Source organism: Tasmannia lanceolata, unplaced genomic scaffold, assembly GCF_043159265.1.
Source record: "Tasmannia lanceolata isolate RefF3 unplaced genomic scaffold, GAP_Taslan_0.1 ptg000002l, whole genome shotgun sequence".
Lineage (NCBI taxonomy): Eukaryota > Viridiplantae > Streptophyta > Magnoliopsida > Canellales > Winteraceae > Tasmannia > Tasmannia lanceolata.
The window spans coordinates 37,634,678-37,756,573 of record NW_027518679.1 but is presented as its reverse complement, the minus strand read 5'-3'; the positions used below and the strand labels follow the sequence as shown (position 1 = coordinate 37,756,573).

The 121,896-nt window shown below is 40.2% G+C and overlaps 5 protein-coding genes, 6 non-coding genes and 1 pseudogene across 23 annotated transcripts in view; 4 read left to right on the top strand and 8 right to left on the bottom strand.

The window, feature by feature from the left end:
- Positions 1-4,444: 4,444 nt before the first annotated feature.
- On the bottom strand, positions 4,445-10,620 carry LOC143884495 (uncharacterized). The gene is made up of 4 exons (XM_077388119.1): positions 10,457-10,620; positions 10,272-10,316; positions 7,405-7,575; positions 4,445-7,328 (listed from the first exon to the last, which is right to left on the bottom strand). The coding sequence occupies exons 3-4, from the start codon at positions 7,520-7,522 to the stop codon at positions 5,170-5,172; spliced, it is 2,277 nt and encodes a 758-aa protein (XP_077244234.1). The 5' UTR covers positions 7,523-7,575; positions 10,272-10,316; positions 10,457-10,620; the 3' UTR covers positions 4,445-5,169.
- Positions 10,621-16,548: 5,928 nt separating this feature from the next.
- On the top strand, positions 16,549-22,100 carry LOC143871939 (serine/threonine-protein kinase AtPK2/AtPK19-like). The gene is made up of 7 exons (XM_077376705.1): positions 16,549-16,646; positions 18,413-19,380; positions 19,761-19,843; positions 19,937-20,057; positions 20,181-20,354; positions 21,255-21,362; positions 21,697-22,100. Exons 2-7 carry the CDS (start codon positions 18,697-18,699, stop codon positions 21,994-21,996), a joined length of 1,470 nt encoding a protein of 489 aa, XP_077232820.1. The 5' UTR covers positions 16,549-16,646; positions 18,413-18,696; the 3' UTR covers positions 21,997-22,100.
- A 1,257-nt stretch (positions 22,101-23,357) lies between these two features.
- STN8 (Protein kinase superfamily protein) lies at positions 23,358-36,410 on the top strand. 6 transcript variants are annotated; one of them, XR_013246684.1, is made up of 6 exons: positions 23,359-24,027; positions 30,716-30,889; positions 32,086-32,490; positions 33,487-33,845; positions 35,591-35,686; positions 36,124-36,410. XR_013246684.1 is itself a non-coding variant. In XM_077376704.1 (5 exons), exons 1-4 carry the CDS (start codon positions 23,443-23,445, stop codon positions 33,832-33,834), a joined length of 1,512 nt encoding a protein of 503 aa, XP_077232819.1. In that variant the 5' UTR covers positions 23,358-23,442; the 3' UTR covers positions 33,835-33,845; positions 36,124-36,410. The 6 variants fall into 6 exon arrangements, 2 of the variants coding, with proteins under 2 accessions (XP_077232819.1, XP_077232818.1); XR_013246662.1 differs by having other exon boundaries at positions 36,096-36,410; XR_013246678.1 differs by having other exon boundaries at positions 35,591-35,729.
- Positions 36,411-39,303: 2,893 nt separating this feature from the next.
- Positions 39,304-53,102, bottom strand: LOC143871867 (eukaryotic translation initiation factor 2 subunit beta-like). Of its 2 annotated transcripts, none has more exons than XM_077376701.1 (10): positions 52,988-53,102; positions 52,479-52,566; positions 48,902-49,010; positions 48,696-48,751; positions 48,563-48,617; positions 48,269-48,363; positions 47,148-47,293; positions 42,630-42,772; positions 42,119-42,204; positions 39,304-39,633 (listed from the first exon to the last, which is right to left on the bottom strand). In XM_077376701.1, exons 2-10 carry the CDS (start codon positions 52,521-52,523, stop codon positions 39,556-39,558), a joined length of 813 nt encoding a protein of 270 aa, XP_077232816.1. In that variant the 5' UTR covers positions 52,524-52,566; positions 52,988-53,102; the 3' UTR covers positions 39,304-39,555. The 2 variants fall into 2 exon arrangements, with proteins under 2 accessions (XP_077232816.1, XP_077232817.1); XM_077376702.1 differs by having other exon boundaries at positions 52,479-52,563; positions 52,988-53,054.
- LOC143845732 (small nucleolar RNA SNORD34) lies at positions 40,187-40,274 on the bottom strand. The gene has a single exon (XR_013234512.1). It is a non-coding gene; the product is annotated as a small nucleolar RNA SNORD34 (small nucleolar RNA).
- LOC143845725 (small nucleolar RNA SNORD34) lies at positions 40,545-40,632 on the bottom strand. Its single transcript, XR_013234508.1, has one exon. It is a non-coding gene; the product is annotated as a small nucleolar RNA SNORD34 (small nucleolar RNA).
- LOC143845717 (small nucleolar RNA SNORD34) lies at positions 40,890-40,977 on the bottom strand. The gene has a single exon (XR_013234506.1). It is a non-coding gene; the product is annotated as a small nucleolar RNA SNORD34 (small nucleolar RNA).
- Positions 41,247-41,334, bottom strand: LOC143845738 (small nucleolar RNA SNORD34). Its single transcript, XR_013234513.1, has one exon. It is a non-coding gene; the product is annotated as a small nucleolar RNA SNORD34 (small nucleolar RNA).
- On the bottom strand, positions 41,609-41,696 carry LOC143845745 (small nucleolar RNA SNORD34). Its single transcript, XR_013234514.1, has one exon. It is a non-coding gene; the product is annotated as a small nucleolar RNA SNORD34 (small nucleolar RNA).
- On the bottom strand, positions 41,966-42,054 carry LOC143845752 (small nucleolar RNA SNORD34). Its single transcript, XR_013234516.1, has one exon. It is a non-coding gene; the product is annotated as a small nucleolar RNA SNORD34 (small nucleolar RNA).
- A 52,788-nt stretch (positions 53,103-105,890) lies between the features above and the next one.
- Positions 105,891-115,120, top strand: LOC143871816 (receptor-like protein kinase FERONIA pseudogene; annotated as a pseudogene). Of its 5 annotated transcripts, none has more exons than XR_013246620.1 (3): positions 105,891-106,044; positions 114,472-114,858; positions 114,930-115,120. The product of XR_013246620.1 is annotated as a receptor-like protein kinase FERONIA pseudogene, transcript variant X5 (transcript). The 5 variants fall into 5 exon arrangements; XR_013246609.1 differs by lacking the exon at positions 105,891-106,044 and adding an exon at positions 106,085-109,736 and having other exon boundaries at positions 114,482-114,858; XR_013246598.1 differs by lacking the exon at positions 105,891-106,044 and adding an exon at positions 106,085-109,736.
- A 4,442-nt stretch (positions 115,121-119,562) lies between these two features.
- The window catches only part of LOC143871789 (receptor-like protein kinase FERONIA), a 3,946-nt gene continuing 1,612 nt past the window's right edge, over positions 119,563-121,896 (top strand). For both annotated transcript variants that reach the window (XM_077376699.1, XM_077376698.1), the window contains exon 1: positions 119,563-121,896. This exon is cut by the window's right edge and continues 959 nt beyond it. In XM_077376699.1, coding sequence (XP_077232814.1) covers positions 120,113-121,896 — 1,784 coding nt within the window. In that variant the 5' untranslated portion in view covers positions 119,563-120,112.

The window sequence follows — 121,896 nt, the reverse complement described above, 5'->3', positions numbered from 1 at the left end:
TCTTGTGCAACAGCAAATTTTTGCACTTCAAACCTTAGGATTGACATTTTTGGTGTTACAGAATTTGAAGAGATCGCAAGCAACCAAACTAAGGATAGTAATTGCTAGATTTGTGTGGAAAAGGAGGGATAAATCTTAAATATATACAAGAAGAATGACTGGAAAGCTCAAAAACAAAAAGAAATTGAAACTACAGGGAAAAAAACAACCATTACAGGCAAATGCATGGACAGGTAGAACACACCTTATATAAGGAAACACAAACACCTTATACAAGATTACAATGCAAACAAACAGATATTTATAGGGAAAGACAAAGATCTCTACAAGAAGGTTACAACATAAAGGAAAGGATAAGTACAAGGAAAGACAAACATCCTTAATACAATCAAGGAACACAGAAGAACATATGGTTACAGGGAAAGATCAACCATTAACGTGGCCTTCCTGTAAAAACATTTCCAGATCCTCAGGCCAAAGCATTTTCCATCCTTTTTTTTATTCCCTGCAACATTGTTTTGTTTAGTAGTTGCTTTCCTTTAGAACTAAGAATTTTGTTGTTGGACAGTGTTGTTAAGTATAACTGATTAAATCACACCAACTCTAACCACTAAAGCGCTGTTTGTTTGAGATTATGGCAACCGATGGTGAGCCTCCAAACTGATTATTGGACTCAAATTACATTATTTTTTAGTCCAATAATCGGTTTAGGGGCTCACCATCGGTTATCATAATCTCAAATGGACAGGACCTAAGCTTTTGGAGTAATAGGTTATTTCACTCCACTTAAGCTATTACCTCACGGCAGGCCTTGGGTTCTAAACCCAATAAATCCTTGATATTAAAAATCCACATGTACTGCCAATCCAAAAGAGTCACACCACCACACACAGCTGCGCCCCTCCCGCGGGGTAGTTTCCACCCAAAGAGGGCTTCTTCAGTCCATTTCAAACCTTAAAAATTGGTACTTTATGCAATTTTACTAGTTCACTCTATAGAAGAAACTTCCCTATAACTGAAACAATGGAGGAAAGAAAGTGCTCTTGATATCTATCAACTGATAAAAAACAGGGTGCCAATTGACCACTCACAGGCATTGCATCCCCAAACTTCGGCCTCACGTTGGGCAAACAGTGGAGCATAGCCAGATCCATTATAGAGACAGATGAGAATGTGGCACTAGTCCCACCATAAGTTTTAGACAGTATTCAACCTGGGCCACGACCGCAAGAACTTCCAAACCAAACAGAATTAAGCTTCTCTGCACTTCTGCTGCACTTCTTTTTCCTAGTGGAAATAAATGGACGAGATTTGCATACTGGGTTATATGGCCAGTTCACCCTGTTCTTTTATTCTGGGCTCTCACCTTTTCTCCTCTAGAGTTTAGGTAGAGTTTAATTCTGGTACACGTAAAATTTTCAAACAAGTATAAAGATTTCATGATTCATTTATAAAGCAAATTGTGATTTCGTAGGAAAAACCCGATGATTCATGGAGAAAATTATCCTATTGTTTTCTGACTTTGTATGAGAAGAGATAGACCAATAAAGGATCAATGATGCTATCAAATTGAAAAAATGCACTATCCTGCAAGGTAAATCTTAGTATGCTGTGACAATGTCAGCAGTTAGGGAATGGGCTGCATCTCAGAACAGTAGAGTTCTCATCCAGTAGGAGACTTGAGCGTGTTGAGGCAAAAAAAAAGGTGACTTCAAGCGCTCCCTCGCTAGGACGACGGAAGCCCTAGGGAGGGAGGGAGGCGGTCTCTCTCTCTCTCTCTCTCTCTCTCTCTCTCTCTCTCTCTCTCTCTCTCTCTCTCTCTCTCTCTCTCTCTCTTTTGAATCTCGTCCTCTCGTCTCTCCTCATTGCTGTTTTTTTAGTCTCGCCCTCTCTTTCTCGTCTCTCCCTATTGTTGGCAAAAGATGAGCAGTGGTGGCAGAATCGGAAACGGTGAAGGCCAGATCTGGAATATGGCTCTTCCGTGGTGGCTAGATTTAGGGCTGTGGAGGCAGGATCTGGGGCCGTGGAGGCTGGATTTGGAGCCGTGCCGGATAATAAAATTTTCAGTCCGACCAAGTGAATTTGGATGTGACTAAGTAAATTTGGGCATGACCAACTCAATCTAGATCTGAGTAAGCAAATTTGGCTCCTACTAATTGAATTTGGAGTTGACTTAGCTAATATGGGTCCGAATTTTGACCAAGTCGTTGTATTAAATAGGCTTATCATTCTCTTCATGGCAGCTAATTCTTCTTCTCTCAGTCTCACAGAGTTTTCCCTATTCTCTAAATCAACTTCCCTCATGTTCTGCTTCAGGTGGGATAACTTGGCTACCCTGAATAAGAGAACGTGGCACAGAAATTATTAAATGTAAAATAATATGGAATCAGATAATGTACATCATTAACAAACGCGTTCGGGTTCAAAGCAACTACTATACTTGATGAGCAGGTTCACACTGTTCAACAATGAGACTGTAATTTCGGTCTGTATCGTCCTGCGCATACAGTTAGTCTTTTGTGATCTGATTTTAGCTTCCCTGTTGATATTCGTGCTTCAAGATCTGAAAATATATTGTCTCATATTGGAATTGAATGTGTTCTCATCTCAGCTGGTAATTCCTTGATTAAGATCCAATGGTGCAAGCCATGCTTATCTTTCAAGTATGGCCCAACAAGAATAACCGTGGAGGTTGCCGGAGGCCGTGAAAGGCCGTGGGGGATCTGAGAGGCTGTGGATCACCGGATTTAGCAATAGGGTTGCTGGGTTTGACCGTAGGAGGCTGTGGTCTTCGGAATCAAGATCGTGGGTGGTGTTACGAACCTGGATCGGTTCGCAACAGATTTGATCTTCTTAAAGGGAAGATCAACCTCTTGATCTACTTCGAGGTAAGGATCATTCCTCCTTTGTGCTCAATGACACACTTTTAGGAACAATTTCTTCATTCATTTTTGCAAAAGCGTCAATTACAATCAATTTTATACAGGGCTCTCCTAACTACCAACAAAGTAGGAATAAAACTTATAAAATAGGAAACTAATATTACGTGCAAACATCCGATCCTACCACAACTTTAACTTATCTAGTAACAAACTTTATCCAATCTCTTTTGAATCTCCTAAAAAGTAGCAACAACCAGCCCTACGTTGCACGTATCATTCCTCCTTTGAATCTTCTAAAAGGTAGCAACAATCAGGCACGCAACAGGTGGTGGCCTGAAGACGGGGTGATGGCCAGTGGCAATGGAGGTGGCTAGATTCTTGCTGACAGTAGTGGTGGCTGAGACTCCCCCGGCGGAGATGACTTTTGTGGAGGAGATGTAGAAGGGACTGGAGGTGGTGACTGTGGAGAAGGGGGTGGTCGTTGGCGGGGAGGATGACCCACCGGGTTTTGGTGGTGGTACGAGGTGGAGGCCGCCGAAGATCCGACGGTGTTGTTGGGTGGTTGTCTATCGTGCACGGTTAGGGGCGCACTATGGCTCTGGGCTTTCGAGCGGGATTTTTGAAAATCGAATTCAGAATGTGGTGGAGAAGTCTGTGTGACGTGGCAGATCACGATCTTGACTTGGTGGGCCCCACAATATGGCACTTTTTGTTGGATTCGTTACAATTGAGGCTATTGGGTAATGTAAGGGGTAATGGGTTTTTCTTTTGGGCCAAAGAGAATGCTCCTGGGCAATTCATACTATGTAAATCTGGTGGGACTACTGGTCCCCATTGTAAATTTTGCTAGTATGAATATATTTGTCAATTTTTAAAAAAAAATAAAAATTTTATTATCTGCACTTCTGCAGTTTTCTTCAGAAATTCTCTTATTCTAACACATTCATAGTCAAATGGCAGTCGATAAAAGATACAATTATCTTGTTAGTTGTAGACTTGCATGATCATTAGGAGAAATATATACTGGAAGTGGCCAAAGGTTTGAAGGTTTTATCCATTCAAGTAATAGCCATAACGATTAAACTAGATTCATTTGTGCAAGCTGTTAAATAGCAAAATCAGAAGTAGCAATGTATGATACAACAAAGCTTAAGATTATGTAATTTTTCAGAAAAGACATGATCGGTAAGAAAAATGTTTGTGTCAGAAATCCACAGCAATTTGAGTTGAGAACAATCTCAATTGGAAGATTAAAAAAAATGTCCCTCTTATCAAGTGAGTGGTAACAGAGAATTACAAAAGTAATACATTGAATAAGTTCCAACGGACATACCTTTTATTTTATGAACGAATATGTTGTCATCGTAGTCTAACAGGATTATGGAAATTTGAAAATGCAATCTTACAATGCAATTGAAACTACAGGAAAAAAAACAGCCACCACAGATAAATTGCAGGGAAAGTTAAACACTCCTTATACAAGATTATAATGTAAACAAACAAATATCTACAGGGAAAGACAAACATCTTTAGAATAGAAGGTTGGAACATGAAGGAAAAGATAGCTACAAGTAAAGGAAAAATACTTAATAAAATAATGGAAAATAGAACATATGGTTACAGGGAAAGATGAACAGTCTTATACAATTCTCAGACCTGATTCTAGACGCCATGAGCCCATCTTAGACTATATCATTTGGAAAATTTATATTGATGGATGAAGGTCAAATCACCATGCCAGACAATTAGTATCATTTACATAAACTTATGATACAAACTTAAAGGAAGGAACAGAGGGTACCCTACCATCGCTACACAAGCCAAGGAAGCCCAGTTTTCTATTTCAGAACAAGAAGCTAACTTTTTTGTATGAAGTCCAATGAAAACTAAGTTGTATGGAGTAGAAAAACAACTCATACTAACACGTAGGGGGGGGGTTGTTGCAATGCATAATGAACTTACCAATAGTAACAATCTTGTATGGGACCTTCTTGTTCCTCTGCTTTCTTAACCAATTGATCTGAGATAACTCTTCCATTCATAGACCTTTTGGTTTCAGTCTCTCCAACCCATGATTCAATTCTCCTCGTGCCAGAGATTGCTCTCTCGCATTCCTGGAACCCTTTTGTATCTCCTCTTCTCCACGTATTTCCTTACAATCTAGAGAAGTTCTGTGTTTCAAATCTGTATTCAGTAGGGAATTATTCCATTTTCTGGCAATTCCTTCATCTATGGATTCTCTTTGGAAATGATATGAGAATTCTCCAAAATTTAGAGATCTCTACTTTCAGTCTTTGCTTCCACTATTTATGATTTCACTGGGTGAAGAGTACCCCATAAGCTTATGAAGTGTTACGCACACCATTGGCACCCCCTCATTTTCTTCCAAGGAGGGTTTCTCAGATTTGGCGACATCTGACGATGTGATAAGAGGTTCGGGCACACTTACTGAATTTTTGGATTTCTTTTCAGATAGTTTGTGGATTAACACCTTTTTTTGTTCCATTACATCTGAAGGAATACTTGGCAAGTTGGAGAGTCCACCATCAGAATAGGAAATTCGGCTCTCCTGAAGGGCACCATTAGCAAGAGATGCAGATGCTAAGTTCTCAGTTCCGGCATCAATACTGTTATCAACCTCACTTGGTGGATGCGGTATTTCGGTAGGAGTATAACAAGCAATAGTTCTATCATGAAATGAAAATGTAAGTACCTTAGAACAATCACCACATCTCACCTTATGGCACGCCCTTCTCGACGAAAGAAAATCTGCAGGTAGCTGTAATAGTTTCCGGCAACGGTTGCATATTACAAATGGAGAACCACCTGCTATAGGCCGACAATGGCGTTTCACAGGCTGGCGTTTTTCTTTGTAATAAAACTTCTCCGTCTCATGGTCCAAATGTCGACGGAAACTGGAGTCCACATCCATATTTTGGCGTGGAGTGGCAGGGCTAGAACTACCAGAATGTTGGCACATACGAGGCCAAGCACTGCATGGCCCATTCTTGTAGAATATGGGAGGTGGTAACTGTGTAGGGCAGTGCCAATCAACATGATGTTTACAGTTTGTCGCGTGTCCTGAGAAAGGCATTTTTGAGGACCCACATTGTTGGGGCACAATTTTCTTTGGCCTGTATGCTACAGGTGGGTTTGAGAGACCACGATTATAGCATAAATTATGATTGGTTTCAATTTGGGTACCTCTGATAGGAAACCTTTCCTCTGCTTTTCCTCTTAGGACATATGATGGTGCCAGTTCAGGATCGCGACTATAGCATGAAGGCCACTGACTTTCCTGGTGAGTACTTCTGATAAGAAAACTTTCCTTTTCTTTTCCTCTACTAAGCTGATCTCTCAATTCCTTCACCTTTCTCAAGAGTTCCTTTCGGTCGTGTTCAAGGTATTCAAGCTTACTGGATGCATATGAATTTAGGCTGCGTAAAACCTTTTCATGCTGATAGTTTGAAGGGATGCCATTTTGACTAACAGTGGGCAAACCCCTTTGTTGTTGTAGATCCCTTGATTCAAAGCTAGAAGATCTACCCAATTCTGATTCTATCCAGGTTCGTACTGAATGGAAGGCCTCTGAGTCTAGCAAATTTCCTTGTTCATGTGCTTTAAACCCATATCTGCCAGGTTCTGATGGTTCGTCCTGAGTCCAACTAACACTGCCTGTAATTGCCGGACCATATTTCTCGTTCAAAGACATGGACGAAAACTTCTTTATTTGCGATTGGACTTCTGAATTGGTACCCATCTTGGTTTCCCTTGGTGGACTCCCTTTAGTATCAGTAGAACCTACGACACTTTGGGGTTTAATTGGGATGCTTTTTGATAAGGACAGACGTCGATTAGGGGCTTGATCATCACAATCATCATCGTAAGAAGAAACACTTCCATAATTAGCACAAGAGCTTGCAGGAGACTTTGAAAGAACATCAAGTTTACTGCCAACCATTTCATCGGCCATATCCTTCTCTGAAATGACACTGCTGATTACTGATTCTGTAGTTTCTTCCATTTTATCTCTTGACTTTATGTGGTCAGAGCCATGTCGACCATGATCCTTGGATTCCTCCACTTGTTCATCCAAATAGGGTTTATCTATATGAGATTGAAAGCTGTGGTCTGATTGCCTCTGAGTCGTAAATGATTGACCAACATGATCTGGGCTTGTGATGTCAGAGCCCTTTCCTCCATTCTCATCTGATTCTTCTATAGTTTCTCCATTTCCTGAAGGTACTTCTTTTCCGTGATAATTAAGCTTGCCTGACAAAGAAACTGTGTTTGAATTTGTTCTATTGTCTGAAGAATTCTTATCACGATCCCTTGAGGTGATAGTTTCATTATCTTCGGAGTTATGCTCTGTTCCATTCCTCTGAACATGAGTCTTCTCAAGTGTTTCTGAGGCACTTATTTCGCCAATAGCATCGTACTTTTTTGCTGTTATGCAAAATAAGACAATAAAAAACTAAGACAAAATAACAAAAAGAAAATCTGTTATCAGTTAGAAAATAACCTCGGAGAATCGCATTGCATCCCCCACACTTGTACATAGGGATGTCGGCAAATTCTGTAAGAACCCTTCGACATTTTGGACATCTGACTAAGCGGACTTTACCAGGTCTGCTAGTCATGTTCCTCCAAGAGGTAATCCTCCCTATGATTTCATCAGAAATTGCATCTTAAACTGAAAATGACCACCAAAAAAATATATAGTCATTAGAAATAAAAAATTCTGACATGGGATGCAATATCCAGAAAAAATGCAGCAGAACAAGGTCACCACATAATAGCATTGTAGGAGTACAAGTATAAACGAAAAGGATTCGCTATCACCCGCCTCAGCAGGGATGAGAGACTACCACATCCCAACCACTCTGATGGACGCCTTACCTGATTTTTGCTGAATTTTTTTAGTAAGGTAATTGGTGAATACAATGCTGAGTGTACTGATTTGTAGTGTTTCTTTCACTATCCTAATAATGTAGTCCAATGAGTGCTCAAGAACTTATAAACTGACTCAGAACCTGATCGACTACTCGGTTTTGCATGGCCTCAAGTGCCATGTCCATAGTACACTAAGTCAAGTTAGGCCCTGTTTGTTCTGAATGTTAAGAACCGATTGCGAGTCCCAACACTTGTTATTGCACTCAAAATTACGTTTAATTTTGAGTGTAACAATCAGTTAGACTCATAATCGGTTCTCAAAATCCAAAACGAACAGGTCCTTAGAATTTTATAAGATTAAGAGTGACTTGGTTTTGACTGTCTTTGACTACCAAGTACACACTCCAAATGTATAAATAATCATACAAGATGGTCTGATTTTTTATAAAATCTGAAATATTTTCATTGGTTTCATTTGTTTGAATTTGAAGGTCAAAATATATATCATGATAGAAGTTGTTGTTTTTAACATTTTTTCAAACAACTGAATAAGTCACTACTGATATATTGGCCATTTGCTGAAATAATTGGTGCTTTGGTCTTTCCAAGTTTTCAACTTTCCCTTCCAAGAAATGCATCCTGTTTAAACTTCTAAAGATAATATAATATGCTATAGAGCTTAGACTAACAAACTGCTGACAGAATATTCTATTTCAGTGACATGTGCACAGGTAGTTTAATCCATTCGCTTCAAATCCACTGAGTGACATAAAAGTGGAAGCAGTTATAACGTGCTGGCTGCTTAGAGATTTGAAACATCATGGGGCTACTGCTATCTCATGCACACCAATAATCGGTAAGTGGAGAAAAGATCACCCCAGATTATTTTTTCTTTAAGCATTTATGTATTTGAGAAAAAATAAGCTTCCTCGACTTTGGTTGCTTGGTTCCTACTCTGTCTGTGAATATTGGAAGCTATTTATCCAAAATAGGAAAGAAAAATCATCGAACAGTTCCATTGTTTCCCGTTTGAAATGCAGTTGGATGAGGACTCCATATCCATTTTCACATTGTCATTTTGACGTTCTTACTATGGTCATACGTGCAAAGAGGTTTACTATGGAGATGAGTCTGTGGTAAAAAAAACCAGTATGACCCCCTCTTGTATGGGCACATTACAAGCTAAGAAAAACTGTTTGTGCAAAAAAAAAAAAAAACGAAAAAAAGAATTAATGCATTTTTCATGCCCTGGACAAAAACATAAAGGGGAAAAAAAAAAACCAAGCGACCCAAAAATAAATGAATAGTTCGATTTTACAATAAAAGCATCAGTGGGAAATGAAAGGGAATGAGATAGAAAAAAACATTTCTAGAAAACCATATCTGGTAAATTCTTATGACCAAGATTAATGTCTACACTGTAAGATCCAAGCCCTAGGAAAAGAACAAAGCAATTAAGTTATCAAATCCAGCTGATAAAAGAAAAGGGAAAGGCAAAACCGGTACAAATTTCAAGAACTAGAACAAGATTCAGAAGGAAAACTAGTCACAACTCACCAACTACATGAAAACATAGGCTCTGTTCACTTGCGTTCCCGGGAAAGCAAATCCTTGGAAAACAGCCTCTTTTTTCCTTGACAAGACCTTGATGAGACAGAATTCTGGTGTTCACTTGCTTTCCTGAGAAAGTAATAAGCCTAGGTGGAAAATGTCAAATAATGACATGGAAATTGCCAAAAATGATGTGGAAATGTCTCTTTTCTCACAAGTGTGGGAAACCAAATCCCACTATTTTGGTCGGATTTGTTTTCCCGGGAAAACTAGTGAAAAAAGGTGGGCAAGCAGTTTCTCTGGAAACCTTTTCCTGCACAGTTCCTGCGCAAGTGTACAGGCCCGGGAAACCTTTTCCTACACAGTTTCCCTGGATTTCTTTTCCTAATGCCACGCCAGATTCCCGGGAAACATTTTCTTTTGCTTTCCCGGAAAAACAAGTGAACAGAGCCTAATCTGAAGCAAAAACTACAAAACTCTAGAATTTAAAAAAATAAGAAGAAGTAGAAGATTAGAGTAATCTAGAAACCCTAAATTATTATGAACTAGTTCAAGATCAGCAGAAAACACATCCAATTTAACCCTCACAAATGAAAAAAAAAAAAAAAAAAAAAAAAAAAAAAAAAAAAAAAAAAAAAAAAAAACTAGATTTCAGATTAAATTACAAGCAGACTCCCTACATAAATAGTAGGACGAATTAAACAGAAAAAAGAAAATGTTCAATTCTACTTAAGAAGCCCTAAATTCTCCAGAACTTGCTCAAAACAAATAGAAAATAGACTAAACTCACATACTAAGTTTCAGATCAATCAACAAACGTAATTCTCAAGAAAAAAGCTCAAAATACAAGACAAAAACTAGTAAAAAAAAAAAATCTAAACTTACACAGCTACATTTCAGATCAGAATACAAAAATATTTTTCCTTAGTTCAATAGATTGAATACCTGAAAGTAAGAGAAATCCGGCACCGAAATACACGATCAAGAGCTCTACAGAAAAATAAAAATAAGAAATGAAACAAAAGTATATAAACTTCTAGATCAGAAGCAGCTAAAAAAAGACAAACATATATAAATCTCAATCTCTTGTTCTGATCTAAGCGCATAAAGAGAGAAAGTGGAAAACTAACGGAATTCTCAGAGACTTTTCCTTGCCGCGTCTCTCTCTCTCTCTCTCTCTCTCTCTTGTTTGCTTGTTTGTTAAGAAGGCTCGTCAAAAGGAATAGAGACTAGAGAGAGGGGTTCGGTTTTCTCTGTGAAAAAGACGAGAAAGCGAAAGGGAAAAGGAGGGAAGAGCGTTGAATTTGCTACCGCGGGCATTTATAAGCGAGACGGAGAGAGAGACTGTTTAGTGTTAACCCAGTCAACGTGAAGAGTTTGCTTATTTAATAGGAGAGGTGGTTTTTTCGCACCCACTTTAGGATAATGCGCCCCCCCCTGTAACGTGAATCGTGGGTGGACTTTTAACGTTTTGTTTACGTCTGGGGCATATTATCCTATAGTGGGGCGAAAAAATCATCTGACTTTAATAGTTGTAGCCGACCATCCTTTATTTCATGTCCTTCTCTCCCTGTACGTGTCTTTGTGTCCATATTACTGTTGGGATTAATGCTAATCGGCGATTTTTGGGCCCACATAGAGACATGTGCGTGCAATCTAGACCGTTGATCTTGTTGAGAGTTACACATGATCTACAAATCAACGGTCTGGATTTTGTTGGGAGAACCCGCAATGTGACTTGATGAATCAAGGGCTTAGATCATTTGATCAACGTGTTTTTCTTAGTGGGATTTGGCGAAATTACAATCTCCATTGGGATCAAGTAGACCTGGCAAACGGGTGGGTCGGGCCGGGTCAACCCGCGGGTGATGCGGGTGCGGGTCACACGGGTCGGGTCAAGAGATGACCCGCATTTTTGCGGGTCAGAATTTTGGTGATCCGCGCGGCCCGCGGGTGGGCCGGGTCAACCCGCGGGTCACCCGCAAATATAATATGGGATTGTAATTCTCATGATTCGACAAATTCTCATGATTGGACCGCACCGCAGAAGTTTTTCCAGTCATAATTCTCTACAGGTTGTTTGTATTTTTCTCGTAATTTTATAACTTCATAACCATTGTTTGTATTTTTCTCGTAATTTTATAACTTCATAATCATTTATTCGTAATTTTTCATTTCAAACTTTATAAACTCAGTTATTTTACTTTTGTTTTGTATTATTACTTTTTTGCTTTTTACTTTTGCTAGAAACCTTCGGCTGTGCGCATCTTTGCACAGAGTATTGCCACCTATGAAAAAAAAAAAAAAAAACGAAATGTTATCAACACTACTGAGGGCACTCTCACTTTATTATAAGTATGGTATGGCCCACACCATCGGATGATCCAAACCGTCCATTAGATGGGCCATAGCCTAAGTAGGTTATGCTCCAAAAATCATTTCCATAGGATGATTTCCCAAGTGCTGATAACATTCTCCGAGAAATTCTTAAAAATTACTGTAAAAATGCGGGTGCCCGCGGGTTGACCCGACCCGGCCTGTGTTTTTCCGGGTTGGGTCAACCCGCGGGGACGGGTTGCTTTTGCCAGGTCTAGGATCAAGGAACAGATCATGCACACAAGGCGCAATGGGACGGAAAAGGAAGTGTCTTTTTAACAAAATTATTAGTGGGGCCCATTAGGTTGATGATCTAAGCCATTCAAAGGTAGGTATTGTCCCTGATGTAAGAGAATTTTGGGACATATGCCCCCTCAGTTGACGGTTCGTCCACAGATTGAAGGGTTAGGATGATCCGATGGAGCTGATTTTTTACGCACACCCTATCTATGTCAGGGCCCATCAAATGAACGCTCTGGATCATCCAAACAATTGGGCCCACTGTGTTTTTGGTAGTGTTTAAATTTCCCGAAAATTTAAACCTTGCAGTCCAAGGTCAAATCATCTCCATTCATTGCAATTATCTATTTCCGGAGTTGATATTCTCATTCGCCTTCTCTTAATATTGGTGCTGCTCTCGTTATTTTAAATGAACTCTCAACTCTGACCTTTAAAACAGGACGTTGGGATAAGGACTTATATGTATATAAATTTTAGTGAGGTTAATGAGCTTATAAACTATACTTTATAAAACTAAAAGGTTGGGTTGTCATGACAAACCCCAAAACATTTAATACCACTGAAATAAAATCAATTAAGTCTTAAAAACTATGTTGTTGTCATGCAATAAATAAAGAATTAGAACTAAAAGGTAAAGCAGGAAGTTACATTACCTTTTAAGTGTAACTCTATACATATTAAATACTTAGATTGCCTAAATAAAGAACTAGAATCCACTTCATATTTCGAAAAAAATTTAAAAAAACCTAATAAACTTCAAATTGTCACTGGGGCGGAATCAGAATACCACCTCTTGCGGCAGGAGACGGCATTTTTTCCCACTCTAATTCTGCCATGGGGTGTCAGTTCCACCCTCTTGATTCCGTTCTTCGTTTGAGCTAAACACCTGAATTGGGTAGAATCGGAATCGGATCCTGATTCCATAGCATGATTCTTGCAATCCAAACACACATATGACATTTAAAACATTTTAAATATAGATTACTCTAAGATACTAAATACCTTATATAATAAGAAAATGTGATTTAAATACATGCCAAAAGAGAAGAAGAAAAAGATAAAAAAATGTAGCTCTAAACACTTGCATATCATGTGTACATAATCGAATTCGTTGAACTGATGCATAACCATGAGAGTCACACCATGGTTGCTAGAACCTTGATCAGGAAGCCATCTTTTACGGCCTACCAGGAAAATCTAAGTAGTTGATATTTGTATTTAAGGCCTAAGATCGGAGTATCGGGTCCCACAAAAACATTAGGCAAAAAATCATCTTTGATACATTCGCCCACTTTTCTTTCAGGAGTCACCTCTTGCAGTGTAAAAAGAGTAGCCATAAATACACTAGAAGGTGGTGGCCAGGGGTAGAAAAGTGCGTAAATATATCACTTCCCTATGTTGTTGCATGAATCATGTTAATTTGCTCTTATCACATGCTTACTCTCGTGTACTTTAATGAGGGTGGAAGTTACACTTTCCTCTTACGAGGAATGCTAGGTTGAAGGGTGCCCTCACTAAAACCGATCCGCAACCACGCCCCCATTGGATTCATGCCACCTAAACTTATTTATTACGGCACCGAAAGATGCAAAATTAAAGGAACTATGGTTGGGTGGCATTGATCTGAGCCCCCTTGCAATTGGGATTTTTCTAGGGCATCCTTCAGTTTAGCATTTCTCTTCATAATTAAGCCATGAGAGAATTTTACTTTGGGTAAGATTTTCTCTATAACACAAGATGTTTGCTATGCAACTATCAGAAATTATCTAAAAAAATGTGGATTAGCGTAAGCCCTTCTAAAAGCTAAGGCCATGTTTGGCAACCATGAATTATTTTTCTATGAAATTTTAGTTTATCGAGTGGCGAGAGAGCAGGGAGGTTAAGAGATGGGACTTGAGATCTATGACTCGGGAGATGGCAAGAAATGGATAAAAATATGGAAAAAATAAATTGTAATTTGATTAGAGTTCTTCTTTTCCTCGGTTTTCACCCTCTCCTCACTTTTACCCTCTGGAGTCCCTACATTTCCCACCCCCGCTATCCTTCTCTCACCTCTCAACAAACTTCATTTATTCAAAATCAAGGATATTTATGGCAGCCAAACATGACCTTTCCGTATATGTATTTGATGGTTTTGTTATGCTCTGACACACATGTAAGCCCCGTTCAGTTGCTTCACTTGACATGGAAAGGAAATGGAAATGACGTGGTAAATGGAAAGGAAATGCAAAGGATTGTGAGATAGGTGTTTAGTTATCAGGAGAAAGTGAGAGTCGTCAAATGTTTTTGGTGTGATTTGTAGTTTTAACGGTTAATACCCAAGAAAAACATGATCAAGACTCTCAGGGGCCATTTGGATACCAATATTTTAAGGGAGATGATATTTTCACTCCCCGTGCGTTACATGCATGCTCCCCTTATAACGTGATTTGACATCAAAAAGCGTTAAAGTTGCCCACTTTTCACGTCAAATCACGCTATAAGGCAGCGTACGCGTAATGTAGGGGGAGTGAAAATATCATCCCCCTATTTTAAAATCTTGGATTTTCTCAAAATCCTGGATGGGAGATGAGAGAAGGAGACTGTTGTCGTTTTATGATTTCTCATCCGTCTTTTCGTTGAGCAAGAGAGAAGGAGATCGTCCCGTGTTTCCAGGTTTTAGAAATCTCAGGGTAGGAGAGAGATTTCTAAAACATGGATTTCTTACTCAAAATCGAGGATAATGGATTGTAAAATCCAAAATTTTACACCGCTTTCAAACTAAAACCATGATTATGAAATCCATGTATCCAAACAACCCCTTTTGCATACAAGCAGTTCTCAAAATTCAAAACAAACAGGGCATTAGCTTAAACCGTGTGGCACAGCATCGAAGCATTGAAACCCATATGCTCTGTTTGGATGTTTGGGGGATTTAGAGAAGAAGAAGTCAAAGGGAAATCAAAAGGAAATTAAAAGGAAATCAGTCAACGGGAGAGATTGTGAGTAAATCTCCCCGACATTGTTTAGTTGGGGGTAGGAGATGTGCAGGAGTTTTTTTACTGTATTTTTTAAGATTTTTTTGGGGAATGTTATCAGCACTACTGTTTTTTGATGAGGGCACTCCTCACTTTATAAAAAGTACGGTATGGCCCACACCATAGGATTATCCAAACCGTCCATTAGATGGGCCATAGCCTAAATAGGTTATGCCCCAAAATTATTTCCATTGGTTGATTCTAACCCTCTGATCTATAGAGGGTTAGGATCAACCCTCTAACATTCAGATTGGAGGGTTAGGATCATCCTATGTAAATGATTTTTGGAGCATAACCTATTTAGGCTATGGCCCATCTAATGGACGATTTGGATCATCCTATGGTGTGGGCCATACCGTACTTTTAATAAAGTGAGAGTGCCCTCATAAGAAAACAGTAGTGTTGATAACATTTCATTTTTTTATAGGAATTTGCTAGCAAACTTCTCCTATGCCACTTCTCGGCATGTGGCCATCCTTGTGCAAAGATGCGCACATGGGCAAAAGTTGCTAGCAAAAGTAAAAATAAGCAAAAAAATAATCATTATAAAAAAAAGTAAAATAGATAAAGTTTTAAATGAAAAATTACCTAGAAATTGTTATAAAGTTTGAAAATTATGAAAAATAATACCAACAAAATATAATAAGATATGACAATTACGGAAAAAACTATAAGCAAAAGTAGAAAATTATGACAATTACGGTGAAAAAGAATTTTCCTGAGAAATTGTCCCATTTTTCATTCGATTTGGAGAAATTCTTCCGGTGAATTTCGAGGGTTCCATGTCACCCGACAAGCGCCCGACATAATCGGCGGTCAAAATTCCAATTTCTGTTAAATCCCTACCAAATATCCCTCGGTTAATGAGGAGAATTACATTCCCTGCTATTTTACTAAAAAAAACGTAACCAAACAGAGCGTTAGGAATATAAATCTTTGGATAAGTCATTCTTGGGATTGGCTATCCTGCTTGGGGGAATTACATTGCACTATTTTATCAAAGAAAACAGGAGGACATCAACAAAGTATAGCAAATCCTTCCAAGGATTTAAAAAGAAGAAGCCCGGGCTTGTTATTATCCCCACAGTGAACAGCTCCTCATAAGGTGATCAAGACCGTTGATCTTATGAAATAGATAAGCCATATCAAGAAAATCAGGACCGTAGGATTATAACCCCCACCTGCACTTCCTTCGTTATTTGACTTACTTCCAATCATTGTTAGACGCCGCGACAATAAAGGGCATTCAGAAATTACATAATTTACTAAAGGGCATTATCGTCAATTCATACAGCTGGCAACTATTTCGGCCTTTGAACGCCACCCAAACGAGTGGTTAAAGCATATTCCCCCGCATCGTTGCGAAATCCTAAATTCTTCAATCTATAGGAGATCATTTTTCGCCCCCTCTGTAGGATAATTCGCTCCCTTGTAAAGGAGGATATGTGGCAGACTTTAACGCTTTTTAACGTGAAAGGATGCGAATTATCCCACAAGGGGTGCGAATATATTCATCACCCCCTACGTTTTTTGCTTGGTGTTATTCTCAGCCAACTAAATAAAGACACGTGTAATCCGAGTTCGAAACGGGATCTATTCGCGTTAGGTTTTCTGCTACTATAAATACGGGAATTCGAGAAAAGTTCCCTCAAAGGGTAATTGATCGCTACTGAGGCAATCTCCAAAGGTAAGCCAGAAATATATTTTTCCCCTTTTTTCCGAATCAATTTTTTTCTAGGGTTTGTTTAGGGTTTCCAGGGTTTGATTGTTGTTTCACGTATTCTTCAGGTTCTCAGGTTCCATTTTGTTGTAATTCGTTAGTTTTGGCTATGGATTTTAGGAATTGTTTGAACAGATCTGAAGTGAGATGGATTTTCCGAATTTAGATGTCTGCATCAAATTTTCTAGGGTTTGATTAGGGTTTCCAGGGTTAGATTGTGTTTTTTTACTTTTCTTTTTGTTGATTGTGTTCTGGTTGGCGATTTATTCTGATTTCTCCGTCTTCATGTCTATCCTTCTATTTGTTTTGAGTTTTTTTTAGGTTTTCAGGTTCCATATTTATATTTTTTCTGGTAATTCTATGGATTTTAGGAATTGTTTGAACAGATCTGAAGTGAGATGGATTTTACGAATTTAGATGTCTGCATCAAATTTTCTAGGGTTTGATTAGGGTTTCCAGGGTTTGATTGTGCTTTTTTCCTTTTCTTTTTGTTGATTGTGTTCTGGTTAGCAATTTATTCTGATTTCTCCGTCTTCATGTCTATCCTTGCAATTTGTTTTGTGTTTTGTTTAGGTTTTCAGGTTCCATTTTTTTTTTTTTTTTTTTGGATTTTAGGAATTGATTGAAAGGTGTGAAATTTCCACATGTTATGATTGGATTGTCCTTTTTATTTTTCTATGATCTAGGCCGTTTAATTTTTTATTTTTCGAGGCTATGTTAATTTATAGAATTGCGTGAATATACGGATTTTTCTTTTAGTAATTCTAAATCTGATGAATTCTGTTATTTGAAAGGCTTGCAAGATTATTGATCTCCTTGAATTTCCTATTTCTTAATGCGTCTTTTATTTTATAGGGTTCGCTCGATTTTCATTTGTGGATAATTGATATTAGAAATTGATTTCACAATCCGGAGGCATGCTAGATTCCTGTCTTGATTTTCAATACAACTCGCCTTTGTCCCAAAGTAGTTGGGGTCGGCTAATGAATCCTTTAGAATATTTTCATGAAGAAGGTGAAAGGATCTACCCAGCTCAAATTGACTAAGTCTAATCCTGATACTAGTTGGATTCGTCTACATGGATCATTTTCTTCCATTCTATCCTATCGAAGTTCGTGCTCTCTGTTATGTTCCTAGCCCTCAAGTCTTTCCTCACTGTTTCTACCCAAGTTGTTTTTAGTCCGCCCCTACCTCTTTTTACTCCGTCAACTTGGCACGAGTCACTTCTTCTCACTGGAGCATCCAAAGGCCTACGTTGGATAGGCCCAAACCATCTTAAGCAGTGCTCTCTCATCTTCTCCTCAATTTTGTTGATTTCAATTTTATTTATTTTTGTTTTTTTCCTCAGCTTTTGCTCATTTATTCTGTTTTCTCATGCATCTTCTTATGTCCTGTGATTTCGTTGAGTTTTTTTTCTCAAAACGATTTATATTTATTGTGCTATATTACTAGTACTAGGAATTGTTTGAATAAACCAAAGTCTGATAAATTTCTTGTTTCTTGGGCATGTTAAAAGCTTTTTCTTTGATCTTTAATATGTTTGTTTTTCTTCTTTTGACTTGATCTCCTTGATTTCTTGTTTAAATGAATGTTTTAAGTTCTAGGGCCAGGGTTTCTTTCTGTTTCAACCATATTTGGTTTTTTGTGGTAATTTATGAATATTAGGGCTAGGGTTTATTTCTGTTTTTTTGGCATACTGCTTCATTTAACTTCATTGCTTGACTGCATTACAGCTTTCAACACTAGATCTTCATGAATTCAAGAAGTACTGTAGCATCTGCTGTTTCCTGTAAATCGGGAAACAAGAACGACTTCTTGTTCTGGATTTTGGTTTGCTTACTCCCAAGATTCCTGGGAACTCCTGTTGTGTACGTGGACTTCCAGCTGTTGAAGGCCATTGTTAGAAATCCTTCTTCATCAGTTTCCATCTTGAACGCTTTTGGAGAGAGCCTGTCGTAGGCAGTGGACGTACTATTAATTACCCACAACAACTTCCGTTTATTTATTGTTCGAAGAGATGGTTTCTTCTCAAATACCCGGTGTGACTAGGCCTACTGAGAACCGCATGTGCAAGTCTTTCCAGAGGCAGTTGTTTCTTCGCGTGGAACCCCCTGATATTCCCTCGGAACATGCGGAGTTTGATTTTTCTGACGTATTTGGCCCCATGCCAGTTCAATCCCCAGTCGAGTTAAACTTGACAAACTCTGGGAATTCTGTAACAGTGATTGATTCGAGTGAAATAGCTTATGATGAACCAGTGGTCATTTACAGCCGATCACATTCGCTGGTGGGGCCCACGTCTTGTGTTAGCCCATCCTTGCAGGTCAGCTTGCTCACTTTACATGAGACGGAGAGTTCATTGGAGCTTGTAGAGTGTGTCACTGGTGAGACGGTAGGAGAAATTGTGGAACCATCTGTAGTTGATGCTGTAGGGAAACCTTTCGATGATATTAACCCTGAGTTGGTGAAGAAACAAGGTGTGGGACTTGAGGATTTTGAAGTTATGAAGCTTGTTGGACAAGGTGCCTTTGGGAAAGTGTTTCAAGTAAGGAAGAAAGGTACTTCTGAAATATATGCCATGAAGGTCATGCGGAAGGATAAGATTATGGAGAAAAATCACTCAGAGTACATGAAAGCCGAGAGAGACATTTTAACAAAAATTGACCACCCATTCATTGTGCAGCTAAGATACTCATTCCAGGTAACCATTCAAATCATTAATTAGTACTTATTTGCACTCTTCATGCTCTGATTGATTCATTTGGTGTTATTCCTGTATCTTTAATGTACCTGTTTTTTTGGAATGGTATCTTTAATGCACTTGTTATTTGCTTATAATACTGTAAATGGAGATGGAGATCTAGTTGAAATGAATGTTGTGCAGGGTTAGAATGATTTATTGTGTTTATTTATTTATTTTTTTGAATAATTTATTGTGTTTTATGATGCAGACAAATTACAGACTATATATTGTGCTGGATTTTGTTAATGGAGGACACCTATCTTGCGCAGGATTAGAATGATTTATTGTGTTTTATTTTTTATTTATTTTTGAATGATTTATTGTGTTTTATGATGCAGACAAAGTACAGACTATATCTTGTGCTGGATTTTGTGAATGGAGGACATCTATTTTTTCAGCTTTACCATCATGGCCTTTTCAGGTACACTTCGCTGACTACCTATGGATGATTATGAAAATCTCAATAGATTAAACCCTGTATTATAGAGCAATTGACCCTTACTGTTTGTTTCAGAGAGGATCTTGCACGCATATATACTGCTGAGATTGTTTCTGCTGTTGCGCACCTCCATGCAAATGGTATTATGCATAGGGATCTCAAACCTGAGAACATCCTTCTCGATGCTGAGGGCCACGTATGATCCTATGCTCTACTCTCTCCCTTTCTCTTCCGTATATGCAAAACAAGCACACCTGTTCTTCGGCAATACCTTCTCCCTCTTATATAGTTTTTGATAATTTGCTTGCATTTTGATTAGGCTATGTTGACTGACTTTGGCCTGGCAAAACAATTTGAAGAGAACTCAAGGTCCAACTCCATGTGTGGAACAGTAGAGTACATGTCACCTGAAATTGTTCTTGGGAAGGGACATGATAAGGCTGCCGATTGGTGGAGTGTTGGTATCTTATTGTTTGAAATGCTCACCGGGAAGGTTGGTTTTCTTTTCTTCTCTCTCTTTTTCCATTTTTATGGAACTCTTGCATGGGACTAGCACTTGTTATCCAAAAAACAGCTCTGTGTTTATAGCCATCGGCAAGTTAACATGCAATTAAATGCCTCCCATTCTTCGTTGGATGACTCTTGTCCTCCCTACCCTTATTAAATCTGTGGTTTATTATATTTTAAATGTCAATGTGCAAATCTAACCATGAGTAGTGAGGTTAGGAACATCACTTGTTTGTGTCATGATGTGCTGGAGTTTCATCACTCTCTCCATACTGCTATTGTTTTGGCGGATTCGTTAGCCAAAAATGGTGTCTTTAGGGCTTTATTTCTATGTGGGGCAATCTCTGCCCCCATTGTAACTGCAGCGTTGTTAATAAATTTATACGGTTTCTTAGAAAAAAAGAACCATGAGCAATGCTCATCGTTCAAGCACTGTCATACCATTCGGAAAAAAAGGGGAAAAAGAGCTGTTGTCATTCAAAAGAAAGACAAGAAAATTAGCCAATACATCTTCAACTACTGTTGTACCATTGAATGAATTACCCTTAGTTCTTTCTATGGTGTATGCGTGCTGCTTGTTGTATCTGCATGTATTTCTTTACTTTTCCTGTAATTACAAAACATACCTAATGGGTACTTATGAAGTGCACATATACAAGGAATTGATAAAAGACCTAAATCAAAGGTGGATCTCTGAAAAGGGGTCTTTATTAGGGCTTTGGCCTGAAGGAAAACAGTGTATCTATCTTTATTATTCAAATATGTGAAGCATCATGACTCATGAGTGTTTGCCTTGTTATAATAATTTCCAGTATTACGAATTTAAACATTCTTGATGGTAAACAGACTTGCTTTTATTGATTATGTTTTTTATTACCTTGTGCAGCCACCTTTTTTTAGCGGCAACCGGGAGAAGATTCAGCAGAAAATAATCAAGGATAAGATCAAGCTGCCTGCTTTTCTGTCTTCTGAGGCGCATTCTCTGTTGAAAGGGGTAATCCACATTTTAATTCTTTTATGTGTTAATATGGTTAAAACAGGTAATATATTAGAAAATTTGATAGGTTAAGTAAATATCATATAAAAAATTTACTATTTAAATAGATAAAACTCAAACCATGTGATAATTATAAATTTGTTGTACTAGTATTTGGGCAAAAATGGATAACAAAAAAAAAAGAAAGAAAGGAAAACTTTTTTTTGTTTTCTTAGTAGCTGGTATCAAACTAGGTTTAAATTTTTTTTTGTTCTTGATAGATGCAGGATTTGGTCACATTTCTTTGCCACCCTATCTATGAATAACAAAACCTCTTTTTTGTTTGTTTCAGCTACTGCAGAAAGATGCGAGCAAGCGCGTGGGCGGTGGACTGGGTGGTGGGGATGAGATAAAACGTCACAAGTGGTTCAAGTCTATCAACTGGAAGAAACTAGATGCGAGAGAAATCCAACCGAGCTTCCGTCCAAACGTTGCTGGAAAGCAATGCGTTGCCAACTTTGAGGAGCGGTTGACCAATATGGCACTGTTGGATTCTCCAGTCGCCAGCCCAGTCGCCGGTGACTGCAATTTCATGGGGTTCACCTATGTGAGCCCTGCCCCTTTCCTTAAAGGTACTCAGTCTTTCTGCTGAGGAACTCTTTCACAACCTATGGATACTTATGGGGAAAGGTGAATGTTATAAACGATTTGTGTGGCCGAATATTTGCTTTTTTGTTATATTGACATTTCATTGTTTTTATATATGTTCATGTTGTTGTGAGCCTCTGTGGCTGCTATCATGGACGCTACCAAATCCCATCTACATTTCTCTGTGAATTTTCAAAAAGAAAGTGCATCTCCCTGTGGATACAATCTTAAAACAAGATTAAGGATTTGCTATGGACACCATCAAGGCATTTTGCAGGCTGGCTGTTGCATGAGAGAGCAGCCACCTCAGATGGATTAAGCGAGTAAGACAAAAAGTGAGCCTGAGTGGCTGCTCTCTCATGCGTGAAATGCCTTCTGCGATGGTCCCTAGCAAATCCCATAAGGGCCCGTTTGGATACCTCCCATTTTTTATTTGGATTTGGAATTGAGTTTTGAATACATAATGAATATATCCGGCAGCTCATGTTGAGGGAGACAGAGATGGAAGGGGGTACTTCCTAGTGGTGGCAAGGGGTTGAGGAGCAAAGAGGGTGAAGGAAACTGCCTTTGTGGATTTCCAATTTCTTGTTTCCACAACAAATTTAGAAATCTGATTTTTTTCACTGTCAGCTGCTGAATTAGAAATCCAAGAATTTGATCTGATTTAAATTACAATGCAAAAAGGGCTGCAAATGTGCGAATTCCAAATGAAAATCTTCTCGGCATCCAAACGGGCCCTGACATTATTTGCAAATATTTTTGTTTGCCTTTGGATACCCCTACTTGCTGGTGCCATAACAATCAGCTCCCTCCCTCTGGGAAAAAAAAATAAAAAATAGGAGCACTTGGTAAGCAACTACTTGTTACTGTTAATTTCCTTTTAAACTTGAGCACTCTGTCAATAAAAAAAACAGAAGCAAAATTAGACAGAATCAACCCGAGCCCGACCCGATCTTATGGTACAAGCTCAACCCGTTATCTCAAAAAATTGACCCGAGTTACACCCCTAATGTCGGGTCGGGTCGGGTTGAGCTTTTTGCTAAAAGATGAATTGGAATCAACCCGGCCTGAATTTTTGGTAAAAGCTCAACCCAAAGTCCCGAAAAAATCGAAAGCTCAACCTGACCTGATTTTATGGTAAACGCTCAACTCGAAGCCCCAAAAATTCGACCCGTTTTTGCTAAGTATGCTCCTAACCATAACCGAACCCAACTCTAGTAAATGCGAACACAACCCGAACAAAATCGGGTCGAGCCCGTCCGGTTCGGGTGGGTCGAACCCATTCGGGTCGAGCCAGGCCCAAGTTGCACCCTATGCAACATAAATGAAAGTCCAAACGCCTCGGATAATTTCATGATTGACACGTGGCCAAAAACCCACCTCTGCAGACACTCCCATTCCCTCTCTAAGCCACACAAACACAAAACCTCTGTAAGAAAAGAAAACACCCATGGCTTCTCTACTCTCTCCAACCTCTCACTCTCTGCAACAAAACTTCCCATTCCCATGGCTTTCTTCTCCAAAACTCATCTCCCCAAAACCCTTCTCTTCACCCATTAACCCTTCCACAAGAAACCCAATAAAATGCAAAGCCTTTTTCAGCAATTTATCAGATAATCTATTAAAGAACACTCTTCATTTGGATGAATCAACAGCTTTATTCCCCATTCTGCGATCTGGGTTATCTCAATTTCAAAGAATTAGTGCAGAATTACCAGAATTGGAGAGATGGGAATTATTGGCTTTTGTTGGGTTGAGTTGGATTTACTTGACTGCAAGACCAGGTGTACTAATGGGTGCCATTGATACTTATCTTCTTGCCCCTTTGCAACTTGTTCTTGATAGCTTATCGGGGCGGCGGAGCTTGAAAATGGCGGATTTTGTTGTTGGGGATAGGTTGGGAGAAGGGTCTTTTGGGATTGTCTATTTTGGGGCAATTGTTCCAAAGAATGTGAGTGTGGAAGATAGGGTTGGAAAGAGGGGGAAAGGATTAGAGATTGATAAGAGATTCAAAGAGAAGGTTATTTTGAAAAAGGTAAATGTATGATCCAATTCTATTTTTTTACTATATTTGATATAGGGAAATGATATCAGCACAATTATCTTTTAATAATTGCACAAACCCAGCTTTTCTTTTCCATTTTAATTGGCTTGTGATTGTGAGAGCTTTTTGGGAACTGTAATAACCTTTGACAGCTTTTTAAATAAGAGTTAGTGCAAATATCAAAACATGGTTGTGCTGATATCATTTACTTGATATATGTGGACTTACGTGCGAGAATTAGGAACAAAAAAATGCGGAAGTGGCCTTGTGTTCTTCTTCTTGTTTTAAGTGAATGGTTGGAGTTCATTTTGGATTAGATAAATGGATGGTTGATTAAAAATTTCATGTCATTTTTTTTAATGTTGGACTCTTTATTTATTGCAAATGTGGGTTTTTCCTATGAGGGGTTTGCAGAAGGTAAATTGTGGTTTGGTTGAATTTTCTAGTTTCAATTTGAGCCGGGTAGATCTGTTCATCTTCTTCATGAAAATTTTCTAAAGGATTTATTAGCCGACATCATGTAGTTTTCTTGAGGGGGAGTGTTGCGCTCTCTAGTCAGTCTTTGTCTTTTCGACTTTATGCCTTAACCTCTCTTTTCCGGGCGATTGTTTCCCCATCATTGGTCGGCTCTTTTCAGGCGACGATGTTCATGCCGTTGACCTTATCTCCAGACGATGGTTTCCCCATCGTTGGTTGGTTATCTTATCCCTCCTTTTCCGGGCGATGGCTTCCATATTCATCGTTGGTCTGCTCTCTTACAGGCGACGATATTTTCCTGTTGACCTTGCTTTTCTGGGCGATGGTTTCCCCATCGTTGGTCGGCTCTTTTCAAGCGATGATGTTCATCCCGTCGACCTTGTCTCCAGGTGATGGTTTCCCCATTGTTGGATGGTTATCTTCTCCCTCCTTTTCAGGGTAATGGCTTCCATATCTATCGTTGGTCGGCTCTTTTCAGCCAACGATGTTCATGCCGTTAACCTAGTCTCCAGACGATGGTTTCCCCATCGTTGGTTGGTTATCCTTTTTCTCTTTCTATTCCTTCTCTCCAGGCGACAGTTTCCCTGTCGACCTTGTCTCCGATGGTTTCCCTATCGGCTGTTATCCTCTTCACTTGGCGTTGTGCTGTTTCGCCGATGGTCACTGTGTGCACCATTGGTGTGCCCCTTTGCTTGTTGGATCGTAGTTGTTCCTGCCATGGCGCCTCCATTGCTCATGATATGCGGATCTATTCTCATTTATGAGGAGGCCCTGTTTGATCGCTCATGCTGCTGCGCTACCTCAGGGGAGCTGCTCTTTTTTATGGCCATTGATCGCGAGGCTGTTTACTGTGGCCGTTGCTGTCCTTTTTAGTATTATGCTTTCATTATGTATTCACCACGCCAGCTTGAGGATTGTTATACCAAGCTGGATTTGTGTATGGGCTTATTGTACTTTTTTTATGTACGGTCCTTTTTGTTGTACTTTTTAGTTGTTGTTGTAGTCTCCCTTGTAACAAGCTAGAGTTTCACAGTGTATACACTCCAGCTTGAGGGGGAGTGTTGAATAACATGTACTTAGGGTAGTTTAGTCATTGTACTTTGTTGCCCTAGTTTGGGCCTATATATACATCATATTCATGAAGAGCTCCCTAGTGGAGACTTCCCATCTTCTTTACACTTCTTCCTATCTTCTAAACCTTGCTTCTTTTTGTAAGCCCAAGGGTACAACTATCACCCAAGTTTTGATTGATAACAAACCAAAATTGATTGCAATCTAAAGTCTCACACTTTGTTCTGTATAAGTGTTGTAAGTTTCAGCCAGAATGGACTAAATCCACAAGCAGCACTAATAGAAAGAAATGTGGCATGGTGCACAATGAAGCAAGGTGAATCTCATGGAGATCTTGGCGTAGAATGAACTCACAAGATATCAAAGCCACGTGCCCTTCAAACAGTGAAGACCGAAGACTCAATAGCTTAGGAGCAAGTTGTCTCCCCTTAGACTGTATTAGGCCTCCCATAAATCTTAGGAACTCACTCTATGGCACTAAGGAAAAAACAACGAAACTCGTCTAAGGAAAAATACAAGAAACAAACTTTAAATGGTAACGGACGACCGCTAGAATAAAGCTGATGACCGCCGCCACAATCATGTTATGCAGGAAATTTTTCCCGAGAGATCAACGGACGACTGCAAGTTACTTGGCGGTCGTCGCCCAAAAACTTGCATCCTACAGGTTTGTAACCGAGGAAAAAATGGACGGCTGTAATCAATGACGGTCGACCGGCGACGAGTTTTCAAATTTTTTTAAAATCGCACCGGGTTTTTGCGGGTGACCGGACTTCGTTTGTACCGACCGTTAGAAAACCCATAATGGCTAATTTTTGCCTTAAACCTATATAAACTCACTTTTACTTCATTAATGACAGATTTCCACCTTTGCAAAAACAATTTATGAGCATTGAAATCAGTCTTTTACCTCTTGAGTGATAAAGATCTTTCTCTCCCTCATTTATAGCTCCTAAAGTGCCCTAGTTTGAGATCCCTTTGAGAGGCTTTAGGATCATTACTGTAACCGTTTATTTCTTGAGAGAAATCTTGTTAAGTTTGAGTGTTGTATCAAGCCTATTAAGAGGCTAAGAGAGCGTTTATCCTTCTTGATTGTATTCAAAGCAATAGTGGTGTGGTAAGAGGGATTAAATTCCTAGCGTTGGTCTGTAAGAAGCCTTCCGATCCGGGCTTGGTGTGGCGTCGGAACTTTTAGTGGAGTTCGCCAGGGAGACAAACTTGGCAAGTGGAGTAGGCCTTCGAGGAGAAGGTTCGAACCACTATAAATTGCTCGTGTCATCTCTATTGGCTCTATCTTCTTTCTCTCATACGGTGATTGGAAATATCATTACTTGCTCCTTTTGCACAATTTACAATAATCAATTGTTCTTACACATAAAATCAACTCACATTAAAATAAATTTTTGAATTACCCAATTCACCCCCCCTCTTGGGTTGCCCTTTGGGATTTCACATTTCTAACAAGAGCTATAGGTTCTTGGTTCAAAACTCCTTGATATTAAAAATCCACATGTAATGCACAACCCAAAAGAAGGGCCACATGTGCCACGTGTAGGCCAACCCTAAAAAAGAGGGGCCAGAAGTGAGGGGAGTGTTAAAGCTTAAATAACGCCTTCTCTATCAACGTAAGCTTTTGGAGTAATTGGTCGTGTCACGCCCCGACCCCACTATTTAAATATTGCCCGGTTCTGGTTTTACCCACCCTCCCTTGTTTTGTTTTCCAGCAGCACTAACAGTGCCCAACCCACTCCGTGGGGCCCGCTCCTTGGAGATGCTAAAAACACGTCTACATGGGGAGAGGGAGACCACTCATATATAGCCTAGAATCTTTCCATCTTTCGATGTGGGATCTCACAATCCACCCCCCCCCCCCCCCTTGGGGCCCAACGTCATAGCTGGCACATTGTATTGGCGAGGTCGGTACCATTCTATCACGCCCCTACCCCCACCTTGTAAATATTGTTCAATTCTACCAATGATTTGGCCTACACTTTGAATTCCTTGCCAACACACGTGTCGTGTCTGACACGACACCCGTGTCCATACGCGTCTGACACGACACCCGTGTCCATACGTGTCGACACTCCTTTAGACACCTTTAAGTGTGATTCTAGAAGTGTTAGTAACTTTATATGTATGTATGTGTATGAGTGTAACACTATTTCTAGATTTTTAGGGGTTGCTGTGTCAGATACCTCATATCCGTGTCGAAACTTGGCACACGAATCCATGTCCACAAATCATGATTATATGTACTTTCTATTTTATGCGTGTCCCCGTTTCTAAATTTTGGCAGTTCACCGTGTCCGACACTCCGTGTCTGTGTCGACACGCAACACTCGTGTCTGTGTCCACAAATCATAGGGTTCTAGGCTTTTCCACCCTCCCCGGTTTTGTTTTCCAGCAGCACTAACTGTGCTCGACCCACTCCGTGGGGCCGCCCCTTGGAGATGCTGAAAACGCTTCTACACATGAGATGGGGAGTTCACATAAATAGCATAAGAACTTTCTCTCCCTTTCCGATGAGGGATCTTGCAATCCCCCCCTTAGGGACCAGCGTCCTCGCTGACACAGTATACTTTGGAAGGTATAGCTCTGATACCATTCTGTCACCCCCCCACCCCACTGTGTAAATATTGTCCAGTCCTGGGTTTAGCCACCCTCCCCGGTTTCGTATTCCAGCAACACTAACTGTGCCCGACCCACTCCGCGGGGCCCGCCCCTTGGAGATGCTGAAAACGCATGTACACAGGGGAGAGGGAGAGTTCACATATATAGCCCAGGAACTTCCTCTCCCTTTCCGATGTGGGATCTTACAATCCACCTCTCTTAGGGCACAACGTCCCCGCTCGCACACCGTACTACGAGAAATATGAGTCTTATCATGCCCGACCCCACTGTGTAAATATTGTCTAGTTATGGGTTTTGCCACCCTCCCCGGTTTTGTTTTCCAGCAACACTAACCTTGCCCGACCCACTTCGCGGAGCCCGCCCCTTGGAGATGCTGAAAATGTGTCTACACAGGGGGAGGGAGAGTTCACATATATAGCCCAGGAACTTCCTCTCCCTTTCCGATGTGGGACCTTACAATCCACCTCTCTTAGGGCACAACATCCCCGCTGGCACACCGTACTACGAGAAATATGAGTCTTATGACTTATCATGCCCGACCCCACTGTGTAAATATTGTCTAGTTCTGGGTTTTTCCACCCTCCCCGGTTTTGTTTTCCAGCAACACTAACCTTGCCCGACCCACTTCGCGGGGCCCGCCCCTTGGAGATGTTGAAAACTTGTCTACATAGGGAGAGGGAGAGTTCACATATATAGCCCAGGAACTTCCTCTCCCTTTCTGACGTGGGATCGTACAATCCACCCTTAGGGCCAGCATCCTCGCTGGCACACCGTACTGCGAGAAATACGACTCTTGTCATTCCCGACCTCACTGTGTAAATATTGTCCGGTTCTGGGTTCCCACCCTGGCACACCGTACTGCGAGAAATACGACTCTCGTCACGCCCCGGCCTCACTATGTAAATATTGTCCGGCTCTGGGTTTCCCACCTCCCCAGTTTTGTTTTCCAGTAGCACTAACCTTGCCCAACTCACTCCGCGGGGCCCGCCCCTTGGAGATGCTGAAAAGGTGTCTACACAAGGAGAGTTCACATATATAGCCCAGGAATTCCTCTCCCTTTCCGATGTGGGATCTTACAATCCACCCCTTTAGGGCCCAGCGTCCTCGCTGGCACACCGTACTGCGAGAAATACGACTATTCTAACGCCCCAACCCCATTGCATAAATATTGTCCGGTTCTGGGTTTCCCACCTCCCCGGTTTTGTTTTCCAGCAGCACTAAATTTGCCCGACCCACTTTGTGGGGCCCGCGCCTTGAAGATGTTGAAAACGCGTCTACATAGGGAGAGGGAGAGTTCAAATATATAGCCCAGGAACTTCCTATTCCTTTTCGATGTGGGATCTTACAATCCACCCCCCTTAGGGCCCAGCATTTTCGTTGGCATACCGTACTGCGAGAAATACAACTCTTGTCACTCCCCGACCCACCGTGTAAGTATTGTCCGGTTCTGAGTTTTCCCACCCTCCCCGGTATTGTTTTCCAGCAACACTAACTTTACTCGATCCACTTCGCGGCGCCCGCCCCTTGGAGATGCTGAAAATGCGTCTACACAGGGAGAGGGAAACTTCACATATATAGCCCAGGAACTTTCCCTCCTCTTCCGATGTGAGATCTCACAGGTTGTTTCACAAGAAGGGCCATTTTTGACTTGTAATTTTACTCAAAGAAGATGAGGTTTGATAGTTGCATTACTGATGAACGAGATACCTGTTTTCTTGCTTATATAATTGTTGAATTTGTTTGAATCTTCCTAGAGATATGCCGTACTGTAAGATTGATTGATGGAAAAAGATGAGTGGGTTTCTATAGTTCTGGTCAGTACTTCTGTCTAGCTCTAATACTTCTTGAAATGAGGCCAATCTGCAAATACTAGTTTCAACTGTTAAAGAACATAAATGTGAATTAGAATATAATAAGCCAACACATGAATTAAAGTAGCTGATTGAACAGATCACAGCTGATGCGGGTAGATAAGCATATGGAAATCCTGAATGAGCCCACACTGATAAAGAATAAACAGAGAAGTTGGGAATTAAGCTCCCTCACAAAATCACAAGACAAAGATGTGATGGAAATAATATGATGTCATTTGTATCTTAAGCCAACCTCCTCGTATTATAGTTTCATGAGTCATATACTTGGGGGTTTATATGTTATAGTTTCATGAGTCATATACTTGGGGGTTTATATGTTGGAACCACATCTTGTTTGTCTCTTCAACTTGTTCATGTTATAGGTGGAAGATTTTTTTTTTTTTTTTTTTGCTGCTTATTGTGTTGGTCCCACTTCAGAATCTCTCTTTGGGACCTAAACTGGATTTCTATTTTTTATTCCGACTCTCAATGACGGTAAGAAGGGTCAAGTTCCGGTGAAACAATAGTTTTTGAATGCATGTGGGGCTTATTATTTCACCCATCTGGTTGTTTCATAAGGAACCGTTTCTGACACATTAATGAACATTGTCTCATCAGTGTATCATTGCTGAATCATGACTTACCAGGTAAAGGTTGGAATTCAAGGGGCTGAAGAATGTGGTGACTTTGAGGAGTGGTTTAACTACAGGGTCTCAAGAGCGGCTCCTGAAACTTGCGCTGAGTTCCTCGGAAGCTTTGTTGCTGACAGAACACTTTCGGAGTTTACTAAAGGAGGCAAATGGCTTGTATGGAAATTCGAGGTAGGTAATGAGAGTTAATAAATGGTTTAATTTTACAGTATTTTTACATACTCGAATCATATGCCTTCTGGCGCAGCCAAGCAACAATGAACAAATAACGCAAAGATCAAGTCAAAAGACTTGAGAAATCTCATGTATGCTATGTCTAGCAAAAACGGAGAATAACAATTGTTATTTTCAGCACCACCAAACTCAAAATTCCCATACATCTTTTTATAATAAGAATTTACATACCAGAAACATTCTAAAACTAATCCACTAACATATAGAAAGATACCTACTTTAACTGAACTGAACTCAACTCAACTAAGCCTTTGATCGGCTAATGAACCCTTGAGAAAATTTTCATGAAAGATACCTACTTTAGACTCCTAATAAAAGGAAAGTTCCTAAAAGAGTTTCTAAGACTTACTACTATATCTAGCTAAATATAAAGCTAAAATACTAGGAAATAAAATAAAAGCTTGTTAAAACCATGTTTCCTATATCTTTTTAAGTTTCCAAATTTCTCATAGCCTTATGTTTCAGATATCTAATTTCCCCAAATCTTCCACGTTCCAATATCTCAAAATCTGTGTAAGCTTGCAAGTTTCCCAATAATGCAAAACTGACCAAAATATCTCTTAACCGGTGTCCGTATTTTCCACTTGTGAATCTTCCCAAAATAGCCATCCTCAAAATTTGTTGCTAATTTTTGGATTGCATCACCTTCTTAACAATCCAGTGTGTAATTTACCTGCTAACTCTCTCTCGTACATGAACAGTATCCATTGTGTATATAGTATATACTCTGTAATATATTACTCACATCATTGACATAATACTGTATATGGATCATTCTATATTATATATGATATTAGTATATCATGTTGTTGATACTATGTTTTCCGCTAGTCTGTTATTTACTACTTAATAATGTGTAGAAAATCTGTTCATGTTATGCTGAATATTGAAGTGCTTTTTTGTATCTTATTTCTTAAGTCTTCTTAGTTGCATATATAATAACTATTTAAATGTTGGCAGTCTCTATACCTTAGTCATCCATATATCCTGACTCTTTCCCTCATATCCATGTCTAACACCAATACCCCACTAATCGCTAGATTTTCCTATCATTTTTATATTGCTTTTAACCCATCCATTCCCAGTTCATAGCAAAGTAATGCTACTTATCAGTTCAGATAAAAATGTAATAGGGAGATCGCGACCTGGCCGATTACATGAAAGACCGCAACTTCCCTTTGAACTTGGAGTCTGTCATGTTTGGGCGTGTTCTTAAAGGACTTGACTCAGATGAACGTAACGCATTGATCATCAAACAAATAATGCGGCAGATTATTACTTCTCTCAAGAAAATCCACGACACGGGTATTGTTCATCGAGATATCAAACCATCCAACTTGGTGGTCACAAGGAAGGGACAGATCAAGCTCATAGATTTTGGTGCAGCAACAGATCTTCGAATCGGCAAGAACTATGTGCCTAACCGTGGACTTCTTGATCCGGATTACTGTCCTCCTGAATTGTATGTGCTCCCAGAGGAGACACCCGTCCCCCCTCCAGAACCTATTGCAGCCATTCTTTCTCCAATCCTCTGGCAGGTATTTATCCATCATTTTTTTTCACTTTCATTATTTTTTTATTGAAATTGCCAAAATTCATGAAACTATGACTTACGTCAGTTTGATTGAATTTATTTATCAATAATTTAAGAAGGGAAGTGATATATCCGCCCCTTTTCATTACTTGGGACAGCCGACTGCAGTGTACGTAGCAATCAAATCTGTCGAATCCTTCCCATGTGAAGCACAACTGCCCCTTTGCAGTCTTAGATTCACTGCAGCTGGGTGTCCCAAGTAATGAAAAAGCATTTATCACTTCCCTTTAAGAAATGTGTGTTTTTTTTATTAATTTGGTTACCATGTAATCTAAAACAGATTATTTCTTATATGGTCGGCCAGTTTATGAAGACCCCTCTCTCCTTATCAGTCAAGCTGAATTACATCCACCCTCTCCTGCTTGGTTATTCCCCCATGAAAATTAATGAAGAAGTATTGGTTTGGGTATTCGAGATTTGAAAATACCAATATGGTTGGATCCATTGGAATGAATTATTGTTTTCATTTTCATGCTCCGAGGGATCGCCATGAGCCATGATGGATTTTGAATCTTGGGCCTATGGCATAAGGGATTTCTGTCTCCAGTCGGGGAGGGAAAGAGAAATGGTGATTATTACTTTCCAAAGTATAGTTTAACTAAAAGTGATTATTTATCGAAGTACTATTATGGAAAAGGAATATTCATGATCCAAGACATATCTAAAACTGATTATTTATCGAAGTATAATTACAGAAAAGGATCCTTCATTCCCAACAACACACTGCTTTACAGGTCCAACATATAATATCAAATGAAGTCCAGCATATTCCATACCATGATTTGCAAACTTATCCACCTCAATGTTACCTTCTTTATGAATATTGCTCTTATATTGGAGAACTGATTATTAGTGTGTAGTTTTATATCACTTTCTTCTTCACCATATTAAGAAGCCTACTCACTGCTGATGTGGCGTACGTCTTTCATGATTGTTTCAGCTCAATAGCCCTGACCTGTTTGATATGTACTCTGCTGGGATTATACTCATGCAAATGGCAATTCCTGCCTTAAGGTCAACAGCCGGTTTGAAGAATTTCAACTCTGAAATCAAAACAGTTGGATATGACTTAAAAAAATGGAGGAATGTCACTCGGTTGAGGCCAGATTTACGTCTACTTGATAAAGACTCTGGCAGAGGATGGGATCTAGTCACAAAGCTTATTTCAGAGAGAGGATATCTTAGACGAGGCCGCTTATCAGCTGCAGCTGCTCTAAGGCATCCATATTTCTTGTTAGGTGGTGACCAGGCAGCTGCAGTTCTTTCAAAACTAACCTTAACCAAGTAGGAGATTTCAAGGTAATTTATTTTAACCATTAGATGGTTTCTTAAATTAGCGTTCATCACTTATTTACTTCTGTTTCTCTATTTGGTTGGCTATGGCATATATAGTGATCAGTGCAACACCATGCAGTTCTGATTATTCTGAACTCATTTTACTCCTCACCATTGCTTGAATGTGCTTAACTTTCACTTTTAACCTCAGCTGATAGGGGTGTATTGACAGGGCAAGTTGAAGTCCTTGCCCTGATATGTAGTTTCTGAAATGTTCTACATAGCTAAGCGTTCGCTACCAAACCTTGTGATTCCCAGACTACCCAATTGCCAAAATTATTTTTTTATCTACTTTTTCTTGCCTCTTACTACTTCAAGTAACTAAGAAAATCCCGGATTTACCCATGAAACCATAGTTTCAAAATTCCCCCGCATCATCATGGACTCCCCCGAGTTGACTCCCTTTTACCTTGGCCGCGTTCTTGTCCAAGTTTGCATTTTCCCTAACCCCTACACACAATCAAAACTCACTCTCTCGAGTTATGACCACATCAACTGAGTAGTTGACCACGTTGTGCTGGGTCGACTAGGATTTTCTTTGGCCGCGTTTTGAAACCATGTGATGATTTTTAATGGAAATTTTCTATATTGTCTTCTTAGCCTTTAGACGCCAGCGACTCTGAACAGCTATTTCATATTTTCTTCTCTTGTCAACTATTCTTGTCACTATGCTACTTACCAGTTACCAGTCGCCCCACTATTTATTTACATAGTTTTGTATTGTATGCCTGATGTTCTCCAACTCATTGGCCTTTCTGGCCTCTCTTAGTCCTATTCATGAACTCAAGCCTTACATTTTTTCCGTTTCAAGGTTTTTGTTTTCTGCAAGGCAACACACTCCTCTCTCTCTCTACACACACACACACACACACACACACACACACACAGAGAGAGAGAGGAGAGAAGGCATTTCGCATAGTGTCTAATGCATGAGAGCAGCCACCTCAGATGAATTAAATGAATAGGACAAAATATGAGCCTATGTGGCTGCTCTCCCATGCAACAGACGCTATGAGAAATGCCTTCTGCGATGGTTCCTAGCAAATCCTATATAAAGTGTTTCTGAGCTCTCAGATAGCTTTTCTGAGCTCTCAGATAGCTTATCTGAGCTCGAGAGTCAAAAACTCATGTGGGCCCACATTTTTGGGGTGATCCAAAGCATTCATTTGAAAGGCCCTTACTTGGATAGGGTATGTACCAAAAATCAGGTCTATAGGATCTCATCCTAACCCATTCAAAAGTGGAGGGAAAAATGGACAGATGTTGTTTCTCCATAGATCTACCCATTTTTTCCCTCCACAAATGGAAGGGTTAGGATGATCCTACAGACCTGATTTTTTGTAGGCACCCTATCCAAGTAAGGGCCTTTCGAATGAAACTTTGGATCACCTCAAAAATGTGTGCTCGCATGTGTTTCTGAGCTCGAGCTCAGAAACACTTTCCTCTCTATATATATAGATATGTGTGTGTGTGCGCACGCGTGCGTGCGTGTGTGTGTTTCTCACAGGTTATAGAGGCCTATGGTTATTGAGAATCTTCTACTTAGGTTGAGATCCTTCTTAAGAATCTCACTGTTCCCAACCGCTTCTGACTAAAAATAAGTTATTTTCTATTTATAGTTGCTGCTTAAACATCTATTTATGTTGTACTAGTTATAAATTTCAGTTTCATATTATCCAAATTAATCATGATATGATGTTCTTCAACAGAAGCATGGCGCCTTGATGCAGTAAATGAAAATTGAGGCCATTCAATGCAAGAAAGGAAGCTGCCATATAAATATCACTCTCCTTGGATTTTCCTTTGTAAGGTCACTAGAATTTCAGTGACCTACCATCTTTTTACCAAGTAACCAATTCCCCTTGATTTCCATCGTTGTTAGAATATTTAAATTCATCAGAATACTCTTGGGAATTAAACTCTACTAATAATAAGATTATATAGTCGAGTACAGATGATTGAATTGTTAAGTATACAATACATAATCTGGTTCCTTGGATCATCCATTAGAATTAGGATTATATTGGGCAATCTAAAAGATGCATAATATACCCATCTTCATAAAATCAGATAAACCATTGTTCTATGGAAGTTTATATTCACACATTCAAAGTATGGCATAACTGTTATTTTATTATGCAGAAGTTTATACCAACACTGGTTTTCTCACTCTTATCTATTTCTTTCTTTTCTTCCATATGACATTTTCTAAAGCTCCTCAGTATTCCTTACCAAGTTACAGAGCACGCATCTGTGCCAGAGACATTTCGAGCACTTTAACAAGAAGGGTCCAGACATGATACATTCGCCGCGTGCAAGAGACAAGGAAGAGAATCCAACATTTCTGTCCAGGACACATCAGGAATGTCCCAAAATCTGTATTTTTCAAGATAAATCATTTATATACATGATGTAGTTATCAAATTGTCTCATCTTCAAGATACAGTTCGTGAGAATGAATTCACTGTTATAAGGTTTCATTCTGATAATTTATTGAAATATGAGTAATTGATCTGTTACCATGTGGTATCTGTAGATTGTTTATTTGATTATGTATTTTTTTAAAGGTGACAATTTTATGAATAGCAAAATCTAAAGTTACAACCATAGAGGGGACAGGACGTCTGATGCATGTGAAACATCGCGGACGCGATATTTAATTGTTGTAGAGGTAGTGGTGACTAGCAATGACAATTCCAGGTGTGACAGATCGGTGCTATATGAGATTAAACTAGAAAACTGGTTGCAATGTATTGGAATAGAAGCTGATTCAAATTCAATTGAATAAATTCAATTATGGGTGAGATGAATCTCAGTTTTAAGTAGTGGAATTAGCCCAGACATCATCACCATTCCAAAAAATAAATAAATAAATAAACCCAAACATCATGTATTACCTCCACTGAAATATTTGGTGAAGAGTTGCATAAGGTAAAAGTTTTATCAGTTCAAATTTCAGAGGACCTATGAATCTGTTTCTGATCCATAGTTTTAAGCAACCCCCCCTCCCCCGCACTATCGTGGACTCTCTTTTCCCTTGGCTGCATTCCGTGTTTTTCTTTACAGAGTCAATAAAAAATTAAAAACTCCTCAACTCTCCTGAGTTATGACCACGTCAACCGAGTATTCAGCTGCGTCAATAGAGTACTCAACCATATTGTGCCGAGTCGACTAGGATTTTCTTCGACCGCGTTTTGACCCGCATCCTCGTTTTGTAACACTGTTCTGATGAGTACCTCCCTTTCCCTTTGCTATCATTCACTGTCAGCTGGTTTTCCAAGTTATTAAATTCAAAATGTCACTTAATCCCAAATAGATTTCAGCAACATCCTACTTTACTTTGGAGTGTATTCCAACCAAGATTGGAATTTTGAGCAGCTAATGTAAATGGGATTTCATAATAGCAGTGAATGGCAACTTTGGTTCAGCTATCTTTGGTAAAGCATAAATGCCATAGTACTTGTATAGGATCCCTCATATCCTAACGGTCAAGTAGCATTCTGAACATTCAAACACAAACTTCCTTTGTTATTTGAAGGAATTCACTGGCACTGATGGTGGATTCAATTTCCAATTTCCAATTACTCATCCAATAGAACACAGCCTTAAACTACATAATGAAATTCTGCTCAATTAAAACCATTCCATGTAGATCAAAATGTTACTGACAACTAGTTTTCTGAGTTTAAAACCCACTCAACACCCTCAAGTAGTGTGATAAAACAGATTTCATAGCAACTTTCACACATTTTTCATCAAACAGACTTCATAGTAACTTTCACACGTTGTTCATCAAACAGAATACTTGTGGTAGCAAATTCAAGTGGAAAATGCGTCCAAATCACAAATGAGACTTGAATTTTGTTCCTATGCAGAAGTGGGTGAAGTTGAATTTCAAATGAAAAATTTGTTGTCCTCTACCAAATTGAATGGGGAAATTAGAAATTCTGTTTGGGGGTTCCACGCAAAAGCAAAAGATACCACATCGGTAAAGTGAAGGGATGTGGATGGGCTTATAAGGATTTGGGCACCCACCCTCTCCTTAACGGCTAGCTTCAAGGGTGAGTTCTACCAGAGTCCCAACAAATTCTAAATCCACTTATTCCTTGGAAGAATGCTCAAGGTCAGAGGAAAATTTTCAATTCTAAATTAACTTGAACCGGTGCTTAGGCATTATGTGCAGAGGCATGACTTGTGAAGGCCATAGTCGTCCACAAGCAAATAAATTCGGTATGCTTAGCTGCTGTTTGATTGCAACAATGAATAACTACTATCCATGGGCATCTAATCTTGCGATTGGATGGTCAGCGTGCATCCATAATTCAAGATCTATGATTGGTATTCTGATCATTGTCTGAAGATTTTGGCCATTTGGTGGTGAGTCGACTCAGGTCATTGTGTGAAGATTTTGGCCATTTGTCTCAAAATTGGTGAGTCGACTGGCGCATCCATGATGGGACCCACCAATGTGGTCCTCGATGGAATGTTAATATCTGGGTCCGACCATTGCTTTTCCTAAAGCAATGCTTCTCCTAAAGCAATGCTTCTCTTTAGCCCAATTCAAAAGTAGGAATTCCAGGGAAAATTAAGGGAGCTGTTCGGTTTATAGGAATAGCATAGCTGGGAATAGACCTCATTCCTATTTTCCAGATTTTAAGAAAAACTCAGGTCCCCATTGAAGTTTGAATGGGATTTCCTGGGATAGGTTTTACTCTCCTACCCTTTAGTTGTTTTTAAAGTACAACCCTTGTTCTGGGAAATAGTTTTCAGTGGAAATCAACCCATCCAAGAAAGGGTGTAGAACAGATTTCCACAAAACCCCATTTTCTCCACAAGAGTTTACTTGCATCCAAACGACCCTAAGTGCATGTTTGGCAACCCTGAAAAATATTACATGGAATTTTTGTAGGGCCAGTTGTAATAGATGAGCTGGAGAAGGAGAGACTTGAGAGGATTTGAGGGGAGCATGAAAAGCCCTAAGTATTCAGAGTAGACACATTTGATATGCCAAGAATTTACCTGGTAGAATTGTAGGAGGTGTGTCGTTACCAATATAGAGAGCATCATTCTCCAAGCCAAATTCCACCTTTCAAGAAATTTGGAATGGAAGGTACAAGGGGGCATGGATGGAACGTTACCACACATGCAATAATTACCTATGAAACTTGTCCGTTAATCTACAGAGATTTTGATGCTACATTGGCGACCAAACAAGAGATTTTGTTGACGTGGCACCCAAATGCAAAGCAAAAGTCCTAACATATCCTGGCTTTTGTCCAACCAAACACACCTGTTTCTTAGGGGTTTCTCATGCTCTCCACTCATCCATTGAATGAGTCAGTTGTCTAGAATAATCCCACATGGCATATCAAAATAGATTTCCCAAAACATACCTGAAATTTCAACATTCCCTCAAGAGACATACAAAAGAAAGAGAAAAGATTTGAAAAGGGGTTACGGTTAAACCAACATTGTCATCGACTTTTCCTCACATTACATCCACATAAGATCCAAAATTCAAACTCGGGAAATGTAAAAAGTAATATTGTAGCCTACATAGAAATGCAAAATCACAGGCTTCTAACTCATGCATATTAAGGAAAAATACTAGAAAAATACAGCAACTAAAATGTGTTTTAAAGCCATTTGAAGATAATAAAACCATGTTACCCAATCATGTCCCAGCCTTTCTACGTCCAACACGAGCCACGAAACCAGCCTTGATAGCTGCAACAGACCGCGAGCAACCACACTGGAAAACAATGAAAATAACATGAGAGAGAGAGAGAGAGAGAGAGATTTTATATTGGTAAAGACTTTCAAACACTATCATTGCACTTCATAAAATTAAACCTTTCCTGTTTCTGTTATCCCAAATAATCAAATCAGGAGTTCCCAAACCCCCTCATACAGGCATGGGATTTTAGGAGAATTTATGTTATAGATGGGAACGTGTTTGCACGGAAAATGGACTCAAAAAACTGCAATGCAGCCTTCTGTTTGGATGATCCAAACCATTCATTTGGTGGTCAATACCATATACAGGCCATGCCCCAAAAATTCTCCATAGGACAATCCTAACAACAATATATTTGGTGTAAAATGGATGGGATGGAAAGTTCAATATGGTGTAAAATGGATGGCTCAGAAATTTCAAAAAAAGACGCCTTGGAAACCTATGGAAATCAAAAGACCAACAAACGAACAGATTAGATCATCTCGATAGGTGAGCCCCACTTTCTTTTTTGTGGGCATAGATGAACACTGATTAACACAGCAATGTATCATCTAAAATCTCTTTTAAAAGAGGCCTCAGAATGAATGCAGATTCTTATCACGGATGAGAGAATCAAACAATGTAGGCAATTTTTGCAATAATCATCACAGGCCTCATCAAAAGAACAGAAATACTAGCAACAACAAAACTCAGAAAGGCAAATATCTAACTCCGAGTTTATCTTTACTGCTTCCTGTTGTCCCAAATATAAAATCAGCAGCTACCCAATCCCCTTTATTCAAATATAAACAAGGGCTTTGTTTTTTTGTTTTTTTGTTTTGGAAAGAGACCAACATAGAATTTTAAAAGAGGCCATCATCTCAGTCTTCCTTCCTTTTTAATATTAGTGGCTCCCATTTTCATAAATAAAAAAAAAGAATTTTAAAAGAGGCCTCAGCAGAAATGCAGATTCTTATCACGGATGAGAGAATCAAACAATGTAGGCAATTTTTGCAATAATCATCACAGGCCTCATCAAAAGAACAGAAATACTAGCAACAACAAAACTCAGAAAGGCAAATATCTAACTCCGAGTTTATCTTTACTGCTTCCTGTTGTCCCAAATATAAAATCAGCAGCTACCCAATCCCCTTTATTCAAATATAAACAAGGGCTTTGTTTTTTTTGAAAGAGACCAACATAGAATTTTAAGAGAGGCCATCATCTCAGTCTTCCTTCCTTTTTAATATTAGTGGCTCCCATTTTCATTAAAAAAAAAATAGAATTTTAAAAGAGGCCTCAGCAAAAATGCAGATTCTTATCACAGATGAGAGAATCAAACAATGTAGGCAATATTTGCAATAATCATCACAGGCCTCATCAAAAGAACAGAAATACTAGCAATAACAAAACTCAGAAAGGCAAATATCTAACTCCGAGTTTATCTTTACTGCTTCCTGTTGTCCCAAATATAAAATCAGCAGCTACCCAATCCCCTTTATTCAAATATAAACAAGGGCTTTGTTTTTTTGTTTTTTTTTTGGAAAGAGACCAACATAGAATTTTAAAAGAGGCCATCATCTCAGTCTTCCTTCCTTTTTAATATTAGTGGCTCCCATTTTCATAAAAAAAATATATAGAATTTTAAAAGAGGCCTCAGCAGAAATGCAGATTCTTATCACGGATGAGAGAATCAAACAATGTAGGCAACTTTTGCAATAATCATCACAGGCCTCATCAAAAGAACAGAAATACTAGCAATAACAAAACTCAGAAAGGCAAATATCTAACTCCAAGTTTATCTTTACTGCTTCCTGTTGTCCCAAATATAAAATCAGCAGTTACCCAATCCCCTTTATTCAAATATAAACAAGGGCTTTGTTTTTTGTTTTTTTCTTTTTTTTTGGAAAGAGACCAACATAGAATTTTAAAAGAGGCCATCATCTCAGTCTTCCTTCTTTTTTAATATTAGTGGCTCCCATTTTCATAAAAAAAAAAATAGAATTTTAAAAGAGGCCTCGGCAAAAATGCAGATTCTAATCACAGATGAGAGAATCAAACAATGTAGGCAATTTTTGCAATAATCATCACAGGCCTCATCAAAAGAACAGAAATACTAGAAATAACAAAACTCAGAAAGGCAAATATCTAACTCCGAGTTTATCTTTACTGCTTCCTGTTGTCCCAAATATAAAATCAGCAGCTACCCAATCCCCTTTATTCAAATATAAACAAGGGCTTTGTTTTTTTGTTTTTTTTTTTGGAAAGAGACCAACATAGAATTTTAAAAGAGGCCATCATCTCAGTCTTCCTTCCTTTTTAATATTAGTGGCTCCCATTTTCATAAAAAAAAATATAGAATTTTAAAAGAGGCCTCAGCAGAAATGCAGATTCTTATCACGGATGAGAGAATCAAACAATGTAGGCATTTTTATGCAATGATCATCACAGGCCTCATCAAGAGAAGAAAAATGGAGGCAATAAAATTTAGTATAGTGTAAACAGCAAAGCTAAGTAATACCTGCTCGCAGCGGAGAAAGAACAGGCGGTTCTCCTTTGAAAGTATAGTGTCTGGACTTTTGCAGCCATTGCATATGACATACTCGTCTGGAAACATAATAAGAATTGTTATCGCTCAATAAAAACACATAAAAAGTGTTGTGATCGGGTGTTCCATGGGACATTGTTCCACCAAATTTGAAACATATCTCCAGATATTAAGAAGAGCACCATCTAACAAAAAACTCAGGCAAATTGGATAAATGAGAATCACAAAAGGGCATTTATTTTGGGACAAAGAAGTGTTTTTCTTAATCCAAACATAACTTCCCGTCAGAAATACAGTTATAAACCTCCCTACTTATAGCATTAATACTTGCAGGAAATCCAAACAGGGTGAGAATTTTATGCCTAATGGGAAAATATGAAGGCATATTGATATATACTAGAAGGCCTCACCATTCTGTGCAAGTAAAGAATATATGGCTTATCACAAAAAAGTAAGCATATATGAAATGATATTATAAACTTACTGACGTATCTTCTCAGTATCCCTTCAAAGTTTTTAGGAGCAAATCTTCCCTTAACAACTAATCTTTGTTGCCCATCAAGAGATCCACTCGTACCCATCTCAGCAAGTAAGAAATTCATAACATGTTCTGGCTGCCTATGCATCCTGTAAATTGCAATAACACAAACAACTAATCAGCTAAAGAAAGGTAGCAACTCAGTTCCTTTTTATTAGGAGTTAAAACAGATAATATTATTGTGTGCCACCAAGATGCGATCATAGAACCTCGAGTACTCAAGCATTCAAGATAAGGACATAAAGAATATAAGTAATTGTGCATAATGTATGCACTCTGCATTTAATAAGAGGTAACCGTGGGATGGAATATAATTTTTGTTTTTTTGAAAATGACCGTGGGATGGAATATTGTGGGCAGATTAGATTGTTGGCAGCTTCCCGCCTTGCATGAGCAGCTCCTAGTCGAGTCATCATATCTAGTCTTTTCAAAGTTGTACAAGAGTAATGCAAACCCTAGGCTATGATACCAATTAGGTGTAAACCTAGGGGTCGGGTCACAGGTCACATCTAGGATAAAAATTAAAAGTAAAAATAGAAATAAATCCCAAATAAAATAGTTAAATAAATCAAATCAACGACACAAAAATATGCAACTTGATATTAACAAAAAGATAACCATAGCTGAAATTTGGCAAGCTTCACTGAGGAATAAGGTGAAGCAAAGAATATTGGATCTTGAAAATACAAAGTAGTGAGCTTGTTATTAGTTATGGGCTGGTCCATTGTTTTTTTTTCTTTTTCCTTTGAATCAAATTCAAAAGAAAATGGCAACGAGTCACACACTGAGCATATAAAATCTCAACAAGTAGAATTCGAACCTACGACCGGTCAGTTAAACATCCAAACTACTCTACCACTGAGCTACTAGGGAACAACGGGAGATCAGATCTCATAGAGTTCAATTCCTGTTCTCAAACCATGACCACTATAAACCCAAAACTTCCTTCGTAACTCCCGGAATTTCTTTGTAGTGGCACCGTTTCATGCCTCACTTCATAGAGACCCTCAAAGTGGCTCTATCTCATTATATTCCATCCATGTCCAATTCGACTGGCTTGGAGAAGATGAAAAATACACCATACACGTCCTGTAACCAAGAAACACGCAAAATCTAAATCCTGAAAAACTTAAAAAACTCACAGAGAATGTGAAGAAACGTTGTCTGATTTGTATTCCTGGACGGAGAAACAAGACAAATATTTCTCAACTAGAAAGTTTTTTTTTTTACACAAGTCAATTCATCTCGAGGCTTTCAAACACATCCAAACAATTGGTATCCAATTGAAGCATAGAAACGATTCATGCCGCCTATTTGCTGAAAGACAAATGAAATGACTTTCATGTCACCTATTTGCTGAAAGGACAAATGAAATGACTGATCATTCATTGTATGAAGATTTTAAGACCTCGCTAATCAGCCTTCCACTTTTGGGGTCATAATGAAATGAAACCCCAGATGACGAGAAAATCTACCAAGCTGTGGGAGCCAAGAGACCTCATCGTTACGATATCTTTCTTAGTGGAAGATCATATAAGACTTCTCTTCGTCATGAGACTGGTCAGATCTGCCGTAGACACCCGCTCGACAGCACCACATGTAGCATCTTGTCACAAGCAAGATCTAGAATGCAAATAAAGAAGTAACTGGAGATGTAATTGCTTACGCCAACCTTTGTAGTCCTGTCCTTAGAAGAATTGCTCATAATATTGGTAAGATCTATAGATTTACACAGAAACCTTGATGCATGTATCGAGATCAGCTGATGAGCCAGTAGACAATATGGCAGAGAAGGTGCATCAAGGTCAAGTTATCAATCGGAAAATGTCTGTCATACTTGCAGTTTTTGCTTCATTTTACAAATTTATTTCATCTACCATTCCAAAACATTGCAGAAAGAAAGATCCTACCAAAAAATCATGAACTTTCATTATTCAAATTCAGGTTCTTGCAAACAAATCTAAGATCCTATACATTTCCATTTGAACAGCAAAAATCTTATCCTCAAGCATCACACATAACTACATAAGGTTACATGAGAACTCCACCCCACCTCCAAGGAGCACTATGGAAATGACAAATGAAATTTCTATCCATAGACTCAACAAAGCAATCCATATTAGCAGCAGAGTAATCAGGAAGGAAAACAAATAACTTTTCTTTCTTGTTTAACTGGTATAACATGTCATACGAGATGTGAATAAATGCAAGGCGTTGTCAAAACAACATGAAACTCTGGATGGGGTTGATTTGTAGTTCAATAAAGTTGATGGGTCAAAACATAACAAATTCCTACTCTATTCGCCGAGGATAGCAATTGCTTCAACCATATCTGACAGCACATTAAGCAGTCAAACGCCATGTGGGTTCCTAAGAGCTCTGCAGTCTGCACACATTCAATCTACTTCTTTTTTTTTGAGTAGTTGCACACATTCAATCTACTAAAAATGGTGAAACTGCCCCAAACTAAAGTATACAGCAAGCACCCCCAATATATTTAAAAACTATTGACAGTGGTCCCTCCTTTTCATGGAGACAAGCTAAGGTAATTCCTAATATTCAATCTGTTACCACAAGCATGACATATCTTATATCCGTGGGAAGACCAATCTCAATGACATGATGCACCCAAGGCCTAGCAATCAAAACGATACCTACAGAAACATGTGCAATTAAATAATAGGAATCAAATGGCATAAAACATCAAAGTTCTAAGAGAAGTGATAAAGAAATGATATTGCATGGCTCAGGAAATGTAACAACAATTATTTTCAATATTCTATGTAGAAAGATGGGGTGAAATTTTAATAGGGCTAGACGAAATGAATGGAGGGAAATGTAACAACAATTATTATCAATATTCGACATAGAAATATGCCGATCCCAAGTAGTTTGGGGCAAAGGCTTAACTAAGTTGAGTTGAGTTTTCTACATAGAAAGGTGAGGTGAAATTTAAGTCGGGCTAGACGAAATGAATGGAGGTACTGTTGGATTCTAACAAATGAGAGAAACCAAACTAATTTAATAATCACAAATGAAGAACATCCATAAGAAAACATAATTAAGCACCAATCCCCAGTGTATATCAATATATCATTCATCCTCTCTTTTTTTTTGAATGGTATCATTCATCATCCTCTCTTTAATAAAACAGTCACAGGAGTTATTTTTGGAATGCCCATTTTTATTTATCTAGACTGAAAACCTAAAAAGCATTACAGATATTATCCATTTTTATTCTTCCCTGCTTTGAACGTATATCAAAGTCAACCATCCGCCGAACCTGGTTGGAAGTCTGCTGCAGCGTCCTAGTGAAGAGCACAATATCTCCAAGGAGGACTCCCCCTTGCCCTAGGAAATTTAAGCTGGACTTTGATGGTTCCATTTTCAGAGATCCAGGTCCAGCAGGGATATCTTTTTATTTTTTATTTTATTATTATTATTATTTATTATTTTTTTATTTGTTTTTTGGGGGGGGGATGTCCACCATTAAAGACGATAATGGTGGCACCAAATGGGCATTCCCAGGTCACATTGGCTTCATAGATGCGACAAAAGCAGAAGTGGCCGCTATTCTTCAAGGTATCAGAAACATTTATCAGAGTATTCTGGATTAACAAGGATTGCCAATATCCTTGGAGATTTGCTGATACCCTTAGAAGAGATTTTTGACAAGACAGAAGGTTGCAATGTTACTCTTCGGCATATGAGAAAAGCAAAATAATACAGTATAGTATCACATAAGAACAAGTACCATTACCAGCTCACATCTAATAAGTGTTGACTATTACAATCTCTTCTAACATGCATTAGCTACTATAAGTCTATAACTGTGAATGCAAATTGAGAATGCAATCCCTTCTAACATGTGTCGACTATTAGTACTGTGAATGCTATAACTAGTAACTCTTTCAACACCCCACCCGGCCACCCGCCACAACAAGAACCTCTTTACTCTAAAACCCTAAATACATCTGTTCTTCCCATAAATATTTTTCTCTTCATCTCTCACTAAACCTATAACTCATACTCTCTTAAAGTTCACCTCAAGCCTTTACCCACACCCTTCACTATCTTATCCACTCCCTGATCCAAAATCTATTTGGTTTCTTACAAATTAAATCCATCTTTTCCCCTCTTACAAATTAAATCCATCTTTTCCCCTCAATCGTCACATATAAAGGCCTCCACACACAAGAGATGCATTTCTAATATTTCCAATTAGTCAGCTTGGCAGTGGTAAATGGTAATGTTGACTGGGTCAAATCAACACTAAAGTCTCTAGACAATTCCCGAGTCATTGGCTAAAATAACACTCAGTACACGGTGTAGAAAATCAATGGTGCAAGAATAAATACAGTACTTGTCCATTTTACACAAAATGCTTCAACATGCGAACCACAATAATCTTTCTAAAAAGATTAACATGAAGAGAAATCCATAGTAAAGAAAAAGAGAGCATACGTCTTGCAAAGATCCATAAAGTTCACAAAAACCGTCTTTTTTGTGCCTTCTCGAAGAACTTGCGGTGGTCTCATTACTGTCCTGCGCCTATCTCCTGCAAGCTCTGGATTATTCTCACGCAAAATATTGAAAACCCTACCAAGAAGCTGCACAATTATCGAGAAAATATGCATCATAATATACTCAATCACAAACATAATACAAATTTCAACAATACACAAGATGAGGATGGCAAGATCACCATACACAACAGACCATGATATAGAACAAAAAATATTCGACAGCTTACTTATATAGGATTTGAATCCAGAAAGCGATCAAACAAATATGCTTCTCGCTTATAAATGCTAGTATACTTCTTTATTGTAGATAGTTCACAATTGATTGAAGTTCTATTGAATTCACGGAAGGTTGTGGCTTTGAAACCTCTACCGTCCCATGCAAATTTAAAAAAAAAAAAACTTTCTACCATCTCATGCAAACTAAAAAACAGACATGTTTGCATAGCGTAATTGAAATAGAATATAATGATTGAATTTCAACATTTGTTTGTAGATAAAGAAAAAAAATCAGAATTCTTAGAAAGGAAAATTAATCAACCGGCCAAAAAAAAAAAAAAACAAAGCCACCACAAGTCCTGAACTGTGCAAAGGCAGCATTGCCCGCAATACCCTTTGCCCAAGCCCGAGAGTCAAAAGTTGCCATTGGGCTCACGAATGGATGTTAAGGATATTTTTACTGTTCTCAATCAAATCCAATGTCAATGGAACAGAGGGAACACATCTAAACAAATTAGGGGAATAAATAAATGTTAACAATTGCCAAGTTAAAAGATGCTTAAAGAAATGTTCAAATAAATTTGGCAACATGTGTAAAGAATTCACTAGAAAACACAGCCACAGATTAAAAAATGCATAGATTCAATTAACAAAAATCAAGCGTGGTATTCATATAACTATGAATCATAGCCACTACACAGATACTAAACAATGGTGTGATTTGATTTACACTCAGATGACTGACTTGATAAATAGATCAAGAGAATTTGCACAGCAATAAGAATTGTATAAAGTAACTATACAGTAAGAAATGTGATATGAAGTGTGCACAAGAAAACAAACCTCTTCATACTTATAATCCCGGTCACTCCCTTCCCATGGATATCGTTGAATTTGCAGGACAATGCCCTCTCCTTCATCCTCACCAATTGGATCACCTACACAGTAAATATAGCATGTGTCTCACTTTCCATTCAGAAATATCATATTATAAACACATGGTCATCACTTTCGCAAATCAAGATAAGGTCCCTACGTAAACAATGGGCTATTACAAAAAAGGTTGGTTACATTTTCTACAGTTTTGACACGTAAGCGGTATCCTATGTATTCTCTTAATATGATCACACTTCTTACCATCGACATCATCTCCACCATCCTCATTCTCCTCATTAAGGAAGTCGGTTTCCACCTAAATTGATGATGAGACAACATAATTAGCAGTAAGATTCCCTTTATGATAATTATTAGGTAATGCATGCCAACTTACAGGCTTTTTCTTCTTTTTCTTCAAGCCAGCAAAAGTGGACTCAAGACCATCTGCAACTGCATGAACCCTAGCTTGTAAGTTTGCAAAAACACTAATGAATTCATTAAAGTGCCAAATAAAAAAAAAGAAACAGATCAATAATATATGAAGAAAAATATGAACTTCTGTGAGGAAAATAACCAGTCTTTGCTTGATTCAAAAGATACCTGACAAGTTTTCTGTTTTTTCAGCCAGTTTATCTGCGGCATCATCCGCGGGATCTTGAATTATGACTTTCTTCTTTTTCTTCTTCTTTGTAGGATCGAATGGAGCAAGCTGCAAGATAATGAACATATAGGAGAGATTAAAAATTATAGCACACAAGAAATTAAACGCCCCAAAAATATGGAATGCGACTTAAGTCCAAAAAAATCCATAAAGGATGTCAATTAGAATCCATTTCTGATTCTCTGCTTGTTTATGAATATGTGGTTAAAAAAAAGTATTCTTTCTGCAACCCCGGAGCAACATTAAATAATTCAAAGACCTCTTTCCAGGGCCAATCTCGCCCCCTCTCTATTATGCTCTCTTCTCCTAATGAATATTTGTTATTTCTCAAAAGAATAAGAAAATAAATAAAAGGACCAACGAATCATGCATCACTGCAAATACTTCATCTGGCTGTCTAAATATAAAAATCCAATAACACTAGAATCCAGGCATTTTCACAGCATATTCCGACATCACAATTCCCATGTCCATTCAAAATTCATGAGAAGTTCCAGCACAAAATTTACATCAGTCTCCATCGGCATAATATTGCATGTGAATATGTGATATTATGATAAAAGATGAGATCCATAGAAATGCTTATGAATATGAACAACACATGGTGCGTCCACAAACCCATAAATAGGGTACATTTGCTTCCCTTTATAATTATACCAACTGCTATTATCAATTTCACCACTTGGTGAGAAAGCATAGATATAGAATAGGGTGTGCATCCACCAAGATACTTCTACGCTCCTATGAGTATATGCAGTATGGGCGCAGAAAAAAAGTTGAATACAGGCCACATTTCAATAGCTATATCTTATACATGCTTATGAATGTCGAGAACTATTCCACTGTAGGCCACTCATGGTACCAACATGCTTCCTGTTGTGGAGGCAAACATATAATATAAGCCATACACTTCTGTTGGGCTAAAGCATATGAGTGTCTCGTACACAGTACACAACACAGATACAGAATATAGCAATGGCTGTAAATTTCCAAAGAAATCGACACAAAATAGCCGAAATGCTTTTGTTTCCATCCCACCAAAACACATATTGGAACCAGATAAATTATATGGTTGATGGCCGTGCATGCACCAGCAGCCCAGAAAAAAGTGGGGCCCACCTTGTTTGGGTGACCATTCATTTTCTGAGCCCAGACGTAGATTGGGGTGCCCAAAATAATCTTCCCCATAAGATGATCCTAACCCTCAGATCTGTGGATGTTTTGATACTATGCCGTCCATTTTAAACCTCTGCAAATAGGAGAATTAGGACGGGGCACACCCTATCTACAACAGGGCCCAACAAATGAATGGTTTGGATCAACGTAGATAGGAGGTGCCCAAAAATTTTTGATGTCTAGTATATATTAAAAACTACATGTGAAATGTAGTATGTAACTCAACTCAACTCAACTAGTTGGGGTTGGCTAATGAATCCTTTAGAAAATTTTCATGAAGAAGGTGAAAGGATCTACCCGGCTTAAATTGACTAAGTCTATTCCTGACACTAGTTGGGTTCGTCTACATGGATCATTTTCTTCCCTTCTATCCTATCCAAGGTCATGTTCTCTATTATGTTCCTAGCCCTCAAGTCTTTCCTCACTGTTTCTACCAAAGTTCTTTTCGGTCTACCCCTACCTCTTTTTACTCCATCAACTTGGCACGAGTCACTTCTTCTCACTAGAGCATCCAAAGGCCTACGTTCGATATACTCAAACCATCTTAAGGGTGCTCTCTCATCTTCTCCTCAATTGGTGCCACCCCCACCTTTTTATGAATGTCTTCGTTTTTAATTTGATCTAACCTTGGGTGGCCGCACATCCATCTAAGCATTCGCGTCTCCGCTACACTCATCTCATGCACATGCTACTTCTTGGTGGCCCAACATTCTGAGCCGTACAGCATGGCTGGCCTCATAATTGTCTCATAAAACTTTCCCTTCAACTTGGTAGGTATTTTACGATCGCACAGAACTCCTGGAGCATGCTTCCAATTCAACCAACCTGCTCTTATTCTGTGGTTAACATCGTCTTCAATCTCTCATTCCTTATGTAGAATTGAGCCAAGATGTAGTATGTAACGAATTATTAAAAATATGCAGCAATGAATGTCACTAGGCGTTCAATAATGTTAAAACATTATGGATGGATGTCTTGCTTATGTGATAGTATCTAAGTGTGTGTTTGTACTGATTCTAATAATTATTTCATCTTAAAATCCTATCAGTTGCATATGTTTTCGTATGTTTTCGTGATTTAACAGGATTTCCACCAAAATTTCCAATTGAAACTGAAGCATTTCTAGTTTTGTGGCGACCGAAACCAAAATTTAAAACCTTGGTTACAGCTTTACGCTCCAAGTAATATCTTTTGATTTTTATGTTAGTGTCAACTATAAATCAAATTTCACATGTGGTAGGAAATAAAAGTCGAGAAGAGAACAGACACACACATAGCATCTATCCAGTTACTTCCATTAAATTGAAGTATACCAGGCTATCCTCTTCGAGTATGGAATTATATAAGTACCCTTTAAGTACGACAACAAGTGTCTACACCTATTTCCACTCTACACACGGGTGATAGTGCGGAGGGGCTATGAATAAAAGGGCAGCCCAGTGCACGAGGCTCCCGCCATTGCGGGGTCTAGGGAGGGCTAGATGTACGCAGTCTTACCCCTGCTTTCCAAAGAGGTTGTTTCCGTGACTAAAACCCGTGACAACCAGGAATGTAAGTTCTAAAATCTCATCAACCCAATTATCTAAGCCATTGTATGGCTACCAATGTGTGTCAAACAAAATGGGCTTACAATTCACATTCACCAGGCCGAAGTCCAGAAAAGATGGTTCGGATAGACCCATTGGTACAATATTTGGACGGCCCATTGATGGTGCCCCACACCTGCTTTTACTCACAATGCGGAATGGGCAGATTTCCAACTTTGATATATCAAACATTATCATCCTTGCTTCCTGCACACCTCCCCCCCCAAACCCATGCGCAGAAAAAAAAGACTACCATCCTTGTCCCTTTTTTAAGTGTAGGTGCATCAAAAAGGATACATGCTCAATTCCTTGCATGAGTTCTAAGAAAATAAAAGCCTCATTTCGAAACATTACTTCGTATCTTTAAATCCATTTTTGTTTGCTTCTTTACATGGAAGAAGAAGCATCGGAGCATTGAAGAAAGACTTATACAGGTATTCAAGCATGCCCTCAAATAAGAACTAATTGCAACCCAACCCATAACAATATCAAATAACCATTGACGCCAATTACAGGGGAAAAAAGAACTAATCCAAGTATAAATACATAGAAATGATATCAGCACAACCATGTATTAATAATCGCACAAACCCAACTTGTCTTTTCTGTTTGAATTGGCTTTTCAAAGGTTTTTGGGAACTGTAATAATTTTTGACAGCTCTTTAAACAATAAAAGACAATATGAGTTAGTGCAATTATCAAAACATGGATGTGCCGATATCAGAAAGTGTAAAATTCCAAAAAAAAAACTTACATCTGCTACATCGTCCTTCAAATCACTCGGTGCTTCGTCTGCCATATCTGTCTTTGCTTTGAACAATTAAAATACTATTCAAACCCTACTACAAGACGGAGAGTACAATCAGATACACAAAAAGAAAACACAAATTCTACTTTCAGCCTCTTAAATCTATTCCACCAATGAATATTAACAACAATGAAAAGACTAAAGACCGGACGCATCAGAATACACTCAAGAAACCAAATCAAACCCTAAAAACAAGGATAGAAAATCAGGAAAAAATAATCATTAGCTACAGAAAGATGCAATACATAACTATGTAGATTATCAAGAATCCATCAGAAAAAAAAAAAAAAAAAAACGGTAAGATAAAAATCTAATGGGGGAGAGAAAATTAAACCCTAGATCTAAGAAATTAAGAAAATATAGGTATGCAATTTAATCGAATATCGAGATCCGATTGGTAGATTTTTTTTATTTTTTATTTTACTGGAGAATTGGAGATGAAATTTCAGTAATACCACAAATCGGCGGAGCTTGTGAAAGGTTGAGGATAGAAGAACGATTTTTAGGGTTTTGTTATTTGTTGGTAGTGAGAAAGCGGTTTGGGTTGATATTTATAGTGCCACAACCTTGTTGGTGGGCCCAACAATTTAATTTTGTTTAAATCTCACCAAGGTAGGCTCTACTCATGTTTTTCAAAATTAACCACACTATAGGATGATCCAAACCGTCCATTTGAGGGGCCACATCATAAGTAGGTTGTGCTCAAAAAATCATTTCCATAGGATGATCCTAGCCCTCTGATCTAAAAAGAAATTCCTTATTATGGAAACCTATATAGATAAGAGGGTTGCGGATCATCCTATGGAAATGATTTTGGGGGCACAACCTATTTACGTTGCTGCCCATCAAATGGATGGCTTGGATCATCCTATCGTGTGGACCGTACACTTCATTTTGAAAAATATGAGTGGGGCCTACAATTGGGCCTTAATGTTACTAGACTATGCCCCCAAAATTACCTCCATCGGATGATCCTAACCCTTTGATCTATAGATTAAATCGCTATAAATTGAACAGTTAGGATCATTGAATGGAGATGATTTTTCATGGTATGGCATATTTACATTGGGACCTACCAATTGAATGGTTTATATATTTGAACAAGGTGGACCCCACTTTATTTTTTAATGTAATAATAATATGTGCACTTCCGTATATATTCCAATATAGAGATGATTTTTACAGAAAGGGCCTTTTTTATTGGGCCCATCAAAGTATTTTTAAAATGAACTGTAGGACCCACACCATAGGATGATCCAAACCGTCCATTTGATGGGCCACAATGTAAATAAGTTGTGCCTCAATTATCATTTCCATAGGATGATCACAACCATCCAATCTATAGAGGTTTCCATAATATACAGTTTCTCTTTAGATCAGAGGGTTAGGATCTTCCTATGGAAATGATATTTTGGTGCACAACCTATTTACGTTGTGGCCCATCAAATGGACGGTTTGGATCACCCTGTATTTTGGAAAATATGGGTGGGGCCTACCTTGTTCAAGATTTAAACAAATTAATTGTTAGGCCCATCAGCAGTTCATGTTGTTGGAGAGAGAGACCGGTTTGTAGTAGTGTCGTACAACCTATGGCATCACAGGCAGTGGGGGATTTATCCTTGAAAGGGGAGAATTTATCACCGCCCATTTTATATTTAGGGTTCACTGGGTGTGGGTTTTATTATGACAAAGATACACTCATTGAGCAAGGATTCGATGGCTCGAGTCTTGGATCTAAGAAAGGGTACTTTTGTCTAATGAAAAATTAGAATTGTCATATGTAGGGGCACGTCTAGTGAGTTTTCAATCACAATAAGACAACACTAAGGATCAGTTCTAAGCCCTTATCTTTTTACTCTGGTTATGGATGAACTTACGGAGGGTATCCAGGACGAGGTGTCGTGGTGTATGTTATTTGCAGATGACATAATATTAATTGACGAAACCAAAGCAGGAGTTAATGCTAAGTTAGAGTTGTGGAGAACTACTTTGGAATCCAAAGGTTTTAGACTGAGCAGGACTTAGAGTATATGGAGTGCAACTTTAGTAATGTAAGGAGGCGGGACAAGGATGTAGCAAATATGACTGGACATGAGGTACCCTAAGAGGGATACCTTTCGCTATCTTGGTTCAATCCTACATAAGGAATGAGAGATTGAAGAAGATGTTATCCACAAAATAAGTGTAGGCTGGTTGAAGTGGAAGCATGCTTCAGGAGTTCTATGCGATCGTAAAATACCTACCAAGTCGAAGGGAAAGTTTTATAAGACAGCTGTGAGGCCAGCCATGATATATAGCTCAGAATGTTGGACCACCGATAAGCAGCATGTGCATAAGATGAGTGTAGTGAAGATGTAAATGCTTAGATGATTGTGCGGCCATACAAGGACATCTGTAAAAAGGTGGAGGTGGCACCAATTGAGGAGAAGATGAGAGAGCACCACTTAAGATGGTTAGGCCATATTCAATGTATGCCTTTGGATGCTCCAGTGAGAAGAAGTGACTTGTGCCAAGTTGATGAAGTAAAAAGAGGTAGGGGCAGACCGAAAACAACTTGGGTAGAAATAGTGAGGAAAGATTTGAGGGCTAGGAACATAACAGAGAACATGACCTTGGATATGATGGAATAGAAGAAAATGATCTATGTAGACGTACCCAACTAGTGTCAGGATTAGACTTGTCAATTTGAGCCGGGTAGATCCTTTCACCTTCTTCATAAAAAATTTCTAAATGATTTATTAGCCGACACCAACTAGTTTGGGACAAAGGCTTAGTTGAGTTGAGTTATTTATGTAGGGGGCAAATTAGGCCAGGCTCAACCCGAATCAGACGAGTCCAATCCAATTTCTATTTGAGTTGGGTTCGTATTTTCTCGGGTTGGGTTAGGTTAGGGTTAGGGTTAGGGTTCACATGCAACCGGATTTAATTTGGGGTTGGGTTAGAGTTGAGGCATTGAACACCCTATCCAACCGAAAACCTACCTCGTCCCTCTAATTTTACCGCGATTTTACTAGTGTGCCACTAATGGGTTTATGCGAAATTGCTTAGCAAAAACCTGTTATTATAAGGCAGTGTCTTAGCCTTGTGCTGTCTATGGGATCAGATACCTTGGTCAGCCTGGCTGACACCTTGCTTATGATCAGATCTAGAGGTGCGGTCCTAGTGAATGCTAACGGTCTTTACATGAAGATTTAGTGGGCAATGCTTTTCTAGTCAATGCTAATTGTCTTCACGTGTAGACTTAGTGAGCACCACTAGTGAACGAGGAATACATGTAAGAAAAAAAGGGATTTGCTAGCGTCCATTGCAGAAGGCATTTCGCGGATGGTTTGTTGCATGTGATAGCAGCCACCTCTTGAATGAAGATAAAATCTGCTGAAAAGTGAGCGTATGTGGCTGCTCTCACATGCAACTGGCCATCTGCAAAATGCCTTCTGCGTTGGACGCTAGTAAATATCGAAAAAATCTAATCTAATCTAATCTAATCTAACTACTATATATAAAGGCAAAATGATGGGTTAAGTTCTTCCACCCTTTGCCGTTATTTCCGCTTGTGTCTCACTGCGATAATTCTAATTGTATCACACATGTAATGGCATTTGTGTCATTTGCCGTTATTTCCGCTTGTGTCCCACATTTTCATCCACACGGCATTAATCTTTTACCATTAACCCCTTTGCTGATATCTAACATTTGTCTCTATGAGCTACTATATATAAAGGCAAAATGATGGGTTAAGTTCTTTCACCCTTTGCCGTTATTTCCGCTTGTGTCTCACTGCCATAATTCCAATTGTATCCCACATTTAAGGGCATTTGTGTCATTTGCTGTTATTTCCGCTTGTGGCCCACCTTTTCATCCACATGGCATTACTCTTTTACCATTAACCCCTTTGCTGATATCTAATGTTTGTCTCTATGAGATATTATTTGAGGGTAAAATCGTAATCTACATACGAAAAGTACCGACATAGGGTACCTGCCTATGACAATTACAGCAAAAAACTACCAAGAAGAGGTAAAGACATATGACAATGACGAAAGAACTACTTTATATTACTCATGCAGGACACTTGCAAAATATTGATGGATTTCGGGCACCTGAAGAGGAACAACAATTATGAAAACCCCTATTGATTGGAGGGCTAGGATCAGCCTATATCGATTGGAGGGCTAGGATCAACCTATGGAAATGGTTTTACGGGCACAACCGATTGATGTTGTGTTCTATCACATGGACGGTTTAGATCAACCTATAACCCTCTGTTGATCAGAGGATTCGGATCAACCTATGAAAATTATTTTTGGGGCACAACCTATGTAGGAAGTGGCGCATCCAAAAGAAATTTCTTTTCTTTTTGTCTGGGATTTACACATCAGCATTACTGTTTTACCACCCTTTGCTGATATCTAACATCTATCTCTATGAGAAATTATTTCAGGGTAAAATCGTAATCTACATACGAAAAGTACCGACACAGGGTACGGGCCATACCGTACATTTTAATAGAGTGAGGAGTACGATCATCAAAATACGGTGAGTAGTGCCATTATAAAATATGGTAGTGAGGACATTAGCACTATATATAATTTCAAACCATCGTTCTTACTTGGATGTTCCCACGCAGGTCGGGTTCAACCCGAACCCAACAAGTTCAACCCGAATTTGGGTTGGGTTGGGTTAAGCTTTTTCGCAAATCGGGTTTGGTTGGGTTGGGAAAAATCAACCCCAATTGGAAATCGGGTTGGGTCGGGTTGGGCTGTCGGGCAACCCGACCCGAAACTCGAATTTGGGTTCATCTGAAGAAGTTCTGTACATGTGTGTTTTTCTTTTTCAACATTCAAATAGTCTCCACAGTCCACAATGGACGGTTTGGATAATCCTACAGTGCGGCCCATACCGTAATTGAATAAAGTGAGGAGTGTGATCATCAAAATATAATAGTGTGGATAATATTTCCCTTTGTTAATTGTTAGTCCCTGTTTGGTTTGGATTTTGAGAACCGATTGTGAGTTAAAAACTGATTATTGGTGACTCACTATTGGTTCTCAAAATCCAAAACAACCCGGCTTGAGTTGAGGTGGTCAACAATTGGTACCATATCAAATCGGGTCAGCCCAACCCAACTCAACCCGAATTGGGTCAGGTTGACACCCAAGTTGCACCCCTAACGATGATGAAAAAACTATTTTTCTTTATTCACTATGTGCGGGTCAAATTATAGAAATGTCGATATTACGAATGCATGACACCTATAAAAACATTGACGAATTCTGGGCACCTTAAGAGGAACAACAATCATGGAAACCTCTATAGATTGGAGGGCTAGGATCAGCCAATGGAAATGATTTTATGGGCACAACCTATTGATGTTGTGTTCCATCACATGGACGGTTTAGATCAACCTATGATGTGGTCTGTACAATTTTAAATGGATAATTTAAATGGATAGCACGTGCATCGCACGTGCATTTTTACTAGTAGATAAAAAAACATAAACCATAGGAAAATTACATTGCAGTCCTTGTTTTGATAGTAGCATTTTTCAGCAATGTTAACCGCCTTTAATGAGTAATTAGTAAAGCTTTCTCCTAAAGCCTTATTTGTTTTGGATTTTGAAAACCGATTGCGAGTCCCAAACTGATTATTATACACAAAGTCACTTTTAGACCCTCTTTGCTTTAGAGTATGACAACCGATTGTGGAGTCCCCAACTGATTATTGGACCGAAAATTGCACTATTTTCGGTCCAATAATCAGTTGGGGACTCCACAATCGGTTGTCATAATCTAAAACAAATAGGCCCCTAGGGGGAGGCACTATTTGTTAGGTCGTGTTCATTTAATACTATGACAATCGATTGTGAATCCAAAACCAACTATTTTACTCAACATTAAACGTAAATTCAAGTCCAATAATTGGTTTTGGACGCCCGATCCGTTGGCAAAATCTTAAACGAATGGGGCCCTAGGATCTTTGAAACCGGTTGTGGGTCCAAAACTGATTATTGGACTAAAAAATTACGTTTATTTTTAGTCCAATAATCAGTTTGACTCACAATTGGGTCTCAAAAATCCAAAACAAACAGGACATTATAGTCCAATAATCAGTTTTGTGGCACAACAAAATGACGTTTTGGATCATCCTATAGAGTGTGTCGTACAATGTTTTTTGAAAAATATTGTACTATATGGCCAAACACCATATAAAAGCTCTTAAAATGCTTACCTTTACTTCATTTTTTTTACCATTCCACTCAACTCAACTAAGCCATTTTTTTACCTATAGAAAATTTTCATGGAGAAGGTGAAAGAATCTACCTGACTCAAATTGACTAAGTCTAATCCCGACACTAGTTGGGTTCGTCTACGTGGATCATTTTCTTCCAGTCTCTCCTATCTAAGGTAATGGTCTCTGTCATGTTCCCAGCCATCAAGTCTTTTCTCACTGTTCCTACCCAAGATGTTTTCAGTCTACCCTTATCTCGTTTTACCCCATCAACTTGGCATGAGTCACTTATTCTCACTAGAGCATCCAAAGACTTAATTTGGATATGCCCAAACCAACGCATTAATTTCCTAGAGAGTCATTTCCCACCTTCTTAAAAATTCGAATTGGAGACATGGATCGGAATTCGGAAGCTGTAAGAATAAGAGTGTCTAGCAATTTCCTAGAAAGTCATTTCGCACCTCCTTGTTTTAGAGAGAGAAGAGCCACCTTATAACTGAATTTGTCTTATTCATTTAATTTATATGGGGTGGCACTTCTCCCCTGAGAAAGAGGGGCTGCAAAATTGATTTTGAAAATTTGCCCAAACACTCGCTCAGGTCTTAGCGTTTGAAGGTTTAATTAGATGTATAAATAGAGATATAGGTGTCATTAATAAAATAAGGCCATGCGATGCACCATTTCTAGTGATATTTTGGTAATATTACAGGGGCAATGATGAATTCGCACCCCTCGAAGATAATTTGTACCCCTTTTAAACATCAATTGACGTCAAAAAGCGTTTAAGTCTTAAACATACCCTCTTTTTTAATGCTTTTGACGTCAGTTTACAGTAAAGGGTGCGAATTATCCTCTAGGGGGTGTGAATTTATCATTTTCCTATTACATTATAGACGTAATAATGGCTTATTTGTAGGTAACATTCGATTTATACCCGAAACTGATGGGACATAAATACGGCGCGACTACCAAATCTCGCTGTGGACCCCGATCCGAGAGAGAGGTGGGGGACGAGCCCCCAGCGGCCTCTTGGATCATCCACGTGAAATGAGAGCTCTACCAAGGAACTCTCAAAACGGTTGTCACCCTCATAGCATAGCACGAGTGGCGATATAAAAGAGATACCTCTCGATTCGGGAACAAGTCCGAATTCGAAACGTACCTAAACAAACTCAGAGTCGTCATCCACGGTATACGGCCATGGATCCTTTAAACCAAAAATATGCTCTGTATACCATGGATAACCAGAAATATATATGGGTTCGTGCCTGATTACGAATGGAGAAGGTCTGAGAGCACCCCCAATTCGTCCGAGTGCAAGCACTTGGTCTCTTATGCCATTTATTATTAACCTCAAAGAATTTCGGGTGAAAATCATATGAAATAGGAACAATTCTCAGGAATCGTCTACCTAAGCATGCATTTCCTGAGGATAAAGAAATAAGCATACACAAAATGAAATGAAAAATGTGTCACCTAAGCAAAGCTAGGTTATGAGTGACATGCCTAATGGGTGTCTAAGTTCTGGTGGACACGCGCATGCAAGCTACAGCTAAAGGTATAGTATCAGTACAAGAAAGTAAGAAAACACATCAAAATATAAAACACAAATCAATCATATATATGACAGGACAAAATGAGTCCTAACTCTAATGCGACTTGACTCGGACCAAGATGGCCGTCCATCCCAGCTGCTCTACGTATCCCGGCCTCGAGAAGAATCAGAGTCAACGTAGTTCGATGACCTATTCTAAACTACGATGCCTAACCGTCTAGAACCGCTATCCTAGACTCGATCCACTAGACTCGATTGATTTTTAAATCTTTTTTACACAATTGCTTAAGTTCATGTGAATTGTAAGTTTTAGGACTCTCTATATGCCCTAACTAATGCAAGTTAGTTAGCCTTAAGCTAATGCAGGTGGGCCCTACATCCTATGTATAACTAGGTTGTGCATCCTAAGGAAAACCATGGGCTGACTATATGCTTCCTAGTCTAGCCATCAGTTCGACTAAATGTCTAACCGATCGACTCGAGGCCTCCTAACTCTAGGGACACTCACACGACAGGACACCCCATATCAAACAAATCAGAACAGCCTCCTAACTCTAAAACAAATTAAACAGCTAGGACAAACTCCTAACTTTAGAGGAAGATCTCTTTTTGAAAAGGTTTTGAAGAAGCTTTGTATTTTTTTTTAAAGGTTTGACAAATTTTTTTTTAAAGGTTTGGCTGGACCTGGGATGTGGATCCCAAGCTGCACTACGTACCTCTTGAAAGAGGATCAAGCCAACGTAGTTCGAAATGAACTCTCCTACTACGCTCATAAAAGAAACACTCAACACTTTAAATTTTTTAAGGTTTTTTATGTTTTCAAATGTTTTTTATGTTTTAAATTTCTAATGTTTTTGTGATTTTTAAATGATTTCAATGCTCTTGTGATTTTAAGATTTCAATGGTTTATGGATTTTAAAATTTTAAATGTTTTCACCCTTTTGGTCAAAGGCCAAAGGGAACACACAATGTAACATCCTAGGGTAAAACCCTTAGGATAAAGGGGAAACCCCAAATCAACAAACTAGTATTCCAGAATAAAATGTAACAATCCACAAACAAATAGACGAATACTGCAAGAACAGAGAAAACATCTAAAAAAATCCCAAGCGAGCACAGCTCTAATAAGACTAATCTAGTCTTTAACAAGAAGAAAGACAATTCTAAAAGAGAAACTCCTAACTAGAAAAACACCTAAGAGGGGGACAAATGAGTTAATGACTCTAATAACGCTACCAAGAAAAAGACTCGCTCTAAAAGAGGAGGCCACTCTAACATGAGGCTAGGTAAGCCTCCTAAAGGGGAAACTCTCTATATGAGATAAGGCTTGTCTCTGAAACACAAATTACGTAAACAAGGGTTCTGATGAGACTGGGCAAGTCTCCTATATACAAAGGAGGGGTATGCTACTTGGACTGAGCAAGTCCCCTAAGGATGGGCTTGGGCTATGTTATTAGGCTCCAAACTAATCAAGGTTGTTGAACCAATAGCTTCAAGATAGGTGAACTAATAACTTGAACTAAAAATTATATTCTAAATGAAGACACACAAGTGTTGATTTTCAAAAAGGCTAATAAGAAACTACATTTGGTAATGGAAACCAACCTTAGAATTAGAGACATGTACCATCTTGTTCAACTATATTGGAGTATTGAGCAAATTTCTTTAACCTACCCGGATAGGAGTTTGGTTTACCCCAAATTGATATCAAAACCAAATTAAAGCATCCACATAATCCTATTCATTTTTACTGACCATATAGATCCCATTTTCCACTTCATAACTGAGGATTTCATGAGTTGAAAGACAAACTTCACAAAAATTTTATGTAATCATTATATTATTAAAGCATATTTCAAAGCTTGAAAGAGAGCTAAAATGAGCTAAGCTCTCTTATCAAACAGTCTTCTTCTTTAAAAGGAAAAGGTTATTAACAGTACCATGTTTTGCTAATTACACTAACTCACCTTGCATGTTGACGCTCAAAGGGATTGTTAGAAGATTCAAACCATCATTGTAAAAGGAGCAAGCCACATGAAAAAGAAAAGACAAGCTAACAATACTCTTAACAAAACATGGCTATAGTGAAATCAATAAAAATGTGAGGTTCAATACTAAGTTCTTATGATAAAAAAAAATATGTATGCTTCACTTCCATATATAACATCACAAAGCTAACACATATTTATGCATGATAAATAAATAAATACACACACACACACACACACACACACACACACACACACACATATATATATATATATATATATATATATATATATATATATATATATATTCCAGAAATTTAGAGAAAATATACAGAAAATACAATCTTAATCCCTGCTCAGATCATAAGCTCATTCATAAACAGGAATCACTATCTAACCCACGGTTTCACCATTCAAGATTCAGTCTTAAACTATGGCGGGCCAAAATATTTAACCGAAAATCCAATCGTATCTTGGTCGGCTCATCCTTGACCTCTCAAAGAAACATATATCCATACAAACATGACTACAACCTTATTCTGCTCTATTTGTATTTTTAATTATGTTATCAATATATCAACACAACAATATAGCTCATGACAATGCACGTTTCACTCCAAACTGAACTAGTCAACCATTTGAAATATAACATATAACAGACCCTTACAAATTAATCCTTGATTTTAGAAATTTTAACCTCTCAAAAACTCTGTATCTCTATAAAACAATTCGTGATCACATGTTACTAAAATGAAACCTCTTAAAAAATTAAATTTAAATATGAAAACAGGTTTTCTTTGAAATAGATTTCTTAATAACAATGGTCTTGAGTTTACACATTTTTTTTAAGCAGTCCAAATGTATCAAATTTCCTCAATTAGACATTCCTTGGAACAACTATCAAGCTCTGTAACCACTAAAAAAATGAATAAGAAATTGTATGATCCATTATTAAAAGAAAAATTGGATCTTTGAAACTAAAACCTTCATATTCCATTGCAGACCAGATAAAGAAGGAAGATAATATGAGATCATACAGCTAGACATGATATGATAGAGTTGATTAAAAATAAAACTGAGTCAAAAAATAATTTTCACAACTAAAAATTCTCAAAACAGAGCATTCATCTTGACTTTCACTCTTTTTTTTTATAGAGAGTCAATAGATAAAATCAGCAGGCAACAATACAAACAGAAAATTTTATGGCGTAGACATGTTCCATGAGCAAACCATTGCAGCTAACTTAAAAAAAAATTGATATGAGCTCGAAAGTATGAAACTGTGGCACAGGAAGTAACATTAATATGAATATGTACCCAACAATTGCATAAAGCCACCTTATCTTTCATCAAAACAATGCGGGTGAGATCATTTGAGCCAAATATTAGCACAGTCAAACTGAGTTAATACAATTACCAAAAAATGACGAAATCAATATCATTTCCTATGAATAATACCAGGCATGTTAAAACTGTTCTAACAACAAAACAGGGTTATGGCACGAAAATATGATATTGATATTATCAAGTTCTGAGATTTGCCTAATATGATAGTTAACGGGCTATGAATTATATGTCATCAAACTTACATACAGACATATATGTTCTTCATTATCCAGAAATAATCATGGTAAAAAAAAAATGAGGACAATGAAGATAAAGAAATATGGGGATTCAATTTTTATCAAAGTTATAAGATATTGGCTGTTAAAATTTCCAAAATAAAAGAAACATTTGATTTAGAAATTCACAATGCTATTAAATCAAAATTGGAGAATATTGAAGTTCCTAAGCCAATCCAAGAGAAAAACAAAGGATCTAAGCTTTCAAAGGAGAATATTCAGCATCACAAAGAGAAGATGACAAAAATTCATATGATTTACCAGAGTAATTCGAGTGAAACTGTGCTCAAACAGGGGCTAAAGTGAGTGAAATCTATGCTCAAACAGGGGCTAAAGTAAGGCAAAAACTGTGTTAAAACAAGGCTGCAATGGGGTGAAAACTGTGTTGAAACAGTGGGCTAAAATATGCTAAAAATGAGGGGTGAAATATGGACAGATTCCGTGCAAAACTGAGCATGAAATGTGGACAGAATCATGCTTTAAACAGGGGCAGAAATGAGTGAATCTGTGTTCAAACAAGGATAGACTTGCGTCCATGTATTGTGCTAAATATGGACAAATTTATATGCATGAACCTGTGCCAAACAGGGACAGACTTGTGTGCGTGCACTGTGTTGAACAAAGACAGATTTGTGAGCAAAATCTTGTGTAGAAAATGAGCTTAAAACCTGTACCAAACATGGGAAACTTATGGGCAGAAGTTCGAGGTAATAATTGGGCCAAAATGTGAACTAATTTTGCGCAAAGGATTGGGATTGATCTATAGAAAACCAGGGCTGCGCAATGTCAAAACATGGGTTGAAATGTACCAAACAGGGGCTGAAGTTATGCCATAAAAAAAAAATTGCCATGTATTTGAATTGTTCTAAGAAAACATACAGCCATTCACACTCTTATATACATATCTCCACTACAAAATAAGGATCTTTATGAGTATCATGTTACCATTATGCCACACATTAATAATTCCCATTATCAATCATAGATTTAAAACTAAAGGCTAATTCCTATCATAGTGATACTTAAATATCCAAACTGAAATTAGAAGTTACATTAGGACAGAAAGAAATCTAAGAAGAAAATTAATGAACTGAAATTACAAATAGAAAATAATTTTGGATTTTGAAATATATGATCAACACCATTTATATAATATCTTTTGTCAACAGTTGCAAAATCAAATAAACCAGGTATACATCAGCAATAAATAAATCCAATACGCTAAATATGAATCAAGCTATGATGGCCTAAATATCATTTTTACACGTACAGAGTTACATATTCAGCAGAAATTCTTCATGTCATGAACTACAATCTATGATTAAAATTAATAAAATATATAGTACAGCTTAACCATGAAACAACTAATAATGCAACCATTTAATAGTTAAAAAAATGTATATATCAAGCTCCAGAAAATATAGTATCAAGGCCATAAGACTTTTAGTAAGTAGACACATGATATTAACATCCAAATGAGTAAACTTAAGGTTCCAAATAAAAATCTTTGGTAGGCTCAAAACCATTCAGCCATAATAAAAAACTATGATGAAGATTATTCAATGAGTGGTTACAATAAAAGTTTATAGCTAAGCAAGCCCAAAATTTTCAATAAAATCATTTGCCAGGGCCAAAGTTTTAATTGACAATACTATAGAAATTCAAACGGGAAGGGCTTAAGGGGTAGGCACGATGTAATTTTCTGGATGGATAGATTTAAAAGTTTTTTTTTTTTTTTAATGAAAATCATTTAATGCGCTAGATCCCATCAATTTGATAACAAGTGGAAATTCACAAACCCCCTAATGAGTTGTAACCAGTTGAAATTAAACAGTATCTATGTTTAAACAAGGTTAAGTTGACATCATTTCTTGTGCAACAACTGATAAGAATGGACAACTTAAAATCATACACATAACAAGACATGTCCATACAAATGCATTCTCCATAACTGTGTCCAATACGAAGATATTCTTCATACCACTTAGGTGTATAGTAATACTATATTGATTTTTGATCCATTACATCTCTTAAAATTGCCAAAGACATTCCATAGCCTCCTTATCAATCTGAATTCTTTGATTTACATCTTACAAATGACACATGTTGTGACCTTGAAATAAAGCAGTAATTAAATAAATAAATAAATAACTGGAAAGCAAGTAAAACAAGAAAACAATAATGCCAAAGTTCTTGCAATAGTAATAATGATAAAACATATTTAAGTATGACAAAAAAAATGAAGTTGAAAACGAATTATGGAGACTCAAGAGAGAGGAAATATGCAAGCTAAGCTTATATTATATTTTAAAGCATTTTGGCATAGGAATTAAAAGGTAAATAAAATACTGGATAGAAATAACCTCAAATCACTTTTGTTTCAGATTTACAAGAAAACTTCCAAAATTATCAACTAACTAGGATCAGCAAGCATTCAATAACCTCAACAGAGAAGCATTTGTGGACTGTAAAAGTATGGGTTTCAACTCTTGATTTAAGCAATATCTCAAACAGAAAGCATGCATGCAAATTAAAGAGAGAATTTATAAATCACTGTGTGAATAATAATAATAATAAAAATAAAAATAAAATAAAATTAGTATCATTCGAATTAAAACTAAGGATAATATTTTTAACAAATAATGACAAAAATAGAATTACATGATAAGCTCGGCAAAAATTTACAATCACTAGCCTACTATTTGTTTTCTTTTCTTTCTCTTTACAAAATGCCTATAGAAAAAAACAACAGAAAAGAATTTGATTGAAGTTATTTTGGGAACTAAAGAAGCATTAGGTATAAAAATACCTGAACTGATCTCTCTTTCTCTTTCTCTTCAATCGTAATGAAAATGATTTTTGATTTGTAACAGATCCTTCTTATATCTTGCTCTTTCTCCTTCAATTTTTAGAGTAATGAAAACAAATGATACAAAAAAAAGAAACACAGCTTTTATTCATAGAACTGAGGTTTGGAGGACATGAGAATGGTGAATCTCAACACAAATCAAAAGCCTTGACCAGAGTTTGATCGGAAAAGCATAAGAAAAAGGTTAGATTTTAGGAGGAGTAGAAAAGGAAAATAACGGCAATAAACAAGAAAAGAAATGAAATATATTGGACAGATGATCAGATATTTTGCCGAAAAAATCAGATTTGAACCAGATCCGATCGAAGAAGAAGATATGATGAAGGAACTAAGATGCTCAGGTTGAAGAACTAGTGGATCGGAGTTAGGAAAGAACAAGAAAAGTTAGGATTCAAAGTTAGGGTTTCTAGCTTAGAGAAAACAAATCTTGATGAAAATAGACTAGATGAAGAAGAAGAGAAGAAACAGACAAGAATGATTGCAAGCGAAGAGATGATCAGAGCTCACCGAAGCTTTGACCGGAATTCGGCGAATCCAATCGGAGAAGAAAAGCACAAAGTATTAGGGTTTTAAAATTTGGGATTTTTTTCTCTTTCAGATCTCTCTGTCTATGAAAGAAATTTTTTTTTATTTTTTTTTAGATTTTTCATATATATACTAAAATAATGGTTGTTGATATTGGCACTCCTAAATTGATAGGCGCACAGAAATGGTGGGCGCGCCAATATTTGATGGGCGCGCGAATCAAGCGCGGCCCAGACGGGATTATGCACCCCCCTTTTATATGAAAATGATACTTCTATCTCCTTTTCCCCCATGGACAGCCCCTATCCTGATTAATGCAACCCCCCCTATACACTTATACTACAATGCTCTCGAGGCTCGTTCGCAAGGCAAATCAATCCGGATTTCTACGAAATTTTGCAGGGGCCATGATGAGACCCTAACCTAACTTAGAGTGAAGTTTGGGATCTTACCTAGCTGATTTGATGGGGTTTCGCACAAACACGGGAAGGTTTAGGGCACGGTCAAAATGGGGTGTCTACACTCGCCACGTGTCGTCCATGCACCAATGGAGCTTAAGCATCATTAAGAAAGGTGTTGATGAGCGGCAAGACCATACGGTTACGACACGTGTCACCTTCTCGCCGTCCAAGCCTCATCATCACAAATTATGGAAGGGATTACGCAGCGAAACCACGCGCGCCGTCAAACCAGGAGAACAGCCCAATCCTGCGAAGGAAGGTTTTCTCCTCGTAATGATGAAAAGGCCGGCACGCCACCCCTTAAAAGGAGGAGAAGGGGAGGAGAAAAACATATATCTTATCTCCCTCAAAACAACCTTGGAAGGAAAGAGGCGAGGCAACAACAGAGGAGGCCGGGAGCTTGGTCCCACTCTCCCTGTTCATCCCCTCCGACCCATCCACCCACATACCAAAAGAAGAACCTGCGCCTTGGCCTTGGTAAACCTAATCAACCCTCCGCCTTTTCTTGTTGTTCTTTATATTGTTGGTTCAGAATCTGACTTGGGTGTCAAAGTGGTCGTCCGGGACCCACCCGGACCCCCCTGACCCCTTTGTTTGTGATTGCAGACCCCGTGGAGGCTCTCTACCCACCGCGCGATAACAGACCCGGATTTCGACTCCATCATATTGGCGCCATCCGTGGGACTCGTTGAGTATTGAACGCCTTATAACGATGAGAAACCACACCCAACAACAAGAAACAGGGGTAGTGACCAGGAGCCAGGCCCAGCACGCACAAACCCAAGCCTCAAATTCTCGGGAGCCAAACTCACCGCTCTCGGGCCAACATCAGCCCGCCTCCAGCACACCGCAAATGGTCCCGACTATGGAAATGTTTAACGAACTCCGCCAAGAGCTACTCCAACGTTTGCCTCCGCCGGAACCTCTGGCCTTGGGGAGGCCCCTGGCAACGCATGATCAGACGGAAGCCTGCGACGAAGGTGACAAGGAACCGCCGGGGGAGTGTCATGCCTGGCGAAGGCGAGTACTGGCCCGACAGACGCCCTCCCCTTTGACAAATAGCCCTTTGCCTCCGACAGCTAGGGGGCACCAGCAAAACAACGGAAAGCAAGCTACGCTAAGCCGCGCTCCCCCTACCCGGACGGCTCAATTCCAGGAACTACCTCCAGCTCGGACAGAAAAGGTAGCGACCTCAGCACAGCCGCCCGGGCTGGACCCACTAGCCGACCTGCAAAGGCAAATTCGAGAAGTAAAACGGGAAATGAAAAAACCTTACGCCCACAACATCCTCGACGAATGGGAAAGGGAAACGGCATCCCCGTTCACCTCAGAAATCTTAAAAACCCCCGTGGAAGCAGGAGTAGACCTCTCTCGTTTCGGTTTTTATGATGGGAGCACAGACCCTCTTGAGTTCCTCCAAACTTTCAAAAGGGTAGTGGCGCTCCGGGGCGCGTCGGACAGATTTATGTGCAGAGCCTTTGCCTCCCTGTTAAAAAAGACTGCCAACGACTGGTACATGCGGCTGGAGCCCGACTCCATCGCATCCTTCCACGAATTCGGGAGGAAGTTCAGCGCAAGGTTCGCCAACAACCGCCTCCGCCACGATTCGGCGGATGCCCTCTTAGCCCTCCGGCAAGGAAGAAACGAGACCCTAAGAGACTTCATGTTGACATTCAACGCCGAGCTAGCCCAACTTTCCAACATCGACGTCCAAATAGTGGTCGCGGCATTGAAGCATGCTACCACCGACCCGAATCTCAAACTGCACCGCACCCTCAAGCCACCACGGGACCTGCAGGAACTTGAATCCAAGGCTAACAAGTTCGTACGAGCGGAAGAAGCATGTGCACGAGAGCGGAGCCGACCCGGCCCCGAGGAAAGAAAAAGGGAAGATGGCCGAGGGGTCATGAGGCAACGAGCCGAAGAAAGACAGGCAAGCCGGAACCCCGTCCCTGTCTTCGAAAGGCTGGGAAGCGCCTCCTGAAGGTTCCCCTCTCCCATGTCCTACTCGCTATTAGAGATCAGGGTCTCCTGACCCCTCCCAGGAGAATGAGCACGGACCCGAAGAACCGCTCCACTGGGAAGTTCTGCGATTTCCATGGGGACCACGGCCATGAGACCGACCATTGTTTCCACCTCTGGCTCCAGTTAGAAAAGCTGGCCAAGGAGGGACATCTAAATCAGTACCTCAGGAGCCCCGTCGAAAACTCGCACGAAGCCCATCACCCCGCCGATGGACCAAGAAGTAGGCGCCGGTCTCGTAGCAGGCACTGGTCCCGTAGCGGACGCCGATCCTCCAGCAGGTATCGCTTCAGGAGTAGACACCGATCCCGCAGCAGACACGACATGCACCACCACCAGCGCCTCAAGAAAGGAGAGCCCCCTGAACGGCCGTCGGCCCATGAACAGTCGCCTACCATTGTTCGAAAAATCAACATCATCGCGGGTGGACCCGCGGCAGGAGGACCAACAACAGCTGGTCGACGGGCGTACGCGGAGTGGGTGTTCTCCCTGGAAATGCCTTCAAAAAAGGCCCGAACGAATCCTCTCCATGAGCATCAGATCATCACTTTCTCCTCCGAAGACCTCAACGGGCTACAAGTTCCACAAGACAACGCACTGGTAGTCAGGCTAATCGTCGCCAACTTCGACATAGGAAAATTTTTGGTGGACACAGGGAGCTCCGTCAATGTGCTACACCTCGGAACCTTTGAAGAGATGAAGCTGGGCGAGGGAAGACTAGGACCCGCGGAGTACTCCATCTACGGATTCTCCGGGGCATCAGTGCGGGTCAGTGGCAAAATTGACTTACCCGTAACCTTTGGAACGTACCCCCTCCAAAAGACCATTTTGACCACCTTTATGGTCGTAGACATACCTTTCACCTACAGGGCCATCATAGGGCGCCCTGCTCTGAGAGACTTGGGAGCAGTAGTCTCCACCCCCACCTCAAAATGAAGTTCCCCACTCGAATTAGGATAGGAGAAGTTCGGGGGCAGCAGATGATAGCACGCCAATGCTACACGGAAAGCTTGAGAGGGAGCAATGCCCCGGCCAAAAATTTCACGGTCGGGAGTGAAGACCCCCGAGAGCGGGCCCGTACGATTAGAGGGGAGCCCACCGAAGAGCTAGACTCCATCCTGTGGGACCCGATCCTGCGAGAGGGGGTGGGGCGCGAGCCGCCACGCACTCCCTTGGTCTCTCGTACCCACGCGATTGGCGTGTGCATTTTAATTATTGATTTTAATTCGTCTTTTATGTGAACTTGGGAGCACTAAGGCAATCCGAATTCCACACAAAAGACACTGACAGAGTCGCCACCTAGATGTGGGATCTAGGACCCATGATTAACCAGAAATCTAGACTCGCTACCTGGTTGCAAGAATGGAAGGTATGGGGAGTTATCCACCACATGCACCATTCCTGCCCGATAATCGGTCTTCAATTCCAAAAGTTAACTCTTTTAAATTCATTTTAAATGGCTTATTCAACTCTTTATTAATGTGCTAGCTATGTGACATGCATCCTATGATCTAATTTCAATGTGAATCCTAAATGTGTATCTTGATTTCTTAATTTGTCTGGATTCAATCTAAGTGAAAGTTCTCCTAAAATTCTAATTTCATAGAAAATCCTAAATAATTTAATTAAGCATGTACAAGCAAATTAATATACAAAACCCCACAATTTGTTGTGGAGCCGACTCGCGGTTGATATGCCATCAGACATCCAAGCTGCCTACGTACCCAAGCCTCACTGGGATCAGAGTCGACGTAGTTCGGTGCACCTAAGCTAAGCTACTTATGCCTAACTCAACTAAGACACCGACCTAGACGGGTTTGACTGTTTCAACAGCTTTAAGAGGAGTTATTTAATTCAAGTTGAGGATTTTATTATCCTAGGATTTCATCTAAGATGCTATATGATTCTTATCTAAATGCAAGTTGTTCCTTAGACTAATGCAGGTTAGCCTACATCCTAGTTTACTAGGCTTGTCCTAGGAAAAGATTGGGTGACTAGTGTAACTAGACCTAGGGCACGGTCGCTATCCATAGCAAACGTACGTGATGAGGCTGGACTCCTAACTCTAGGACTCCCTAAAACCTAAGACTCCCTAAAACCTAGGACACGACCTGACACCAGTGTTTCTAAATTGGGCTCTAATGGTTCTTACGACGGAAATCATAATCCAATGGTTCCGAAAGATACGAGACACATCGACTCAAGTTCTTGAGGGTAATTAATTTCAGATTTCAAAGATTTTCGGTTTCTGGACATTTAAGGAATACCAATGGTTCTAGGGTTCACCAATTTCGGCCTCGAATGGCATCCAAGGAAGGGAATCGTGCGCTCTTTCCTTGTGCAATTTAATACTTAGGTTATAGCATCTTATTGCCTGGCATATCTCAAGATTTTCGTGCACAGTAACCTCGGAGCCAACAACATGTTATAGCTTAAATATTCAAATTGTCAAAGATCGAGGGCAATAGGGATACGGTTATGGATGCACTGGCCATTTTTTCAAGGAAATCTAAAGATCCTAAAATTTCTGTTTCAATGGATTGAGGAGTGAACGTGTGACAGAATTTTAAGGTCATTTAGAAGCTTTATGGTGATTTTTAATTAATTTCAGTTTTTTAATGGATTTTATCAATTTTAAACCACATGAGTGATTTTACAAGTGAAATTGTTACAAACAAATTCGAAATGAATTGAAACTTCAGCAGAAACAAGACATGATGGGACGTAGCTTTTTAAAAGAGTTTTACAGATTTTTACATTAAGCTCATATTTAATTTTGATTTAACAACAATAAGACCAGATTGAAAAAATAACACAGAAACTACTAGAAATAGAAATCTAAATTCATTGCAATTTCTACAGTAGAAATATATAAGTAAACATAGCATACTGTGAGACTTTCATAAATTTTAAAGACTATTCACTACCAGTTTCGGATTTTTCAATTTTAAGACCAGATTATGAACTTACACTACAACCAATAGGAAACAAGATCGAAATCAATTAAAATTTTACGACAGCAAGAAATATGAAATATAAAACTACTATAAAAATTTCGTGAATTTTAATGGTGATCTGATATCAGTAAAAATTCTCACAAAATCTGATAGTTTTCAAAGAAAGCATTAAATGATATATAAAAAAGAATTCAAAAATCTTTAAAAATTCATGGTAGAATGTATCAGTATTATATTATTTTTCCAAGAAATTTCATTAATTTTGGAATCTGTTTAGTATATATTTTATTTTTCTTCGTCAAAAAGATGTTTTTGAAGAGTTTTCTATTTTTAAAACACGATTTTCGAGAAAATTACGACTCCGGAAAATATCCTTTAACCTTGTTCTGATGTGATGAACACAAGAAAAGTTTGAAATTCCACAATACAAATCATCTTGAGATAGCTATTTTTTCAAATTTTGTAATTTCTCAGCCATTATTTTAAATAAAATTCCATTCTTCACTCAAATTTTCGAAATCCTTTGATCCAATGTCCGATCCGATCCGATGGTTATTTTATTCTATTTGAATAGATCAGCGCATTAAATTTCGAGACAAATCGGAATTGAAACACTCATGTAGATCATGATTTTGAGCACACACATATAACATTGAATTAAATTCAATTAAATGTTAAAAATCATGCAAAAACATAAAAAAAATACCAAATAATCCTGGAAAAATCTGAGAATACTGCACCTACCTGTGATGGAGATTTTGGGTATCCTCTGAATAGGACAAGATTTGAAGGCGGGGATATGGAGGATTTCTCTAGTAGTTTTCTTTGAGTCTTATTCCTCTTTTTTTTTTCTTCTCCTTTGAAAGAAGAGAGCATGGGTATTTATAGGTGAGGAATGAGCCAAGGTGCCATCTTTAGGGCCTAGAGGTGTAGGGTGAAGATTGAGTGATGGAAAAAGGAAGGGGAAAGAATGGCTAAGATCGAATTTTTTCTAGAATATTCTCCCTCTTCTTTGGCATCTTCCATTTAAGCCATGACTATGTTCAAAATGGCAGGCACTTATGCGGCCAGGATCAAGTACTAAAGATTTAGGAACAATTCAAGGTCCAAGATGATGCCATTTGTCCTTGGAATCTTTGTAGATTTTGGAAGCAAATTTCAAGGCAAAGGAAATGTCCAATTTGGTTGCCTTTGTAGAGAATGGCAACGCTTTGGATGGTTGCGATTAACTGCAATCTCCATGTGATCGAAAGAACGGGGGAGATCGGGTCTCCAAATATCCTGAAATCTTTGCAATGATATGGAATAAGATTGGGTGGTTGAGATCAATTTTAATCGAAAAAATGGACGAGATGATGTCTCCAAATCTCCTAGAATCTTGTAAAAGATTTTTCAAATATTTTGAATGTAAAAATCGAAAAATGCGGTTTTCAGGAGATTTTGAAGTCCGATTTCGATAATTCTTTCGCCATTAAAATCGTTGATTTTTCCTCTTTCATTTAAGCCCAATATTGCCATAGAAATATTATTTTCAGAATTTTTGACCAGTGCGAGCCGTCGGTTTTTAACAGCGAATCGTTTTTCCAATTGCTGATCAAATTGACGATTCGATTGGTCCAACCAACTTGATCAATTTTTGATGAATGATCCTAACCTTTGAAATATGAATTTTGTCAACAATTAAAGTACTGAAAGCATCGTTGTTGATAATTTGGTTAAATTATTTCGACGGCTCTCGTTCACCCACATTGATCCGTGATTTTTCACTGGGTTTTTGCTTAATTAAGTGACACAATGCTTAATCTGAATTTGAGATTAACCTTGATCGATCTTATTTTGACTAAATGATCACAAATTCTTGGTAAGGAAAAACACCCGGGTCAAGATCTGCCCTTGGTCTAACGATTTACGGAAATCGGGTCTCGAAATGGAATCAGGTCCCGGGCTGTGAAGTGATCCTAGCTTATTTTGTCCCGATTGAAGATCCGTAAATTCAGATCGAGACATAATGACATAAAACATATAAATCCATGATAGAGGGGCTCTCACATGGATTTAACACACTAAATTCACCAATCAGGGTATTTTTCAATTTTTCGGATCTAATCATCTCACCAGGTACATCTCTTTATAATTTTGGTTTTTCAGAAAATTTGAGGATGCATATTTTACCAATGAAATTCTCCGGATCAATATATTAGGTTATTGTTGGTTAAAGTGTAGCAAAATGAGGGTGTCTACAGATGCTCCTCTTTGGTATAGATGATGTAGTCATCGAATACCAAAGTCAAAATGACAGAATCATTTTGCGTAGCTTTAATCGACAAAAGACTCTACACAAAACGGAACCTAGACGCAAACATTTACTACCTAATGCAAGACCCTAAACGAAGTCCTAGAATTGGAATGCAATAAAAAATCTCGCTGCGGTGCCGCTCACAAACGGGCAACGAGAGAATGAGATACCATTTTCGAATGGATTCTGAAGAGGATGAAATACCATATTTATACGGATTCCAAGGAATGAGACATCACATTTATATGATGTTCCAAGAGAAAAGGCCATTTTCAAATGGACTCAGGGAGAATGAAATGACGTATTTATACGGATTTCAAGGAAATGAGACACCATATTCATATGATGCTTGAGGATAACTCAAGGACAATGAAATGTCGTATTTATACGAATTCCAAGGAATGGGACATCACATTTATATGATGTTCCAAGAGAAGAGACCATTTTTAAATAGACTCAGGGAGAATGAAATGGCGTATTTATACGGATTTCAAGGAAACGAGACACCATATTCATATGATGCTCAAAGATAACTCAAGGAAAATGGAATATCGTATTTATACGAATTCCAAGGATTGAGACATCACATTTATATGATGTTCAAAGATAAAAGACCATTTTCAAACGGACTCAGAGATATGAGACCCCGTTCTCAAACGGGCTCAAAGAAACGAGATAGCTTTGATTGATGAATTCAACAACGAAGAATTTAGAGATTTTTCATGAACTTGAATTTGACGTAGGATTGGATTTTTTTTTTTAATCAGGGATTGGATTTGATGAATTTTTGATTTTTTGAGAAATGAGGCACCGTCCACAAACGGGCTCAAAGAAGACATGAGACCATTCACAAATGGACTCAGAAAATGAGACACCGTTCACAAACGGGTTCAAGGAGAAGACGAGACTATTCACAAATGGACTCGAGAAATGAGGCACCGTTCACAAACGGGCTCAAGGAGAAGACGAGACCATTCACAAATGGACTCGAGAAATGAGGCACTGTTCACAAACGGGCTCAAGGAGAAGATGAGACCATTCACAAATGGATTCGAGAAATGAGGCACCGTTCACAAACGGGCTCAAGAAGGACGAGACCATTCACAAATGGACTCGAGAAATGAGGCACCGTTCATAAACGGGCTCAAAGAGAAGACGAGACCATTCACAAATGGACTCGAGAAATGAGGCATCGTTCACAAACGGGCTCAAGGAGGACACGAGACCATTCACAAACGGGCTCAAAGAGAAGACGATACCATTCACAAATGGACTCGAGAAATGAGGCACCGTTCACAAACGGGCTCAAGGAGAAGACGAGACCATTCACAAATGGACTCGAGAACTGAGGCACTGTTCACAAACGGGCTCAAGGAGGACACGAGACCATTCACAAATGGACTAAAAAATGAGACATCTTTCACAAACAGGTTCAAGGAGAAGACGAGACCATTCACAAATGGACTCGAGAAATGAGGCACCGTTCACAAACGGGCTCGAAGAATATAAGAAACTATTTCCAAATGGATTTAAAAAAATGATGCACCGCTCCCAAACGGGTTAGAAGAAGATAACAGGCCATTCCCAAATGAACCCGGAAGATGAGACACCGTTCACAAACGGGTTCAAAGAAACGAGATAGCTTCGATTGATGAATTCAACAACGAAGAATTTAGAGATTTTTCATGAATTTGAATTTGATGTAAGATTGGATTTGATGAAATTTTGATTTTTTGAACTCAATGGAATCGGGGATATTATGGATCGTGCCCGACAAAGATGTTGGAAACTACGATTTTGACGAATGATGAAACGACAAACCTTAGGAACGAAGAACCATTACTAACAAGAATGGATTAGGAACACTTTTATGAAACTTCAACAAGATCTTTCTCAAAGAGACTGCTGGTCTTGTCTTCTGGGGATTTTGATAACTGAAACCTTGAACAAGATACTTGAAATTGGTAATCTAGAACAACGGCTCTCTTGGATATAATCATGAAAAAGTGGGATTTGCCTCTTGACAGGTGTTTAGATAAACATTTCTTGACCAGGATAGTATTTAACTAACTGGAAGGAGATTCTGAATTTTAATGGTTCATCTCTTTGAGAAATTGGCTCAACCACCATTGCATCTGAGGCTCTTCCAAGCTTAAGGTGCCTTCATGGGGTATGATCTTTTTACGGAAGCTGGGCTTTATGATGTTTCTACTTCTGAATTTTTCTGAGTTGATCTTCTTTGAAATGAAGCTGCTTGACTAGATTACCGAGCTCTTTCATACGATCGCAGGGAGTTGCCGAGGCCGGGCCTCCTTCATTAAGACAGTTGCATCATTTGGACATAAGAACGACGATTGACTCTTTCTAAAGAGAAAACTTAGATAAAAGGCACTACTCAAAGGATTGAGCAGCCTTGAAGGAGTGAACATAGAATGACAAAGATTGACTAACTACACTGATAGACACAGTAATGCTTCTGACTTAGTTAACGTTTTATTTGGTAAGTCTATCCTTTCGAGGAATGTTTTTTTCAATTGGTAAACACTGGACTTCTTCCTTAAAACAGTAATGCCTCAAGGATTTAATTACGACCCCTAAGATTGCTTAGCTTCAATGCCCCCAGTTTTGAGGATGTCACTTGAATTTGCTTGAACTTCAGTTGATCTTCAGTCTTGATACCGGCTGTAGCCTTCTTATAATGGTTCTCTTACCGTGACCAAGTCACCTCTTCGGGGTTTTTAACTTGGCGGACCGTGCTAGCCTTAACTTTTGCCTGAACCGCCTTTCTAGGTTTTCGATTCAGCAGGCCATCCCCTTAGCTTTTGCCTAAGCCGCCCTTTCAGGTTTTCAACTTAGCAGAGGAAGGATCTTAAATTTTGCCTAGACTGCCCTTTCAGGTTTTCAGTCTAGCAGATCTTCAAACTCAGTTCTGTTTTTTTTTTCTTTTTTACTTTTTGTGTTTCGGGACCTATATCATTAATTCTGAACACTAGAAGGACTTTATAGGTAGGATAGGGCTTTTCAAAGAAGGGCTTAAGGTTTAACAAAGATTTTGACCGAACCTGTGAACAGGTTGCCTACATACCCAAGGTAGGAATCATGTCGTGTGAAGTTCAGGGCGAATGCCCCTAGTTTGAAGATAACTTGTTTGAAGGTTAATTGATTTTTCTTTTCTTTCTAGAATAATTGACTTCTCTTCTTTTGGAATTTGTCCCTCCTTTTTTCTGAAAGGATTGAATTTTTTTTCTTTTTTTGAATCGACCGAACTCGGTTTAACCGAGCTGCCTACGTACCCCAGTGTAGGGATCAAGTCTCGCGTAGTTCGAGGCGAATGCCCCTAGTTTGATGGGTTTTTAAGAAAATTTTATTCAGGCTCAAAGGGTTTGCAAACAGGTATTTGTTTTGACATTGGGTTATGATTCTGGGATTTGTTCGGCCAAAGAAGGCCTTCCGATGTTCAGATTGGGACTCGATATAAGTTACTAGAGTCCCTCTGGTACTGATTATTTATTATTATTATTTTTTTCTCTCTCTTTTTTTTTTCACGGAGTTTGACGGCATTTCCAGGTAAGAGATAATGGATCTTCTTCTTTCAAGATTCTAATATGTGTTTTCGACTTTCATAGAGCGAAACTTGTTCTTTGACATCCTCCATCTATGGATTTGTAACTCTTGATATCTGATGATCACTTTTCAATGCTTGCTCTTGAACTTCTTATCTTGAATTTGTTGGCTTCATGCTATGAATTTGAGAACCAAGGTCATTGATTGGAAATATGAAAGTTATTTCCACTATATGCCCCTTGTATAGCATATGTCTTTCACTTTCTTCATTCTCTTGAGCTTTCTATCTATGTCTTGCCCCTGGTATCAGTTGTAGCTTTTCTAGACAATCTTCTTATTCTTGAAATAAGTTTATCAATTCTTCACACTCTTTAGAGGGTAATGTACTTTTAATCGGCATTCACTGAATCAAAGTTTCAGTGCCAATGTTTACCACTTCAATTTCATCTTTGAAAGGCTGGGATTGGCGCTCCTCCTCTTGTTCAAGTAATTGCTGTGACTCAAGTGGAGTTTCGTCAATTTTGTCCTCATTTGAGGAGGGAGTCTTATTTTAAGATCAGAAGCACACTTAAGAAATAGACACAAGTGAACTGAAAATCCCAAGGGTGGTCCCGAGTACGGCAACTATGATGAGTGAAAATTAATTAGGTTTCTAACAAGTTTTAATCTTTTGAAAACTCAAACCTAAATTGGAAATTAAGAGATCAAAATGAAATTCAAGCACACAAGTTAAATCTAGAGGTGCAATGCAAAGTAAAGAGCTAGAGTTCAAGAGAGAGTGCACCCGAGATTTAAAGTGGTTCGGTCCTCAAAACGCGAGGCCTACTCCACTCCACAAACAAAGACCCGTTGATGGCTTCACTAAGAGATCTTCTTAACTTCGGCGAAGATCGGTGCAGATTACAAATTCCGATCACCTTTAACCTTGGTGGCAATCCTCACCACGGAGAGTGGGCTTCGCTTCTCCGAACACTTGCCCGAATACAATTTCTTGAATAAGAAAGAAAGAACAAAAATCCCTCTCAAGGGTTTACAACTTTGCAGAAGATGTACAAATATAGCCTATAGATCCGAATCCTAATCTTAGATGATGAGAGGCATAAACAAGTTTGTTTCACTCTAAGGATGTTCAAGTAGGTTTTTTAGAGTGTTAGGATTGATGGTTTGGAAGTTTAGAATGCCCATATATATAGGAAAACCAAAATATGACCGTTCAATAGCATTGTGGTAATTCCAGCAAAATTCCCAACGGCTCAAAATATGACCGTTACAGTGTTCTCGGAGTTCCGAGAATATCTCTAGGAGTTCTGAGAATTCTCGGAGTTCCGAGAAAAAATCTCGGAGTTCCGGGAATACAAACAGAAGATGAAAAAAGTCTACTAGACCATTTCTCGGAGTTCCGAGAATATTTCTCGGAGTTCCGAGAAGCCTATGAAGAACAGATTTTCACTTCATGTTTTTGGGCTTCCAACTTAACACCAAGTTGGGATTGCTATGAGGGTTCCAAGGTGTTAGAACACCACAAAGACAATCACATATAAATTTAGGGTGTGTGTGATTAACTTAATTATGCCTTTCAAAATCCTAAACTAGGATTGGATCTTAATACAATCTAATATAACTTGATCTTCAATGGATTCTTCAAGTCTTCATTTGTCTTGGACTTTGTTGTCTTTGGCCTTCATGATGTGGTCCAATGAGAGCTTCTTGGCCTCAATCCAAGCAATGTTGTCTTAGCACCAATGTGTTCTACAACTTAGACAATCAAACACATTAGTGATCATAAATCACTTGTGTATTGGAATCATCAAAATAAGATGGGAATGCCAAGGTGGGAACCATTGGGCTTACAATCTCTCCCTTTTTTATGATGACAAGCACAAGAGATTTTCAAATAAAAAGCACATATTTTCCTTACACTAGAATTCTCTCCCCCTTTGGCATCAATCAAAAAGATTGGGGTAAAAGAGAAACAAAAGGGATGAAATATTCAATTTAAAGCTCCCCCTTTTTCAAGGAAAAACACAAACCTAGAATTCCCCCTATTTAGAATTTTTATTCAATATAAGAGGGGATATTTAATTAATTTTGAAAAAGATATTCAATTTTAGAGCAAGCCCCTAATCTAAGCACATATGATGAAAATCATATGGGGGCTTTGGGAACCCAAGATTTCTTGGTTCCAACACTTTCCCTAATCTTAGATGCACATTGGAATTGGTAATGACCATTTATTCCACAATAATGGCATCTAACATGAGGGTTAGATACGCTAGTCCTATCATATGCATGTTTAGGTCTTTGACTAGTCTTCCTTAAGATTATGTCAATAATTTTATCACCATTTAGGAAACCATGGAGACATAATCTTAATCTTTCATTTTCATTATGAAGATGTGTTATTTGATTTAAAGAATCATTAAATTCATCTTCATAAGATTTGGAAGAGCTTGCCATATTTTGAACTTGTGCTAATTGGCAAGATTTCTTATCCAAAAGACCCTTAAGGGTTTCAATCTCAAGTTTGAAATTTTCAAATTTTGCTTGAGATTTGGAAGAAGATTCATTTTTCAAAAAATTAAGTTCATTTTCTAATTTTAAAATAGATTTCCTTTGAACTTTATTTTTAGAAATTTGACAATGCAAGGTATTGCACAATTCATCATAAGATATTTTTTCATTATCACTACTAGATGAATAACATGAGGGGTTAGAGTTTACCTCATCTTCATGGGTGAGTGCCATGAAGTAAAGATCATCTTTCTTTTCTTCCCCTTCACTTGAACTCTTTCCGGAGGTGCTAGTAGCATCCCATCCGGCGGCAAGAGCCTTATGTTTCTTCCATTCCTTCTTTCCCTTGTATTTAGAGGAAGATGACTTGAGAAGTGGACAATTCGGTCTTTTGTGTCCGGCCTTCTTGCAATTATAGCACATTATTCCTCCTTCTACTTCACTTTCTTCTTTCTTCTTCGTTTTATCCTTTTTATGTTTCTTTCTCCATAAGCTTTTAAATTTCCTTAAGGCTTCTTCTTCATCGCTATCCGCCTCGCTAGAGGATGATGAGTTTGCTTTGAAGGCTTTTAGAGCTAGAGATCGACTTTCTTTCTCTTTCTCTTTCGGCTTCTTCTCCTCTTGTTGGCTAGTGAGAAGCATCTCATGGGTGATGAGAGATCCTACAAGCTCCTCCATGGTTAGCGTCTTGAGATTCTTTGATTCTTGTATGGCGGTTACCTTTGGATCCCAATATGGAGGAAGAGACCTAAGCAACTTACTCACAAGCTCATCAGTAGGATAAGATTTACCAAGATTTGCTAATTCATTAGAAATTTTAAAAAAACGGGTATACATTTCGAAAATGCTTTCGTTTTGGTCCATTCTAAACATTTCATATTTGCTCTTTAACAAGTTTATTTTGGAATCCTTGACTTGTGATGTTCCCTCATGGGTAACGGCAAGTGTATCCCAAATAATCTTGGCGGAATCAAAAAGAGCAACTCGATTAAACTCCTCCGTAGATAAGGCGCAAAACAAAGAATTTATAGCTTTATAATTTAAATTTGCATGCCTTTTTTCTACCGTATTCCATTCTTCAAATGGTGTGGAAGGCAAAATGTATCAATTTTCAACAATATGCCAAAGTTCCACATCTATCGAAAGAAGATAGATGCGCATCCTTGTCTTCCAATGTCCATAGTTGGACCCATTAAAGAAGGGAGGTCTAGTTGTGGAATGGCCCTCCGAAAGTCCGGTTCCATTTCTATCCGCCATTTCACAATTAGAAAGTTGCCAAAGATCTTATGATCTTTCCCTTGTTGAAATTTTTAAAGAAAAAAAAATTTGCCAAAGATAAATAGAAAAGAAAATCTTTTAAGAGCCTTTGCTCTGATACCAAGTGAAAATCCCAAGGGTGGTCCCGAGTACGGCAACTATGAGGAGTGAAAATTAATTAGGTTTCTAACAAGTTTTAATCTTTTGAAAACTCAAACCTAAATTGGAAATTAAGAGATCAAAATGAAATTCAAGCACACAAGTTAAATCTAGAGGTGCAATGCAAAGTAAAGAGTTAGAGTTCAAGAGAGAGTGCACCCGAGATTTAAAGTGGTTCGGTCCTCAAAACGCGAGGCCTACTCCACTCCACCAACAAAGACCTGTTGATGGCTTCACTAAGAGATCTTCTTAACTTCGGCGAAGATCGGTGCCGATTACAAATTCCGATCACCTTTAACCTTGGTGGCAATCCTCACCACGGAGAGAAGGCTTCGCTTCTCCGAACACTCGCCCGAATACAATTTCTTGAATAAGAAAGAAAGAACAAAAATCCCTCTCAAGGGTTTACAACTTTGCAGAAGATGTACAAATATAGCCTATAGATCCGAATCCTAATCTTAGATGATGAGAGGCATAAAAAAGTTTGTTTCACTCTAAGGATGTTCAAGTAGGCTTTTTAGAGTGTTAGGATTGATGGTTTGGAAGTTTAGAATGCCCATATATATAGGAAAACCAAAATATGACCGTTCAATGGCATTGTGGTAATTCCAGCAAAATTCCCAACGGCTCAAAATATGACCGTTACAGTGTTCTCGGAGTTCCGAGAATATCTCTCGGAGTTCCGAGAAAAACTCTCGGAGTTCCGGAAATACAAACAGAAGATGAAAAAAAGTCTACTGAACCATTTCTCAGAGTTCCGAGAATATTTCTCGGAGTTCCGAGAATTTCTTTCGGAGTTCCGAGAAGCCTATGAAGAGCAGATTTTCACTCCATGTTTTTGGGCTTCCAACTTAACACAAAGTTGGGATTGCTATGAGGGTTCCAAGGTGTTGGAACACCACAAAGACAATCACATATAAATTTAGGGTGTGTGTGATTAACTTAATTATGCCTTTCAAAATCCTAAACTAGGATTGGATCTTAATACAATCTAATATAACTTGATCTTCAATGGATTCTTCAAGTCTTCATTTGTCTTGGACTTTGTTGTCTTTAGCCTTCATGATGTGGTCCAATGAGAGCTTCTTGGCCTCAATCCAAGCAATGTTGTCTTAGCACCAATGTGATCTACAACTTAGACAATCAAACACATTAGTGATCATAAATCACTTGTGTATTGGAATCATCAAAATAAGATGGGAATGCCAAGGTGGGAACCATTGGGCTTACATGAACTATTGGAACTGAAATTTTATTTAAAGAAAAAGCTATTACATCTGACGACCTATCCTGAACATGCTCAGGATTCACAACTATGAATAAAAAGAAAAGCAAAAGATAACTTGCCTGGACTAGGCATTAACCTTGAACTGTAAGACCGGACCCAACAATTATACTGACCATGATGACTGACTCAACATAAAATAGTAAACGACTAAAACTTTAACTGCCACAACTGTCTAGCTTCGGAAGCTTGGCGAAGGCTGGTTCATATCATGATAGCAGCTACTAGAACATCTTCACTGTCTGTATCTTCTTCTTCTTCAAAAGGTTCTGACCCAGACGTCTCAAAGGTAGGTTCTAAGGCGCAGATAAGAGTGAGAGGATCAAATTTTGGGTCCCCTATGGTTATAGCACTAACAGCAGCAGCAGGGTTTGCATGACCAAGTAATGGGTTATTGGTAGCATCGGGTCTTGGCTCGAACACAAGGCCTTTATTGTCAAGCAACCTCTGGATTCTAAATTTTAGGGCAATGCAATTATCAATGAGATGACCGGAATTTCTATGGTATTCGCAGTGTTGATCTGTTCGCCAATTTGCTGGTAAAGGATTAGGAAGAGCCCTAATGTCGGGCAGGATTATGCGACCTGAGGCTAGACACTCCTTGAGTATCTCAGATGGTGGAAGAGGGAGAGGGGTAAACTATGTCTGGGCCTGTGGTCGAGGTGCGACAGCAGGTTGGGTATAATCCATCACCATGGGGTTCTGAGGTTTTGAAGGCTGAGGCTTGGAGCGGAAAAGGTTATTAATTTCAGCTGATGGAGACTTCCTGAATTCTCTGGTATTCGGGTTACTTCGGTTGAATACACCTTGAGCCATAGCCTCCTCTATTTAGGTGCCTGCCACGATAAAGTGTTTGAAGTCCGGATAATACTGCAACGACATGTGATACTGGAGTTGGGGGGAAATATTTTTCATGATTATCTGGACCTGCTCTTCCTCAGAAGGGCGCTCCATCATCTGAGCTGCTAGTCTTCTCCATCTCTTCACAAAAATTAGAAAAGATTCCCTCGAATATTGCTTGGTCCTTTCCAAATCCTTTCTAGTAATTTCTGTCCCATCATCATATTTGAACTGCCTGATGAATTGCTCACCGATGTCTTTCCATGTCCTATAACGAGTCTTGTCTAGGACCATGAACCACCTTTTAGCGACCTTGGTTAGGGAAACCGGGAACAATTGAGCCATTTGCTCAGGAGATAAGCCTTGAGGCTGACACATGATGGTAAACATCTGTAAATGGGTGATTGGACAACCCACACCAACATATTTGTCGAAATCTGGCATTTGAAAATTGGCAGGGAGACGGATTTCGGGAAACAGCGTAAGATCACTTGGATTGAAACCACCCTGGTCTTGAAACTGGATGTCTTGAACTTTTCTGGCAAGACTTTCTAATTTCTCCATAACTGTCTTATCAACCACGGACTGAGAAGGCCTATTGCGATCCTCGCTGTACTGCTCTTTTTCCAAATCTTCTTCGGCTTTATCGGGGATAGTGATGAATGCTGGCTGGGCAGGTGTGGCTGAAGTAGCTGCATGGTGCATAGGCCCTTTATCTTTGGACAACGACGGCCCCAACTTCTCAGAAAGCTGAGCCTTGATAACTCGGTTCTCTTCTTTGAGCTCTTGAAGTTGCTGGAGAATCAAGGTGAGGGTATCGGTAATAGCAGCGGGTGGAAGACCGACTTGGTTGTCTGCCATTGGCGAGGATGAGAATGAGAAAGAAGGAGATGCTGGGGTTCTCAGAGAAGGTGGCAGGGATACAGAATTCCTCTCCAATCGTGAAGAGATCCGAACCCAAGGAGTAGTGGGGTTAGCTATGGTGTTTACTGCCCTGAAATATTTGAAAGACATATTTTAAACTCAGAAAGAAGTAGACAATGATGCACACATAGACCAAGATGAACTTTATTGATCAATCATTAAAACTTGAGTATAGGGTTCATTCTTTCAAAGATAAACGGATAAAATTAAACATGGAACTAAGCATTCTTTTTAGACTTCTTCTTCGGACGACAATCTTCCTCAGCTGACTCTTTTAAGGGTTTGATGATTCTGACATCCCAAGCAGATGAAACGGCTTTGACAATCTTGGGCTTGAGATCCTCAGGCGGATAAAAATGACGAAGGGGAGGCACAATAGATTGCTCCCTTCCATTCTGACGCAGGATCCTGGCAGGAACATAAAAGGAAGTCTTTTTGAGACCAAGAAGGTGAACGTAGTTAGCTTCTCCGGTGTTGAAGACAGCTTCTTGGATTCCAGGAATTTGCCAATAAATCTGATTTTGTTGGCGAGAATTTAACCATTCAACTCAATCGCTTTTATGATCAAAGGAAACATCATGACGCCATTCACTGAAGGTGTATAACGTATGATCCAAATGCACAGGAGCTGCGATTTTTAGCTTGTGGCATAACCACACCTGAAGTAAAGCAGGACATCCTGAGAAAGAACCAACGAAGGAGCGAACATAAGAGCCTGGACCTGAGCTGGCACGAAGACGAGCCATATCATCCAATCCATTGAAGGTTTCTGCAAGCATAGTAGGAATTGGATTGGCGCCACGATCCATTTGATCAACGAGGTCTAGAAGAACAGTTGACGCAAAGCGAGAAGGCTGGACAGTGAGGAACCTAGTAAAGGAGCAGAATCTCAAAGCGCGCTGTAGGGCTTTTTGAATATCAACAGCACCAATGTGTCCAATAGGAGGGTAAATGTCAATCAGATGTTGCATGGACACTTCTTGGCCTTTCATGAAAGAGTTCATGGATTCATCTGGATTATTCATTAAGCGAAGGAACAAAGGACGATAATCTGGAACACAGGATGGCTTCACTAGAGGGCCATCCACAGGATATTCCAATAAGGCACACCATTCTTCAAAGGTGGGACACATTTCTTGGTTGCCAAAACGGAAGACATGATGATCGGGATCCCAACACTCTAATGTGGCATAGAGTAATCCCCAATCAAGCTTAATGGTCGCCACATAGCCGAAGAGATTTTTCTCTTGCTCACTCATGGCATAGATATGGGATTCTCTTAATGTACCACGGATCCGATCAAGAATTGCACGAGTAGACATGGTGCCTGCAAGCCAAGAGAAGGGATAAAGAATGATCAGGATTACATGAACACGAAATTGGGATAAGTTCCTGCCAGTACAAAGAAAGTATGGATACATGATCGAATCACATGATAGAAGATTGAAAATCGTACGATCAAGAGATAGGATGAGATAGCATAGGATTGCTTTCAACGGATAGATCATGAATGACTAATCCTATGAGATCTTTGGAAATGAATGGGATTTATATCCTAACCCCAAAGGGAAAGTTTTTAATCTTCGCACATTTTAAGAGTGTTACCTGAAGGCATCAACCCTAATCCTAATCTATCGGAGTGGAGAGAGAATCTCGACTCATGACTTTGTTTGTGTACCTAAGGACCGATCGTAGCCATTGAAAAATGGACCACGGCCTAATCTAGACACAAATGGGTAAGATATCCTAAGCTAGGCTCACACACGTGATGCACATGTGTTCGTATACTACATGCATGTGTGGGTTAATCTAGGGGTAAGGCCAAGAGTTCCCTTAGCGCGAATCCATGTTCGATATACTGTACCAGTGTCCGGCGTATCAGTACGTGAACAAGAGATCCGTTTACGCACCATAAGGTGCTAGGCTAAGGGTGGAATGCTTCTCTAGCACAGAGGCACCAGGTGATGAAATCCCAGTCAACCATGCTAGATAACACTCCGAGTTCCTAAAATAGGACGTGTGTGCATGTGAGATGCAAGGGTTTAGATGCAAGTGATGTAAGTGTGTGCAATAAGTTTGCGCAATCTATGATGCCTTCAGGTTTTGTTAAATCAAGTTCGAGTAAAATGTGATGAGAAAATAAAACAAGACAAACTAATTTAACAAGTATAGAGTTTTTATGAGCCAGTTAAATTAAATTCAAATGAATTATCCTTTGGAATTGTAATGAAGTTAGGTGGTCCCCAGCAGAGTCGCCAAACTGTGGGATCCGATCCCGCGAGAGGGGGTGGGGCGCGAGCCGCCACGCACTCCCTTGGTCTCTCGTACCCACGCGATTGGCGTGTGCATTTTAATTATTGATTTTAATTCGTCTTTTATGTGAACTTGGGATCACTAAGGCAATCCGAATTCCACACAAAAGACACTGACAGAGTCGCCACCTAGATGTGGGATCTAGGACCCATGATTAACCAGAAATCTAGACTCGCTACCTGGTTACAAGAATGGAAGGTATGGGGAGTTATCCACCACATGCACCATTCCTGCCCGATAATCGGTCTTCAATTCCAAAAGTTAACTCTTTTAAATTCATTTTAAATGGCTTATTCAACTCTTTATTAATGTGCTAGCTATGTGACATGCATCCTATGATCTAATTTCAATGTGAATCCTAAATGTGTATCTTGATTTCTTAATTTGTCTGGATTCAATCTAAGTGAAAGTTCTCCTAAAATTCTAATTTCATAGAAAATCCTAAATAATTTAATTAAGCATGTACAAGCAAATTAATATACAAAACCCCACAATTTGTTGTGGAGCCGACTCGCGGTTGGTATGCCATCAGACATCCAAGCTGCCTACGTACCCAAGCCTCACTGGGATCAGAGTCGACGTAGTTCGGTGCACCTAAGCTAAGCTACTTATGCCTAACTCAACTAAGACACCGACCTAGACGGGTTTGACTGTTTCAACAGTTTTAAGAGGAGTTATTTAATTCAAGTTGAGAATTTTATTATCCTAGGATTTCATCTAAGATGCTATATGATTCTTATCTAAATGCAAGTTGTTCCTTAGACTAATGCAGGTTAGCCTACATCCTAGTTTACTAGGCTTGTCCTAGGAAAAGATTGGGTGACTAGTGTAACTAGACCTAGGGCACGGTCGCTATCCATAGCAAACGTACGTGATGAGGTTGGACTCCTAACTCTAGGACTCCCTAAAACCTAAGACTCCCTAAAACCTAGGACACGACCTGACACCAGTGTTTCTAAATTGGGCTCTAATGGTTCTTACGACGGAAACCATAATCCAATGGTTCCGAAAGATACGAGACACATCGACTCAAGTTCTTGAGGGTAATTAATTTCAGATTTCAAGGATTTTCAGTTTCTGGACATTTAAGGAATACCAATGGTTCTAGGGTTCACCAATTTCGGCCTCGAATGACATCCAAGGAAGGGAATCGTGCGCTCTTTCCTTGTGCAATTTAATACTTAGGTTATAGCATCTTATTGCCTGGCATATCTCAGGATTTCCGTGCACAGTAACCTCGGAGCCAACAACATGTTATAGCTTGAATATTCAAATTGTCAAAGATCGAGGGCAATAGGGGTACGATTATGGATGCACTGGCCATTTTTTCAAGGAAATCTAAAGATCCTAAAATTTCTGTTTCAATGGATTGAGGAGTGAACGTGTGACAGAATTTTAAGGTCCTTTAGAAGCTTTATGGTGATTTTTAATTAATTTCAGTTTTTTAATGGATTTTATCAATTTTAAACCACATGAGTGATTTTACAAGTGAAATTGTTACAAACGAATTCGAAATGAATTGAAACTTCAGCAGCAACAAGACATGATGGGATGTAGCTTTTTAAAAGAGTTTTGCAGATTTTTAAATTAAGCTCATATTTAATTTTGATTTAACAACAATAAGACCAGATTGAAAAAATAACACAGAAACTACTAGAAATAGAAATCTAAATTCATTGAAATTTATACAGTAGAAATATATAAGTAAACATAGCATGCTGTGAGACTTTCATAAATTTTAAAGACTATTCACTACCAGTTTCGGATTTTTCAATTTTAAGACCAGATTATGAACTTACACTACAACCAATAGGAAAAAAGATCCAAATCAATTATTAAATTTACGACAGCAAGAAATATAAAATATAAGACTACTATTATAATTTCGTGAATTTTAATGGTGATCTGATATCAGTAAAAATTCTCACAAAATCTGATAGTTTTCAAAGAAAGCATTAAATGATATATCAAACAGAATTCAAAAATCTTTAAAAATTCATGGTAGAATTTATCAGTATTATATTATTTGTCCACGAAATTTCATTAATTTTGGAATCTGTTTAGTATATATTTTAGTTTTCTTCGTCAAAAAGATATTTTTGAAGAGTTTTCTATTTTTAAAACACGATTTTCGAGAAAATTACGACTCCGGAAAATATCCTTTAACCTTGTTCTGATGTGATGAACACAAGAAAAATTTGAAATTCCACAATACAAATCATCTTGAGATAGCTATTTTTTCAAATTTTGTAATTTCTCAGCCATTATTTTAAATAAAATTCCATTCTTCACTCAAATTTTCGAAATCCTTTGATCAAATGTCCGATCCGATCCGATGGTTATTTTAGTTTATTTGAATAGATCAGCGCATTAAATTTCGAGACAAATCGGAATTGAAATACTCATGTAGATCATGATTTTGAGCACACACATATAACATTGAATTAAATTCAATTAAATGCTAAAAATCATGCAAAAACATAAAAAAATACCAAATAATCCTGAAAAATCTGAGAATAGTGCACCTACCTGTGATGGAGATTTTGGGTATCCTCTGAATAGGACAAGATTTGAAGGCGGGGATATGGAGGATTTCTCTAGTAGTTTTCTTTGAGTCTTATTCCTTTTTTTTTCTTCTCCTTTGAAAGAAGAGAGCATGGGTATTTATAGGTGAGGGATGAGCCAGGTTGCCATCTTTAGGACCTAGAGGTGTAGGGTGGAGATTGAGTGATGGAAAAAGGAAGGGGAAAGAATGGCCAAGATCGGATTTTTCTAGAATATTCTCCCTCTTCTTTGGCATCTTTCATTTAAGCCATGACTATGTTCAAAATGGCAGGCACTTATGCGGCCAGGATCAAGTACTAAAGATTTAGGAACAATCAAGGTCCAAGATGATGCCATTTGTCCTTGGAATCTTTGTAGATTTTGGAAGCAAATTTCAAGGCAAAGGAAATGTCCAATTTGGTTGCCTTTGTAGAGAATGGCAACGATTTGGATGGTTGCGATTAACTGCAATCTCCATGTGATCGAAAGAACGGGCGAGATCGGGTCTCCAAATATCCTGAAATCTTTGCAATGATATGGAATAAGATTGGGTGGTTGAGATCAATTTTGATCGAAAGAATGGACGAGATGATGTCTCCAAATCTCCTAGAATCTTGTAAAAGATTTTTCAAATATTTTGAATGTAAAAATTGAAAAACGCGGTTTTCAGGAGATTTTGAAGTCCGATTTCGATAATTCTTTCGCCATTAAAATCGTTGATTTTTCCTCTTTCATTTAAGCCCAATATTGCCATAGAAATATTATTTTTCAGAATTTTTGACCAATGCGAGCCGTCGGTTTTTAACAGCGAATCGTTTTTCCAACCGTTGATCAAATTGACGATTTGATTGGTCCAACCAACTTGATCAATTTTTTATGAATGATCCTAACCTTTGAAATATGAATTTTGTCAACAATTAAAGTACTGAAAGCATCGTTGTTGATAATTTGGTTAAATTATTTCGACGGCTCTCGTTCACCCACATTGATCCGTGATTTTTCACTGAGTTTTTGCTTAATTAAGTGACACAATGCTTAATCTGAATTTGAGATTAACCTTGATCGATCTTATTTTGACTAAATGATCACAAATTCTTGGTAAGGAAAAACACCCGGGTCAAGATCTGCCCTTGGTCTAACGATTTACGGAAATCGGGTCTCGGAATGGAATCAAGTCCCGGGCTGTGAAGTGATCCTAGCTTATTTTATCCCGATTGAAGATCCGTAAAGTCAGATCGAGAGATAATGACATAAAACATATAAATCCATGATAGAGGGGCTCTCACATGGATTTAACACACTAAATTCACCAATCAGGGTATTTTTCAATTTTTTGGATCTAATCATCTCACCAGGTACATCTCTTTATCATTTTGGTTTTTCAGAAAATTTGATGATGCATATTTTACCAATGAAATTCTCCGGATCAATATATTAGGTTATTGTTGGTTAAAGTGTAGCAAAATGAGGGTGTCTACACATCTCTATAGCCGAAGACCAACCAGAGAAGCAAGTCCGGATTAGTTCCTTGCTAAAAGGCACCTTACGAGACCAAATGATCAGTTTCCTCAGAGCCAACAAAGACGTGTTCGCATGGTCCGCTTAGGACATGCTCGGTATACCTCCGGAAATGGCCGTTCACAGGTTGAACGTAAATCCGACCCTCAAACCCGTCCAGCAAAAAAAGAGGAACTTCGCAGTAGAACACCAAACTCACATAAAAGCCGAAGTGGAGAAACTGCTACAAGCCAGATTTATTAGAGAAATCTGGTACCCCGAGTGGCTGTCCAATGTGGTTATGGTCAAAAAGACCAGTGGGGGTTGGCGGGCCTGTATAGACTTTACAGACCTAAACCGAACCTGCCCAAAAGACCCTTACCCCCTTCCCGTGTATAGACCAGCTCATCGATGCCACATCCGGGCACGAGCTCCTCACCTTCCTAGATGCCTTCTCCTGTTACAATCAGGTAAAGATGCACGAACCGGACATCCCAAAAACTGCATTCATCACCGATCAGGGCGTCTACTGCTATATTGTCATGCCCTTCGGGTTGAAAAATGCGGGGGCCACATACCAGCGGCTCGTAAATAAACTATTCCGGAAGCAGATAGGTAGAAATGTGGAGGTATATGTAGATGACATGCTGGTAAAGAGCTTAGAAGCCTCCAAACACATCTCCGATCTTCAAGAAACCTTTGACACCCTACGACAAGCCCAGATGAAAGTGAATCCCGCAAAATGCGCCTTTTGGGGTAACTTCCGGGAAGTTCTTAGGATTCATGGTTTGCCAGAGAGGCTCGAGGCCAACCCCGAAAAAATCCAGGCCATCCTGGACATGGAGCCCCCGGCAACGGCGGTAGAGGTGCAGCGGCTCGCGGGACGGATCACCGCCCTCGGTCGTTTCATGCCCAAGTCGGCGGAGAAGTGTCAGCATTTCTTTAAGCGGCTAAAAAACATACAAGAATTCGAATGGACCCCGGCCTGTCAAGAAGCTTTCGATGCTTTGAAACAGTACCTCCAAACACCACCCGTACTAGCCAAACCCGAGCCTGGGGAAGAATTATTTTTGTATCTAGCCATTAGCCCTACGGCGGTAAGTGCGGTACTGGTCATGCAGAGCGACAAGAGGGAACACCCGGTGTACTATGTAAGCTAGACCCTCCACGGTGCGGATTCTTGTATGTTTAGGTACTTGAACATAGAAAAATTCTCCCTCGTAGTTGTCAGCGCCGCCCGGAAGCTCCGCCCCTACTTCCAGGCCCATCCCATAATACTTTTGACTGACCAACCCCTCAGGAAGATTCTCCAAAAACCGGAGACCTCGGGCAGAATGGTAAGCTGGGCCGTCGAGTTAGGAGAATTCGACATACAGGTCCGACCAAGGCCGGCCATAAAATCCCAGGTCCTCGCCGACTTTATAGTGGAATTCATAGCCCCTGCCACGAAACCAACAGTAATGGAGAAGACCAGGGCCCCCACCGGGCAAACGACTCACGAAGACATGGGGCCCGACCCGGCGGAACAGAGCGGCGAGATTCACTGGACCCTGCACGTGGATCTCTCAGCAGGTAAAACAGGACGCGGGGCAGGAGTGGTCCTCCATGGCCCCAATGGATTCACAGCAGAGTACGCCCTCCGGCTAGACTTCAAAGCTTCCAACAACGAGGCTGAGTACGAGGCCTTATTGACAGGGCTAAGTCTAGCCACGGAGCTCGGCGCAGGGAAGTTAAAGGTCTATAGCGATTCACACCTGGTCGTCAAGCAAGTAAACGGGGCATACGAGGCCAAGGGACTCATGATGAAGAGATACCTCCAGAAGGTAAAAGAGAAGCTGAAAAGAATGGGGGAAGTTGAGATTCTCCAGGTACCGCGAGGCATGAACAATCGAGCGGATGCTCGGTCAAAAATGGCCTCTGAAGAAACCCATGACTTCGGTACCGTGCTCACAGAGATACTGCTCCACCCCAGCATCGACAAAGTACAAGTCTTGGAAATTCCACCAGGACCAAACTGGATGGACCCCATAATGTGGTATCTGAAAGATGGAATGCTGCCCGAGGATAAGCTGGAAGCCCGATGCTTAACCGCAAAGGCCGCCCACTACGTACTCTACGGACCCAGACTGTACAAACGGTCGTACACATGGCCATACCTCTGATGCCTGGTAGGCTCCGAATCGGAGTACGCACTACGAGAGATACACGAGGGAATCTACGGAGACCACGGAGGCGGGAGGACCCTAGCCCAGAAGATCGCAAGGCATGACTATTTTTGGCCTACAATCCTCAGAGACGCCCAGGAATTTGTCAAAAAATGCAGCTCGTGCCAGAGGTTCGCTACCACCCCCCGTCGACCGGCCACCCCATACACCTCAGTGGTAGGGCCACTGCCTTTCGCCATGTGGGGCATGGACCTGCTCGGGCCGTTCCCAAAGGACCCGGGGGGCACACGATGTTGTACGTCGCCATCGATTACTTCACCAAGTGGGTCGAAGTTAAAGCCGTGGCGAGGCCAAATTCGAAGGCAATAGAAACGTTTTTTTATCATGACGTGGTTTGCCGTTTCGGCATTCCGAGAATACTCGTAACAGACAACGAACCCTAGTTCGTAAGTGCTAAGTTCGGCAGGTTCTATGATAATCTCAGGTTCTATGATAATCTGAGCATCGAACATCGTTTCGCCTCCGTAGCGCACCCGCAGGCCAACGGGCAAGTGGAGGTAACTAACAGGATTCTTCTCCAAAGCCTCAAGAAGCGGTTGGGAGAGGCCGGAAAGTGCTGGGTAGAAGCACTCCCCAGCATCCTCTGGGCCTACCGGACAACGCCCCGGGCCGCAACCGAGGAGTCCCCTTTTAGTTTGACTTTCGGGGCCGAAGCGGTCATTCCGTTGGAAATCGGCCTCTCCAGCTTCCGCACGGAGAACTACGACGAACATGAAAATTTCGAGCTCCTCCGGAACGCTCTCGATCTCGTGCTAGAAAAAAGAGAGCAAGCCCTCCTCCGAACCGCCTCCTACCAACAAAAGGTGGCACGATACTACAACGCCCGAGTGAAAAAACGCACGGTAAAGCCCGGAGACCTAGTACTACGGCTAGCGGAGGTATCCGACCCCCGAAGCTCCGAAAAACTCGCACCAAAGTGGGAAGGGCCATACAGGGTCGTTCGAGCGCTCCGCCCCGGAGCCTACCAGCTTGAGCACCTCGATGGGGCCCCAGTCCCTCCAAGTTGGAACATGGATAATTTCCAAAAGTTTTACCAGTAAAAAGGAAGGGTAAGGGCTGTGCTTTCTTTTAAGTTATAACGAATGTTTTGTTTGTTTTCTTTTTGTTATTTCCAGCGCAAAGCTATGTATTCCCCTTTACAAATCAATGAAATAGCATTCCCGCCTGAGCTATGCGCATCTCCACTTTCCGGCCCATGATGTATAATGGACCGGAAGAAAACAGGGAGTGGGACAGAGGTAGCATCTAGGCTGATCCCCCCGAAAATACCCTAAAACGCTCCCCATGAAAAAAAAAGACCTATCCTTTTTAAAAGGCACGCAGGACCCATCAACTCCGAGCTGATCACTCGAGAGGAAGATGGCCCTTCCACGAACAAGACGCCCTAAGGTGACGCCCTACAAAGGCGCACTAGAGGTATTCTCGCTTACCAAATTAGAATTTAACAGCAACCCGCCACAAAGAAACCTACCAAAGAGCTCAACTAGCCCACGAAGCGTTATATATAAAAAAATGCGAAAGGCAGGCAAGCCTTCCCTTCAGAGCCCTTAAAAAAAGAGGGGGGAAGAAGAAAATAAAAGAGGGTTCAAATAGCTATTACAGACCGAGCACATTAATAGAACCATAAAAAGAAGCAAAGTTTGGGGAAAATTCCAAGGCGTCCGAGCCTCACTGACCCCCTGCAGAGGTCTTAATAACAGTAGAGGCATCCGGGGCAGCCACTGGATCCTCGACCGGTCTCGTGGTATCCACTGGTTCCGGCAAAAGGTCCTCCGGAACGGCTTCCTCGGGTTTGTGCACCAACTTCTCCAAAGGGAAAGAAGGATCAATATCGTGAACGCGTCGCCGGCATTCGACGAAAGCATCTATCTCGATGTCAACGTTGAACGAGGCCGCGGCCTTGAAAAACTCCTCGGAACCTCGTCATTCCTCCCGCGCTTTCACCAGCTCCTCAGCATACGTTTGTCGGGTCACCACCAAGTTATTTTCCGCACGGTTCCTCCCGTCCTCGGACATCTGGAGTTCCCCCCGGAGTTGAGAAACAATGTCGTCAAGCACCGCCTTTTCGGCTTGGGCCTTTTCGAGATCCTCGCTCAGCTTGCGGACGCGTTCCTCAAAAGCGCCGATCTCGGACTCGTCCTCAACCATGTACTGCAGTATCTTCCTGGCATAACTTTGAACCTACAAGAGCTCCCACCACAAGCGAACCATTAGAGGATCGCCGCATGCAGTCTCAAAGACAACAAGAAAAGGGAAGAAGCAAACTTAAAAGCCGACTACACGGTACTTACACAAGACATAGAATGAAGGTACCGGGCCCCCAGGGGCCCTGCGGGGGAAGTTTTCCAACTCAGCCTCATCGCCAGGAAGGGCGGTCATCAACCCAAGCTCCACCCCAACCCGAGGATTCCCGAGGATGCCATCCTCAACACCGATCTTTCGGTCCAACTTAAACAGCTCTCCTTGCGCCTGGTAGCACTGCGGGGAAAACTCCATTTTCTTCAGGAGCAGCTTGGTCATAACCGACCCTTCCAGCCGGCTCGACATGTCCTCCGCAATGGCGGCAGGAGAACGGGCCGCACGACCAGCTTTCCCCTGTTTGGCGCGAGAAGGGGCAACCCTCTTGGCGGAAGGCTCCAACTCCCGAGGAGGAGACATAGCCGTATCCTTCACTTTGACCGATCGACCGGAAGAACTAGATGGCGCGGGCGTGGGAAGCCTAGTTTGCGACCGATTCTTCCTGGCCACGGCCATAAAGCCAGAGGGAATCCTTTGACGGCCAGTCGGACCCTTCGCCGCCTCCGCCATAACCCCCTTTCCCCTAGCAACAACACCAGAAGAACACCTACCTGCTGTCAAAAGCAGAAGAGTAACGACAACTCATAATGAAGAAAACGACAGCAAAAAAAAATGAGAAAAGGGGCAAACCCAGGGAAAAAGGCTCACCACAATGACTGGCGGAACTCTCCCCCACCTCCTCGCCCGTGCAGCGGGCCCTCCTCTCCGCAGCACCCAACAGACCGAACCTCCTCAAACCCCTCTCCCATCTAAACTCAGAAACATCAATAGCCTCCCCGGAGGCGAGCTTCTCCAGGTCAAACTCGCTACAGTTGGACTCGTTGGGGAGGGATTTCCTTCGCCACTCAACGGAGGGCCTCCAAGAACGAGGGAAGCCCTAACCAGCATTCGACGGAAGAATAATAAACACATACTCCTCTTTCCACTTCTTAATGGAAGAGGGCAAGTTCGCCGCGATCTTCACCTGAGGATGCTAGGTTAGGTACAACCAGTTGTCCTCACCCTTCACCAATGGGCTAAGGGCAACACAACTCCTGAGCAGAGGGAGGGTAGGCTGAATCTTGTGAAGACCCGCTTTGGCCACGAAAGCCAAGAGAGTACGCCAACTATTGGGCGCCAGTTGGGAGGGGCCACCCGATAAAACTCGAGGGCCTCAACTATGATACCCAAAAGCGGAAACCTAATCCCCGCCCTAAAAGCCTCCACGTAAAAAGCTACCTCTTCCTCCGTAACGCCCTCACACACCCCATCCCTAAAAGAGGGAACCCTAATCCCGTAATCCTCGGGAATGTGAAACTCCCTTCTAATCCTTTCCGCCGTCCCTTTTTCCAAAGAACTTTTATAGGACGCCACCTGTAGACACCCCATTTTGACCTGACCCAAATTTCCCAAAAATTGAATAAATCCCGAAATCGAATTCACTGAATTCCCGAATCGAATCCCAAAATTTTCGAAACCAAATCCAAATGTGAGAAAATCCAAAATTTTATCCAATTCATCGTGTCCTTCAATGGATATAGAGCTCCCGAAAAGTTGTTACTGCTCTAAGGAATACCCCCACAAATTTTCAAAAAAAAAATCGAACAAAATTTGAAGGAAAAGACAAGACAATTTTTGTTCCATTATCAATTGTGTTAAGCAGAAGTGAGGTGAATTATCTAGCCCAAGAAAGCCAGAATCAACTCAAAAGCTAGCTAAAGAGAAAAAGACACGTTAAATTGGAGCAATCATCAAGGTGTTTTTGTGCAGGTATCAATTCCTTAATCAAAGAAGTAAGGGGTGTGAAGTTATCATTTCCCTCTAAATAAGCCTCAAAATTAGGGCTTGAAAAGGAGGAGGGGGGTTTTCTTGAGAAGGGAGAGAAGAAGAAAAAAGAGGAGAAAAGGGATTTGCAGCCACCTCATCTTCTCCTCCTTCTACCACTGCACTAGCCACCATCCTCAACCTCAAACCCGAAACCCAAAACCCATCTCCACCGCGCCACCATCAGCCACCATCCTCCACCCCAAACCCGAAACCCAAAACCCATCTCCACCGCGCCACCACCAGCCACCATCCTCCACCCCAAACCCAAAACCCAAAACCCATCTCCATTTTCAACCTCTGCAACCCACCTCTTCCACCTCCACCATCCTCCACCTCCATCTCCACCCCAACACCACCCTTCGAAAACCCTCTTCCTCCACCTTCACGAGATTTAAGATGCTCACCTGGAATAGGATCATTCAGCCTGTGATGGTACCAAGAAGAAAGGGATGGCTCCTTATATATCGAACTGATGACTTCCACCACGTCATCGTGACACTCTACCGCTGAGTTATATCCCTTCCCTGCCCCATCGAGAAAACTAAAATATAGAATAACAATATCAATAATTGCTTCAATAACTCAGCGCGTCCAAAATCAGAGTCACGACCTACTAAAGGGCGATCTTCATGTGACTCCCAATCAGCTGGAATCGGGTGGTCGGCTAAGAAGTCAGCCAATGCTTGTCCTTTTCTTCCTCAACCCCCAAAACCGAAACCCCTTTTTCTGCACCTCCAAAAACCGAAACCCACCTCCACCATCCACCATCCTCCACCTCCATCTCCACCCCAACACCACCCTTCGAAAACCCTCTTCCATCCTCCACCTTCACCTTCCTCAACCCCCAAAACCGAAACCCCTTTTTCTGCACCTCCAAAAACCGAAACCCACCTCCACCGAACCACCACCACCACCACCCTTCACAAAACCCTCCTCCACCTCCACCAACCGCAGCCACCAAAGAAAACAGAGGGAGAACCAGAGAGAGAGAGAGAGAGAGAGAGGGAGAACCAGAGAGAAAGAGAGAGAGATAGCAGAGAAAGAGGGAGGGAGAATCGGCTCCACCTTCATCTTCGTCAACCTCCATTTCTTCTCCTCCATCTCCATCTCAGCCATTGCTACCTCTAAACCCATTTTCTGCACTTCCAAACCCATAACCATCCACTACCTCCACTAGCTGCCACCCTCTTCCTCTTCTACCCCTCTCCGACCACCATCTCCAACCTCCGACTGGATTTAGCCCAAACCCATTCCACCTCCATTTCCATTGAATGGACCCCTCAAACCCTCTTTTTCTTTCTTTAAAAAAGAAAAAGAAAAAGAAAACAGAGCAATAGAGAGAGAGAGAGGGGTTTTGGCAGGTTCTCTTCTCCGGCAAGCTCACCGGTGCCGGCTCCCCACCTCCGCCCTGGCCGCCCACCTTCAATCATTTTCCTTCTTCCCTCCTACCTTTGCTACCTACTCAAACCCATTCCACCGAACGCCCTACCCTCATCTTTTTAAACCCTCCTTATGATCACCATCATCTTGAGAAGTCTTGGATCCGGCCCCTTTTCTGGCAAACCTCTCGCGGCGATTTTCTTCCGCTAACATCGGAACCCGACTTAGCTAATCCAATCTCTCGTAATTCCGAAGATTCCGTCGACATCAGTTGAAGTTCAACCATTCTGCAGGTAATTTTCCTTTTCTTCTTATTCCGTCTGTAGATTTCAATGAGTTCATCGCAAGAATTAGGCCCATGTCATTAGCCTGTTCTTCGGATTTCTAGTGGGAACGATAGTAGGCATAAAAGAAAATTTGCTATTGGATTATCTATATTCTTCATTTGGGTGTCTTGACAATATGAGAGTAATCGATTTTGCTGATTGGAAGTTGACTCCCCCCATGATTTTGCTTTCCCATATTGTTTCACTCACCCTCTGCCGTCTCTTCTTTTGGGAAGCGATGTTCACATTGCAGAATATTTCCTGACCCATCCCTTTGCCCTCCATGCCTCTATCCTTATCTCATCATTTCTCGTGGGCTTAGGGATTTTCCTTTATTTGAGGCCATCCTTTCTTACAGGACTCAAGGGTTCCTTCCTCTCCGAGATGATCATTTTCCACAGGATTATGAATTAATTTCTTTCCTTCTTCGGGTTCATCTTTTCACATGTTCCTTGAGATTCTCCTTGCGTTTCGGGATCCCCATCGATTTTGGGAACAATCGTCGGGTTTAGGCGATGACGGACGGCAACCTCTTGAGCCAAACCCCCTTTCAATCAAAAGGGATAAAAACAACAAAAACAACAAAAAATATCAGAAAACAACAAAAGCGTTTTTCGAAAAGCTGTTTCGAACTACGTTGGCTTGATCCCTTTCTACAGGGTACGTAGGCAGCTTGGGATCTTCATCCCAAGTTCAGTCAAACTTTTCAATAAAATCATTTAAACCCTTAAAAAAAATCATTTCAGCATCTAAAAATATCTTTCAAGCTTTTCCAAAAATACAAAAACCAAAATGGGCAAGGATGGTGATTGCCAGGTCACTCGGAGCCTTCTTTTCATTTCATTTCCGATTTTCATCGTGGTTTGCCGGTTTTATCGGTTTTCTGACGTTTTATCGGGTTTTGGGATGGGCGATAACGTAACGTGGCCCCTTTACAGGGATTGTCCTCGTTGAGCCCAACGATAGGCTATGACGATCGCGAGACTTGTCCGATCTTTAGCGGATCAGGATCACTGAGCTCGATTCCTTTGGAATCACTCCCTGAGTCTATCGTATGTCCCATTTTCTTTTCCCTGGCATTTTGGGTTTGCGCATACCGTCTATTTTCTGATTCCTTTCTTTCCTCGCATCTTTTAGTTTATCGTGTGTTTGTCTTTGATTCCTTGTGTGTTTACTTTCAGCTTGCTTATTCCTTGTGCGATTAGTTTCACATGCTTAGCTGTACATATTTACTGCTTTTCTGCTTATCATATCTGCTATTACTTGCTTAGCTGTAGCTGTGCATGCGGATGTCATTGCTTTCCTAGATGTAATGGGTTAGGAGTAGATGCGGTGAGTTAGGATTTGGATGTTTATTTTCTTTTGCCCATCCCCGGGTCATGCATGCTTATAGACGTTTTCTCGGGGATACTCGTTCCCATTTTACATGATTTTAGCCCAAAACTCTTCAAAATTAACTAAAAATGGCAAAAGAGACCAGGTGCTTGCACTTGGGCGAATTGGGGGCGCTTAACACCTTCCCCATTCATCATCAGGCACGGACTCTTGTATCTCTGGTTATCCGTTGCAATAGAGTATTTCATGGGATCCAGGGCCTACTTCCTTGGATGACGACTCTTCTATGTTATAGGTACATCTTGGTTCCGGGCTGGTCCTTGAATCGAGAGGTATCTCATTTATATCGCCACCCATGCTGTGAGTGGCATCATTTCGAGAGTTCCTTGGTAGAGCTCTCCTTCACATTGTGGAGATCTTAGAGGACTGGCGCGGGATCTCGTGTCCTTCGCCCACCGTCCTCGGGATCGGGGTCCACACCACCCGACCTGGGCGGATGACAGTACCGGACTGAATGTTCCTAATCTCCGCCTCGCGAGCAGAAGAAACTCGATTGGGGGATTCAAAGGGAGCGGCCCCCAACCACGATCCAGAAGCCCCGAAGCTATCTTCCAACTCCCTGGGCAGCTGTTCATCTCGAGAGCCGCCGCCCCCGCCTTTTACCAACTGCCTCATTTTTCTTGGCGGAGCCCTCTCCACTACTTCTACTTACTCGATAGACGGACTCTGAGAACCGGTTGCGACAGGCATCTTAAAATAATCAAATGTCAGACGAAACGAAAAGCACAGAACTCACCAAGGCAGATAGCGAAGAAGGGCAAAAACCAGAGAGGAGTTGATGAAGAGCAGCCACCAAAAGAAATCGCCGCAGAAGAAAGCCCACTTCACCCAAGGAAGACGAAGAAATAAGGCGAAAATAAATCCCTAAAAAGGCCTTAAAAGGAGCTAGAGTTTCGACACGCGTCGATTAACTTCCCTCCCTGTCTAATCGGATGGGACGCGCACACATGGCGCCGGTTGGGGAATTCGAGGAAACCGCCAGAAATCGAAGCGCCATTTCCCTCGACTGAAAAGACATTGCTACCCCTACCACTAAAAAACTTCCCCCAGCAAGTCATCCCTACAACGTCCCCACCTAATGAAAGGAAGGGCTCGGATTTCGAACCGCCCGCGCGTGCCCAGTTTCAAATCCTCGTCACCTAGTGAAAGGAAGGGCTCGGATTTCGAATCACCCGCGCGTGCCCAGTTTCAAATCCTCGCCACCTAATCAAAGGAAGGGCTCAAATTTCAAATCGCCAGCGGTGCCCAGTTTCAAATCCTCGCCACCTAACGAAAGGAAGGGCTCGGATTTCGAATCACCCGCGCGTGCCCAGTTTCAACTCCTCCCCACCTAATGAAAGGAAGGATTCGGAGATTGGAAACCGAGCAAAGAGATCCGTCCTCAAAGCCACTAGAGGGAAAATTCAAGGCTAGACCCAAAGCCACGGCAAAAGACCTCGACATACGAATCCAATGGACGGAAGAAACTAAACGCGCTAGGTAAAGGCTCGGAACCCCACATAGGGTTGGGCAAAGCCGTCGCAATTCCTCGAAATAAGGAAAACATATACCAAACACACTGGAAAGGGCCTGGTCCTATAAAAGCCCGGCCTCGCTACCACTACTCCCCCTCAAATAAAACTAACCACCACACAGATGGGAAAAGCAGCATAAGAAACACGGCACAAACTCATAAAGAAACCATCCATTCACATCCTTTTGGCCCGCAGGCCTACAAAAAGGGGGGGATAAGAAACCAAACATAGGGCACGCAGGCCCCAAAACTCCCGACAAAAAGAGGGGAGAAAAGAAAAAAAACAGAAAAACGAAGGAAGCCAGAAACTAATCGCTCGAACGACCAGAAGAAGACTCCTCTCCCGAAGGGTCCCCCTCCTCCCAGGAGCTCTCCAGCAAGGGGTCCATCTCATATTCAAGCAGCTGCTCGTTGAGGGCGTGAACCTTTCTCTGCAACGCCTCATTTTTCCGCTTCAAGTCCTCAATCTCCCTACCCATTTTCGAAACCCGGTCGAGCAGTTCCATCCCCTGCTGATAGGCCCTGGAGAAAAAAGACCACTCCTTGGCAACGTAGGAGCGAGACAACTTGTCCTTGCTAGGCAAGGAGGAAAGGCGAAAGCCTGGGGGAGGGCCCGAGTCCCTTTTAGCCCTTTTTCGATGGGCCGTAAGGTCCTCCTCCGAGTAAGAGTACAGGTCGGGGTCACTTGAAGATTCCTGGGAAAGAGGGGCTTTGCCCCTAACCCGCGAAGGGGAACCAAACATGTTACCGAAAAAGCGAAAAGATGCAGAGAAACGATCTATCTCAAAAAGAAAACGATAATAAAAATGCCGGGATGGTCTTCCTTTTATAAACCCAAGGGAGAAACCCTTGGGTCACGAAACGAGGCAATCCACCAGACACGTGTCTCCTCCCTATCGGGTGACCAGCCAGAAGCCACATAATGAGGCTACCATTCCCCGGGAGATAACCGCCGGACGAAACGACACGTCTCCTCGTACTCCGGAGCTCCCATAAATGCCCTCACCATGGCATCGTTTGACCAGACATTACTCCCTTGGCCCATTCAATGGACCAAAGGAGTAAGGGGCTATTATGATGGGACATAAATACGGTGCGACTACCAAATCTCGCCACGTGTTATCCATGTACCAATGGAGTTTAATCATCATTAAGAAAGGTGTTGATGAGCGGCAAGACCATACGGTTACGACACGTGTCACCTTCTCGCCGTCCAAGCCTTATCATCACAAATTATGGAAGGGATTACGCAGCGAAACCACGCACGCCGTCAAATCAGGAGAACAGCCCAATCCTACGAAGGAAGGTTTTCTCCCCGTAATGATGAAAAGGCCGGCACGCCACCCCTTAAAAGGAGGAGAAGGGGAGGAGAAAAACAGATATCTTATCTCCCTCAAAACAACCTTGGAAGGAAAGAGGCGAGGCAACAACAGAGGAGGCCGGGAGCTTGGTCCCACTCTCCCTGTTCATCCCCTCCGACCCATCCACCCACATACCAAAAGAAGAACCTGCGCCTTGGCCTTGGTAAACCTGATCAAACCTCCGCCTTTTCTTGTTGTTCTTTATATTGTTGGTCCATAATCTGACTTGGGTGTCGAAGTGGTCGTTCGGGACCCACCTGACCCCTTTGTTTGTGATTGCAGACCCAGCGGAGGCTCTCTACCCACAGTGCGATCACAGACTCGGATTCCGACGCCATCAGAAACGTTTCAAAATTTCGACCAAAATTTTGAAATTTCATCTAAAATTTATGGAATTTCACTCAAAAATCTCAATTTTATTCATTATTTACTGGCCATTTGGATACGCGGATTTTAGAATCCAAGTTTTTAGTTTGAAAACAGTGTAAACGAGGGTTCATGATCAAGTTGTTGTATGCTTTCCTGATAGCGTTTCTTGAATTTTAAGTGAGAAATTCAAGTTTTAAAAATGTCGCCTGCATTCGTGAGATTTCTAAAACCTGAAAATATGGGAGGATCAGCTACTCTCTTGCTGACAGAAAGAAGGGCAAGGAGGAAAAAACGACGGCTGGTATGCTTCTTCTTTTGTCTCTTAGCTACAATTTTGAAGAAACCTCGGATTCTGAAATCCGCGTATCCAAACGGCCCCTCAATATTTTATCGAAATTTCATATGAGATAAAATATTTTTTTAATAGATTTCGTCAGATTTCGGCCAAAATTTCAGTTTCGGTGAGGACCGAAACACATCCCGGGACCGAAATTTGAAACCATGAGTATAAGCAGTAGAGTTATACTTCTGGTTCTACTCACTAGATTAAAAAAAGGGAAAGGATAAATGCGCCCCTACTCATCATATGGGACACCCAACTAGTGTACGTGGCAATCAAATCCGTTGAATCCTTCTGACGTGAAGTACATCAGCCCCCTCTGCAGCCATTGATACACTAATGTTGGGTGTCCAAGTGATGAAAAAGGGGCGCATTTATCATTTCCTCATTCGAGTATATTCCATCAGTGCCACGTGTCAGTCTCTAACGTGTTTTCCCTAGAGTCTTTGCTAGTCAATGCTAAACTGTCTTTACATGAAGACTTAGTGCGCACTTCTTTTCAAGTCAATGCTAAATTGTCTTCACGTGTAGACTTAGTGAGCACCACAGGTGAACGACGTAGAATATGGGTAAGAAGAAAAAAAGGGATTTGCTAGCGTCCATCGCGTAAAGAATTTCGGACATAGCCTGAATGAAGACAATATCTGCTGAAAAGTGAGCCATCTATTGGACGGTTTGGATCATCCTATGGAAATAATATAGCCCACACCATAGGATGATCCAAACCGTCCATTAGATGGGCCACAACCCAAATAGGTTGTGCCCCATAAATCATTTCCATAGGTTGATCCTAACCCTCCGATCTGAATGTCAGAGGGTTAGGATCAACCTATGGAAATAATTATTGGGGCACAACCTATTTTGGCTGTGGACCATCTATTGGACGGTTTGGATCATCCTAAGTGCCCTCATCAAAATACAGTAGTGCTGATAACATTTCCCACAAAGGGTAGGAAAATTAGATTGCAGTCCTTGTTTCAGGAATGTTAATTTTCCTCGTCTCTTTCCTGGATGGATCGCGGAATTTCAACCACAAAGACTCTGATTTCAACTTCAGATTGGATTTTCGGAGATTCTTCGCGGTAATGTTTTGTTTTTATTCTCATTTTTCTCTTTCTTCTTTTTTTCTGCTGTTTTCAGTTCTAGTTCATTTGCTATATATTAGGGTTTGAAGATTGAAATTGATTAGGGTTTGGGAACTTGAGTCTGAGATTCAAATCGTTTTTCTCTTCTAAATTTACTCTTATTTTTTGTTGATTTGCTTTTCTCTGGCTGACTTTCGAGTGAGATTCTAAATCCGCTTTGTTTGAAACCTAAAACATTTATACGGTTTAGGAAATCTAGATCTGATGTGATATTTCTTTCTTTATCTTCTTGATTTTAGGGTTTTTTGGATTGATTTTCTGTCAAAACACTACATCTTTTGTTCTATGGGCGATTCGTAGCTGGAATATGTGATCTTTCTCTTTTGATCCGCTCGATTTTAGGGTTTTGGATTGATTTTCGCAAAAAATACCCTAGATCTTATGTTCTACGGGCGATTGTAGCTGGAATTCGTGAGCTTTCTTTCTTGATCTGCTGGATTTTAGTGTTTTTGATTGATTTTCGGACAAAACAGTAGATCTTAGGTTTTATGTGCGATTTGTAGCTGGAATTTGCTAATCTTCTCTTTGGAGTCTTCGGACATCATCTGATCTGCAAAAACACTTTCTTGATCTGCTGGATTTTAGGGTTTTGGATTGATATTAGGACAAAACCCTAGATCTTAGGATCTATGGGCTGTTCATAACTGTAATGGCTAATCTTTGGGAAATATTCTCTTTGGAGTCTTCAGACATCATCTGATCTGCAAAAAACATTTTTCCCTCCTTTCCGCGTCCATGAAGAAAACCAATAAAATCCATCTTTGTTCCATTTTTAATACTCTCTGCCTATCTTTCCTCTTCCTCCGTCTAGTCTCTGCTTTCGGCGATAATACAACTTCTGTCCCTGTTGATAAACTCCTCGTAGATTGTGGCTCATCTTCGGCAGTAGGGAACGATGCTGACGGCCGCACATGGACCAGTGATGTTGGCTCAAAATTCGCACCCTCATCACAGAACAGCCTAATTTCGACAGCCCAGAGCCAAGACCCAAGCATTCCTGGTCCAGTTCCTTACATGACTGCTCGAATCTTTACCTCCGAATTCACCTATACCTTCCCTGTTGGGGCTGGCCGGAAGTTTGTCCGCCTCTATTTCTACCCTAATTCTTACAATAATCTCACTGCCACTAAGGATGCCTTCTCCGTCACCTCCGGTCCTTACACTCTCCTCAACAACTTCAGTGCCTCCCTTACCAGTCAAGCTCTGAATTTCGCCTACCTCATCCGTGAATTCTCCATCAACACGACGGGGGGATTCTTGAATTTAACCTTTACCCCGTCTTCCAATGTTTCCAATGCCTATGCCTTCGTGAATGGGATTGAGGTCATCTCCACACCTGATATCTTCCAGGTGGGACTTGACCCCTTGCAGGGCCCCATGCTCATTGGAGTGACTGTGACTCAGTCATTCCCCATTGAAAAGAATACTGTCCTTGAGAACATCATCAGATTAAACGTTGGCGGGAGTTACATCCGTCCTGTTGACGATTCTGGCCTGTATCGGGTGTGGTGGGATGACTCACCATATATATATGGTGCTGCTTTTGGTGTCTCAGACACTGCAGATCCAAGCATTACTATCCGTTACCCACCTTCTGTCCCAACCTACATTGCACCCATGATAGTCTATAGCACTGCAAGGTGGATGGGGCCTGACCCAAGTGTCACCAAAAATTACAACCTGACTTGGATTTTCCCAATCGATTCCGGGTTTACGTACCTGGTCCGGCTCCATTTCTGCGAGATTCAATCGTTTATTTTCAAGATCAATCAACGGGTGTTTGATATCTTTCTCAATAATCAGACTGCTGAACATGGGGCAGATCTGATTGTTTGGACTGGAGCAAAAGGGAATGGTATTCCGGTGTTTAAAGATTATGTCTTAAAAATTCCAGTAGGGGGTGCACAAGAACTGCGGGTTGAGCTCCACCCAGACATACCTTCAGGGACAGAGTATTTCGACTCTATCCTAAATGGACTTGAGATCTTTAAGTTAAACGATAGCACAGGTAATCTCGCTGGTCCTAATCCAACTCCGGCACAAGAACAGGTGGATCCAAGTTTGGCTAGACCACCATTGAAGTCAGGGCCTTCAAAAAATCGAGCTCCAGTTGTTGTAGGAAGTGTGGTGGGTGGCATTGTTATCATCTCTCTAATTACTCTTGTATTTGCTATTTTCCCATGCCGGAAACAATGGAAGGATGCTGGCACGAGTGAGGGGCCATCTGGTTGGCTCCCTATATCATTGTATGGCAACTCACATTCTACAGGATCTGCCAAAACTGCAACCACACGGAGCTATGCCTCATCTCTCCCTTCGAACCTTTGCCGTCATTTCTCATTTGCAGAGATCAAAGCAGCCACCAACAATTTTGACGAGGCCCGTCTCCTTGGGGTTGGGGGGTTTGGGAAGGTCTACAAGGGTGACATCGATGACGGCACAACCAAGGTTGCTATCAAGCGCGGGGACCCACTCTCCGAGCAGGGAATGCATGAGTTCCAGACTGAGATCGAGATGCTCTCTAAGCTCCGCCACCGGCACCTCGTCTCGCTGATTGGGTACTGTGAAGAGAACTCTGAAATGATCCTTGTCTATGACTACATGGCCCAAGGAACCCTCCGCGAGCACCTATACAAGACCAAGAAGCCACCCCTCGAATGGAAGCAGAGGCTGGAGATGTGTATCGGGGCTGCACGAGGCCTGCACTACCTTCACTCCGGTGCCGAACACACCATCATCCACCGGGATGTAAAGACAACAAACATCCTCTTAGACGAGAAATGGGTGGCAAAGGTTTCAGATTTTGGGTTGTCAAAGACTGGGCCGACATTGGATCATACCCATGTCAGCACCGTCGTGAAAGGTAGTATTGGTTATTTGGATCCGGAATACTTCCGGCGGCAGCGATTGACTGAGAAATCTGACATTTACTCATTTGGGGTCGTGTTGTTTGAGGTTCTATGTGCTCGCCCTGCATTGAACCCATCATTGCCGAAGGAGCAAGTGAGCTTGACAGAGTGGGCATTGCATTGCCAGAAGAAAGGCATTCTTGATCAGATAATCGATCCCTATCTGAAAGGGAAAATTGTGCCAGAGTGCTTCAAGAAATTTGCAGAGACAGCAGATAATTGTCTAGCCGATCAGGGAATCGATCGGCCGACAATGGGTGATGTGTTGTGGAACCTCGAATTTGCACTGCAACTGCAGGAAAGTGCCGAGGATAGCGGTGTAATTCTCAGTGATATCGACAATGACGAGGTGCCATTCACCCCCGCTGCTGCAGCAATGAAAGATATCAAGTTGTCAATGGGTTTCAGTGATAATGAATCAGATAGTAGGAGCAGTGGGACGACGAGGAGCATCAGAGGACGGAGCCTTTCGAGCAAGGATTCGGATGGGCTGCCACCTAGTGCTGTGTTTTCCGAGATCATGAACCCAAAAGGACGGTGATGGACAACAACAAGAACCACAACAATGAACGGGACAAGAATTTTTCCGGTGCTAGAATCTGTAAGTGACTTCCAAATATTCATACCAAACAAAGAAGAGAGTAAGGAAGAAGAAAATGTGAGGCTGTGAAAGAAAAGAACAATGGAAAGAGGTGTCTATCATGTTCAGTTTGAAAAATTGTGAGTAAATAATCTCTGAAATTCCCAACCACTAGTCCTTAAGCATCTTCATCTAATATAGTTCCTTGTAGATGAAGTTAATCTTTATTTCTTGCTCTGGAATCCTTGAGCCATGTGTCTTAAATTGGACTGATTTATCATCCAATGACTTAAGCTGATGAATTTCTATCAAGTGTCATGCAAAAGAATATGAAAAAAATGTGATCAGGAAAAGAGGATTTTATAGGGAAGTATGACACAACTTTTGACATCGATTTAGGGTAAAAAAAGCAAGGGGAATCACGCAAATAGAGCGGCTACAGTCCCACTCGGCTGTGATGCCCCATCCATCCATAATCCATTTCTATGGATTATGGATTCAAAATCCGAAAAAGTAAGGGGAAAAGAAAAAATGGATAACACATTCAAGTTCAGATGCAGAACCTACCCGTCCAAACATTTACATTATAGCATGGAAAAGAAGAGGTGGAGCAAAAGGCAATCTTCAGAATGAAAATAACATATAAAGAACAATGGATCTGATTTTTACTGCAAACCCAGAAGAACAGATTTCTGGTTCCATAACTAAGTTACACTAAAATAGTTCATAAATCATAATAACCTAAAAAATCCGAAATATTTCTAGAAGGTAGGGCTGAGGGAAGGCCTGGGGGTTTCATGTGGGAAAATGAAGAAATAAAATAGGTTCAGTTTTTTATTTTAGCAAAGCTACATCGGCCTAGAAGCTCTTTAGTGTAGAGTTCTTGCTTTTTTTCATTGGTTCTAGCTATGTGGGGGTAGTTTAGGCTATTAGTTCTTATTTGTCATTTCTCCATTAAATAAGGGTACTTTAGGGATTTGGGGTTTTAATACCCTTTAGGGATTTGGGGTTTTAATGGGCTATAAAAGCCTAAGTTTACTCTCATTTTTTATTTCAGACTTTGATCTTGCATTTTGTGTTTCTTTAAGCTCTGATACCAAATCCATGCAAGCTGCTCTTCACTTTCTCAAAGATGCTCTCGATCTGTAAGTTCTTTTTAAATTCTTCAGTCTCTTTACGATTTTAGTCAAGGAATATCAAGGAGAGCAGATTAAATTGGTCAGATCGAAAATGATTGGCGGCAAAGCTCATATGGAACTGAATTTGCTGCCTTAAAATGAAATATTCGGTCTTTTCATCCATTCCAGCACTCTAATTCTCAATTTGGCATAAACTTGAGTTTATTCGTCGGGTCTTCCTTTCTCTGTACATCATTCAGGAGATGTAACAATTCAATTCCTTCTGACAATTATTCACAGACACCTTCTTCACAAACAGTTGGCGAAATTTCTAAGGAATTCTTTAATTTTAGATCGAACCTTCTTAAACCTTGTAGTGCTGTAATTCTGCTTGTATGCTTGTGAGTTAGCTCCTCAATAGGAGTTCGATCCAAGCCTAGCGACCTCTGTAGTGCTGAAATTTGAATGATTTAAGACATCAATTTCTCATGCTAAACATGCCTTCGATTGCCTTTTGAATTGGATGCCGTTTTGTTTTAATTGTTGAGCGTCAAGTGTTGTCCAATTGCAACTTAGTGAATGGACAGTCTCTTTTGAGTAGATCTGTAACATGATTGTTATCATAAAGCTCTGTGGTGAATGGAAAGCTTGTAGGGGGAAATTGGTAACCGAGGGCTGTTGCACTTGTATTAACAGATTCTAGCTACAAACTGTGGACATTCTCTGTTCCTAGTTACAAGTTGTGTTTGATTGGGAACTACATCAGAAACTGACGTTATTTGAGAGCCCTATGGTATTTGTATTTTTTTACCTAATATTGTAAAGTAGCCTTGGCGCAACGGTAAGGTTGCTCCATTGTGACCCGGTGGTCATGGGTTCGAGCCACGGAAACAGCCTCTCTGCAAAGCAGGGGTAAGGCTGAGTACATCTAGCCCTCCCCAGACCTGCAATGGCGGGAGCCTCATGCACTGGGAAGCCCTTTTTTGGCTGCGTACATCTAGCCCTCCCTAGACGTGCAATGGCAGGAGCCTCGTGCACTGGGCAGCCCTTTTTTTTTTGTACAGTGTACCCTTGTCTTTGATTACTAGAATGGTCATTTGGTGCTTGCACCAACCATGAGAAACTTAAAGAAAATTGAGTTTAAGAGATGTACCAGTTGCCACAAATTCCTTCAAGAATTTGGCAACAATTAGAGCTACAATGAGGAGCTTTAAATTTACTGCACTAGTTCTGAATTTCTACACCTGATAACATAATTTCAGCAGCCCCTCCTTCACTTTTGAGGCGTTTGTCCTTGTATCTCATATCTGACTTCAATCTACAACTTCAAGACGAGGTTCCATAAATCCTGCATCACCCCCTCCCTCATAAATCCATCAATATTTACAAAACAAAAGGGACAATTTAAAGTCTCGGGGCTTGAATCCTCTCTGCATTTGGTGAATGAAAGGGGGCTTTCTATATTTGCGAGGGAAAATATGATTCTCTCTCTGAAGAACATGGCCCAGAAAACGTGAAAAATCAGCATATGGCTGCAGCCAATGGGGGCGCCCTTTCATCGGATTTTTGCAAGGACACCCCTTGAGTTTAGCATTCCTCATTATTTTTATTTGGGATAGGCCCTTTTAGTGTAAAAGAGTCGTCATAAATATATTGGAGGGGGCTATTCCATGTAAAAAAAAGGGTGAATATATAATTTCCCAAGCAATGGCCTGCAGCATCCACCTGATCCACGTGTAAGGATGCGTGTAATGATATGGTCAATGGAGGGCGCAAGAAAAAGTCAGGAAGAACCTCTTGAGAGCAAGAAAATGCTTCCACCACCAATTTGGCAATGTCAAAGTCGAGAAGCCCTTATTGAGCAAGGTCGTAGTTTTGGCAAGACCCAAGGAGATATACTAATTATTAAAAAGTCAAAAAGAGAGTATAATGTTATCCTTGGTTGTGATAGAGGAGGTAGCTACCAAAAGCTCCTTACGGTCTCTGATATTTAAAGGGAAACATGCTCTCGCCTTATAGGGTGTCTGTTTGAAATTGAAGGTAGAAGGATGCTTGACAGTTCATGGAGACTTAAGGTAAATGATGGAGAACACAATCACAAGCTCCAAATATTTTAGCAATGCAAGGGATGTTTACAACTTGAAAGCCAAGATTCGCTAGGAAAAGTTGTCAGGTCGTACTCCAATTCAAGCTCTGTTAGATGAACTTGTCTCAAGTGGTTTCCAACACAGTTTCAAGCATGATGAAGAAGGTCATTTGACACATCTATTCTTCTCTTACCCCAATTCAATAGCAATGAGCAAAAGCTATTCAAATATATTTATAATGGATTGCACGTATAAGACATAAATATAAAAGGCCATTGCTTGATGTTGTTGGGGTAACACTTCTTTCTATTCATGCTTTGCCTTTCTACAAAAAAGAGGAAGTAGAAGATTATAGATGGGCTTCGGAAAAGTTCAGTGCTATGCTAGGTGATGATTCTCAACCTGCTGTGATATACAAATGATATTTCCAAGAGCAGCCAATCTTTTATGTGTATGGCATATTGAGAAAAATGTCTTGTCAAAATGTAAATCTTACTTTGAAGATGGAAATGATTGGAAGATCTGCTTGGACTAATTTGATTGAAGCTTCACTGAGGTAGCATACTCTGATCGCTGGAAAGAACTCCAAGCCAACTTTAGTGAAAAGGTAATGGCTCTCAAGTATATCGAAGATACCTGGCTTCCTCATAAAGAAAGCTTTATAAAAGCATGGGCAAAGAGACATCTTCACTTTGGGGGTTGTGTCACTTCTAGAGTAGAAGGTGCACATTCACAGTTTTAAGGACATTTACAAGTTTCAACTAGTGACCTTCATTTAGTTAAAGAAAAAATTTGCCTTGCTATTGAGAGTCAATTTCAAGAAATCAAAGCTAAGCTTTCAGCAGAAAAGATAAAGATTTCTCGTAGATATCGCATCTCAATTTTTAATGAGCTTGTTGGTCACATATCAGTTTTTGCATTGAGAGAGCTTTTTGAGCAATATGAATTGGCAAGTTGCAAACAAACTTCATCTGAGTGCATGAATCAATTTACGTCAACAATGGGTCTTCCATGTGCACTCAAGATGAAATGTCGAATTGATGAAGGAAAAGTGTTACATTTAAGTGATATCCACTCGCAATGGCGAATAGATGGTCGAGCTTTCAAAAATTCTAATATTGGGATGCATAGTAAAGAAAATCCAATGAGGAAGATACTTGATGACTTTGAAGAGAATTACCAAAATTGGTCTCCCTTTCAGCAGTCAATTGCTTGCAGTCAACTTTCTCGAAAATTGTATGTTCTCCGATGTTGGTCCTTGGTGAGCCTAATATTCAACAGCATAGAGGACGTCCATCGGGATCACAGAATTCTAAGTCAATGAGCAATACAACTCGATACCTTTCAGCATTCGAAAGAGTAGAAAGGTCAAGTTAGTGTAGTACATGCAAAAGTAATGGTCACAATAGTCTAACATGTCAAAAAAAATCTCATTTTCATATGGCTGTATCTGTTAACGGTGAAAGCATAGAGGACATGGCAGACCTAAACACACCAATGGGTGGAAGCAGTTGCTTCTTGTGATTAGCAAAGGATGAAGTACTGGTAAGCTTGCATGATGAAATTTATCCTCTTTTGTAATTTTTTATTTGGTAAATTCTTTTTTACAAAAAACAATTTGTTTTCAATATCAAAATTTGCCCTATATTGTACCAAGCTTGATTTTGCAGCATGGTGCAGTCCGCACTCCGCCACCTTGTTTGGAGTCTCCCATTCGGTGATAGCCTTGACCTTCGCTTGGTCCATCCAAATGCGTCCACCCCTCTCGAAGTCTGTTGATCAATCCAGCAAGGCACATGCCCACATCGAGCAAGCATCCTTTGAGTTGGGCAAGTAACCTCCTCAACCTAACTCCACTAACTAGCTTGCAGAACTACCAGCGCGAGGAACGTCTATCGCAAGGCGGCAATCGGACGACCCAAGCCTTTTTGGCGCAGAGAGGTAGATGACCCGCACATGTGCAGCTAGAAGGAAATGAGATTTTTTTGAACCCTGAGCCTTTTGACACGGTTCTTTTTGAAAAGTTGAAATCGAGGTAGCTGGATCAAATATTGAAGGTAAACTCTTATTTTCATGATCTTGGTAGTAGCAATTTTCATTTATTGATCTTTCCTGTTTGTTGTTGCAGATAATCTCATAAGAAAATAGTTGTTTATAAAGTGGTGATGTTGGAGATGATCTACAAAGATGGAAGGATACACGAGAGAATATTATTGTCTTACCTTTTTGATGAAAGTGTAACCATTTCATGTAGTGATGAATTTTTTTGTTATAGATGAACTCTACTTAATGCAACATATGCCTTCCCTTTTTCTTCCACTGTACTTGGGAACCAACTCTTTAAATGATAAACGACAAGATGGGTTAGTGCAGTTGTAAAACATGGTTGTTCTGATATCATTTCCTAAAGAAATGTTGAAACATAAAAAGCATCAAACACTGATGTTAGAGTTTTTTTCTGTAGGTAAGCTGGAATATTAGACTTAGGAAGCAGAGTGGAAAAGTCTATGGGCGTGAAACAGAGGATAATGTTTGTCACTAAACTAGAAAAGTGCAAAATAAAACATCAATTGGCTTAAAATAGTGAGGTAAGCTTACTTTAAAAAAGATAGTGAAGTAATTGATGGACTATTTAGATGTTAAGCCCTTGATGAAAAGGGCTGACAACTTTGAAATTTTGTACAAAAAAAAAAAAAAAAAACAAAAAACAAAATTGTAGAATGAGGGTATGTAGTTGCAAGCTTGCAATTAGACCAAAATAGAAGGGAGATGAGTACATAAAGTGAAGGAAAGTGGAGATGAATCTATAGTAATAGCTAATGTCATGTGGTTCCAAGGGGTGCTTGTTACATGCTGCCACTCTCAAAGAATCATCAACACAGTTGTGGAATAGTAACAAGTCACCTGATAGTGGATGAATGTGAAAAATTTTGGTGTAAGTATTCAGTGCAAGTAATTTGGGCATGTTTTATGTAGGCCTTTGGATGCTCCAGTGAGAAGAAGTGACTTGTGCCAAGTTGATGGAGTAAAAAGAGGTAGGGGCAGACCGAAAACAACTTGGATAGAAACAATGAGGAAAGACTTGATGACTAGGAGCATAACAAAGAACATGACCTTGGATAGGAGAGAACGGAAGAAAATGATCCTTATAGATGAATACAACTAGTGTCAGGATTAGACTTAGTCAATTTAAGCCGGGTAGATTCTTTCACCTTCTTCGTGAAAATTTTCTAAAGGATTCATAAGCTGACCCAACGAGTTTGGGACAAAGGCTTAGTTGAGTTGAGTTGAATTGTATTCAGTGCAAGTAATTTTTTATATGAATGATCCATCACCACCATATTTTTCATAGCTATGTAACCGTCCAGATGCAGGACATCGTGAAAATTGATGATGAATTGTAGAAAATCCAATGGGCATCTAGAATTGGGTTCAACCTATATCAGAATGCTAATAAGACACTACTCGTTTCCTCTCTGTCTAGGAAGTTAAACAACTTTCAATGTCTGCCATCAGACATTTGGAGTTTCAATACATGGAGGCATGCCTTTCCATTCTGGTAACCCTTTTAAATTTAGTTTTCTTGAAGGCATTAAATCTTAATGCATATGGCTTAATGTATATGGGTGGAGATAAGCTCCTCCATTGGTTAGTTGTAAAATTTTTTTTGTTAATTGATTAGATTTATAAGAAATGTTTATAACCTCTTGCAACTTGTCCTTCAGGTTAGCACTTGCAAAGGTTGAATTCAGTTAAGACAGACTTAATTTTATTTTTTTTCCTCTTTGAATTGTGAGGACAAGCTTTATGTTGCATTGGGTTTTACACATTGAGAGTTGAACTGCATTTATTTTAAAACCTATCATTTGGACCACTAATCGAGAGCTCCCATACGGATTGAGTTTGGTTTGAAACCATGAGATGACTAGCATCCCTATGCAAGTTGATATTGAAAACTGGACTCTCTAGAACTAGGTGGAGGAGCTAAATAATTATTGCCAAACACACCCTAAATAAATGTTCTGGTTTCTTTACCTTCTCCCTTTGTCATTTGATCTTAGACTGAATAAAATGTTGGTCCAATTTATTTTTGATCTGGAAATATGTAACATCAAGCCTGCTTGATGCAGCTGTGAAATGCAACCTAGAAGTGTAAAGTTTCTAAATTGAGGGCTTCTATAAACTATTGGTTTTTAAGGATGATCAAGAGGAGGATGGAGTTGTGAACTTGGGATGGTTAGTAAATTTTGGGTTCTAAATACTTGGGTCAGGGCTACTAGTCTACTGTTTTTTTTACCATCATCAAGTTCTCTATTCTTATATATTGGGTTCATGTATAAATTGATAAAGTTGTATAAATTAACATTAGTCTTTTGTAAATCCACTTTCAGTACTTTCCAAAAATTACAGTAGGGCCCACTTCATAGGATGATCCAAACCGTTCATTTGTTCGGTAGCCACAACGCAAATCGCCTGTACCCGGTAAATCATCTCCACATGATGATCATAACCCTCAGATACGTATGGGCCCACAACATTAAGATGAGCATAATTTTTGGTGAGGAAAACAACCATGCATGGCATGGACCATTGTCTCATTTAAGAATCAAGTAAGAATATATTTGGCCATCACAAGTCTGGTGCTTTTTTTTTTTTTTTTTTTTGTTGTTGCTGTGTTGGGTTTTGCTAACGAGTTGCCCGCCCTTAGGCCTTAGGGCACCTGTTAAGGAGCATTGGAAATGTGATTTTACACATGTTTTGATAAAACAATCTCAAAACTTGTGTAAAATTATGAAAACACGTGTAAAATGACTGTAAAATCACATTTCCGATGCACCTTAATAGGTCCCCTAAGGGCATTCGTTAGCAAAAACCCTTTTTTTAACGCCTCAATCTTAGGGGTGGGAGGCAGGACCGGATTTTGTATTCCCCGTCTCTAACTAGTTAAAAAGGACCGTCTTCTACTAATCTCCCACCCAACTTCAAGCAACCAAACAGAGCAACGTAATTTACCTGCAATCGAGCACAGAAAACCCCTTTAGAAACCTCAAGTACAAGTTTACAATCTCCCACTTTTTTTAGGGGATGAAACGAGGGAAAATAGGAGAATGAGAACCTGCCAAAGCAACTTTGCTTAGCTATAAAAAGACACTCCTTTTTACCACTTGGACTGTAGGATTTGGAGAAGAGTTGTGTTATGAAAATCGGTTAGGTTTCCTAATCGAGAGTGGAACCAAACAAATCCCTACATACCACATGACATGACATACCAGGTGTAGTTTTCCCATTTCACTTACAAAAAGCCTAAAACAAGAACTAAGATCCACTAAGCTGCATGTGGCCATCCATTCCCCTAATTTGAAAACGGGATTCCGTGTGGAAAAATGTAATGGGAGTGATGTGACTGTTGATTTGACCTTTAACACTTCCTTTGTCTTTTAGTGGACGCGGCTCCAACGAATATTGCCCCTTTTTTTTTTTCACCTTCTTGTTTTACCTGGGACAGCCCTTTTTAGTATAAAAGAGCATGGTTTGAAATTTCAGTTTCGGCATAAATTTCGGACCTAGCCGAAACTGAAATTTCAACCGAAATCCCTAAATTTCGGTAATTTAGGCTGAAATTTACGAAAAGAATAAAAAATTAATTTATTTTTTTTCAGATTTCACCGAAATTTCGTACGTTCGGCCGATTTCAATTTCGGAACGTTTCGGGGTTTTCAGTCTCGACCAAAATCCAAAATTTTGGGGGAAATTTAAAACCATGTAAAAGAGTAGTTTGGGGGTTGTCCGACGTAAAGAAGTGGGGCGAATATATCATTTACCAAAAAATAAAAGAATTTATTAAAAGTATATTCCTGCCACGTGTCTGTTTATAACGTGCTTTGCCGGTCAATACTAACTGTCTTCACATGTAGTGTAGACTTAGTGCGCGGCACTAGACAATAGGAAAATAAAAAATAAGGGAAAATCACATTGCACTCCTCGTTTTGATAGTAGCATTTTCAGGAATGTTAATAGCTGCGTTTGGGCTCCAGGAATCTTCAGGAAAAGTTTGGAATGGAAAAATTATTTTTAAAAGTTTGGTACTTGTTTTACACCTCTATTCAATTTAATATCTTGGTAATTTAGCCATAATCATATCATTTCCCTCTGAATCGTGGAAAGAAAAACATTTCTAAGAAAGAAAAAACAATTCTTTCTGAAATGTTTGCAATCCGAACCGGGCCTAAACATGTAATTAAAAAATCCGGTCTGTTTTGGATTTTCAGAACTGATTGTGAGTTCAAAATTGATTACTATACGCAAAATTACTTTTAATTTAATCACTGTTTGTTTAATTTAATTTAATTTAATCCCAGTTTAATTTAATTTTAAGACTCGCAATCGGGTCTTAAAATCCAAAACAAACAGGACCTAAAGAATATCAAACCATGGTAGGGCCCACTATGGCGACGCATAGGAAATTCAAAGAAAAAACCTATGAAATAGGCAGTTAGGACTAATGATGGTAGGGCCCACTATGGTTACGCATGTATTACAGTGAAGCCGAAGCATCTCATCTCTCCATACTATCCATCACCCCGCAAATCCTAATTATAAACAGAGAGATGGGGCGATGATTTTTTCGCCCCACTTTCGGATAATGCGCCCCACTCTTAACGTGATTTGACGTTCCAGGGGTATTTTCGTAATATTGAGGCGTTATAAGGACTTATTTGTAGCTTCGCCGAGATGCATTGACTCAAGTAACCGTGTTCATTTTTCTCGTCTTCCTTTAACAGTTGGATCCCGAAATTTCAGCGTCAAATCGAATTTTCGGCAATTTTTCTGGTAAATATTTATGTTTTTCTTCTGCCCTTTTTAGTCATATTTTCATTAGATTGAAATCAATTAGGGTTTGGAAACGTCATCTCTAGGGTTCAGAAAAAAACTAGATCTGATGTGATCTTATTTTTACTTGATCTGTTTGATTTCAGAAAAAACCCTAGATCTTATGTTCTATTGAATCTGTGATCCTTTCTTTCTTGATCTGCTGGATTTTAGCATTTTTGATTGATTTTTCAGACAAAACCCTAGATCTTAGTTTCTATGGACGATTCGTAGCTTGAATCGGCTAGTTTTGGGGAAATCCACATCTGATGTGATTTTTCTTTCTTCATCTGCTAGAATTTAGGGTTTTGGATTGATTTTCAGACAAAACCCTAGATCTAAGGTTCTACTATAGCTTGAATCAGCTAATTTTCTCTTTGGAGGGAGTCTTTAGACATCATCTGATCTGCAAAAACTTTTTTTTCCCTTTTTTTCGCCACCATGAAGAAGACCAATAAAAACCATTTTCTTTCCATTTTTAACCCTCTCTGCCTTTCCTTCTTCTTTCTCCATTTAATCTCTGCTGCCACTGATAATTCGACCTATAGACCTGCTGATGACATCCTCTTAGCTTGCGGCTCACCTGCGGCAGGATTGCCGGATGCCGATGGCCGCATATGGAACAGTGATGTCGGCTCAAAATTCGCACCCTCATTACAAAACACCAGAATTTCCACAGCCCAGACCCAGGACCCTAGCCTTCCTAGTTCAATCCCTTACATGACCGCTCGAATCTTTACCTCCGAATTCACCTATACCTTCCCTGTTGGCGCTGGCCGCATGTTTGTCCGCCTCTATTTCTACCCCAATAATTACAATAATCTCAATCCTGATAATGCTGTCTTCTCTGTAGCCTCCGGTCCCTACACTCTCCTTAACAATTTCAGTGCCTCCCTTACCACTCAAGCTATGAATTTCGTCTACCTCATCCGTGAATTCTCCATTAACACAACGGGGGAATTCTTGAATTTAACCTTTACCCCATCTTCCAATATGTCCAATGCATATGCTTTCGTGAATGGGATTGAGGTCGTCTCCATGCCCGATATCTTCCAGGTGGGTGACCCCATGTTGATTGGAGCAAATCAGCTTTTCCCCATTGAAAAGAGCACTGTCCTTCAGAGCATGTTTCGATTAAATGTTGGTGGGAGCTACATCTCACCTGTTGGCGATTCTGGCCTGTATCGGCCGTGGTCAGATGACTCGCCTTATATATACGGTGCTGCTTTTGGGGTCTCGTACTCTAAAGATCCAAACGTTACTATCATGTACCCGACTTCTCTCCCAACCTACATTGCACCCATGGATGTGTATGGCACTGCAAGGTCAATGGGGCCTGACCCAAACATCAACAGGAATTACAATCTGACTTGGATTTTACCAATCGATTCCGGGTTTACGTACCTGGTCAGGCTCCATTTCTGTGAGATACAGTCTGAATATTTCAAGGTCAATCAAAGGGTGTTTGGCATCTTCATCAATAATCAGACTGCTGAACCTGCGGCAGATGTGATTGCTTGGACTGGAAATAAAGGGGGTATTCCGATATTTAAAGATTATGTCTTGATAATTCCACGTGGGGGTGCTCAAGAACTGTGGGTTGCGCTTCACCCAGACATACCGTCAGGGTCAGAGTATTACGACGCAATCTTAAATGGCCTCGAGCTCTTTAAGTTAAATGATAGCACAGGTAATCTCGCCGGGCCTAATCCAACCCCACTTCCAGTACAAGAAGAGGTAAATCCAAGCTTGGCTAGACAACCATTGAAGTCAGGGCACTCGAAAAATCAAACTCCAGTTATTGTAGGAAGTGTGGTGGGCGGCATTGTTATCGTCTCTCTAATTGCGCTTGTATTTGCTATTTTCCGGCGACGAAAACAAGGAAAGGACACCGCCACCGGCGCGAGTGACGGGCCATCTGGTTGGCTCCCTCTATCACTGTATGGAAACTCGCATTCTGCAGGCTCTGCCAAGACTGGAACCACAGGGAGCTATGCCTCATCTCTCCCTTCGAATCTTTGCCGTCATTTCTCATTTGCAGAGATCAAAGCAGCCACCAACGATTTTGATGAGGCCCGTCTCCTTGGGGTTGGGGGGTTTGGGAAGGTCTACAAGGGTGACATTGATGGCGGCACCACCAAGGTTGCTATCAAGCGTGGGAACCCACTCTCCGAGCAGGGAGTGCATGAGTTCCAGACTGAGATCGAGATGCTCTCGAAGCTGCG

Coding starts and splice junctions, on each gene's coding strand:
- LOC143884495 (XM_077388119.1), bottom strand. CDS start 7,522: ATGACTAGCAGACCTGGTAAAGTCCGCTTAGTCAGATGTCCAAAATGT. Junction 7,329..7,404: donor ATGCAATGCGATTCTCCGAG/GTTATTTTCTAA, acceptor TTTGCATAACAG/CAAAAAAGTACGATGCTATT.
- LOC143871939 (XM_077376705.1), top strand. CDS start 18,697: ATGGTTTCTTCTCAAATACCCGGTGTGACTAGGCCTACTGAGAACCGC. Junction 20,058..20,180: donor TTCTCGATGCTGAGGGCCAC/GTATGATCCTAT, acceptor CATTTTGATTAG/GCTATGTTGACTGACTTTGG. Junction 20,355..21,254: donor TTGAAATGCTCACCGGGAAG/GTTGGTTTTCTT, acceptor TACCTTGTGCAG/CCACCTTTTTTTAGCGGCAA.
- STN8 (XM_077376704.1), top strand. CDS start 23,443: ATGGCTTCTCTACTCTCTCCAACCTCTCACTCTCTGCAACAAAACTTC. Junction 24,028..30,715: donor AGAAGGTTATTTTGAAAAAG/GTAAATGTATGA, acceptor ATGACTTACCAG/GTAAAGGTTGGAATTCAAGG. Junction 30,890..32,085: donor GGCTTGTATGGAAATTCGAG/GTAGGTAATGAG, acceptor AAAATGTAATAG/GGAGATCGCGACCTGGCCGA.
- LOC143871867 (XM_077376701.1), bottom strand. CDS start 52,523: ATGGCAGACGAAGCACCGAGTGATTTGAAGGACGATGTAGCAGAT. Junction 48,364..48,562: donor TGGTGGAGATGATGTCGATG/GTAAGAAGTGTG, acceptor TTTACTGTGTAG/GTGATCCAATTGGTGAGGAT. Junction 39,634..42,118: donor TCTTTCTCCGCTGCGAGCAG/GTATTACTTAGC, acceptor ATTGTTTTCCAG/TGTGGTTGCTCGCGGTCTGT.